At 37.6% G+C, this 122,558-nt stretch overlaps 7 protein-coding genes and 2 long non-coding RNA genes across 13 annotated transcripts in view; 4 read left to right on the plus strand and 5 right to left on the minus strand.

Annotated features, from left to right (window-relative positions):
- Positions 1-4,277, minus strand: part of LOC134820351 (deleted in malignant brain tumors 1 protein-like) — a 9,739-nt gene extending 5,462 nt beyond the window's left edge. Inside the window, exons 1-6 of the mRNA XM_063830659.1 lie at positions 2,516-4,277; positions 1,999-2,252; positions 1,557-1,737; positions 1,117-1,401; positions 768-903; positions 501-628 (exon numbers count right to left, since the gene is read on the minus strand). Coding sequence (XP_063686729.1) covers positions 501-628; positions 768-903; positions 1,117-1,401; positions 1,557-1,737; positions 1,999-2,252; positions 2,516-4,247 — 2,716 coding nt within the window. The 5' untranslated portion in view covers positions 4,248-4,277. The remainder of the gene's footprint in view (positions 1-500; positions 629-767; positions 904-1,116; positions 1,402-1,556; positions 1,738-1,998; positions 2,253-2,515) is intronic.
- Positions 4,278-5,013: 736 nt separating this feature from the next.
- On the minus strand, positions 5,014-9,879 carry LOC134820904 (epidermal retinol dehydrogenase 2-like). Its single transcript, XM_063831550.1, has 2 exons — positions 9,847-9,879; positions 5,014-6,518 (listed from the first exon to the last, which is right to left on the minus strand). The coding sequence occupies exons 1-2, from the start codon at positions 9,874-9,876 to the stop codon at positions 5,592-5,594; spliced, it is 957 nt and encodes a 318-aa protein (XP_063687620.1). The 5' UTR covers positions 9,877-9,879; the 3' UTR covers positions 5,014-5,591.
- An 11,487-nt stretch (positions 9,880-21,366) lies between these two features.
- On the plus strand, positions 21,367-109,662 carry LOC134820728 (uncharacterized). Of its 2 annotated transcripts, none has more exons than XM_063831304.1 (6): positions 21,367-21,393; positions 95,425-95,515; positions 95,676-95,775; positions 98,930-98,996; positions 108,107-108,241; positions 108,412-109,662. In XM_063831304.1, exons 2-6 carry the CDS (start codon positions 95,462-95,464, stop codon positions 108,587-108,589), a joined length of 534 nt encoding a protein of 177 aa, XP_063687374.1. In that variant the 5' UTR covers positions 21,367-21,393; positions 95,425-95,461; the 3' UTR covers positions 108,590-109,662. The 2 variants fall into 2 exon arrangements, with proteins under 2 accessions (XP_063687374.1, XP_063687373.1); XM_063831303.1 differs by lacking the exon at positions 21,367-21,393 and adding an exon at positions 84,661-84,796 and having other exon boundaries at positions 95,427-95,515.
- Positions 36,647-38,519, plus strand: LOC134821255 (uncharacterized). The gene is made up of 3 exons (XM_063831969.1): positions 36,647-36,933; positions 37,375-37,583; positions 38,334-38,519. The coding sequence occupies exons 1-3, from the start codon at positions 36,658-36,660 to the stop codon at positions 38,392-38,394; spliced, it is 546 nt and encodes a 181-aa protein (XP_063688039.1). The 5' UTR covers positions 36,647-36,657; the 3' UTR covers positions 38,395-38,519.
- Positions 40,235-43,311, plus strand: LOC134820634 (protein jagged-2-like). The gene is made up of 8 exons (XM_063831137.1): positions 40,235-40,315; positions 40,540-40,773; positions 41,093-41,238; positions 41,465-41,621; positions 41,799-41,884; positions 42,060-42,205; positions 42,348-42,472; positions 42,979-43,311. Exons 1-8 carry the CDS (start codon positions 40,276-40,278, stop codon positions 43,143-43,145), a joined length of 1,101 nt encoding a protein of 366 aa, XP_063687207.1. The 5' UTR covers positions 40,235-40,275; the 3' UTR covers positions 43,146-43,311.
- LOC134820633 (carbohydrate sulfotransferase 11-like) lies at positions 43,217-54,141 on the minus strand. Its single transcript, XM_063831136.1, has 7 exons — positions 54,002-54,141; positions 53,745-53,792; positions 53,479-53,552; positions 53,056-53,232; positions 46,986-47,108; positions 44,324-44,836; positions 43,217-44,089 (listed from the first exon to the last, which is right to left on the minus strand). The coding sequence occupies exons 1-7, from the start codon at positions 54,087-54,089 to the stop codon at positions 43,871-43,873; spliced, it is 1,242 nt and encodes a 413-aa protein (XP_063687206.1). The 5' UTR covers positions 54,090-54,141; the 3' UTR covers positions 43,217-43,870.
- LOC134820819 (uncharacterized) lies at positions 62,440-65,868 on the minus strand. Its single transcript, XR_010160932.1, has 2 exons — positions 65,778-65,868; positions 62,440-62,661 (listed from the first exon to the last, which is right to left on the minus strand). It is a non-coding gene; the product is annotated as an uncharacterized LOC134820819 (long non-coding RNA).
- Positions 62,451-66,270, plus strand: LOC134820818 (uncharacterized). 3 transcript variants are annotated; one of them, XR_010160931.1, is made up of 3 exons: positions 62,451-62,534; positions 64,776-64,880; positions 65,043-66,270. It is a non-coding gene; the product is annotated as an uncharacterized LOC134820818 (long non-coding RNA). The 3 variants fall into 3 exon arrangements; XR_010160930.1 differs by lacking the exon at positions 62,451-62,534 and adding an exon at positions 62,657-62,754; XR_010160929.1 differs by lacking the exon at positions 62,451-62,534 and adding an exon at positions 62,879-63,180.
- Positions 109,663-109,670: 8 nt separating the features above from the next.
- On the minus strand, positions 109,671-119,221 carry LOC134820726 (uncharacterized). 2 transcript variants are annotated; one of them, XM_063831302.1, is made up of 12 exons: positions 119,151-119,221; positions 118,803-118,976; positions 118,495-118,627; positions 118,192-118,292; positions 116,165-116,298; positions 115,708-115,782; positions 113,242-113,382; positions 112,870-113,032; positions 112,248-112,346; positions 110,995-111,103; positions 110,471-110,630; positions 109,671-110,181 (listed from the first exon to the last, which is right to left on the minus strand). In XM_063831302.1, the coding sequence occupies exons 1-12, from the start codon at positions 119,203-119,205 to the stop codon at positions 110,047-110,049; spliced, it is 1,479 nt and encodes a 492-aa protein (XP_063687372.1). In that variant the 5' UTR covers positions 119,206-119,221; the 3' UTR covers positions 109,671-110,046. The 2 variants fall into 2 exon arrangements, with proteins under 2 accessions (XP_063687372.1, XP_063687371.1); XM_063831301.1 differs by having other exon boundaries at positions 112,248-112,361.
- Positions 119,222-122,558: the final 3,337 nt, after the last annotated feature.

Raw genomic sequence — 122,558 nt, forward strand, 5'->3', positions numbered from 1 at the left:
GACCACTCTTCCAGCACTCTGGGGGAAGTTGGGATTAGTGACCACTCTTCCAGCACTCTAGAAGAAGTTGGGATTAGTGACCAGTCTTCCAGCACTCTGGAGGAAGTTGGGATTAGCGACCAGTCTTCCAGCACTCTGGAGGAAGTTGGGATTAGTGACCACTCTTCCAGCACTCTGGGGAAGTCAGGATTAGTGACCACTCTTCCAGCACTCTGGGGAAGTTGGGATTAGTGACCACTCTGGAGGGAAGTTGGGATTAGTGACCACTCTTCTAGCAGAAATTAGAGCTACATTTCTTCCCCTTTCTGTTTAATTCTATTTAATTATATTTAATTATGCAATACAAGCCAAATAATTCAACTTGCTACACTAAACAGCGTCATATCGACCTATAATTGCTAATGGACTAATTAGTTTTGCCCATTAGTCTAAACCCAGCTCTTCAGGAAGATAAACACTCACCGCTCACGCTCAAAGTAAGAAATCTGTATAAAACCAACCTGTTTCCCCTTGTATACAGGATCTGTTGGCTGTTTGCCAGCCATAACCCTCAGCTATTGTGTGTTCTCCAATAACGTAACACCCTGATCTGGCCCAGTTAAGCGGGCTGATCGCTATACCCTGACAACTGCAAGGTTTACAAGGTACAATACTAGTATACTGGTCATTTATACTTTTACAGCCTTGATAAACTATACTCTCTAAATTTGTAAATCTCTTTTTAAAGCTAGGCTTGTATCCTACTTCGCTACTTGTATCATACTAACCCCTCATGTGATAAACACAATTCCACACAGTGCTGTCTCCCCTGATAAGCTACCTCCACTATCACCGGACCACTAGTCCGGGTATTCTCCACGAAACAGGAGTCAATATCAACTTCTACAGGATCACTTTCAGGATCTGATGGTGATCATCTGGATTCAAGTTATATTTGATGTAATGGGTCCAATTAATTGTGGACATAGTTCACCAATTACTATGTTTTTACCGTGTTTAGGCGCCCATCATATTTTAAAGCTGGGGACAATATTTTCGAACGGTTTTGTTTTATCTTTTTATGATAGTTTATTGCTGTACTCTGTAAAATTTGAAAAGTATTTAATATTAGAAAACCTGAATTGCTGCAAGTAAGATACACGTCCTCACGGTGCCCACAGTTGTGGGTTTCTGTGTAAGTGCATGACGACCAGGCACTGTTTCTGCACCGGACATCGTCCAGATTAATCTCCAGAGTGTCTTGGAGACTCCTGTACGAGTTGGGGCTCTCCCACCGCTCCGAGCGAACGTATCCTATTTCCTTACATACAGCATCAGCTGCAGTTTCGTTAAAATAGTCATCGCAAACTGTACCCCCCTTGTACAGCAATAGACCTCTCTCTTCTCCTTCTATCTCTTCACCTGATAGAAAGCCTTTCGTAAGGGGGTGTCTCTAATGGACTAATTTATTTTATACATCACAATCAGTTTTTTAAATAAAAACCACGATGAACACTCCTGATAACATAACTTCAAGAAAATAAATATATCAAAATTAAATAAAAATGAGGTGAAACCTTCACTGTCCACCAGTCTAAACAACTGAGTGAGAGTCACACCAAACTCCAGGCTAAAAACCCTGCCCGCCACTGAGTGATCACTGTGAAAGTAGATTATAGAGTCTCCCAGAGTTGTGAACTCCACACTACCTTCCTCTCCGCAGTACCTCTGTGACTGGTTACTCTGAGCAGTATACACCTAGTGGTAGTAGTCGATGGGGTGGCATGTGCATCAATACTTCAATAGTCAATAGAATATTAAAATACATCAATTTATATTTAATTAATCATATTATATTCTTATTATAATTCAACAAAATCATTAAATTATGGCACATCCTTCACACTAAATAAATATAAAAAAGGAAATTACTTAAATTAATCTACACTAAAGAATCAATAATCTATGATATCATATATATCTATAATATAATCTTATTAAAGTATTAATAAATGAAACCTCCACAAAGTCATACGAACAGAACTTGTCGTACTCCACGTGCAGGTCACTGAACCGGACAGTCAGTTCTCTTCCCTCACTGTCACGTGGTATGTGAAGCACGCAGTCTGTGTTCAGATAATAGCTACTTCCGTCACTTCCGGCACTTCCGGCACTTCCGGCACTGTTCTGTGGTTTAGGGGACCACGTCCCTGACTCTACGAACTCTTCGTTGTAAAGACGCGATTCTGAACTTGAACATCTCATCCAACTGTCTGGTGAGTTAGTGTATTTAGTTTTAAAACTACACTGCAAATATCTCATATTTATTAAGGACGATATAGAAGGGATATGTAATGTAGTTCGAGGAGTCCTGGTCCTCCTCACGTCCTAATGTGGCGTTTCTCTTGTACCTAATAATTCGAAGCTGAAGAGCCATGACAGGGTCAGCATGCAAAGCCCAGACTGAAAATTGTGAACTGACTACAGTCATAAGACATCAATAGAGATAAAGTAAACTTCGAAAAGAAGGACAAACCTGAAAATATTGTATAGTACTTCACAGTGAAACTCCCTGACTCTCCTGGTTTATATTTGATGAAGAAAGAGCCTTTAGTCGAGACAAAGTACCTAGGTCCAGAGTTGTCTCCAGAGCAGGGCCCCAGCAGATTGTCCTCCTCACCATCACCTTCAAACAGCAGGTACTGAGAGCAGTGTTGTGCAATGTCCGGGATAATAACCAGTACCTGCTTCTCAGGATCAGTAGAGTGTATGTGGTAGGTGCACTCCTCATGATCCACTAGTTTAGGGTGGTCCTGAGTGATGAACCCTGCTGATTCCTCTACCACTACCCTACAAGGAGGTTGCGGAGGTTCCGCCTCGTATGTGAACAGGATCCGGAACCCAGCCTCCTGCTTTAGCAAGTCCGATACAAATCTTACAGTGAGACGTCTAGACTCGAAGGTTAGAGATCTGCTGAGGGATCCACATAGTGTCTGTGAGGTGCCATCCTCCAGAGTAACCAGTAGATAATCATACACACACTCTTCTCCACCATCCTCCACATTGAACTTTATAAAGTGCATGCTGACTGTCCTCTTTCCTCGGGGAGCCCTGACCACCCATGTGCAGTTTACCCCATTAGGGTACAACTCCGGGTAGTAGGGACTGCTCAGAATATTGTCCTCCATCTCGCCACATTCCAACTCCCAACTGTTTGGTTCGTCAGTAGCGTATGTTGCGTGGAGGGACCCAGAGGGGGTGTTGGTGGTGACCTGGACGGTGGAGGTTGTGATTATTTCTACTGGGGTGGTATCTGTTGAGGTTACATTCACTAACTTTCCAGCTGATGGTCGTGGTTTGGAGACAGTCGGAGCTTCTGTCTCAACATTCTCCGCTTTATCACACGTTCTGCCTCCGTACAATGCTCTGACCTCCTTGATATCATGACTAGCTAGAGGTCTAGTCCCTCCCTTGCACTGACTCTGCACAAACTCAGTGTCAAAGTAAGCGAACATGATGGAGCTCCTGTAGTACGAGTGACCCAGACCCAGGAGATGTCCTATCTCGTGTAGAGCTACAGAGTAAAGAACACAGTTATCTGACCAGTCCTCTTCCTCGTCGAAATGAGCTAAACCCACAGGAGGGTAGAAGGCATGAGCTTTCACTCCTTCAGGTCCGTCAAACTCACACTTTGCTGGGGGCTCATGGAGCCTACTTGCAAACTTAACCTTTATATCAGGGGTGTCGGATATGTCTACCAGCTCGAAGGAGAGTTTAGAACACTCGCTCCAAGCTGAGAATGCTGAGCTGATTACATCTTCAGTTTGAGAGTTCTGGGGAGTCGTGTTCTCAAAAGCGAAGGTGAGATCCAACTTTGCCCATTTCCTAACGGACTGACCTACGTCTCTTTTACTCCTCTTCGACTCCTTGCCGAGGAAAAACCTCGTCAGCCTACTGGACTCATCCAAAATGTCTGGGTTCTGACAGCGAGCAGTCATCATCATTCGAATTGTAGCGTTATCAAACTCGCCCGTCTGATCTACCCCCGCGTACTGCTGCAATTTCTTTATTGAATCAGGTGAGGCCAATATGACGTTGTCATATTTTCCTGTTTTTATCCGCTCCGGTAGTAAATTAATCCCAGTGGGGACTTTCTCAAAAGACCGTTGGTACCCGAACTGTTGCATAAAGAGACTCTGAAATCGCGGGTCAGAGAACTCAAGGGGTTCGACCTGAGTGAAGCACAAACTGAACAGAACAACAAACATGGTTACAGAAACAAATTAAACTGCAGATTTATCTGCCCGTTATCCGATCCAGCACTTCAAATGATTAGATTTCACCGGGTCTTGTTACTCGATCATTCTACACAACTGGTTTGAGCGGTTTTAATTGTTTAATCGATGTTCTGATGATATTACTTACTTGTACGTGATTAGGTATCCTCAATCATTTGAGTGGCCTGCACCAATGAACTCCAGTTTGTGCCATATCATCGCCTTCCAGTGCTAATGGTTATACTAGCCAACTCCCTCGAACCATTTAGATCTATATCAGTGTTTCCTTGCATCATACTGAGCACTCATAATCAGAATTTTATGTATTTTTGTGAAAACAACCACTCAGAACCAGAAAAGTGTATTTATTTATGAAACCATCATCAATGCGTACTCTGCTAACGGTTCTCAAAAGTTAAAACGCCATTATAACTAGTTACTGGTAATACGTTTTACTGGGCCTGTTGTTGTTGTTGTTGTTGTTGTTGTTGTCGGTACGACATATCTTCTATCGAAGCGTGTGGTCGTGTGGAATGTGTTTATAACTTTATAAACACTTAAGCCTGGGGTTTTTAGTTAAACCAAATTGAGAACTGAGCTTCGTTACATGATCATTATCAAATTTACAAGGTGGTGTTCGATAATATCAACTAATCATGGAGTTGATTATTCATTTACCGCATGGAAAATTTAGAAGTAAGAATGATTTTTTGGTTATAGGTTTAAAAAAGAAACGAATAATTTATACTCGTTATCATAAAATAAATTGAACCGAACATCCTTATTTCATAAATATTTAAACACCGCCTTTTTAAAATTTTGGTGGCACAACAAAATTCCATAAAAGTATTGAAAACTATAAGAAGTTTCGATCATATTTCTACAAAACCGTTGATTTGTTATATTATACAACACGATAAAACAATTAACGTTACAATCATGCGCAATTAAAAATCAAATATCCTTATTAGTTATTACTGATTATAGTCATGTCCAATCATAAGTTGTGGGAAACAACTGCGGTAAATCGAGGTTTGCGGTAAATTGGGGTTCACGGTAAATCGGGGTTCACGGTAAGTTTGGGTTCACGGTAAATTGGGGTTCGCACTTCACGGTAAATCGGGGTTTGCGGTAAATCGGGGTTTGCGGTAAATCGAGGTTTTACTGACTAATTCACTAAATTACAAAATTTCAATATTAATGCACTCATTATCTCTAATCGTGAACAGTTTCCACATTTAGAACTGTGAAATATCAGCTTCAATCCGTAACTGTGAGAATTCCTCAACAGAATGTCTACTCATATCATCCTCATTTAACATTCCACCCTCCAGCCTAGTATTCTCTGGTTTGTCGGAAAGTTTTCATCAGATCGTTACCTAACCACTTACAGAAACGTCTGAACACCTCGCAAGGCATCAGATACATGTAGAGAATCACGTAGTTGGTGGCACGTGGTAAGATCACCTCGTTTCTCTCCTCCCTGGTAGCGGTCACCATCTGATCCACTACCCATACAGGATCCAGTAACGGGAACAGTGCTGGCAGCTTGACTGTAGCCCCTCTTACAAGACCAGTGTCAGTGAAATGCGGGAAGATTGTGGTGATCTTGACGTGTTTGATCCCCATGTACTCTAGATCGTAGAGAAGGGTCCTACTAAAGCCGGTTACTGCGTGTTTTGATGCGCAGTAATCAGTCATGAAGGGGGCTCCGCACTGACCGGCTACTGAAGAGATGAAGATCAGGTGGCCCCCTTTATCGATCATGTCGTCTAGAAACACCTTGGTGATGTGCATTACTCCCATGATGTTCACGTTCATTGTTAGGTCCATTTCTTTGAAAGAGGTATGTGGGAATAGCTTCCCAATAACAATACCGGCGTTGTTGAAAAGATAATCCAATTTTGGACAGTTTTTCATCACGTTTTCGTGCATCTCCAAGATGGAGTCTAGCTTAGAAACATCACAGTAATAAGTGTGAACAGTGCAATCATTGTCCGCTAGATCCTTTATATTCTCTTCGTTGGTCTCAGCATTGATATCTACTAGGTGCAGAATATTACCACTATTAGCAAAGTTAGCAGCTAACAACTTGCCCATCCCACTTCCAGCCCCAGTGATAAGAATGTGGGAGTTAACAATGTCCTTCCTGGGTCTGTTCCGGAACACCAGGTAGATGCACTCCCAGAGTACTGTGACGAGGTAGAACCAGACGAACTGTAGGAACTCAACTGTGAAGTCCAAAATAAACATGGTTGGTATCTGAAATGTAGGGTTTGGCTTATTTTTATTTTATTTTTTAAGAAGAGAGGCTGGGCAGATGGCCCACGAGAGGATAGTATGGGGATGCTCTGCCTGCCTCTGGGGTATGGCAACCCTGGGGAGGTTACCGGAGAAATCACCCAATGGAAACATGAAAATATATCGACTCTGTTACATCGTTTCCTGTTAATATAAAACTCCGTTACAAATTGAACTGGGATCTGGCAATACTGTCTACACCTTTATAGTTCAATAAGATATGATATGAAATATCAAATATACTATCACATAGAAACACTAATTTAGGAATAGGGCTCGGAATTCCCATATTCGTAACTTAATTATGTCGCGTGAAATCGATACAGGAAGATCGCTCTAATTTGTTGGATTGCGGCTGTCAGACATCGCAATAGAAACATTGTTAAAATGCACATTTTTATTCATGTGCTGTGGCGCCAATTTAATTGATAAAATCTTCAAATTAACGACACTTGATAGATTTGACTTTTATCTTTTCGAAACCGAAGTTTCGAGTGTTTTCGAAGAAGTCGCAAATTTACACTTCATAATCTTTTTAAGTGCCTGCAAAAAAAAGAAAAAAAAATGTGCCAGCTGGTGTGGAAAAGAAAGATGAGACAAGGGTTTGGGTTCTGGAAATTTATCAATAAAAGAATAAACGACTAGGTCAAGTTCAAAATAAACATGGTATCTGAAATGTTGGGTTTGGGCAAGGGAAATTTATTATTGTATTCAACACGATAGTCCAAAATAAACATGATGTCTCAAATGTCGGGTTTGGATTAGGCAAACTTACAACACAAAGACAACAACAATAAAGCTATTTATAAACTGTATTAAGTTACAATTATTACTATTAGGTGTTACCACTATTTTAATATAAACGCATACTAAAGAGATATGACTAAAGAGATACTACTGAAGAGATACTACTGAAGAGATATTATTAAAGAGATATTACTGAAGAGATATAACTAAAGAGATATAACTAAAGAGATATAACTAAAGAAATATTACTAAAGAGATATGCCCACTATAATGCATGTCTATAATCTATATCCACATTCCTTGGTATATGAACTTTATGAAGCCAGAAAATGTCCCTATCCCACAAGGTATTTTCAATGTGATGTATAAAGGTAGTAGCCTAGTAAGCTAGTAGTATAGTAAGGTAGTAGTAGATTTAAACCCGCGATGGGGTGGTCCGCGGTAGAGGTCCAAGTATTTGGTGGCACGTACTGTACAGAGAATTGTGAGGTAGAGGTCCAAGTATTTGGTGGCACGTACAGAGAATTGTGAGGATAAGCCGAAGTGTGACAGTAATGGTAACTATGGTAACTATGCCTTCAACCTTGTAAGTAAACTGCAATAGTATGTGCATTTATAATATTGAAAAGAGTTCTAGTTGATACTTGATTGTTGTTTAATTGAATAAGCCCAAGATTAATGCAAAATAAATACAAAATAAATGAAATAATTTTAATTTCTGATCTCTCTTGGTTTTTTTTTCAAAATAGTTGCAGGCTTGTTCTTTACTTGGTGCAACAAAGGATGGACATGGAGTCCGATAACAAAACACGTTCTAGTAACTGACTCTCCAATGATATTGCAATGATATTGCAATGCATCTTCTCTAAGATTAAGATATAAGATCCTGAAGCACTATAATTATAAATACAGTACCTACAGGAATACGAGGAGTACAATCAATACGAGGGGTGCAAGCCGCGAGAAATACACTCTGCAACTATACAACTAATAAACTATACAACTAATAAACTATACAACTAATAAACTATACAACTCTACAACTCTACAACCTTTACATGAAGAAAGGTCCTTTAATTAAGTAAATTTCAAAGAGGGTGCCAACGGATTATATTTCGAGAAACCAACATTGTTATGTTTATCACTTAGAACAAGAGATAGACGACGTAACCATGGTAACAAGAAAAACATTACGTAACCATGGTAACACAAAATGCACTACGTAACCATGGTAACAAAAAATACACTACGTAACCTGCATGGTAACAAGAAAAACACTACGTAATTTAAGGCGTTAAGCGCAAATAGAAGTGACAAAGATCACCACCACTAATCCTGCCTCCGGCTGGATTCCAGCCGGAGGCAGGATTACTCTTAGAGCCTGACGGTGAATAGACTCCCAAAATGGGGTGGTACAAGACCTGAACAGCTCTTGTTCCCATTGAAGTGTGCGCCACTAATTCTGTAGGAGTAAACTAGGTCTCGTATATAAACAAGTCTGTAGTGTTGTTGTACTTATATATTGTAGTACTTATATAATATGCTTACATTTCGCAGTGAATGTGGTAGCGAACCATTCTTTTGACAAATCTAAGGAACGCCGCTTGAATGGGGCAGCACTAGTTTCACATTATTTCTTTAACGAGGCAGAACCTAAGCACGAGGTCGATCAATCACTTAATTTAATAATTACCTTTACATTTACCTTTGTAAATAATATTTACCTTTGTTTATAATATACATCATAAAATGACAAATGTAAAACTGCTCATCGACATCTGAACAATTCCAGCAGTTTGTTTCGCTGTGTGAGTCCTTATTCTACAATCATCATAACTTGATTATGATATCAACAGTAAACTAACAATATACCTTTACTCAACCTCTCAGGCGATGGTACGAGAACCTGAACAACGGTAGGACATTGCGTTGAAGGGCCCGTAAATAGGATTAAACACCCATCGTAATTCTAGGAATTTTGTTTCACGAAATTACTCAGCAATACTTTGGAGCCTAGAGAAACCATATAGGTAATCAGCCAGTATGCTTACTTCGAGAGAAATTATATGAATATCGTTGCCAAGGAACTGAAACCGGGGGGTTCCGTTCAGGCCCTTCACACTTTGTTTCTGTCTGGTTCTAATATGCCGTTACAATAATGATTTTAATATATAAGTATATAGTTGCTAAGGTGACACATGGTCCGTGATTTGAAGTTTAGAAGTCCAGACAATTAAATTTAATCAGAAAACTAAACTGTAGACATGTTTTCTTATAAGTAGGGACGCAGGACGCTAAGTATAAAGGACGGTAAGTAAAAGTAAAATAGACGCTAATATAGTTAGTCATGTTTTCTTTGCTAAGTTTGCATTAAAATCTCTAAAATTACTCAACAAAATGTTACAGCATAAAGTTCCCGCTTCATGGGAGTCCCAGGAAAGTTGCTGAAACTCAGAAAAACGAACTCGAAAAAATCGGAGTTAAAAAGATTAAAGAAGAAGACGGGATACAATACCGAACACGAATTATCCCTCTAACTAACCTGCTGGCTGAACAAAAGACTGAATACCATCTCTGTTGTAGGTGAAGCTCGTTAACACCCCCATATCACATTATAATCAGTGTCACGTTACACTGTGATCGTGTTAAACAATTACCAAGCCCGGGTCGTTACTCAGTATTAACGATTTCCCGACAACCTCCAGACTTTGATAAACCCATTTTACCCTCCACAAATCACCGGGAATCACTCGGAAAGTCGTCGAACCTCTTTTTAACGGTGTTTTGAGGCACGGATCTAATTTAACGCGGAATAATTCAGTTGACTAAATTATCAAATATTGGACAGATAAAATTATAGGTGCGAACAGAATTTAAGTATTATATGTTAAAGATGCATATACAAGCATATTGATATAGTCCCCCAGTAATAAGGGTTTCTACTAATATAAGATTTGTGCGACAAAATCTAGAGAACCACAGTGTGATTACAAATATATTATTTAAAGGGATTCTACAAGCTTAAAAGACCAACGAAATGAAGTGTTGCTATCTGTGCAACTGGGGGACTATATTGCCGATAAAAGTACCGTGACACTGCCAGACATTATGCATCGTAGAGAAACCAAATAAGTTTCATTATGACATTATACGTTATAGAACGTATTTTGTTAGATAAATCCTTATCTAAATCATACATTAAAATGTAACACTGTTTGTTAGACTAAGATCAGTGAGATAAAAATGGGCTCCACAGAACCTTATAATGCTATGCGGGGGAAGGGGCGCCATCAGAGAGGGGCGCTTTGTAGGTATTTTTTACGAAAAATTTGATTGAGCAGAAAAATGTTTTATATCCCGGCCAGCTTTACGTTTGTTCGACGCGAATAAAAAATATTTGGGGATACTTAAAGCTCTAGGATGCGCCAAAAAGACATGTCCTATTTTTTAGGTATAAGAAAATATTTGTTCATGGGTCACCAAAGATTTCAGGGGGGGGGGGGGGGTGTCGGCGGGCGCCACTGGTTTAGAACATTGATTTAGCCTACTATACATTCTTACGTTAACTTTAAATATATTTTTAAAGGAGTGTTTGTACTAGCCGATATGTTATTTTTAAAAGATAAAAATTAAGCTGCAACCCATGTTTAATGTTATTTGTATAACATTTGTTACGGACGCAAAGACGACTTTTTTACTAAGCCGTGGAAGAGGCGTGAAAAAGGCGTGGAAGAGGCGTGGAAGAGGTGTGGAAGGTGTGTGGAAGATGCGTGGAAGAGGCGCGGAAGATGCGTGGAAGGGTCTTTTCACATCTATTTAGATGTCAGGCAACCGCATCAGCAAGAAAAAAGGAAATTAATTAACTTAGTTAACAAAAAAATGGTAAAACTGAAAGTGAAACTGATGGGGAAAACTTTCTGAAGCAATTTTTTTCCAGGCGCCCATACGCCCGAACTTTAAAAGTCATAACTCGCTTTTGGTAGGTCTGTGAGATATCAGTCTAGGGAGTGAAACATTTTGATGCCCTCAAACATTTGTTTATTCAACTGGAAAGTTGATTTTTTTGCACCTCAAAGCCAAATAACATATTTAGGCACATTTTTCCGTTTTTCATGTTTACAGATTTTTCTCAAATTTCGATAGGAATGTGCTAGACACTTTTGGAAGGGTGAAAAATAACCGCAACTAGCACATTTATCTATGAGTTATCAACAACAAAACACCATAAAATGCTTCCTTTTAAAGTTATGGTAAAAAACGTAATTTTTGTATCTGCAAAGCCAAAAAAATCACTGGCCGACACAATCCCCTGTTTTGGTGTATTATACCCCATTAAGGCTTCCAGATAGGTGCAAAATTGTCGCAACTGGCACATCTATTTATGAGGTATGAAGCGGGGGGAGGGGGGTCTGACAAGTTACAAATCCGGCTAATTACATAATATGTGAACGGTCCCGTTAGAGGACAGGTAGGAAAGAAGATAAGCAATTTCAGTCGTTCAGCATTTTTGAGGTACCTGCAGTGCTTAAGTAAGACTCACCTTTAGGAGTTTATACGTTTATAAGATAAGATATACGTTTATAAGGTAAGATATAACATGTTTATAAACGTGTATATTAATATACATGCGTTACGATAAAACATGCGTTTACGGTTACATGATTATATATTTGAGAAATGGGAATTGAGGGCATACATGGTTCGTAAGACGGCATTTAATTATTCAGAAAAGATCCATGAGAGAAATGTTTTTATAAACTCAGAGATCATTTACCTACATACCTGGTGTCATTGTTCTCTAACAACGTATTACGATGGTCTAGCCTCCATGCTTGAACAATGAGTTTTGTTGTGGAATTATCAGCCGCGTAACGTACAAAATTCATGGCCATTTTCCACCGTGATCAGGCAACTTTCAGACACCTTTATCGAGGTGAAATGATCTGCCAATAGCAGTGCATACTTGCATAACAGGGAGAAAATGTTATTCCAACTTACTTACGAACATTGAATTGCTACTTATTGTATGAAGTTAAAGTTTTGTAAATTTGAACAAGGTCAAATGGCAAAATAGAAAAAATGTGTAAAATATTTTACTACTAACTACTAATTAACGAAATGAAACGAAATGAAACGAAATGAAACGAAATGAAACGAAATGAAACGAAATGAAACGAAATGAAACGAAATGAAACGAAATGAAACGAAATGAAACGAAATGAAACGAAATGAAACGAAATGAAACGAAATGAAACGAAATGAAACGAAATGAAACGAAATGAAACGAAATGAAACGAAATGAAACGAAATGAAACGAAATGAAACGAAATGAAACGAAATGAAACGAAATGAAACGAAATGAAACGAAATGAAACGAAATGAAACGAAATGAAACGAAATGAAACGAAATGAAACGAAATGAAACGAAATGAAACGAAATGAAACGAACGAAATGAAACGAAATGAAACGAAATGAAACGAAATGAAACGAAATGAAACAAAATGAAACAAAATGAAACAAAATGAAACGAAATGAAACGAAATGAAACGAAATGAAACGAAATGAAACGAAATATATTTACTATAACCCCGCTACTATGCGACAAAGTTATGGTATAAGATATCTTTGTGTGCAGTAAGTACACTTTTATATTGCGGGTCCCTTTGTCACGCCACTAACCAAAGGAGCAGATCATGACTCAGAAACGTGTTGTCAAACGTGTTCCAGTCGCAACGTCGTTGTATTTGTCAGAAAAGAGCGATTGTGAACTTATCACACAGTTGGCGCGAAGTTTTTCAAAACATTAGACAGAAACTGATCGTTGAAGTATGCAGAATTGGCATGAATTAGGAAGTCTTAGTACAAACAGTACCAACCGGCCAGTCAAAGTGAAAGTACCAAGGTCAATCGTTGTTATTGATCAGCTAGTTGCTAACGCCAAGAATCTGCGGAAAACAGAAAACTTTTAAAAATTAACATCGATATTATTTGATTTGATGTATTCCTCGAATAAGTGATTATTGTATGTCATACCATGACCAGAAAGAATTATAGAATTATTTCAATAGGGCAATCAACGACTGAGAAATAAGCCCCAAAGAATGTGCACTCACTTCCCCAATATCAATCAAATAATTTACAAAATATGGTGCCCAGCGGTTCTTCATACAGTTTTTAAGTTTTTAAAACTTAAGTTATCCTTAATGGGAATCACTCAGCACTCACTTTACTTAAATATAATAGCGGTAAGTAAATTTTTACTTTTATAATATTATGTTGGAGTTATAATTTGGTTACATTAAGTTTACATTTACAATGCGTTACAAAAATACCTAAACATATTTTTGGCACACTGTACCAAAATTTTTGAACTCTCAAAATTTCATGATTACTGAGCACATATCAAATTTTGATTTTTGAAACAGTCAGCCATGATAGAAGTATCGAAGTTAAAAAGCTCACAAACGGATACAAAGAGTAGCTTTACGGCAGTGTTAGGGATCATTAGAAGCAAACCCTCTAGCTTTACAGTCCGAACTAATTGGACAAGTTGAAAGTTCAGATTTTGCATTAGAATGTTTTTACAACTTTTTGATTTTATGGGACAAGGATAAGTGAAGTCTATAATCATAGAATATGCAATTGTCAGAAGAAATGGTGTATTATAATTATAAAGGCACCTTATCGAACTTTGTTTGAATAGACATTAATTAGACGCTGGAGGCCGTTATAGCGTTCATTTCAATGGCCATTCAAATAAAGTCCGACAAGGTAGTAGTTAAATTAAATAAATTGAACGAATGCCTTAGAGTGTTCATTTTAATGTCCGTTCAAAATTATGTCCGTTCACGTAATGTCCGTTCAAATAACGTCCGATAATGTACATATTAATATTTATATATATCACATTTATAAATGCGATTAAAATGATTTGATAACACAAAGACGGTGTTTAAAAATTCAACGAACGAATTAATCTCTTCCACAGCTTCCTCCTCCTTTCCAACAAGAATACTGAGTAGTATTTAACTATACCCAGTATTTTATAATTTGTTTAAGCTGTCTGCATCAAAGTCTGTCCAGAAATTTAACTCCTGATTCCGATTAAAGAATTAAAATTGGGGAAGCTAGCCCGTTTTATTCCTGGACACTCGCCCGCACACATAAACCTATCGCTGGAATGGGGACAATGTTATTTGTAACGTTTTAACTTTGTACTTGTAATGCTTTAAGCTCAATCTTTGTCATTAAAAGTCACGGAACTCGATTAAGATATCAGCTAAAACCTTTCTTAACATTCCTTTCGTAGTATACATTTAACTTCAGTTCAATATGCTAACGTGAACTCATGATCTTTGCATTTTTCTGCTGTTATGGACCGGTTCACATACTATACAGCCATATATGTAAGCCAAGTTTAGGCTATTTGAGACCGTCCTGACCCCCATTCCGTCAATTGGACTTTACACATAGCTATACTCGATTGTTAGAATTACGAAGCTTTTTTCTTAAAACATATGTGACCAGTCTTTGCCTTCCGTGGTGAACTAATGATCAAAATCGATCAAATAATTTTGCAAATATGCCCGTGAATTTTTAAGAAAAGACAATGAAATTTGTCTACCAATATCTCACAGACTCGAATAAAGTATGAATGGTGTCGGGGAATTGACCTACAAGTTTTCGATAACCTATAATAATAATATACACTATAGAGTCCAGAAGAAACCTCGTGTCAGAATCTTTGAGAAGAAAACGTAATATTTCGTATGAAGGAGACTTGAGGCTATTACAATTCGGTATAACCTGGATTGTTTGTCAACTCATCTGGCAAGTGGTCAAGCGGAGACTAAGGTGAATCACAGTGTTTCAGTTTAACATAATATATATATTATATATATATTAGCATATAGTATATATACTAATACAATTCTGAATAGAATTTGGTGTATAACTTATACACCAAATTCTATTCAGAATTGTATTAGTATACTATAAGACTATACTAAGACATTCATTGTGACAGCATGATACAATTTTAAACACGAAAGACTGTAAATCGTAAAGCAAAATCGCAAAATATTTACGCACAACTTTTTATAAATAAGTCCAAATCTTGTGGACGTAAGGAATATATAACACGATTAACATGTTTACGATACATGTTAAACAGACAAAATAGGTAGCTATGGTGGCGAAATTAATTGGAACATAACCTCAAAACAATAAACATGCTGATATTACTGATCTGGAGGGTAACATACTTTAAACAAATAAAACTTAACCAATATCAGCTTACTTGTACACGTACTAACGTACTATACTAGCGTAGAGTAGCGAGTACTAATATACAGTATACACACTAGTCACTACTACACTAGTCTTTCATCTAAATAAGTATAGTAGTACTACTATAATAGTACACACCTATAATTTCAGTATTAGTATATTTTATTGCTATTCTTTCTTTGTCGGCAATCGTTTACAGTTTAGACATCAAAAATAGTGGGAGCTAAAATATAATAAAAAGTCAAAAATGTTGAACCCTTCCATGCTGTCGGACACAACAAACAACATTTGGTTTATTTCAGAAAATATACGGTAAGTTAAGCAAGAACGATAGGTATAATACAGCTTAAATTATATGGCGTACTCTAACGATAATATATTCAAGGTGAATAGTCATTCCCGTCTACTCAGAATTTATATAGACGTCACAATGTTATCGGGATTATCATTTACTCGGAATTGTAATCTAATGATAATTAACATTTATTCTAATTCATGGTTATGATTAAATCATAATTATCAGTCAATGTTTGTCATTTTATACTATTAGTAATTGGAGTTTATACACACTATAGCCAGACCTTAATATTGTTATCGTAACTATCATTTTATTAAAGTTTAGAATGTTAAAGTTTAGAATGATCATTTTTGAAAATCTGGATTTCAAATCTTTTCAAGTATTGGAAGTTTATCGCTAGTTTTATTATTACGTAGACTGGATCTGCAAAAGATGATGAAATAAAGAAAGTAATTTGTACTTGTTTATACTTTTGTAACTCTTCACGGCAAGGTAAAACATCATTTGTGATTTGTGAACAAACCTTGATTTTGTTGGCGTTCCGATTTCATATCAAGATTTGCGAGATAACAATCAGCTGTCCTGCAGACTACACCAACAAGGGAGGTTACAAGGCAACGTGTCAGGACGGTAAGGTTGTAAAACACCTCTGCAGTGCCTTAATAAGTAAGTTACAAGTGTAAATTAGAGGTTGTAATTATATATAACTTTAACACCATTCGGTAGCTCCTAGAGATCTCACCTAAATTCGGGGTAGTTATTAAATTTGGGGTGATTTGAAGAGCTCTGTAATGGAGAATACTGTAACTTTATCGCCTGTCCTCAACTCAGATATCTACATTTCTGCTTAAGAAATATTTGTGAAGTGTTGTTTTATATTATATAATAACCAGCTGGTTAAAAAGTTAAAACCAAAGCAAACAAAAACAATAATAAGTGGATACTCGAAAAATAACATACATGTCATCTCTATTTTCTTTGTAAAACAAAAGTTCTTTAAAAATAAAAATCAAAGTTAACCATCTCTGGAGGCACATTGGCGCCAATCCATGAATAACCTTGAAACAGATAAGGCACACTTTGAAAAATGTCCTCTTTTTGACATGGAGAATATGAGCCTTCTTGAAGTATAAACTCAAAAAGTTATTATTTCTGTCATGGATGTCTTGAATGAACTTTGTCCCTGGATTAAGAGCAAATTGCGGCTTCTTCGATCTTGTCTTTGAAAGATGCATATAAAGGGCATTACAATAGTCTAGCTTTGACCAGCATCAGCTTAACTTTCTCATCTAGATACTTTCTGATAGTTCTTAGATTATTCATGGTCCAGCAGCATTTCTTTTTAATAATATAACGCTGTTTACCTGCCTTTCCATGTTGAGAGATTCATTTAGCAGCACTCTAATTCACATTGAGTCACATTGAAATAGTCCGAGACCTAGTTGGCAGCAGACCAAAACATAGGTGTGAAATTCCACGTTTTATTTAAACATTTAAACTAAGAGACCCTCGACTATTAAGAGACCCTTATTATAAATATATTTAACGAAGTGCTCTTTTCATCAATTATCAAATTATCTTTGTTACTCGTACCTCATGTAACTTGTATAATATGCACTCGAAGCAACTGTTTTTAGTTTCAGTGTGCAGCAGTTACTTAAACATTAAAAACAAGTTTTTGTAAGCTCTTATCTGGTGGACACAGTAAAATTATTAAAGAAGCTCACGCAACTTTCAGACCTCATTAACTCAAACCGTTCTTTCTCTTTAAGTTAAACAATAAAGGAACACTCTATTTCCAAATCGTGACGTCACTTTTCTTTGTTATCCGGATACTCATGGGATCACGTCCTGCAGGGAATTAACAACACCTTAGGTCCCTAGAATACGCAGTGGCACTACTAGGCGGTGCACGATAAAAATAAACTTGCTCGGATTTTCAAAATTTTTGTACCATCGTTTAATTTTCTAGAGACTGTGAGAATTTTCACAGTACCAAATTTATTATACCTTTTTGGGATGATCAGTGAGTTTCTCCTAGGTGCCATATTTGATGGTGCGCGGCTTTTGGAGCAAAATTAGGTGTAAAAGTCGCGTAATTTGGCGAAATTCGTTGATTTTTGTCGTATTATTCTGTCATATCTTCGGTTCCTGAACATGAATCATGCTGAAAATTTGTCAGAACCTTCCAATCATACTTAACTACCGAACCTAATTTAGTTGGGAGAGATTGGCCTTGATTAAAAGGTCTAAAAATGACAAAATAGATATAAATTCGTTGATAACTCAAATTCTGACCATCGAAATTGCTCAAACTAAATTAGGTTCAGTAGAACATAAGTGTTTACGTAAGCTGACCAAATTTCAACAAAATTGTTATATGGGAAGTATTATAACTTTTGGATTATTTCCAAAATAATGTGCTGGCCGAAATAAGAACTAAAAAACCATTCAATGGTCAGCGCGCGCGTCTTATTGTCGATGGCGCACTGCCTAGCACTACTAAACGGTTGAAGTTGTGAGCCCACTGTGCGAAATAGTTTACTAATTGCTCTGTTCTCTAAATGTTTTCATTCCGTATACTGTTCAACTTTAACAAATACTGGCATTTTGATTGGAGACGCTTATCAACACACTAGTCAGTGTAATAAGCGCCAAGCGCGAGCACAGAATTTTTTTGTCCGAATATCGTTTGTATGCTTTTTAAAGTGTGCGGGGGATACGGAAGCATCGAAAACCACCGGGTAGCAATTTTCACTCGCTTAATTTGACACTGATATTATTTTTTTTGTTTTTGACTGTCAATGTGTAAAAACGTTTTCTTACCATCATCCGATGAGTTTTTTGGTAAAATTTTGATACCAATATTTATCTCATCAATATGTTATGAGTCCTACACCTTCATATTATGAATTCCTGCATTGGTATGCGAGTTATTTCAAAATGAAAATTCCAGTGATCCGCGCTACGAAGAGTTCACGTTCAGATTTAAGTGTTAACGCATCAACTTTTTACATACAACTAATAAATTTGGCGCGCGCGCCAGCGCTAATTCGTCCAAAAAGCATATGGTTCTTATTCTCAGCAAACAACAAAATGGCGAACCTTTTCTTTTTGCAGTACGGCCACGATCCTTTCGGTCAGATTTTCTTGCAACATATTCGAAAAGCTCTCTCGTTATTTTCGCAACTCTTATGAGATCCAATACTATTTGCACCATGATTTGGTGAGTGACGAGTGACGACTGCCCTTCAGTAATTTCTTATTCTGACAGAGCGATATCTTTCGGAACGTTGTGGCATGAGCGCGTTTAATAACGGTTAAATGCCTAAATTATACATGAGCTGGTGCTCGGTGATTTTCTGAAATGGGCACTCGGTGCAATATAAGTTTATATCCAAATTTAATTCTAATTCTAATATCCAAGTCCGGTATTTCACCAGAATTTTATTATCAGACTCTAAGGACTTTAAGCTACAGGTTTCATGCTTATTTTTTCAGCTACTAGCTTAATTATCTACTTAAACCATGCTAAACTATAGTGAGGCCGGTGAGTAAAAGTTCAGAGCCATAAGTTTAGGTCTAACATTGTATCCAGTATGTATATTATACATACTGGATAAAATCTTAGATATACTACATCCGTAAAATAAGCAATTATTTATAGCTTGTATGTAAAATAAAAAGAATGCCTTCCTAGCAGTAACAGCAGCACAGAAGTCAAACTGAAGTTTAAGTTACATGTCTAATGGAAGAGGGAATTTCTCTGCTATTTTTGTGTTTTCAAAAATAAACGGCGCATTTGATTGCATTTGATTGAACTTAATTTCAATTAAAACATATGTACAGTCATTAACAGTCATATATGAAGCTCAAATCGAATATGAAGCTATATAATCAGACCCTAAATCGAATCGAATCGAGAGATGCTTTTACAGTTTAAAATTTAAAAGTTGAAATGTCTATTTTACTAGCAGTCAATATAATATTTGTTTCATACAACAAGACTTGCTGAATAGCAAGGTTGCGGCTGCTTTTTTTAATCATTCCATATATTTAAGTTTTATTCAACGGTGAAAAATGTACAGTCTTTAAGTCCTCTTCATTTTACGCCTCAAAACTGGTTTCTTTCTCATAAACAATTTTATCACATCATCAGATAAGAAATATTTTAAAAACCATTACTCATAATATTATATACTATGATTCGAATAAATTTATAACAAAAATACAGCAGATTTCCTTCTCAGTTAGATATCAGCAATAAAGTTTTTAAGTTAAAATACGTTCCCTAATCCTTTCACAAGACCTTGCGAGTTATGATATTAAGAATAATTCAGGTTAATGCCGGACTTATTAATATTCAAATAACTTATTAATATTCAAATAAAATGGGTAGGCATTTTTTGTCCTGTGAAATGTGACCTCGAAGGACGTATTTAAGATTTTTAATCCGTTCAGTACATAAAATTACGGTAGTTCGGGAGGTATCCACTTAAACTACATAAATTACCTTGGTATGTGCAAGCTTTTAAAATGTTAAGGAAAAGTGACCTTTATTCCCTTTATCCAGTGCAGTTATCCTGGATTATCATAACTGGCAACATGATGTACAATTACTATCCGTTTATTTGCTTATGTAATGGAACAAATCTAATAAATCAAAAACGATGTTCAAGATATATAATCATGTAAGATGTATGATCCGTTGAAATGGAGTTGGTCCTCCCCAAATTGGTGCCATGTCGTCTGCTGTTTTTTATACTGTCGTCTGCTCACTCTTAAATGAGTTAGGCAAATATAGAATAGAGCTGCGAGACCGATTAAAACTTTAAACTAATTACAACACTAAAAATCTATTACATTTATTGAGAATTATGTAATGTAACGTGATGGAAATATTTTAAACGGCCATATCCTGTTCAAACCCAGGATGCACGACATGAAGAATTCGTTGTAACTTTGTTTGAAAAGCATTAATAGAATATAACGGCCCGTTGCCGATAAGCGCAGATAACTGATATATATTAGCAAGTGATTGCAGTAAGATAAATTCGGATTTCCGACAGATTTATTGAATGTGGAAAAGGCCGTTACATCTCAAAATGCGAATAAATATAAAACCTAACCTTACACGTCCTAGATACTGATTTTGAAGATATTGATATGTATGGTTATCGTTTCGGTTGCAAAAACTGTCTGTGCTGGCTGTACTTTTTGTGGGAGAGCTGTCTAAGAGCTCTTGCAGTCTTGCAGTTCTTTCATCGTTTCTTCCTCGTCAATAAGATCAATGATATCTCGTTTTGAGTACGGTGTGGTACTTCTTTCACCAGTTCTAACAAGTATTGGAGTTGAACTTGTGCTTCTTAATCTTCTTATCCTGATTGAATTGAAATAATCATTGTTAGTTTATGAGATATAAGCCAATTCTTTCCAAGAACTAAATGCTTGTTAACATACAGTTTTAATACTTTCAACACTACTATATAACAAATAATTTGAGATCATGAATACGATGTTGTAACATTGAAACGTTGAGTAAATTCCTCTCCTGGTAAGAGCATTTTACCTTGTCGCATCAAACGGGATCAATACAATTTTACACAAGAATACATTAAAATACAGAGTTAAAGCGAGATTGGGAAGGTAATAAATTTAAATTTCTCTAAAGGATGGCGTCCACTTTAATTCAATGTTTTTAGAACTAATTTATTACACAGCATATTTCCAAAACAATTAACTTCTAGGTAAATGCAACAAAACATTATGATCTGAGTATTAAATTACCTTTTCATCTTGAGCTTTGTCAACTCAATCCGACCCTGGCATCTATTCACCTTCATAAATCTTCTTTTTCTCCAATAATAAATTGACATCAAGTCTTGAAAATTATTCGAGAAGAATCTCGAATAATTAAGTTGCAGCGTGCCACATGGCTATCTAAACTGCAAACCCTACCCATTGCTGAGCAAGGCCTTTATCTTCTCCGATGAGCGGGATCATCAATCTGTAGTAATCCCGATAACACTCGACCTCTGCCTGATCCAGAGGATGTCACCATTTTACCTTCACACAGACATCGAACACTGTAAGAAGATGACGATTAGACTTCGTTATAGAATCAGTACCTGAAAATATTTCATATGAGATTTAAACCGATTGCCTTCGTTTTACGTTTGGTCAGATTGATCCAAGAGAGGACAGTTGATATTAACATTGTCAAAAAAAAATAAGTGGTAGATTATTGTCCAGCACATCAAACCTCAAGTTTAACAATGCTACCTTAAATTTTGCTTAGTCACAAAAAATGTGACAGAATTACCATTTTGTGCCTCAACAATATAAATTTAATGCAGAAAACTGGTATGGGCTACTATATTTCTTGTATTAATCAATTCCAACAATAATAAGGATGTGGATGTGAACGAAAAATTAACAAACTTTCACAACAAATTATGTGACGAAATTAACAATGCATGCCCTATTTTGTAGTTCACCATACCTCTATTAGAATTCAATTTAACTTTATCATCATACAAATTTGGACAAACTAATTATCTTCCAGCAAGGAGTAAACAGAGTGATAATATTTTTGGTGACATAATTAATCTATTTTTTACCATGTATTCAGTATTGCGATGTTTCAATTGTGGCACTGTAAACGTATTACAACCACATAATAATTTATGTGACTGGTGCGTGGTTGTAATAGTGTTAATTAATTAAGCATTAACAGGGGACTGTAAACTAAATATTTATTTTCAAAATCTTTCTTTTTCTTTTCAGTAAATTATATTAATATTATAAATCAAAACCTTATAATATTGTTATCATCTTAACAGTTACTGTTGTAACTTAAGATTTTAAATTTATATTCCTCGTATTCCTTGTATTCCTTGTATTCCAGTACGTAATATAGGGTGTTTAAGCCATGGTATTTCAATATTTGCTCAATTTTGGTTTTAAAATCTTCAGACTTTATACTGTTGCATTTAAGAAAATATATGAGGAATGTTTAGGACACCCTGACAAGGAATGCTGAGTAGTGCAGTAGGATTACTTGATGATCTGGAAGTACTGGGAATTATGATAATATCATACAGTCGCACAAATAAGTTTACTTTGTCACAATACTCAATTGATGATATCTGTGAAACTTGAGCAAATATTGAAATACCAGCTTTAACACCCTATATTACGTACTGGAATACAAGGAATACAAGGAATACAAGGAATATGAATTTAAAATTGTAAGTTACAACAGTAACTGTTAAGATAATAACAATATCATAAGACTTTGATTTATAATATTAATATAATTATCTAAAACATTATTTGCCTTATGATGAGTTATAATACTTTTGTTCACTTTTACACATTTGCTCACATCACTCACAGTCAGCCGCTCTGACATGGTTAACCACCTTACTTGTGTTGTCGGGATATAAATACCACATTTCAATATATATATTTTCTTAAATGCAACAGCATAAAGTCTGAAGATTTTAATACCATGTTCTACGACACTCAATGTGATGATCCGTAAAATAGGATATGGACTAATAACTCAACAATCTAAAGCATGTTGACTTTAAAACCATGCTCTACCCCACTTAATGTGATAATTTTGAACAATTTCATGTCCAAGATGAACAGTTAGTATGAAGTGCGTCAATTGCTACTCGCAAGAGCGTAAGAATAGTTTTTGGGCTATTATAGCTCAATAACCTGATGTCTGAGATTTTTAAATAACATTCTACCTACTCAATGTGATAATTTAGAACACTTCAATGCCCAAGTTTAGCTCCTTACTCTAATCAGAAACTGAGTTATTTTGATTGTAAGTGCTGTTATTGTTACTCACGAGAGCTCAAAAGGGTGTGGTCATATAACAGTAGTAACTGATTAACCTGAAGTCTGAGGAGTTAATTACGCTCTACTTAATATGATGATTTTATGCCCAAATTTAGCTCTTTTATACTCCAAAGTCCAATCAGAAACAGAGTTAATTTGATTTTAGCTGTTGTAATTGCTACTCACGAGAGCGTAAAAATATGTCTTGGGCTAATAACTCAACAGCCTGATGCCCAAAATCAGCTCCTTACTCCAAACAGAAACCGAGTTATATCAGAAGTGGAGATGAGTGTGTGTGTTTAGATATTCAGAAAGTCTGCCAAAGCCAGATTTGTTTCTGGTGGATCCCTTGAACCGTTCCAGGTCTCCAACCCCGGCCAGAATTGGTTTCGAATTTTCTCATTCCATCGAAGCCAAATTATTTTCTGATGGTTCCCTTTATCTATTCTGAGACAAGGTGAGAATCTCAACTCAGTGTTTTCAAAACACTGAGTGGAGATTCTCACTTCGTCAACAATATCATCAAAACAAAGGATTGACCCACTCATAAGAGCGAAGAAAGATTATCAAAACAACAAATACATTGGAAATAATGTACTTACTTGACAGAGTCAGAGGAAGCATTTCTCCCGATTCATTTGCTCATTCTGATGTGCCAAAAACATTCATTATGAAAAGTAACGAAGTGAGAATTAATTAAAGTGAGAATTAGAAATGAATTAGAATTGAGGGACCACATGCAAAACTGGTATATCTGAACATATACCAATTTTGCGCAGGTAGCTCATAGTCTTCAGGGTGAAAAGGTGCATCTTTGGAACTTTTTTTGAACAATTTTGAAGAAATTTTTGAAAAAAAGTGAAATTTTATTTTTCCAAAACTGGTATACAGGGTGAGTTGAAAATAGTGTGTGGAAAGTAAAAATCGATCATTTTTTTTATGAAGGAGCAAATTTTTAAAGGTGAATTGCTATCAGTTCATTAACTTTACATATTTCATTATTGCCTCTCATTTGATTCTAATAACTCATAATTTGGTTGATTTATGGCAGTTTTCCAAAAAATCTTAAATTTGTCCTAATGGGGTTCTCAAATCGTGTGCCCTGAAAATCGAGTCTAAAAATCTATATTCTCCTACATTTTTTAAGCAATCACCCTGAAACTTTCAGGATATGTTCTAGGGATCATTTAAAAGAGATGAGCCAGACAAAATTTTGAGATAGGCTTTTTAAAAAATTTTATTCGATTTTGAAAATCGTGGACCTCAAAAAATCATCAAAAAACGTGGTCCAAGATTTTCAAAATCGAATAAAATTTTTTTAAAAGGCCTATGTCAAAATTCTGTCTGGCTCATCTCTTCTAAATGATCCTTAGAACATATACTGAAAGTTTCAGGGTGATTGCTCAAAAAACGTAGGAGAAAATAGATTTTTAGACTCGATTTTCAGGGCACGCGATCAAAAATCGCTCGCGCAATACAATTACCACACACGCGCTGACCTTTGACCGGCAATAATTTCGGCTAGGAACGATATTTTTCCACGGCATCAAAAGCATCTGATAGATATTACTCCCCTCTATCAGAAACAACTAACTAAAATGTCGATTTTGAGAAAATTTCCATGAAGACCCCCCTGCCCCCATAATACAGTCAAGTCGGCTATAGACAATTCTCTTACACGTTATCAATATGTCCTAGCTAATAAAGGACGATGGGTTGAGCAAATTATTAATTATTAAGTATTTTAATTGTATTATTATAAAAAGTATATATTTTCATTACCTAAATATGCAAAAATTAAGTGGAAATTTCATTTGTCAAAAAAATTAGAGCCATTTACTTTCCACACACTATTTTCAACTCACCCTGTATGTTACAATATACCATTTTAGCTTTAACAATCATGAAAACAAAATGGTATATCTGCAGATATACCACCTTCAAGAAACTTATCTTCTATAAAACCGGTATATCTATACACATTTTATAGACTTTAGCCAACCCAAATGGTATATCTTCAGATATACCATTCTCAGTTAAATTATTTTATTGTTTATAGTATAGAAAAAATGGTATATCTTGAGATATACCAGTTTTGGTACAATTCTAGTTTTAAAAATGGTATATAGACAGATATACCATTTTTAAGAAGTGTTTTTTACACATGATATAGAATCTTTAAATCAGTAAAATACATTTATCTCAAAACTATCAAAAACAGATATACCAGTTTTGCATGTGGTCCCTCAATTAGAATTAAATTTACACAGCAATACGATAAGAATAAAAATAATTTAAAGAAGCTTCAAACTGCTGTGCAGGACATTCAAGTCAGTCAAAAACTGTTAGAAGAATACCCTTCTAGTATAGGGACATAAAATCAAAACATATAATATGTTATAAGCTATAAGTTAATGAATATGGTACAGTGAGATTTAACATTAAACTTTGGGTATGAAGGTAACCATTAAATTCAAAATGATACGAAAATTACATAGATACCCACTTGGCACTTTTATATTTGCTGTCAGAATTATGTATAAAGAAGTATATAACCATAGAGTGAAAAATGGCAACCGGTCAGACGTGGTAAACGGATAAAGTAAGAGAGACATACGTCATACAGTTCTATACTTCTTTAATTAAGTTAAAATGAGGTAGGCAGTCATAGACTTGCGGCTTAATTTGGTCAGTAAAACACAGGGGACCCTGCTACTTAACAAAAACTCCGAAACACAGAATAAAATCAAAGATCAAGTGAATAACAATATACTTCTACTTAACAAAAACTCCGAAACACAGAATAAAATCAAAGATCAAGTGAATAACAATATACTTCTAAGTTCTAGGATAAGCTAAGTTCTAGGACAAAAGCCATGAAGATAGAATATACAAAAGGACTCTCACTTTAAGAGAGATTGACAATAAATATGAAAGTTTAAAAAGAAAAATGTCTGAAAGCAAATACAACTTTTATAAAGATATAAGTAGCCTTCAAAAAGGCGAGCTCAAGCAACTTAGCTCTCATTCCCTCTGCAAATCTGGAGCCATTTTCCTTGTTATACAATCTTTTGCTGGCCAAGACAGCACTTCTTCTCCTAATATCACCTCTGTTAATAGCGAGTTTATCACTTTTCACTATTGTTCTAAAATATTTGATAAAATCCGAATAGAATCAGTCATTCGTGACTCTAGGATCTTGACTCTTCTCCCTCCAAACCTTACGCCTTTCCTTCCCTTAAAAGTTTACTATAAGTACGATATTCCTGTCGGGCGTAAGCTTTTTAATTATAATAGATTCCTTAAATCACTTGATAATACTACTATTTCCTCCATCCTGGAAGGTGATTGCCCCTGTTCCAGTAACCCTTATTGCTATCAGCCTCGAGGCCACATCATCACCGGTGACCTTGCTTTCATTGAGCAAGAGGATTTAAGAGGCATCATGAGTTACGGTACCAAATTTAGGGAACCTGTGTCTGTTCCTCCTGAGCAAATCTTGGAGAGCCTCAACGAGTGTTCAGCCAACTTCGCCACCCGTATGGCTAGGAAACATGGACTTTCATGTTTGGAATTCCAGGATTGGAAAGATGAGGTCTCCCGGATCTTTACCAATCGCCTTAACTTCCTCTCCTCCTCCCCTAATAACTTCACTCCCTACAATTCCATTCTACAAAGGGATGATGTTAAATCTTATCTCGACAGTCTTTCTTCTTCTTTTATTATTTGCTCCGTAGATAAAGCTTCAAATAATTATGTTTTTGTCTGCAAGAAGTTTTATCTTTTAACCCTTCTCAACGAACTTGGCTACGATCTCACTTCTCTAGAGTGTCGTGGCAATTCTACTTATCATCCGGTTAACTCTGTAGAGGATGATATTATTCAGGAACATGTGAACTTCATTAAAGATAACTTTAATATTCGTGTTTCTGAGGACAACCTTTGTCTACCGAGAATCTTTTGGATTCCTAAACTTCACAAGAATCCTTATAAGTCTAGATTTATAGCTGGGGCCAGTAAATGTACCACTAAGCAGATATCAGTTGTAGTCAACAAAGCTTTAAAAGTTTTAAAAGAATAATTTTCCAAATACTGCAACTCTATCTACAACAATACTGGAATTAACTGCGACTGGAGCATTAACAGCTCTAAACAGTTCCTGGAAAGGCTGCCTAGACTAGAGATTTTTAATATGCAGGTATACGACTTTACCACTCTGTATACCAATCTAGACCTTCAGGATGTACAGTCACTGCTTTTCGAGCTAATAGATCTCCTCTTTAGTAATACGAATAAATTTATTTGTGTTTCTCTGTATAAGAACAACAATTTTTTCTCTAAAAAGGAATATAACGGATACTTATGTTTTTCTGCTGATAAACTCAAAACAGCTATTACATTTATTCTGTTTAACACTTTTGTTTGTTTTGGGGATCAGATTTTAAGACAAACGAAAGGCATTCCCATGGGAGGGAATTCTAGTAGCCAGTTCGCTGATCTTTCGCTAGGGAAGTGTGAATTCAACTACATGACACGCCTAATCAAAGAAAAGAAGTTCGGTCTCGCTAAGCTCCTCTCAAGAAACTGCAGATATGTCGACGACCTCAACACCATGAACTATTTGCATTTCTCTAACCTATAGTCGGATCCCAACCGTTCTAAAAGGCTATCTCGTTAGCTTTTTGTGTTAAAAGCGATTTCTCAACGGTTATCACCTCTCAAGATGATTCTCAAAACATTTGGCCACTATTGCATTTTTGAAATAAATGCAATAGTGGCGTTTTCGGCCACACCCTTTTTCAGAGTTTCGCGGTCACTCGAATTTGTGTATTTCAGTCCAGGAAGGTCTTAAAGACTATTCCGATACACCAAAATGTGCCTAATAGACACATTTATATACAACTTATGAAGCAACATATACCTTAAAATGCTTCGTTTCGAAAATATGGCCGAAAAACGGTTTTTAGCTTGACGCAGTCCATAATTTCCGTGATTTTTGGCATTTCCGCCTAGGAAGGTCGTAGAGACTATTCTGATACACTAAAATGTACATAATGGCCACATTTATATACAACTTATGAAGCAACATATACCCTAAAAGGCTTATTTTCCGAAATGTGGCTGAAAAACGGATTTTTGCCGAGCGAACAATGACAATATTCACAAATGGGCTATTGGACTGTTAACTAGAACGGTCTTAAAGACTCATGAGCAACATAGCATTTGTCACAAGATGTAAGATGAGTCACTTTGTGTCCAGAAACACCTACAAAAAATGGAGAATGATCTACTTTATTGGGCAACTCTCTTAATGGGCCAGGCCAGCAGCATATTTGAGTCTTACGAAAGGGCGATTTTTCAAAATTACGGTTTCTTAAGGTCAAAGGGTCGGCAGCTAACAGAGAATTGGTCGCAATTGGCGACTCATGCACCTCATGTACTCAAAAACGCTCACTTTAGGAGTCATTAGTAAATAACTACTACATGATTTGTGAAAACTCCAACAATTTTTCCTTGGCACCAATTTAATTTTTAAATATAATATGTGCCAGACCAAAATTCAACTTCAAACTTTTTATTTATTTATGCCATGATATATGTACCAAGAATACTATACCGGACCTAAAATAAATCGGCACTGGATCCGGTCCAGATTGTTGCTTGACCGCTGACCAGTACGCCACTTTGAAATTATGATTGATTTTGCTGTCTCGACCAATATTGGTCTGTAATCCTTGGTTTGAGATCTGTTGGCCGCAGTTCAATAATACCGCAGTGGTTTGGTTCGCATAGATTTTACCATCGTATGATAATGTGTGTCATTTCCTCGTTTTCAATCAAGTGGTTACTGGCTAGCTCTTTTGTTATTACAGCTGCCTCGAGATCTTATCTAGGGCACTAATACATTAGTACTAGAACATTAGAACTATAATTCAAGAACTTCAGATTAAAATTACTTGGCCGCATGGCCTGGCAGGGTTCGAGATTCGACTCTAAAACGCTCAGTTTAGGAGTGATTAGTAGATAACTACTGCATGATATGCGAAAATTCCAACTAGACAAGGATCATGCTTAATCAAAGTGTTCCTCGACTTGAACTTAAGTCTTGTAACCTATTGGAGTTTGGGCCACTGAATCGAATACGACCTGATATTAATTTTAGGATGTCGGGAAATTCATTAAGATTTTTATTCTTTGGTTTTCAATTGTGCTACGAATCCGACTTTGAGTTGATAACACCGTCCTGCTTGACTCTCAAAGAGAGGAACCAAGGCTTAGGTTCCTCTTTTTGGCTCTGAGATTCAACTTTAAGATCGGAGTTCGGAGATCCTCGCGTCGGAGATCAGACTTTTTGCTTGATATTGGACCTATAAATCAAATTATATATTCGGAACAGCACGGGATGTAACCAAGGTTAATTTAGATAAGATATACCAGCTTTCGGGGTTACAAGGCCTTATGAAAGGCAGGCAGAGCATCCTAAATCCTCATGCTATCCTCACGTTGACCATCTAGGTGCAAACTCCAGCTATTAGGCCCGAGATCCGTCCCTTGTCCTGTAGTGTCCCGTAAGTAAGAGATCGTTCAGATTTTGGTCATTAAGACCCCCTCCCCGCTCTAAAATCCACTTTACCCACAGCTGGAAAAATTTCACATGTAAAACCTAAATAGCCAAATCAGCATCTCGAGACCTTCTATTATATAAACCCCGTGATCCTACTATAATCTTATAACTTATAGTTATAAGGCATTGCATGCCGAAAATAAGATTCACCCCAACTGGTGATATGAACCTGGTATGTTACCTGAATGCCCTCAGTCAAATCTCGAACCCTGATAATGCTATTCTGCCAAGTAACCTTTATTTGAGGTTCTAGAATTACAGTTCTAATGTTCTAGTATTTGTGCCAATGCCCCAGATAAGATCTCGAGGCAGCTCACTGCTGTAATAACAGAAGAACTAGCCAGTTAATGACACGCATTATCATACGATGGGAAAATCTATGCGACTGAAAAAAAGGATATGGGGTCATTCTGAAGTACTGGTCAGTGGTCAAGCAACAATCTGGCCCGGAAACAGTGCCGAATTATTTTAGGTCCGGTATTCTTAGCACATATCATGGTTAAGTTTCATGGCATGAATAAATAGAAAGTTGAATTTTGGTCATTACATTTTGGCTAAATTGGTGCCAATAAAAAATTGTTGGAGTTTTCACAAATCATGCAGTAGTTAAACTTATTTACTAATCACTCCTAAAGTGAGCGTTTTTGAGTATATGATGTGCATGAGTCGGCAATTGCGAACAATTTACTGTTAGCAACTGACCCATTGACCTTTACTAAAGAAACCGTAATTGAAAAATCGCCCTTTCGTAAGACACAAATATGCTGCTGGCCTGGCCCATTTAATTAAGAGAGATGCCCAATAAAGTAGATCATTCTCCAATTTTTGTAGGTGTTTCTGGATACAAAGTGACTCATCTTACATCTTGTGACAAATGCTATGTTGCTCATGAGTCTTTAAGACCGTTCTAGTTAACAGTCCAATAGCCCATTTGTGAATATTGTCATTGTTCGCTCGGCAAAAATCCGTTTTTCAGCCACATTTCGGAAAATAAGCCTTTTAGGGTATATGTTGCTTCATAAGTTGTATATAAATGTGGCCATTATGTACATTTTAGTGTATCAGAATAGTCTCTACGACCTTCCTAGGCGGGAATGCCAAAAATCATGGAAATTATGGACTGCGTCAATCCAAAAACCGTTTTTTCGACCATATTTCCGAAACGAAGCATTTTAAGGTATATGTTGCTTCATAAGTTGTATATAAATGTGTCTATTAGGCACATTTTGGTGTATCAGAATAGTCTTTAAGACCTTCCTGGACTGAAATACACAAATTCGAGTGACCGCGAAACCCTGAAAAAGGGTGTGGCCGAAAACGCCACTATTGCATTTATTTCAAAAATGCAATAGTGGCCAAATGTTTTAAGAATCATCTTGAGAGGTGATAACCGTTGAGAAATCGCTTTTAACACGAAAAGCTAACGAGATTCCGTTTCGTCTCAGACTACTAATCAGGTCCATTTATCCACCTGACCTGCTTATGGAGAGGAGTGGTGACGACAATAAGTCCGTAAACTATCTCGACATCAACATCTCGATGAATAACTCCGGACACGTCGCCACCAAGCTTTACAACAAACTTGATGACTTCAACTTTCCTGTGGTCATGTACACCTTTCCTAACAGTAATATTTCCTCTTCTGTTGGTTATAATGTTTTTTACGGTCAGGTCCTTCGTTACTCTTCCATTATCTCTGACCTTGATTCTTTTCTGTGTTCTACCAACACCCTTTATAGGACACTTCTTTCAAGATGTTATAATGACAGACTCCTGAAGAGTAAATTCAGAAAGCTTCTGAAAGACCGACCTAGTATTCTGTACAAATACAGTATACTTGATGTCAGCGACATCCTTGACATCACATTTAACGTGAACAGGTGATCACTGACGAGTGATTGCTAGGGGGTCTTGGCACATTAAACCGGTACAGGTATTAAACCCCCGAAACCGGTGTGCCAAGTCATCTGCTGATGATGTTCACATAACATTATTTCCTCTCTCCTTTATTCCTTCCGTCTTTTCTTAAACTTACAGTTCAGTTACTTTATTTCACCAGGTCTACCTAAGGATCAATTATTCTTTGGTGGGGTTTCACTTCTGGTATTGGCTTCATTCCCGTTCCTTTTCCTTATTCTTTATACTTATTTTTTTATATAGTTTAATGAGATTCTAGGTGCTGTACTTACTTACTTTACTTGCTTTAAAATGTCTTTGAATGAATTCTTTGCAAAAATGATATTTGTGCCCAGCTTTAATTTAACCAAGCAGTTGAACTTTAAGATAGGTCATAACCTGAGCGATAAATTTGGAAACTTAAGTGATCTGTAATTGCCAATTTACATTAGCAAGGCCCTATCATGTAATTACAGTGTATAATCAAGCACAGAAAATATTCCACTTTAAACTGTTTGATAAAACAAAAGAAACTTCAAGTAGATAATTGCAGTAAAATAGTGGACAATCCTTGGTTTCGAGAGTTTCAAACAAAATTAAAACGTTTATGAAATCAACCAGAAAATAACAGTGAAAAAGCGAATAATATGCGCATAGCGCTCGATTTCTATCGTCAATTCGATTTTTTCATGCGTTTTACGAGTGCGCGGCGTAAAAATCGCGATCTTGATGAACGCTGAGCTAACATTGCTACCCGGTGGATAAAAATTATTTACATCTTGACTAAAACATTGGTATAAAATTTTGTACAATCGAAGAAAAAAAATTCTGTGCTCGCGCTTGGCGCTTATTACACTGACTACACATACTTTTTGAAATCTTAATTATCTCATGAAAACCTCCTAAAAGTAATTGGAATTGTTCAAATTTAGGAATAGCGCAGTCTAGTTAAGAACGTGAGCACTGGGCGACATATTAATAAGCACGTACGTACGTTCGGTCGTTTGTGCGACGGACACAAGCTACCATATTAAAAAATCTCGTTCGCTAACCCTTGTCCTTGACTCTTTTGTGCCTTCGGCACTTGAGTCATGGATCAGGAAAAATATACGCGTAGGAAGTTGTATCTGGGGTCCCTGGCAGAAAATTCCCGTAATACCTTTTGGTTCTATACTATCGTGTTATCAATTACGAAATAAAATCTTTGTTCTAGCAAGACGGCACTTTCTGAATACTTGAATACGTACGATACGCCATACGGTCGTACTCGTTGTTTTTAGCTATAATACCGAATACGGTACGCGTGCGCTTTGGAGTACAAACAACGGTTATACGTGATTTGGTCTTTGGTCCTAGGTAAACGACAATATGCGTAACGCTTAATCTTGAACATTTCTGAAATTGTCAGTACATATATAAACTAGACCTGCAAAAGCCAGTGGAACGGCCCATAGCAGGGTAACCACTAACCACTACCAGGATGGCCCGGTACCCAAAAACAGCTAATTAACTTACACGGATAAAAAGGTAACAGTTGGAAAAAATAGATAACAATACTATACCAGTATAAGATTCAGAGTTCAGAAAGATCAAACCGGGTTGTTCCTTTTGTTAGTCTTTGGGAGAATCCATAGATGACTGTAGTGTTCTTCTTTATATATCCTTTGTTCTTCGTATCGATGTAGCCTTGACCTTGCGGAGGGTTTTCTGTGACGTGAAGTTAAAGATAATATGTCGTGTATGGTGTTCTACGGTCCTGAGAGGCAACATGTTATCAGATTATCTTTAGAGATTATCTTTAAAGGACTGGAGGGGTCATTATAACATAAATTAGTGGAAAATTTAGGAGAACTTGGTATAACGTGGTTGTCCAATGTCCCTTAGTCCTTACACGTGATATCGAAGCAGGGGAATTTCTAAATTGAACTCCTAACAAGAACTTATGCTTTTAACAAAAGATACTCTATTTCCAAATCGTGACGTCACTTTCCTTTGTTATCCGGATACTCATGGGGTCACGTCCCGATGGAGGGAAAACACCTCAGGTCCACAGTATACACAGTAGCACTATTGTTATTGCTTTATTGCTGTTGTTTACTGTTTAGGGAGCAAACTTGCCTCATATAGTAGGTCTAACATCAAGATCAGAGTATCCACAGTGGCACTGTTGTTATTGCTGTTGTTTAGGGAGAAAACTTGCATAACTCAGAATATACTGACTCACTGAGTAAATTACCACTTTGTAGACCGGACGATTAGGCGTTAGGATATGGGCCACACTCAGTTACCGCCCCTATCCCTTAGAAAACTAGGGAGTCCAAAAACGATTTCAACAGTGTGAACCACTGCCTGACTGACCTATGGATATTATATAGTTCGCCAGACACTATTGCTTCTTTGAAAACTTTAACCTCGTTATTTACTTATTTATCAACCAACAGCCCTCTAACAGCCGGATAATAGCCTTAACAATTGTAAACACAAGCGTCGGCTGTTAGAGGGATGTTACCTAACAGTCGACTGTTAGAGGGATGTTACCTAACAGTCGGCTGTTAGAGGGATGTTACCTAACAGTCGGCTGTTAGAGGGATGTTACCTAACAGTCGGCTGTTAGAGGGATGTTACCTAACAGCCAGCTGTTAGAGGGATGTTACCTAACAGTCGGCTGTTAGAGGGATGTTACCTAACAGTCGGCTGTTAGAGGGATGTTACCTAACAGCCAGCTGTTAGAGGGATGTTACCTAACAGTCGGCTGTTAGAGGGATGTTACCTAACAGCCAGCTGTTAGAGGGATGTTACCTAACAGTCGGCTGTTAGAGGGATGTTACCTAACAGTCGGCTGTTTGAGGGATGTTACCTAACAGTCGGCTGTTAGAGGGATGTTAGTGTTACCTAACAGCCTGCTGTTAGAGGGATGTTACCTAACAGTCGACTGTTAGAGGGATGTTACCTAACAGTCGGCTGTTAGAGGGATGTTACCTAACAGTCGGCTGTTAGAGGGATGTTACCTAACAGTCGGCTGTTAGAGGGATGTTACCTAACAGCCAGCTGTTAGAGGGATGTTACCTAACAGTCGGCTGTTAGAGGGATGTTACCTAACAGTCGGCTGTTAGAGGGATGTTACCTAACAGCCAGCTGTTAGAGGGATGTTACCTAACAGTCGGCTGTTAGAGGGATGTTACCTAACAGCCAGCTGTTAGAGGGATGTTACCTAACAGTCGGCTGTTAGAGGGATGTTACCTAACAGTCGGCTGTTTGAGGGATGTTACCTAACAGTCGGCTGTTAGAGGGATGTTAGTGTTACCTAACAGCCTGCTGTTAGAGGGATGTTACCTAACAGCCAGCTATTAGAGGGATGTTACCTAACAGTCGGCTGTTAGAGGGATGTTACCTAACAGTCGGCTGTTAGAGGGATGTTACCTAACAGCCAGCTGTTAGAGGGATGTTACCTAACAGTCAGCTGTTAGAGGGATGTTACCTAACAGCCGGCTATTAGAGGGATGTTACCTAACAGCCGGCTGTAAGAGGGATGTTACCTAACAGTCGGCTGTTAGAGGGATGTTACCTAACAGCCAGCTGTTAGAGGGATGTTACCTAACAGTCGGCTGTTAGAGGGATGTTACCTAACAGTCGGCTGTTTGAGGGATGTTACCTAACAGTCGGCTGTTAGAGGGATGTTAGTGTTACCTAACAGCCTGCTGTTAGAGGGATGTTACCTAACAGCCGGCTATTAGAGGGATGTTACCTAACAGTCGGCTGTTAGAGGGATGTTACCTAACAGTCGGCTGTTAGAGGGATGTTACCTAACAGCCAGCTGTTAGAGGGATGTTACCTAACAGTCAGCTGTTAGAGGGATGTTACCTAACAGCCGGCTATTAGAGGGATGTTACCTAACAGCCGGCTGTAAGAGGGATGTTACCTAACAGCCGGCTGTTAGAGGGATGTTACCTAACAGCCGGCTGTTAGAGGGATGTTACTTAACAGCCTGCTGTTAGAGGGATGTTACCTAACAGTCGGTTGTTAGAGGGCTGTTAGGATTTTCCTTTAGCCAAAGAGCTGACCGTGATGGGTGAAAATGGCTGTTAGTCATGTTAGAAATACAATTAAATTGGCTATTAGCCGGCTATTAGATGGCTGTTAGAAATACAATTAAATTGGCTATTAAGGGGGGTACACCCTGATTTTTTGTTTTTATTTAAACACAAAATCCACAGTTAGGTAGATATTGAGCTGATAATCATAGAAAATGTGTAGACTGTAGTTTAGGCTTATCTTTTATATAAAGTTGGTTTCATTCAAAAATATTGATGTTTGAGCAATTTATGGGCTGAAATCAATCAAATTTGGTGCGTATTTTAATTTAACAAACCCTTAGAAGACTATCCTCACGATGATTATGTTCCTGGCACTTACACTGTTGGTAACCATGGTAACAGTAACTGCCGCGTCAGAGGATTTGGAAATGCTTGAGAAAACAGCAGAAGACATAAGGCATCTGAGTCCAGGCTCACGGAACCTGTTTTGGGTAATTCCCCACATTGACAACCTCATTCGGGAGTTCGAGTGTGAACGAGAAGCAACCAGTTGTAAGGCTTGGCAAGCTAACACCATGCTAATGAAGCTAGAGTTTGGTCTCGTGAACTGTGAGAGTGTCAGTTTACTGGAGGTAAGAGTTTTTGCGTCTGCCACGTCCTAGACCTAAACTTTTTCTATCTGTCTAAACACAAAGACTGAACAACATTCGCTGGAATCGTGAATCCCATATTTATTACTTTATCATATTATGTCTATTATATTGTTTTGACTATTACGATTGTAATATAAAACTTTTGATTTGTAATCCTTGCAATCCTTGCAATCCTTGCAATCCTTGTAATCCTTGTAATCCTTGCAATCCTTGTACTCCTTGCAATCCTTGCAATCCTTGCAATCCTTGTAATCCTTGCAATCCTTGTACTCCTTGCAATCCTTGTTGCTTGTAATCCTTGTAATCCTTGTAATCCTTGTAATCCTTGTAATCCTTGTAATCCTTGTAATCCTTGTAATCCTTGTAATCCTTGTAATCCTTGTAATCCTTGTAATCCTTGTAATCCTTGTAATCCTTAAGGTAGATTCGGAGCTCTGTCAGGATGCGAGGGAGTTTTTGGGAGATGACAAGGCGGAGCTGAGTGATGACGACATTAAACAGGGCCTGATAGCGAGCTTTGATCATGACGTCATATACACTGATGAGTACTTCGACTTGGTCAATGCTGTCTCCTTTGCCATGGGGAACTATATATGTAAAAAGGATCCTGAATCGTGTGACATTATAAGGTATTTTTACATATATAAATATATAATTAATAATAATAATAAAATATATAAATATATATACATTTCAAACAAAGAGAAACACTCAAATTGGCGGACAAATGATCCGTTTCACGATACCTTAGTTCGTTTATTTATGGTGGGTAATATTGTGGCGGGTAAAAATAATGGCGGGTAAAAATATGGCGGATTTTCGGAAACTTTAACCCGCCAATTATTTAACTGCAATATTATTTTCATAAAAAAACTTGAAAATCCACCGAATTTATCAGTCATAATCATATTGCAAAATGTTACCAAATTTTCCTTTCAGACTGCGTTTTTGTTTGCAGTTTCAAAGTAAAATAAATTAATCCGTTTAATGAATAGGTAGTAAGTTAAAATACCTTATCGGACATAATTGTCACGGACAAGTTTTTCAGGGAACAAACTTTTCACGGACATAATTATTCACGCTCATGACCACCCAAAGATTTCCAAAAAATTTTAAACATTTTTGGTGATTTTTTAAGAAGTTTTTTACCCTTTTTCTGAACTCTAGAATGTGACTGAGGAGTGATTATATTTGTCATAGTATACTAATAAGCTAATACTAATAGTAATATAGTAATCGGCTACACACATATCTACGCATATGTAGGGACACTCACATTAACATTAATGGAAATGATTTATTTAACTTTATTATTCACGGACCTTAATGCCACAGATATTATTTTTATATATCAGTTTAACAATGAAATTCATTTTCAGACAAGCCAAGAAAGACTCCAAAGAGTTTGAGGAAAAAACCAAAGCTCGCCGTCGTGTTTAACAATCTCTGAGAGACCACAAAGAAAATGGAAACGCTTTTATTCTCACAAAGATTTTATTTCTTTCGAAAAAATTTAGATCTGGTATTAGTAATATTCGATATTCAATTTGTTTGTTTTTTTGAAAAGGTAGGTGTTACTGTTATCTCAAATTTCTGCAAGCTGAAAATTCTTGTTTCACTTATTAATCGGGAGTATTAGATTTATTGATTGACGAGTACTACCGGAAGCAGTACTCGGCACTAAAATGTTTAATTACAATCAACTTAAAGTTATAATATTAATATATATTATATATATAATTATATATAATATGTCTTGCGATCTGATTTACTTAATAATAAAAGGTGCAGGACCATGTTATTGCCAAATTAAATAAATACTTGGCATTTAATACCACATTTTTAAATGATATAGGTTATGATGAGGTTAAAAAGAGATTAATTTAAAATTTCCGGGGCAAGATCCGACAGCCTGAAATTTTTTCTTTCTTTTCTTTCCGACAGAATCCGGGAAATAGATTGATATCAGGCCATTTCCGGTCCGGCAGCCAAAACCCCAGACCGGTTGGTTCCTAACCTGCTACTTCATAAAAATTATTTATTATTTTTCAAACATTTCTGGGGCTCACCCTGTACATTTTAGAAGCTGTACAGTTTTGGAATCACTTTGCTGCGTTCTTCTAATAAAGTTAACACATTGAACTGGTATTTAATATACTGTGGAGATATTATATGAAACCCAACATAGTCATATGTGATAAACACACATTTTTAGTCCAAGTGTACGGTTGCAATGTGGTCAGGATAAACGGACTTTTAACAGGTGGATCTTACTATGGTTACCACTTTGACTTACCATTGGTTACTATGGTTACAGTGGTCATCACTCATCATGGTTGCTAGTCTCTACTTGTTTTTACTCGATTACTAGTTTAACTGTCATTTGTTTAGAAACTTTATCTGATATTAAATAATGTCATCAGCAGCTGAGCAGCTGATCTTCTAGCGAAGTATTCTTAACTTAACGTCCATCTAATACTAAACATATGGTACAACTAATTATAATCAAACCGATTGGTAAACTGAGGTTAATACAGCAAATTGTGATGAATTTCTAAAAACACTGCCAAAGTTTCATCCACTTACGTATATACTAGTACAGTTCTATCCCTCTCCGTACGGACTCCTTCATAATAACGACAGTCTGCCGTCTGGTATTAAACATAGTAACAAGGAACATATTACCTCAGCCTTTAGCTCTTTTAGCTTTTTAGACCCCTCTCCTTCTTTTAGACCCTTCCTGTCTTCCTCCTCCCATTGCAACCTCCGTTAGCAATTTTACACATAGCTAGCTTCTGCTTACGTAATGTGTGATCCCTAAGAAACACTCTATTTTTAAACATGCTCCAGTGTGTTCTTAATTGCCATCATGAGATGTGCTTATTCAGCAGATCCTTGTTTATGTTATTGTGAACACATGGCGATTGGCGACGTTTTGAGTAGTTTTGTTTTTCAGGTTGCTCTATTTTCAGGTTGCTCTATTTTCAGGTTGCTCTACTTTCAGGTTGCTCTATTTTCCAGGTTGCTCTATTTTCCAGGTTGTTCTATTTTTCAGGTTGCTCTATTTTCCAGGTTGCTATATTTTCAGGTTGCTATATTTTCCAGTTTGCTCATTTTTTCAGGTTGCTCTATATTCCAGGTTGCTATATTTTCCAGGTTGCTCTATTTTCAAATTGCTCCATTTTTCCGGTTGCTAAGAACTCTTGTTATGTCAGTGAATTCAATAAGAGGATTCTTCATATTTGTATTTTACTAACTTGTTTTTACTTGTTATTTAATTTTTTAGTTCAACTTGTTGAGAAGGCGAATCACTGAACAACAATGCTGGGTTTTATCGCTACACTTCTCATCCTTCCGTCAGGTTAGTTTTAAGTTAACTATTTCCTGGATTTAACATATTATATAGATAATTAGTAATTAATCATCAATCATCAATTACTGATAAGAAAATATTTCATAAACAACCGTATATATCGGATCATTAAGACTATTATATTATAGACTAACAAATTACAAATACTCAGCCAATATCTAATACAAACTTTCCTAGAAACATCCACTGTTCTGAATCTAAAATAACCGCAGTGATCAAAGCTAATTGTGACTCGTTGGGGGATGCTGAGAATGTAGCTAGCATGGTCCCCTTCGAAATAGATCAATACGAAGAGGACACTGAAGTCTTAATGACATGCAGGAACAACTTTATCATTTCTTGGGCTGCTTCTGTCGAAGACATCAGTGCTAATGTTAGGTGTAATTCTGGTAATTTCTCTCCAGAGCCACAAGTAGATAGTTTTGGTGGTACAGTAGGTTGTGTTGGTGAGTTTTAACCTTTTTTGCTTTCTATTATTGTTCGAGAATCGAATATGTTGTTTATGTTATCAAACACAACAACAAAAATGGAAGAATGGGCTATGCAACATTAATTGAAATGTTGGGTTATATGCAGATTTCAAATATCCCAAGAGAAATTAATTATTGTTATCTATCTATTCATTCACGAATCAAGTTTTGACGGATCTATATTTTATTGTGATTGTATCACTACTACTATCTTACTATATAATTAGTACTATATAATTGTTATTTAATTACTATTATTTATTACTATTACTACTATTTAATTAATAACTCTCAGCGTGTGTGGAAGGAGTAGCTGATTGTACAGACGGAACCTGTACGGACGGGACATGTGAGTGTAAGCAAGGCTTTGAGAGGGCAGATCACAGTGACCCCCGACTCTGTACAGTTGTACAGTGTCACTCCCTCACTCTTACTAATCAGGTATAATTATATCACATAACCGATTTCAGTTTATAATTAAGATCTCATTGATAAGACTCAGATCACGATTCTGTAGCATACAGGACCTCCGGTTTTCGAAAGAATCTGATTTGCACTATAGTTAGATTGTAACTTTTATATTTTCTATGCCTCCACAAATGTAAGAATCAATTCAACATGACAGCGACTGAAAATTTCGCTGCTACTTCTGACCAATCTGAATCAGGCTGCTGATACGCCAGGACCCTACGATGTTAACAGTGACGTCATAGTCACGTGCTCCGACGGGTTCCACGTGACGGGTACTGGTGGTACTGAACACGTGCAGACTCTTACTTGTGATGACGGGGGGAATTTTAATCCTGTCTTAAAATCTTGTGTTAGTAAGTACACAGAATCATATATATATATATAACACTAATTTCTGACTGTCCGATAATAAAATAACATTCCCATAAATTGATTAACTACGTTGTTGGTCCTGGGGCAAATTAGCTCAATCCTGCTGACCTAAACATTTGTTTACCATTATTAACATTTAACCTTAAACTTCACTTCAGTGTGCTCTGACTCTGATGGGTGTACAGGCGGGATATGTAATGCTAACAAACAATGTGAGTGTGATGAAACAGACGGTTACAAACTTGTAAGTAAATATTGGGAATATTCCCATCTTTGCAATGTTCTATTAAGATATTTGGAATCTTCCCATCTTCACGATGTTCCGTATTGCTTTTTAAGTTTTTAAGCATGCGATTGTAAATTCAGGATAGTACATCATCTACAAAGAACAAACTAGTACATATAGTACACCATTTCAGAGTGCTGATGATTTAAGTGTTTGTGAGAAGGTATTATGTACTGATGATCACTGTTCTAATAACGGGATGTGCTCTGTTAAGGGTGCTGAGTTGGAGTGCGACTGTCCAACCGGTACAACCGGAGATACTTGTGCTAATTTTAACGGGTAATTATAATTATTGAGATTGATGACTTCATTGATGACACTAAAATATTTGATTTCGTCAAAAAAAATAGTTTCGATCACGTTTTAGTGTTAATATTTTGTACATCAACATTAAAGATTATTTCAATCCTAACCTTTGCAGTGAACCTTGCGGAGAGGATCCCTGTAAAAACGGGGGCGCATGTTCACGTGACATGAGCGACCCTTTAGATTACAGCAAGCACACGTGCAGCTGCACTACTGGTTTTACGGGTCATCAATGCGAAGGTATTTTATTATTTATTACACTTTTTAATTTGGAGTTAATCGAGGCCTACGTCAATGTCACATTTAACTTAAGTCATTGTTTTTTGTAGAGGCTGGACATGGTGGCCTACAGACTCACAGAGGATGATACTGTAATATAACTTACATGGTTCTGTCGGTCCGTTTTTAGCTGTTAAGTAATACACACAGAGAGTATGTATACATGCAGTGACTACTGACTGGGGCCTCATTGCATACGAGTCAACGACACATGACCATCCATCATCTCATCATATCATTATGCCAAATAAGTAAGAGCTTGTTGACATATTTCTCTTTTTTAACTGAAAGTGAAAGAAAACCGACGTGTATTAACATAGGTGATCGTTATTCAAAAACAACAGCCACATCTGCAGAGGAGGCTATGCTAATCTCGTGTCTTCATTAACAAATATCAATAACAGTTGTCAAAGTTTCGTCGATCATATAATTAATTATTATAAATGATTATTTATAAAATATTTCAGAAGTAGCGGACGGCCCTAGTTCTGAAAACGAAGACGAAAGCGAGGATGACGATGAAGATGACAATGAAGAGGACGATGAAGATGAGGGGAAAGACAATTCAACAGGATGCATTTGTCTTGGAAACGCCATTAGACTATTGGTGGCTACTGCAATGTTGTTATCTTAAATTAAGAACCAGTTTAATTGCTCCGTTTAGTTGGCCAAGTTCACATTCTGATACTTTTTAAAGACATGTTTAAGACAAGTGAGGTTCCTGGTTAAAACCCGTAATGGTAAATTTAATTTGATCTCTTTTAATAAGGGGTCGTTCACATATTACGTAATCATTTTTAATAATCATAGTAATAATGATAGTGAAATACAAAATTTACTAGAAATCAATTGTTAAAATACATTAAAAACTCACCCTGAATCTAAAATAAATTTACTAAATTATTTACAGTCAGCATATTCAAGTTGCTTACGTGCGACACAGATAACGTCGAAAGATATTATATAATGTAGTTTAGCCATCTTCATGCAAAATTACTGTCATATGATCATAATATAGTCAAATAAAATATTTCAAACAACCTTTTATCAACGAATGATACATTTTGACCGTAATCTGGTGCATTCGTGTAGTTTTATTGAATCTCATGATTTGGTGTTTCTTTCATTCAAATTTCTGATTGTTTCTGAATAGACTCAGTGAATATAGATTCTGATGGAAATCTGTCTTCACTGAGTCTATTCAGAAACAATCAGAAATTTGAATGGAAGAAAAATTTTGACCGTAGATAAGTTTTAATCACAATCTGAAACAATGAAAATATACATATTTATACCCCAACTCCCACAATCTATTATGAAAGGTCAATTCATTACATATCACGTGACTACTCCCTCAAATCACGTGACCTCGGGTATACTTGGGAATGGGAAGGAGGGACTATTCACATCTTTATCATAACCAAACAGAATAAAGTCTCTCTTATAAAACTGATACAGAGCGTCAATGTCAGACTGGGAGAGGGAATTAAACAGTTCCTTGGTTACTTCTGTTGTTGATTTGTATTGTCCGGAGGGGGAGACTTTGTCTGCTTTTACTACCTCGTCTCCAACACCAAGCTGAAGGAAAACAGATTTTACAAACACTTTTTAGGATATCAAAGATCTGGTATTCATTAGATTTTTTAAATCTACATTTTATCGCTGTTAAAATCACGCAGGCTGGGTAAACATTGTCAATTATTCATGAAAATCTGAGAAGTGTTGAACGTGCGGGGAATTTAAAAATTTTAAAAAATTCACAACACTCCCTAAATTAAAATCCTCACTAATACCCAGAGTTGGAGGTCTCACCTGATCTAGAATATAGTTGGTATCATCATTCAGATACTCAAAGAATCCCACGTGGTTATATCTGACCGCACAAGGTTGACATATCTCCGACTGTGGCATCCAGTGTCTGTCTACTATGCCGCTCTTTACACCACCCACAAACTCTTGGAATGTTACCAGGTTACCAGCTGGGTTCTTCAGGAACTTAGTTTCGGCTCCTTTACCCCGCAGTAGCTTTATGATGGGTATACCATAGTTCTTGTAGAAATATTTGTTTATTCTACCATCAACCATCAGCAGTTTGTTTCTCCAGGCCGATACCATGCGAGTGAAAGGGTGCCGGAACATTACGAACTTGTAGTAGTCTCTGTAAGGAGGGTATAGGATATTGCCGTCAACTTTAGTTAGCGCCTGTATCCGCGGGTCGTTGTGGACGTTCTTTAGAGCGTTAACTTGCGCTCTTGTCATTTTGTCACGTGATTTCTTATCCATACTCAGAACTATCATAGTTCTCTTCCAGTTTGTAGAGGCCACCTGCGGTTACAGTAGATTATATAACTGTTAACATGAACTGAACTTTGTATCAATACTTACTTCCTACTGGATAAAAGATACTGCTCACTATAATACGTTATTAACATAGTTATTCTGGGCTAAATGTTTCAGCACGGCAGTAGTGATTCCTGGGTCGAAGTAAAAATAATCAATTCACTGAGGTGTCATCGGACCAGTACTCTGAAAAACATGCATCATACACGGGGTATACCATCCTCTCATTCATATCTCGTAAAACAAGAACAGATCTTTCCCGACTTTATAAGAGTTTGATAAGTCAAACCCCAAAACAGTGAGTAACTGGTCGGGGGCAGGCCGCATGGAGCAAAGTATTAAAATTATTGGCTCATGACATGTAATGGAAGTCACTGGATCAAATAAAACAATTTGGCGCGTGGCCTGGCAGGGCATAAATTAAAAGTGCAGCCAGAAAAACGTGCGATTTGCGCGGCGTTGGTCCTTAAAAATGTCTATCGCGCGTTACATAAACGTACATATAATGGGTCTGTCAGTTCGGGTATTGGGCAAGTTTACGCATTACTTCATGGGTGAGTGACGTTAAGTTATAATCAAGAGGGGAGGATATAATGTGATATAATGTACAAGGTGGGGCGAAATAATGACAGAAAGAACAATACTGATTGTAAAGCTGCGACACTTTATTAATTATAAGGTGCATCAAACCGAGTGCAGGCTGCAGTCTGCATGTATGATTTACCGTGTAATGTATATGTAGATAGAATGTAGATAGAATGTGGATAGAATGTAGATAGAATGTAGAAAGAATGTAGATATAATGTAGAAAGAATGTAGATAGAATGTAGATAGAATGTAGATAGAATGTAGATAGAATGTAGATAGAATGTAGATAGAATGTAGATAGAATGTAGATAGAATGTAGATAAAATGTAGATAGAATGTAGATAGAATTTAGATATAATGTAGATATAATGTAGATAGAATGTAGATAGAATGTAGATAGAATGTAGATACAATGTAGAAAGAATGTAGATAGAATGTAGATAGAATGTAGATAGAATGTAGATAGAATGTAGATAGAATGTAGATAGAATGTAGATAGAATGTAGATAGAATGTAGATAGAATGTAGATAAAATGTAGATAGAATGTAGATAGAATTTAGATATAATGTAGATATAATGTAGATAGAATGTAGATAGAATGTAGATAGAATGTAGATAGAATGTAGATAGAATGTAGATAGAATGTAGATAGAATGTAGATAGAATGTAGATAGAATGTAGATAGAATGTAGATACCTTACTCGGGATTATTACGACGGGTTTATTAACGACCGGTTAAAATATGGTTCGGGAAAAATATGGCGAAATTGCTCAAAACCCACCACATTTTCCCGGTCGCCATTTTACCGGTGTCCAACCTTTCAATTTTAGATTCAAAAATTTTGTCTCAGATGTAAATTTCCTTATTAGAGATAAGCAAGTTTAGAAATTTTCGCATTGCTAAAACTTGTGAAACAAGTCGAATTATCAATAATTGTTGAAAGTAGACAGAAATAATGACTCGTGGTTAATCAAACTAGATGGAAAATAATTTTTAACATTTGAAGCGTAACAACCAGATCGATATTAAGATAAAGGGAGAGCTGTTTAGTCTTCCAATAAGTTGTAATCATCTTCGTTATCTTCATCTGGATCATCCCTTTCATCAGTTTTAATTAATTCAAGTTTTAATTTAACTGTTACTTTTACTTTGAGTCCTATTTCATTATGTAGAGATAGTCAATACCTAAGAAATTAAAAATTGGCCTATTTAAATCAAATTTGACAATAAGGATATATGACAAGAATTGGGCAAAAAGGTGAATTTATTGCAATTTTAGCCAAATGAAGTCGAAAAACCTACAACAAGTGTCCCAATAGTCTTCTTTAGTGAATATAAGACAAAGATTAAAATATGAGCACCCATACCCCTTGGGAACCCTAAAACCTGAGTAGGCGGGTTTATTAACGACCGGTGAAAATGTGGTTCGGGAAAAATATGGCGAAATTACCCTAAACCCACCACTTTATCCCGGTCATAATAATCCCGAGTAAGGTAGAATGTAGATAGAATGTAGATATGACAACAATAGTTCCAACACTTACCTTTGGAATAGAGCAGTAAAGGAACTTGTAGTTAGAATCGAACTTAGTGAAATAGTTCAGAGCAATACCTTGTATATTCTCCCCGTACTTTGACATTGGGATGGTTTCTATCTTCTCACACGCCTTGAAGAAACTAGTGGTTAGCCATTAACTGAATTTATTTAATACAGATAGAAATTAGTATAACACAAGTTATATTGCGACAATAGAACAAGGTATCTTGTTATTGAACATTACAATATTTAACCACTGAGAAATCAGCACCCCTCTAATAAATCTGTTACTGTCAGTTTCTATTAATATTCTGAAAGAAACACGTGTGTGTTCAGTGCTAACAGTGTAGTACTAGATTCAGAGCTGAACTATAACACATATGTGAGAACTTCTCTTGGAGTTACAGCGTATAGCAGTGTAGTACTGTGTAACCATATGTGTAACCATATGTGTAACCAGATGTGTAACCAGATGTGTAACCAGATGTGTAACCAGATGTGTAACCAGATGTATAACCAGATGTGTAACCAGATGTGATCATGGCCCCGGCAAGGGGTGCACAGTCGACTGGAGCGGAGGAACGGAGATAGAATTTAGTGATCCAGATATGTTTTTATAAATTTGTATTACTATCCGATATAAAGTTACAGTTTCAGTTATGACAGTTCACGTCTTCACGATAGTGGACTTATAATTTAATTTTAATATAATTATTATAATTTAATTTTAATCCATGTAAAAATCCTGTGTAAAAATCCTGTGTAAAAATCCCGTGTAGTCCGGCTTTGATGTCCTAGGTCACTGCACTAGCAGATGTTACAGTTTTTATAGAGTAATGTATTTAACTAACATATGGAAAACTAATCAGTACTTCATACTAAGAGAAACTACCTACAATATACTAAGAAGGTAATCTAATGTGCTACGATTCAGAGTACCTAGAGGTTTCGTAATGTTACAACAGCTGCTGTTACCCTATATTGCAGTGGTGGGGTGGGTGGGTGGTGTGGCGGAGTGCGGTGGGGTGGGGTGTGGTGGGGTGGGGTGGGGTGTGGTGGGGTGTGGTGGGGTGGGGTGTGGTGGGGTGGGTGGGTGGTGTGGTGGGGTGTGGTGGGGTGGGTGGTGGGGTGTGGTGGGGTGGGGTGTGGTGGGGTGGGGTGGGGTGGGGTGGGGTGGGGTGGGTGGACTTATTGCTGAGTATTATCAGTTATTGTTAACAGATTTATTAATTTTATTAAAGACTAAAGATATCACTTCTCATTTTAATAGTTATTAGATTACAGGTCTATATCATGATAATATAATAGTACTTAATAATCAGATTTATATATAGTACTTAATAATGAGATTTGATCGTAATCTTCTTACAGCGTTCGATGTCTGTATGAAGGTAAAATGCCGGTAGAGGCCCTCTGCCAGAGGGTCCGCAGTAGTCCCATTACCTTAGTACCTATTGCTGTACAACTACTACTATATAGTACTTTAATTTCTGAATATCAAACATTTCTAAGTTTCTATACTGTGCCTCACTATTATACCGGGTACCTCAATCTACCGGGCCTCTTCTTTACCCCAAAATTTTAGTTAATTAGCTCGTTTTGTGCAATAAATGTTATTATATTATAGCTTATATCGCATTTGGTGTTAATTTGAGTCCATATCGAGCTGTATTCCATCACAATACGACACAATATAATGGGCATATTGGGCCCTAATGTATATGACTACTACTACTACTAATGTATATGATACGCTTGACAAGTTATTTTAAAGGCTATAGATACTGAGGATTGGAATCACGTGTGGTGGGGTGTGAACCCCTCCTTTTCTAAACCGTGAACTTTCCCCGAGAGGCCGGGTCCTGGTATATATATATACTGTACTGTACTGAGACACTTTAATACTAAAACACACGCAGTTGATAAAAGGGTATCTTTAAAAGTTTTTACAGTTTAATGTTTAACAACTAGAGTTGTACTACTGTTATAGTACTAGAGTTCTAGGTACCTGTGTGTAGCTGCTTACTGGATAATTACAAATATATATGACATAGTATTGTACTACACTGACTTAGAACCTGCTCAAAAGGTAGTAATATACATTAAAACCCAGATTCACCGCGGAGTTTTGGAGAAAGGAAATGGCTGCGGTTAATCGGGGTTTACGGTAAATTGGGGCTTTACTGTTCTCTGAATACCAACACACTAACAATGTCACAATATGTAAAACAAACTAAAATTATAAGAATACCATACAATACCATACAATACCTATACAATATTAGGGGTCGCCCATCGATTTCAGATGCCTAAATCAATTTGCCCTCTGTCAGAACTTGTAGCCAATAAAAATGAAGTTTACCGCCCATTTCAAAACTAGTCTAAACGTTGGGATTAGTTTGATTGCACGTTTTGTCGGGTGCTCTCATACCTACCCGTGGTATTTAACTTCACAGTTTACGTTAAAACTTCACAGTTTAGATCCTTTTTTACTAGGTTATTTATTCATTTTGAGTGTGTGCCTGTAATCGGAGCTATATAAATGAGCGTCAGCACTAAGTTTGTAATTGAATCATTATTATATCGAAACTTATTGTTCGCGTTCTTATAATAGATGAATTTCTTCAGAGGACTGATGAATCACGAGATATCCTGAATCTGATTGGCTATGGCTTCTTATTTATCCTCACAACGCTCAAATGCTGGTTTTCTGATATAAACCTGATTCCGTTATAAGGTAGCTTGGAGTGAAAGTTATCGTTGTGAGTGGTGACATTAAACTCCTGATAATGATCCCGTGCAACACGACATCTGTCCGACAGCGACATCTGTCCGACAGCACTATTTTCTTGTGTTTGAAGTGATATCTCAAATTTGGCACATAGAAATTCACCCTAACTTCCACAAATTATTTGTACCACCATACTTTATTGAAAGTACAATATGATCCGACATACACTATTGTCCGGATAATCTATTTTCTGAGTCGGACAGATTTCGCTGTCAGACAGATCGAATTTTAATGAGATCAATCGAATTTTAATGAGATCACGTGACTAACCCGTGCCGAATGATTGGGTGACGTTCAACAAGGAAGCAAGAAGAACCAGAACAGTGATCTGCACTGATTAGGTGACGAGCGACTTGTATAAAATTTATGTTTTTGCTGATTGGGTCACAATTCACATTCAACAAGGAAGCAAGGAGAACCCGAACGGTGATCAGCACTGATTGGGTCACGTTCGACAAGCAGGACTGTCAGCCCTGATAGGGCCATGATATGGTGGTATAAAAGAGAAGACCATTACATTACAATTTATTAAGTACTTATCACTCCTCTCAACTACAACCTATTCTAAACTTACTCCTGATCGTATGGCTCTCGGACATTACCTGACCTTTATCGGAGGGAAGGCTCCTTTACCTGATCCTGCTGCACTTCTGACTGCCGGGGATGTCTTGAGATACCTGTCCTTCTGTGCCACTCCTACTCTAACTGGAACTCCTCTACTTCACCAGGTGGCTCAGACTCTCTTGGACACCTACTGCTGCTCCGACTCCCACAAGTCTCTTGTCGGGTTAGCATTTTGTTAATTTTTTACGTATTGTACTGTATTGTATTGTATCTGGTAGTGTACTGTATTGTATCTGGTTTTCAATACCGTATTTATATTAAGGGTATTTTACATTATACCGTTTTGTACTGTATTTTATCTTTTATTGTTCTTTGCTGTGCTGTATTGTATCTGGTATTGCAATTTTATTGTATTTTATCTGATAGGCGGTGACCTATCTAAGAACAATTTTAATTCCTGTCCTTTTGTACTTCATTCTGCCTCTAATTTTAACATCATAATTTCTGGTTAAACGTTAATAAAGGTAATAAATGTTATTATTTCAGGAGACTGAAGAAAACTCGAGAACAAGCTCGTAAATATTCTACTTTAAGCGTTCAAACTGTCAGAAAGCGGAAGGAAGAGCTCGAGAAGAAGATTTTCATTAACTATTCTTCCTCTTCTGAAGTTCAGTCCCAGACACCTACACCAGTAACTTCTGAAGTCGTGCTCGTTCCAGAGATCAACGTTGACAGTTCTGCGAGCCCTGAACCTGTTTTTGACCAGAATCTCTCTCCTGCAACTGCTGTTTCCCCTGTCCATGAACCTGTTGCTGACCAGAATCTCTCTCCCGTAACTGCTGTTTCCCCTGTCCATGAAGCTGAACCTTCTGCCCAGACTCAGGTAATATTAACACATATAATATTGGATACATGGGACATTCATGATGAGCAACCAATTGGTTTTTTTGGTAATTTATGGCTATTAACCAGATTCGTTAACGCGTCATTTCGGGCCAAGACAGCTAAGTTGGAGCTTATATTAAGTTTTGTTTAAGTTGTCTCATTTTTGCTATTTTCAGTCACGCAATTTACGAGAGGGAAAGAGAAGACGGAGTCTACAACTGGACTCTGACACCGAGGGATCAGACAGTGATACCGACAGCGACAGCGACTTTGAACCTGACCAGAGGTAAAAATCTCCTACTTTATTGGTGGAAAGTTTCCGGTTTTAAGTTTTTTTTTGGAAATTGGAAGTTTCAGTTTCAATAAAATATTCCATCCCCGTGACATCTCATCAACCGTGTCTAAAATTGTATCAATTTTGCATAAAATGGTTCCAAATTCAAAGGGACCTTTTCAATATATAGAGTTACAGGACTTACTGAGAATAACGTACATTTCAAAATTTAACGTTTAACTAATCCTTCAGGACACCACCAGCTAAGAAAGGGAGACACAACTTAAAGAAGCTGGGAGATCTTAGATCAGAACAGATATCCAACAGGAGCGCATCCCGTATTCTCAGCAAATACAACGAGGTAATCGGGATACAGGAGCAGGTGACAGAGAAGATGATCCGGGACATGCGGGCTAAGGGTTTGTTGTAAATGTATACTTTCCGATGCATATTATGATTCTATTGTGTATGGTTCCGTTAATTTATATTATATAAATCCGTTTAGTTTTTAGTGTAATACCCTGTAATGTATTATTATATAAAATTTGATAAGTTTGAAATATTTGAAATATTTGTTCGGAATAGTAAAATTCAAGTGACAGATAATTGTGAGAGTAACATTAGATCACTGTTATAAATAACATTTGGTAAATATGTAAGTTTTATAACCCTAGCAGAAACAACTTGGCAAGGCACTTAGGTAGTAACCACACCAAAATACGTGGACACATACCACTGTAACGGTATGTAGATTAACTAGATCCACACTATTCTAGTTCTACACAGTGCAGCTTCATGTAGTATTACTGAGGGGGGGGGGGGCCCTTTTATAATTAAAAAAGCCCCCCCCCCCCCCCTTTTGGTATGAAGCTAGTCGTTACTTTTTATACTCCGTATTACCAAGTGTACTCTGAATACTCCAGCAACACTACCTTTATGAATAACATCTAACTTAGATCGGGTTCTGGACAAAACCTAGAAATGACAACACCTGCTATATTGTACACATATTATACACGTGCATAACACGTGCAAGACAATCTTAACCAATCAGCAGTGATTGTTCGAGGACACACTTAGTAATAATATTACCGATAAAACTTAGCGGTCATTATAAGGAGAGGAAATTAAGCTGATCCCAATACAGTGGGGTGATGAGTAGTAGTATTTTTATCATTGTGAAAGACACGTGATATTTGTAGAAAACATAACACAGTCAGAGTTAATACAGTGGGTCTAGTTAGTAAGCCATGTAACTTAATACAATATTAAAACATTCACAACATTACACTTTAAAGCCCACCTGCCCACCTGCCCAGAATATCAACCAATGCTCTGGATAAATTATAGTAATTAAACTCAGTGAGTCGAGAAATTGAACAACATTTACACAGTAAGTAATAGCTAATGATAACATAATCTGTTTTGGAAACTGAATTCAAGATGACATTATTAGCTGGGCCGGGTCAGTGAGAATAGTTAAATCCTCAGGAGATTATCTCCACCACTCACACCTCTTGTAAACTATTAAGTATTTATCCAGGTTAATCAATTTAAACTAACCTCAGAACGTTTCTTCATCCACATGTCTTGATCAGTGTGACGCTCAACTTCCTCTTTAGAGTCGTCCTCTTTAGAGTCGTCCTCTTTAGAGTCGTCCTCTTTAGAGTCGTCCTCTTTTACATTTTTAGAGTCGTCCTCCTTCAACACTGCATCTACGATATTATTCAACACTGCTTCCTGGGGAACTTCTTTTACTTCTTTTACTTGAGCTTACTGACATAGTGAATATAATAATTACTTCTTTTACAGGTTTACTTGAAGTGTCAGAGGTATGTAACCGGAAATACAGGTAGATGAAAGTGAACAACAAGATGAACGTATTCTCTAAGAATGACATCTCGCCAGGCAACATATCACATATTAACATAATATGTGTATAATATGTGTATAATATGTGTATAATATGTGTATAATGAACATTACCTTCCCACTCTGTGAAGTAACGTGTTCTGATGTGGTAGCTGGTAGGGTTACTATAGGACCTTGATTTACACCAGCTGAAATAAAAATCAATATTCAAATATCCCACTACCATTTTGTAATGTTCATCCAACTTGAAAAAAACTGACATATCTGCTGTTTAAAGTTCAGTGCTTCGAGAAGTTAAACATTTAGCTAAATATAACACTGATATATTTACTTCTGTTAGAAAATCAAAAGATCATAATTTCTGCAGTGTTCATAATTACCTCGCTGCTTCAGAGAATTGGCCGATTGAACAACATACGAGACCACAGCTGAAATGAGTAAATGTGAAACAAGTCACGTGATGCCCATATAAGGTTATAACAATTGCTTAATTATTGAACAATATTGGAGCTAGCATACCAGATCACTAACATGAAATGTATACTAATGCTATGTCCTTGATATTTATTTGAGCGATTAGTAAACAGAAGAATTTAGAACTAGATGTACACAATGAAAAATAACAGATTCAACTCACATTGATATTTATCCTCGTGGAACTGATAAATATAAATACCAACTCCTGCCAGAGCAAGAATACATAGAATTACAGGTAAATTCTTCATCAGAGGCTTTGTCAGGTACCACAGTTCATAACAACTAGCATGAGCAGGCTAGAGAAATACAAAATGGAGTGATCAAAAGATAAAAGAGCATAGTAATATACCAAACAACAATAACCAAAATACATTGTTATGATGAAAATTTACAAGAACTTGAGAATTAAATTCAAGATCTCACAATAGCTTGATACACTAATTTAACTTCGAGTATCCTGCTTTCTTATTGGAGCAAAAGATTAGATTGCGAAGAGCAGGTATAAATTATTCCATTGTTAAATCTTTAAATGCTTTCACAAAACTGTTAGGCAGAATAAATTCTTCTAATCATTTGAGGAATAAATCAATTCAATTGAGAACGAAATTATCGTATTTCAAGTATTTTGAATTATTGGATCAAGCTAGAGCATTTCTTCTATACATTTCTGTCACACTGTGCTGAAATACACATTCAGAGACAGTGGCTTCGCTTAGACCCTGCTGAGCTGGTCCGCACCATCTTAAAAGGGTGGCACCTAAACGTTATTTGAATGTGGGACAATTTTGAAAAACATAACTTCAGTGCTACCAAAATAGCACATTTTACTCTACAATATTTTAGAAATTTTATCGACGAATTGTCTCAAATCATCAATCGATTTTACCTTTCTATTTTACTAAGGGGATGTGGCTCCGAAAGAGGGTGTTAAGGACACAGGGACCGGTGCCAACATAAAATTTTACACTACTGATGGGAGCTTAGATTCCAAGATGACTGGGATATCGAGCATTGTAAAATTGTTCATTGTGTGGGATTGTGCAGAGGTGGCTAATCACATTATCAGACACTTGGAGAGGATGAATGATCAAAATGGTGCATTCAGCAAAGAGCAAATTTGCACAATAGCGTGAGTAGCTTTTGTTGATGTGCCTTGAAAGTGATCTTAAACGATTCCCCATTCAATTCTGATCGGAACACGTCAACTTAGTGCAGAATGGGGGGGGGGGGCCAATGGCATAAAATGGCATAAAATGGCATAAAATGGCATAAAATGGCATAAAATGGAGACTTTTTCTATGGAGAAAATGGAAAAACCCATGAGTAATTCTCCATTTTCTCCATTTTATGCCATGAATTTTGTCTTCGAAATTTCATCTTTAACACCATTTAACACCTAAATTGGACATCCTAACATGTTTATTTACGCTTACTAGGGGCGTAACAAGCTTATGAAAGCTCATAGTAGGCTACTAGATGCTTATACTAGGTTAGTAGAGGCACACTTCAGGCAAACTCATAATTACTCAAGCCTGGTGTAAAGTTATTTCTACAGGCTACAGCAGGAGTGAGTAATAGGGGAGAGTAATAGGCACTGAGAAGTGAGACCTACATCCTCGACAGTCGAAACAAGCTCGCACTGCAAAGGGGAGACCTGCCTTCCGAGATCGCATACGTACCTCTCGTATCGAGAGCTCCCGATTCCGAGCTCGTGTTGCAAAGGGGAGGCCTGCCTTCCGAGATCACATTACCAGGGGGAAGCCTCGAGTCCAAAATTGTGTACCGAGGGGTAATTCTTTAAGTCAAAATTTTTCAAAGTTTTTCTGAAAAACACTTTTCTCCACGTTTCATGCTACCTTGTTCATTATAAGCCGAAAATATTTTTTCGGTCAAACTTTTTCAAATTTTTTCTGAAAACCGCTTTTCTCCAGGTTTCATGCTACTCTGTTCATTATTTGCCGAAAATATTTTTTCGGTTTTTCACCTTCCGCTCGATACACAATTTTGGACTCGAAGTAATGCGATCTCGGAAGGCAGGCCTCCCCTTTGCAACACGAGCTCGGAATCGGGAGCTCTCGATACGGGAGGTACGTATCGAAAATGACTCGGACCGAACATTTTCTAAGTCAACATTTTTCAAAGTTTTTTCTGAAAACCACTTTTCTCCATGTAATGTTTCATGATACTCTGTTCATTATTGGCCGAAAATATCTTTTTTTTAAATAATTTTTCTCGAAATTCTAAATTTTTCAGGTTTTCAATGGCATAAAATGGCATAAGATGGCATAAAATGGAGACTATTTCTATGGAGAAAATGGAAAAACCTATGAGTGATTCTCCATTTTCTCCATTTATGCCATTGGCCCCCCCCCCCCCCCCCCCCCCCCTGCAGAATCAAGCAAGTTATAGACATATTTCATACATATCAAATTGGATGTGCTTTCGGTGAAGATATAGCGCATACATATGGTTCCGTGCCATTTTACTGACACCACGCAGTGGCGTAACTTTGACTGTAACAGTCAAAGGCGCCCCCCGCTCAGTGACGAAAAGTGCCCCCCCCCTAAAATTTTTTGTGTCCCTAAAAAAAAAGGTCGGGTACTTTTTTTCTCGCCCCCCCCCCCCCCTACAGCTTTTTGCGCCCCCCCTGAAGCAAAAAAGGTACCCCAAATATTTTTTCGCGTCCACCGAACGTTAAATTGGACAGGAAAATACACAAATAAGGCGTTTTTTCAGTGAAAGGGCCTAAAATTTAGGAAAATTGCGCCCCCCTTATACGGCCCACCCCCCCCCCCCCCCCCCCGGCACAGCATGGTCTGCGGGGCCCTAAGTTACGCCACTGACACCACGGCATCAACTTTAACGGGACTTTCCTCAAAAACCGTAAAAGATATACAACTGAAACTTTTTTGACTGGGTCAAATGCTTTAATGGCCTTCAAATCAGTATGAAAAAATAAAAAATTGGCCAAGGAATAAGAATTTTAGTGCCCAAAATTTGGATCCCCAAGTGGTGTCAAAAACGCGAATTAAATAGGTACCCTTGGGGACACCACTGGAAAAATGACCTGTCACAAATACAATGGAAGCAGTGTGGTTGACTATTTTGTAATCACCTCATGGGCAAGAGATCATGTAAACTCTCTCCAAGTAAAAGAGTTTACATCATACTCTGATCATTGTCCATTAGTCTTGAAACTCACTACATTTGAACCATTTGTCGCAAACTTCCAGCTCCCAGACTTTTCTAACTTTCCTTGTGGCTATAAGTGGGATAGCAACACCTCCCATTCACTATTTAAAAAAGCCCTTACCTCGCCCGAAATTATCAACAATCTGGAAAGCATTGTGACAAATGAATTTAGCAGTACTCTCGAGGGCAATCACGAACTGAACGATGCAGTCATAAAATGTCTCCACAGTGCTGCTGATATAGCCTTAAAAGTGAAAAAGCCTCCCAAAAATTCTGCCCGTAAGAAATGGTTTGACCCACAAGTCAACTCCTCGCGGCGGAACCTAAATAGGCTAGCAAACCGGCTTGGTAGTTAGCACTGTAACAGTATCCTCAGACGAGAATACTTTAAGCAACGCAACAAGCATAGCAATTTTGTAAACAGTAAGAAAGTAGCTTTCCTTAAGAAGTTAAATGAAGCTATAGAAGAAGGTCACATACTCGACTGGAAAAAATTTAAACGGCTTAAACAAGAACATGACACTAGCCCCTTACTTGACAAATTTGATTTAGCTAGCTTCCATGACTTCTTTGCATCCCTTTATAAAAAACCAGACCAGGAGCCAGATCTCACTCACCACAATCACAAACATTACCCTGAACCACCAGATCTGGATATCCTAAATAAGCTCATGTCAGAATCTGAAGTGACCTCTGTTGGTAGCTGTATGGGTAAACTGTTTTCTAGCATCTTACTTGAGCGTCTCCGGCACTTCAAAAAGCTCTACTGCCCTGACCCAAAAGAACAACTAGGGTTCTCGAAGGGTGCTCAAACAAATGACCACGTTTTTACCCTTAAGACAGTCATTGACAAATATACCAAGGTTAAGAAAGCTCGTCTCTATGCATGCTTTGTTGATCTAAGAAAGGCCTTTGACACTGTATGTAGGGACCTCCTTCTGCACAAAATCACATGCCTTGGAATAACTGGAAACTTCTTCAATTGCCTAAGTGATATGTATAGAAACTCAATAGCTCATATTAAAATCTCCAAACTCTTGTCCCCTAATATTGACATTGGAAAAGGAACAGAGCAGGGACACCCTCTATCACCGGACCTTTTTAAAATCTATATCAACGACTTGTCATCTCTCCTGAAATCTGTTGGTGATTATCCTATTCTAGCTGACGTCCTAATATCACATCTGCTCTGGGCTGACGATCTTGTCCTACTTGCCCTAAGTCCCAAGGCCTTGCAAGACAATATAAACATGTCCTATTCGACTTCTGTAACTCTATGGGCCTTGAAGTAAACATTAAAAAAACCAAGATTCTCATATTCTGCCCTCCTAAAAGAAAAAAATCCTATGAAACATTCATTCTGGGAGGCCAGCCCATCCAACACACCGAAAAATACTGCTATCTTGGCATTATATTCCACAGAAATGGATCTTTTACAGCAGCAAATACTGAACTGAGGGCCAAGGCTCTCCGTGCTCTCTATGGCCTCAAAGGCAATATCGTCAAAGATGCCCTCTCTCACCGTTCCCTAAACATTCTATTTGACTCTCTAATAAAACCGATACTGCTCTATGGCTGCCAAATCTTATGTCCTCACTCAAAAACCATGAGATACCTCTCCAAAACAGATAGCAAAGCCAACCCCCAGCATACTCTCAGGTACATCTCACAAGACCACTATGAAAGATTCCACCTTAATTTTATCAAGTGGTCCTTGTCTGTCCATTCAAAAGCATCAAATATAGGCTGCTGGGGTGAAAGTGGGCGCCACCCCCTCTTCTTTGAAGCCTGCAAACTTGCAATAGATTTCTATAGTCGTCTTGAAAGCACTGAAAATGAACTTCTCCCCGCTGCATTTCACGAGCAGATTATGCTGGGCCTTCCTTGGTACACCAACATCTCTAATCTTCTCACCAAATATAACTTCCCCCACTCATCCTCTTCAAAATCCAAGCTCTCTACCCAAATCAGTCACAACATGAGGGAAGAATTTGTGGATACCTGGAAATCTGCCAAGGCATCCTCACCTAAATTAGAATTCTACAATCAAATTAAACATGATTTTGAACCAGAAACATACTTAGGAGTGGTTAAGATCCCCGATGCTCGGAAAAGCTTAACAAGGTTTCGTATTAGCTGCCACAATCTTTACATTGAGAGGGGCCGTTACGAAACCCCCCTAGTACCAAGAGAACATCGATGGTGCACTTTTTGCTTTTTCAGCAAGGGGCTTAAGCCTATTGAGGACGAAATTCATGTTCTAACTGACTGTTTACTCTACTCCTCAGTTAGAGAAAAATTTAACTTCCATCCCAAAAATATTACTGACCTAGCCGGTTTGCTATCCGATAAAACACTAGACCCTACAAAATTTACTGCCACAGCAAGAGCAATCCATTCAATTCTCTCTGTGAACGAAAATTTTACAGCCTACTATAAGAGCCCAGATATCCACTCAAATACTGGCCAATGCATAATGCTATAGGACCTCAAAAATAGTATTATAAAACATTTCTATTTTATCCCTACACATTTGTAAATAACTAGAATTGTGTAACCTTAAATTATTTCAGAATTATAACTATTGTGAATTCAATAAAATAATTATCACTTTTGTATCCTTGTATCCTTGTATCCTTGTAGGTAATAATTATTTTAGTCTCTTGAGTCTTGACACCACTTTATAGTAAGACGGGTTTCTGCTAGTAACGATAAAGCATGGTGAAGATAAAAATATTTCACACATAGACTCGACTTTTGAGGGTTAAAGCAGATGATAAAAAGGATGAGGACTCCACATTAATGAGGATGCATGAAAACATAACTATCTGTCAAATCATATATCGAAACGATAACATATAATCAAACAGATGCAAAAGGAATCCCGAAATGCAGCAACAACACTAAAGAATCTTAAGTTGTTTTGTGAAAATACATGATGACAATATTTTCTGCAGCGCTCGATTTTCATACTACAGTGTAAATTTTTTTATAAAAGATTATTCAAACAATATACACATAATATAACAATTCACGGGTCCGTATTGCCTGATTTAAGTTACAGAAAAGCCGCCAGCGGATGGCTAGCGGGCGCCTAACGGAGATGCACTAAAATGCAGCATTCATACATAGCGGATGGCTAGCGGAGTATAGCGGACGCCGCGCGCAAACTAGCGGAGAATAGTACTAGCTTCATTAACACACCCGCTAGTTTCCGCTAGCTATCCGATATTGCCGCTAGGTCCGCTAGCTTTTCTGTAACTTAAATCTGCAAAATCGGCTATATACGGACCCGTGAATTACCCTATATAAAAATTCAATATAAATTCAATAGAAAACTAAATAAACACCCTTTAGAGAAACAAATTTTTTAGTGAAACAAATTTGAATTTTGATCTTTATTACAGATTAAACATATCATATATAACCATAAAAGCCGCGCGTCGGCTGATTGCTTCAACTTGGATTGGTAGTAATTTCAGTTTACAGAAGCTGAAGGACGGCAGCTCAAAAGCCCCAGTGAACCATCGGAAAGATCAAGGACTCGAGTGCCAATAGTGGCTTTTTCGAACCCATTTTCGCCGATTTGCTGTGGCCCAGATGAGCCGCGCCCTGCTGCTTAACGGCACATGGTGGTTTTTGTTTAAATACTTATTTAAATTTAAGCGATAATTCATTTGGTGGTTTACAGTTTTTGAATCATGTTCATCATTTATTTTTCGTTCAATTATCACGTTTTTACAATTCAGTCATACCATGCATAGTCAACATTGTTGAGGCAACCAGCTTCCGCAGTTCAATAATTGGAGACCGAAAAATATAAATTGATCGAAATTTACAATTCATCGTTATCAAATATAGTCAATAATATTCTTGATTCCATTTAGTACATAATAAGTTGGTTTTATTCTCTTGCAACACTATAGTAGAGGCTCTTACGGGCAAAAAGACGTGTTTTCTGCTACGAGTTTAGAGACCTAACCGCTAATTGGACACAATAGTATGATGTCTAAGGATCGTTAATATGTTAAGAAGTATAAATTTGGCCTTATCAGTCACGTGCTATACCAATGCGCGTTTTAAACTTTGACAGTCTATTACTCTAAGGCAAATAGAGTAATTATATTCATATTTTGTCAGCAATAAGATCACATTATTTTCTATTTAGTGTGAAAATATGAGCTAGAACGGACATAATCTCGCTGAGTTATAGCTGTTTGAAATTTATGATGAACGCGCGGGTGCCAATTGATAACAACTAAATGCTTTTGCGCGTAGTGCGCGTCGAAAATTTGGCAAAAACGCTTGCGGAGTGAAAATATTCAAACTTCGATAAAGTATATGAAGTGGGTACTTCTCGGAAAGGAAAAATTTAGGCAAACACGATGTGACTATTTTTGGGTTGATTTAATACAACTGCAAAAAATTATTCAAACTTCAAGCAAAAAAGTCACAATTTTTACCACTTTTTTGGATTTTTACCTCAGAACAAATAGAGGGATTTGTTTTATTTTTATACAATCTTGTGCGGCTGTCTTTTAGCTATCTTTATGCAAGTTTTGCCGACATGCCAACAAAATTAACTTGCTCAAAATATCAAAAAACATGGTTTTTTGCCCTATTTTTGGCCCAAAAATCGGTTTTTTTGCGATTTTACCCCAGAACAACCAGTCCAATCATCTTGAAACCACTTTCAATCGATTCTACGGTCAAAAATACGTCTAGTAAGGTGTATCTGGGGTCCCTAACGTATCGAGCAGACAATGCCCGTAAGAGCCTCTACTACTACTGCACAACAAAAACTGCGCCTGTCCACCAGCAACAGCGCAGTCATAGGTGTGCAGCCAAAGCTAGGCCACACACCCATGGCCGCGCCGGTTAAACAACTCTATATTCAATCGTTATATTAGGAAATTTTAGTTAATTCTTTGATCACTCTTCAGTGCCGGTGGGCAGGCGCCCCGCATAGTTGGCTTTCCAAATTTACAGTCTCAAGAAAGCCGATACGGTAATCGAGTCCCGGAGCAGAACACACATTTATAAAATTGAAAAATTAAAATTAAAATTAAAATAACAAATTAGAAATTAAAAATTAAAAATTACATGACTACGAGAGTCCAGACAGGCGACAAACACACAAACCGGACGAAGAGAGGACCCACTGCTGAATTCGACATATAATGAATTGTTGAAAACATAATGATTCCTACACTAATATGATCTTGAGGCATGCCCTGCATGTACTGTGCGAGTACATTGTAAATAATATCTGATAAGATGGGCCAAAAATAGCGGCACAGCGCGCAAAATGCGCGGCGTGACCGCCGAAATTTTATACTTTAGACATTAACATTTCAATCGGCTTTAGCGCTCAGCATATCTTCATTGAGTAGACATTAGAATTTCAGTTCGTTGGAATCGAAGTTCAGTTCACACCAATCTATTTCGTCGTACCTGGACTGCATGCCGAGTAACTCCTTTTTTATTGTGGATTTCACAAGGTTCGTTGATGTAGAGAAGTTGATATTGCTAGCAGTGTTTCTACAATCGTTCCACATTTTTGTCGATTGATATATGAAGGAGGTGGATGGGGTTGGAGTGATGAATCGATCAGCACGTCTTGATGATCTGTTAAATAGATTTAGGAGTGGGACTGGGGATTCTAATTTATTGATTTTGAACATTTCCAATAAACATGTGTGTTTGAACAAACTGTGTATGGTTAGTAAACCATTTTTCTTAAATAGCGGTTTTGTGTGCTGTTTTTCATAGAAGTCGCTTCCTAATTTTTGCTTGTCTTTACTTCGTGTTCTAGCACAAGTTCTAAACTTTTCTAAGTACGCCTCTCGGTTACCAAATAGTATTCTAACACATTTCTTCTGAGTGATAAATATTGGTTCAAGCCTGTTGTTACTAAGGCCACCCCATACTGATATCCCAAATCGCAAGTGTGATTCAAATAGTGTGTAGTACAGTTCTTTGTAGAGTTTTTCTGGAATAATGTGCCGTATTCTACAAATTTTCCCACTTTCACATTTCAGCTTTGTGTTGAGCGACCGTATATGAGCATCCCATTTAAGCTGATCATCAATAATAACACCAAGAAACTTCACCTTTTTGACTTGCTTTATTACTACATTGTTTAGAGTAAGTACGTGTTCTTCTTCATTATGTTCTACCTTGCTTTTTCTATTCGTTGGTTTAAAGTGAATGTAACAGCATTTCTTAATGTTAATATGCAGGAGATTACATTTCATATACAGTTGTACCAGTTTGAGAATTTGGTTTGCTCGTTCATATAACTTTATCTTACATTCATCCGCGACAAATATATTTGTATCGTCAGCAAATAGAATGAACTTGCCTAGTTCAGTTGCCCTATATAGGTCGTTGATATAAATAATAAATAGTAACGGACCAAGACAAGATCCCTGGGGTACTCCAAAGAGAACTGGAAGCTTGTCAGACTCTTCTCCTAGGACCGAGACGTATTGATATCTATTAGAGAGATAACTAGCAATGAGTTTGTTGGCATTGCCTCGAATTCCGTAATTATCTAGCTTACTCAGTAATTTGTCAGCTGAGATGGTATCGAATGCTTTGCTTAGATCAATGAATATTCCGAGCACGTGCTGCTTTTTATTAAGGCATGATTCTATATAATTCACTGAGAAATTCAGGGCATGACTAGTAGAGTGATTTTTACGGAATCCATACTGATTTTCATAGATCATATTTTGTGACTGGAAAAAGCTGTATAGCCTACTATATATAATTTTCTCGAATAACTTACCAAATACGGCTAAGGTAGAGACTGGTCTATAGTTTTCAAGTAATTCTTCATTTTCTTTCTTGTATATGGGACTGATCCTGCCAATCTTTAAATCGTCCGGGAATATTCCCTCCTTCAAACATTCATTGTATAGTACAGATAATAGGGGGGCGATAATTCTGGATGACGCTTTTACAACATGTATTGGGATATCAGACGATTTGCCATTTTTCAATTCTGATATTATTTTACATACTTCATCGATTGTACAATCATGCATGTAAATACTGGTCGTGTTGGATTTTGGTAGGTAGTCATAGATACTGGGGATGCCATTAATTAATAGTTCGCCGATTTCATTGTATGCCTCGTTAAGATTAGAAGCTAGGGAGACAAAGTACTTATTAAACTCATTAGCTATTACCCTACGATTAGTAATTTTTTCATTATTGATAGTAAATAGAGGTTTGGTTTGTCGTTTTCGTTTACCCCGTATTTGGTTAATTAATTCCCACGTCTTTTTACTGTTTCCGTGCAACTCTGCAAATTTTCCACCATAGAACTTAGATTGAGCATTGCGGCGATCTTTTTTGACCTTCCGCCTGCAGTCACTGTATTTTTTATACTTGTCACGTTTTGAGCAACATATTGGGCATTGGCATGTCCCCCCTTTATTTTCAATTTCCCCAAATTTACATTTAACTTTTCTGACCTTTACCCATTTATCGTAAAGTTCGTGCTGATATGAAATTTTGCCCACAAGGTCTGGTGTAATCCATGGGTTGTTCAGTGCTGTTCTTTTAGAGCATTTAGGGGTTTCTAACTTACAAGTTCTATCTATACAGTCCTTAAATATGTCGTGAAATGTTGTAAAATTGTCGATAACATTATTATTGAGATCATGTTCCAGAGTCTGTAAAAAAGCTTTTACATTCGGTTTGTTGTAATCATAATACTGTTTGTATTTCAGGTCAATTCTGCTAGAGTCCAAGTTTCTATCAAAGATTTGGAAGATGGGTGAGTGGTGTGATATACGGTCAGTCAGTATTCCAGAAGCTACTATACTCTCTACGTCGTTAGTTATTATGTTATCAATACAGGATGCTTTGCAGCCTGGTTTCTCATGTGTTGCTAACGAAATTAGGGGGAAAAATCCTTTACTTAATAGTATTTCTTCATAGCGTTGTACGATTGTGCTATTCTTATCGTGTAAATCAATGTTAAAATCACCCGCTAGGTAACTACACTTGGGGAGACTGTCAAGGATGTCAGAGAGTTCAGATAGTGCAACATTGACATTACCACTTGGAGGACGGTACATTACACCAACTGTTACTGGGGAAGTTGTACTACTTACGGCCACAAAAAGAGTTTCTAAATGTTCAGTGATATGGGATACATTGCCGTTTACTCTGGCACTAAGAGTGTCACAAACATAGAGAGCCACTCCAGTGCCCTTTTTTTTATCTGGTATTGTGTTTTGGTAGAAACTGTTGTATCCAGTTAATTGATACAAACTGCTGGATTCAGGACCTTCATTTGTTTCCGCTAAGGCTATGATCGAGAATTTCTTGGTGAGCCTATGGGATTCAATAGCGAAAGTGTCGAAATTTGACTTATTGCCGTCGATGTTTTGGAAGAGAAGCGATGGAAATTCATTCATTTGATTATCTAGTGCTTTGTTGAATTCCTTGACATTGTACGATACGCAGTTATTTAGTATTTGATCTACTTTTATGATAGTGTCATCCACTTCACTACTTTCAATATCACTTAAATTAGTGCATGCAAGTCGAAATGGATTGTAACGAATAACTGCTAAATGTACGCACTTGGGACAGTAAAAATCGTCAGATAATGTGTCATTGTTAATGGATTTGGTATAGCACTTATGGTGCATTGGGCAGTCGCATTCACAGCATTCAACAATGAATTGTCCTACGTTAATGAACTTCGCACAGACTAGGCATACCTCTTTACTCAGGGGAGTCAGAATGGCTGGTAACCATCCTGGTGTCGAGACTCAGCAGCAGTAGTAGAACCCGTCCCACTCAACACGTTCCGATATGAGCGTCCATCAACCTCGTCTGTTCTCCTTTTCCTTCTATCAACTCCTCCATTCATTCTAAGAAGCACTGTGTTACGAATCAAAGTGCCTAGTTTAGCTGTACCCCTCCAGTTAAGGTGGAGATAATCTGGTCGCTGGTCTCGGCCGATGTTTCTGGAGAACTGTTGGCTAAGAAGCCCAGCATCATCACAGAACCCACCGAACCCATCAACGTAAGTCACACCAAAATTTGAAGGGATCAGCTCTGTCAGAATAAGGCGGTTAAAGCAAACAACTTTTCTATTCAGTTCAGCAAGCTTTGTAGGCAGGGCTGGACAAACATATACATGTGCCTTAGGGTTAATAGCATGAATTTTCTCAATCTTTTTAATAAAGGGAATAAATACATTTCGTTTAATATCAGCTGTATTCTTGATCTCAGGTTTTTTAAGATCATTAATCGCACACATCAAAACAACGTTACGATAACCACATGTGACATATGGGTCAATCTGGTCAACCACTGGTGCAAAATATTGCCTCCCAGGGAACCATTGTCCAAACGATTTCCTGGCATCTGACCCAAACTTAAGCCCCCCTGTATGACTGTCTCCTATGATGCACGTAGAGTTCTTGTTCCTGAAGCTAACTGAACGAAAAGTTAGGCTGTATCTGACCCCACCAGTTATTGCCCCATCCATGATACAGTGGCTGTAATACTCTTGGCTACTTCGTGTCATGCGATACATGGATCTTGGAACACATGGGTGGTCAAGGACTATATCATCCGTCTTCTTGTCAAAGAATTTGATGCTGCACTGGCCTCCGATGGACACAGTGAAAATTTCGGATTCGGGGTGGATGGTGGCTTCATCATCCGAATGTTTTGGTAGGGAGCCATCCTCTTTGAAGCGGTTGATCAGCAGACTATTGATCTTCGGTTTCTCACCACTACAGAATGCCCCATTGATTTTGTCCATCAGTTTGGAGAAGCTGGTTGACTCTAGCTGACCATTGGGTGACTTGGAGCCATTATACTTGTATGGTTCTCCCAGAGAATACACAGCACGAGCTCCTTCCACAACAAAATCCTCGTCAAGTGATTGACAGGCAAGGAGGAGAAGATCCTGCTCTTCTGTGGTGATAAACTCTTCTATAGCGCCTACAACTGGTTCTTCTCTTGATTTGAGATGCTCATTAGCTGTTAGGTCTGGGCCAGGGGCAAGTGAAGAATTGGTAAGTTGGGCATTTAAATGGTCAGAAGAAGCCAAAGAATTTTGCTCAAGAGTGTTCAAAGACTGTCTAATGGCTGTTAGCTCCTGATTCGTCTCCAGAGACTGCTTGGAATTTAGCTCCTGCAGATTCTTCTCTATTTTTTCCATGAGATCGTTGGTCTTGGAGGAAGATTGAGCACTTACTTGAGGAGTAGAAAAGTCCTGCAGTTGCTTGTTCAACACTTTAATCTGTTCTGTTAGGCCACTATCAGACTCAGAAACCTTTCCGAGTGTAGAGTCAACTGAAGTTTTCAGCTGCTTTAGATCTCCTTCCATCACTTCAACCCATGCTGGAGCAGTGCCCTTGTCACTTACCAGTAGGTGCTTGATATGGAGGTCAAGGTTCTGGATGGCAGCAATGCTGTCGTTTAGACTGTCAAAGTCAACCTTTGCAAGCTTTTCACCAAAAGCTGTGATGGTATTAAGCTTCTCTGTGGCAATAGCAGTCTCACACTGACTGTTAGATTTTTGAAGTGTCAGAGTGTTCCTACACACATAACACACATCTTCAGCAGTTTCGAATGTGGGGATTGGTGAAACCAAACAAAAAGGGCAGTGCCAATTGGTCATGCTGTTGACATTTTTCTGGTTGAGTCCATTCATAGTTAGACAGTCTATGTGCCAATATTGCTTGCACTTTACACAGTCAATCTTCCATGACGATATTGACTTACTACATGGACATTTCGTCTTGTCCCTGTGTGAACTGTCAAACTTTGGGGGTGTTACATCACTGTCTACAACAATAGTTTCACAAGATACATCCTTTCCCTTCGCCTCTGGTCCTGGAGTGTTGTTCTTGATTCGGGACTTTGCCTTTTTGTCCGCAGGGGAAGGAATCCGAGACATATTGGTGATAGATGAGGCTCTCTTGTTACTCTTGTTGTTGTCACCCATACTCAGCAAACGTTAAAACAAACAGCCAGCAAAAGTCAAAACAATCAGCTGTTAAGGCAACGTGTAAACTTACGGCACCCCTTTGAGGGAATTACGACATACTTTCCCTGAACTCAAATTATTTGTTATATAGCAGCGCTGAAAGTATTAAAAAAAAAGTAAGTAGTATAAGTAAGCCAGTTTAAAGAACTGGCTCCAAATTTATATCTAATTCTGCTATTTTTACTGCACTACTACTTTTTAACCCTCTCTCTCCTCTAAGAGCTATGACTGTTGTTCTCAAAAGGTCAAATCTTACTCCCTTCCTAATAAATACTATTACTTATATTTGATTTGAGAATGGCGACAAATAGGAAGAATTCAGGTACTCCTAAAACATCTAATAGCTTGTCTCGCAACATTTTAGCTGAATCTACAGTGGACAATGAAGATCAGGAAAACAGGAAACATAGGGACAAGAAGAAATGTCCATGTCAACGCTCTTTTAACGGTAAAGTTTACCTCATTGACTGTTCTAAGTGTCATCAAGAGTGGCATGTGGACTGCCTGTCTATGAAGGGTATAACGAGGTCAGCTATCAACTCCATGGTAGAATGGCTGTGCCCATACTGCTTCGTGGCACCAGTATCAACACTGAAGAAACAGAGAGGTGAATTTTGCTACAGCTGCAGGAACACAAGGGCTTTGCAACAGGCCAACTCAGATTTTGAAGCATCTACAGCTGTTAAGAATCTTGAAACTGTCAGTGCACTCGTGGCATCAGCAAGCTCAGCAGGCTCAGCTCTTGAAAAATTTGACTTCGAACAGTTCTCTAGGAACCTTGACACTCTCTCCCAGTTCGACGTTCACCTTCAACACCTGCTTCTTAAAGAGAACTCCCTTAATGGGCTAAATAATGAAATAAAGCTTCAGGACAAATCATTAGAATCAATCAATACTAATATTGCCGAACTTCAGAAGGACCTGAAACTTCTGTCATCCAGACCATCTACAGAACCATCCTCACCCTCAGCTTCATCTGAGCAGTTTCTGAAGGACATCTCTGAACAGCTCACTGTACTCTGTGCCAATGAGCACACTGCAGCTGCAGGCATAAGTGAATTGAAACAATCCTTAGACTCATTACAGCCATTGCATAATCCTGGCCCCTGCATTCCTCCCACCCCATTGCATCCAGGACCTCCTACTCAGCACCTTCGTTCTCCAGTCCCTACAGTCCCTGTGCAGCTACCCAATCATGAGCAGAAACCTGTGGAAATGTTCAAAGATGACTACATTGATCAGCAAACAGCAAATGATTTAGGAGAACTTTTTGTTAAGGACAGCAGTCACTTCAAAGTTGAGAACGACCGCTCCTGCCTAACATATGGGGAAAGGTATGATTACCCAGGTTCCAAGTCATCTGAAAAGCCACAGGCAATACCATCGGTTCTCAAGGAACTCATTGACAAAATCAATAATGAGTTCTGCCAGGGTGATCTACCTCAGATCAACAGCTGCTTAGTAAATCGGTTTGAAGGAACAGACAGCAAGCTACCTAGACACTCTGATGACGAGGCTACCATCCATCCAGAGTCTAAAATATTTACTGTCTCGCTTGGTTCTGCATGTCAGGTTTCTTTCTCTGACTCTCACACAGGCACTGATAAGCACAAGCAGCAATGTGACCCACGGTCCTTGTATGTTATGACACGTCATAGCCAAGCACTGTTCGACCATCGTATTGATGCAGGTGATATAGAAGGGCTACGTTACAGCATCACACTTAGATCCGTGAATTCGTTGAACAGAAATGCCACATGCATCATCGGGGATTCAAACACTGGAGGCTTGAAATTTGGTACTGATCCTGCTAAGTCATTCGGCAAGTGGTTACCTGGCAAACGCATCTTCGCTCCGGTCATTGATAATATAGATCCTTATGTCACGTTGGGGTATAGAAACTGTGTAATATTGTGCGGGGTCAACGACCTCAAAAACGAAGACGTCAAGAACCAACATGACATTGAAATTATTTATAACGCATTAGCTTCAAAGATTGCACAGATACAATCTGTCAATCCGTGTATACATGTTTTTGTTTGTCCAGCAATTCCCTCTAAACGTGCTGACTTAAATAGAAAACTTATATATTTTAACAGTTTGATTCGACGTAGGCTGCTCCCGTCCAATTTTGGTGTCAGTTATGTGGATGGATTTGATGAGTTCTGTGATAGAGATGGTCTACTTGACCGCTCTCTCTCTCGCGACCTCAACAAACACCAAAAACCAGACTTCCTTCACCTCAACTGGAGGGGACTAGCAAAGTTAGGTCAATTTATTCGTAACACTGTTCTTCTCAGGATTAACGGTGGTATCGACAAAAGAAAGAGGAGGTCCACAAAGGTAGACAGTAGATCCTTCAGGGATGTGACTGCTGGAAGAGAAACTGGTCCTGTTGTTCCTGCTGCTGCTAGTCAGGGTCACGTGGATGGCTACCAACCACATGACTCCCCTCATTAAGGAGGTATGTCTTGTCTGTTCTAAGAACATAGTCATCGGCCAAACAATAGTCGAATGTTTCCACTGTGACTGCATAATGCACCATAAATGCTATCGCAAATCCAATACAAATAGCCAATCTAATGAGTTTTACTGTACTCGTTGTATCCATTTAGACAAGGTTAAATACAACCCATTTAAACTACTCACTGACAATGACAACGACGACAACAACCTAGACGAATACACAACCAAAATCTCGAATACTTTAAATAATTGTAACTCATACACTGCATCTGACCTTACCAATATTCTCTGCAACCAAGTAAAGAAACAATCATCTATTCTCTTTCAAAATATTGATGGAAATAAATCAAATTTTGACAACCTTGCCATTGAAACCTGTAGGTACAAAACAAAATTCTCCGTAATAGGCCTAGCTGAAACCAACACTGGGAAAGAATTAAGCAACCTATTTCAGCTCGACGGTTATAATAGTTACTATCAGGACACAGCACCTAACAAACAAAAGGGCACTGGAGTAGCCCTTTATGTTGACGATAGATTAAATGCTACAGTAATTGAAAATATATCACAAGTCACAGAAAATCTAGAAATACTTGTCTTATCATTAAGTAACGAAGATCAACCTGTTAATGTAGGTGTTTTGTATCGTCCACCAAGTGGCTGTATTTCCCAAGCTCTAGTTGAACTTTCTAACCTTCTTGATCACATGCCGAAGTTTAGTTATCTAGCTGGAGACTTTAATATCGATCTTCATGATAAAGATAACAAAAATGTACAAAAATATGAAGAAATATTGTTCAGTAAAGGATTTTGTCCGTTAATATCTATTGCTACTCACGAAAAACCAGGCTGTAAAGCATCTTGCATAGACAACATAATTACCAACGACATTGAGAATGTTATTACTTCAGGCACCCTAAAAGAACGAATAACTCACCACTCGCCTATTTTTAACATATTTAACTGGAATGTTGAAGTCAACTCTGGAAAAACTTCTATTAAACAGTATTACGATTTCTGTCAATCAAATGTTAACGGCTTCCTAGTGGATCTTGAAGATGAGCTTAAAACTAAAATAATCCATAACTTTACTGAATTCCATGACACTTACAAAAACTGCATCGAAAAATCGTTTAAACTAGAAACCCCGAAAACCTCTAAGAGAACTGTTAAGGTTAACCCTTGGATAACTCCCGGTCTCATTTGCTCAATTAATAATCAGCATAAACTGTACGAAAATTGGGTTGAGATAAGAAATAGAAAATGTAAACTCGGGGAAACTGATAACAAGGGCGGGATTTGCCAGTGCCCTGAATGCTCACTAAAACGTAGTCGCTACCTTATCTACAAAGAATACAGAAAAGTCCTAAAGAAAACACGTCAAACAGTGAAAACAGATTACTTCTCTGGTAAATTTGCAGAAAATAGCGGGAATAGTAAAAAGACCTGGGAACTAATTAATAGTATAAGAGGAAAACGGCGGCGTGAAATAAAGCCGCTGTTCACCATAGACAACGTTAAGATAACGAACAGGAGGATCATAGCAAACGAATTCAATAAGTATTTCGTATCATTGGCCTCTGACCTAAATACTGCTTACAATGAACTTGGTCAAATGAACATAAACAATCTACCTAGTTTCTATGACTATTTACCGCTCTCAAACACCTCCAGCATTTACATGCATGACTGCACAACAGACGAGGTTAGCAAAATCATATCTGAACTTAAGAACGGTAAGGCAAGTGATATTCCTATTCATGTTGTAAAACAGTCCTCAAAAATAGTCACTCCTCTACTTACTGTACTGTACAATGAATGTATGAAAGATGGCATATTCCCTGATGACCTTAAGATTGGAAGGATTAGTCCAATTTACAAGAAAGATAACCAGGAACTCCTTCAAAATTATAGACCTGTGTCGACACTTGCAGTATTTGGTAAAATATTTGAAAAAATTATATTCAACAGATTATATAGCTTCTTTCATTCACAGAATTCCTTGTATGAAAACCAGTACGGATTCCGTAAAAATCATTCGACTAGTTATGCTTTAAATTACTCAGTTAACCACATAGAATCACGTCTCAAGAAAAAACAACACGTACTTGGAATATTTATTGATCTTAGCAAAGCTTTTGATACAATCTCACATGAAAAGTTACTGCATAAGTTAGAAAATTATGGGATCCGTGGAAATGCAAACAACCTTATAGCAAGTTACCTGTCGAATAGATACCAGTATGTCTCAGTATTAGGTGAAGACTCTGAGAAACTGCCCGTTGTCTACGGAGTGCCCCAAGGGTCCTGTTTAGGTCCCCTGCTGTTTATCATCTACATAAATGACATCCGAAACTCATCAATTATAGGAACGTTTATACTATTTGCCGATGACACTAACATATTTATTGAAGAAACATGTGTCAGAAGACTGTACGAAAAGGGAAATGAAGTTTTAGCATCTGTTTATAAGTATATGAAACTAAACTTATTACATATTAACATTAAGAAATGCTGTTTTATCCACTTTAGACCGTCACGTGCCAAAGAGGAAGTAGAAAATGACGAGAACATATTAACTTTGAACAATGTTGTCATTAAAAAAGTCCAAGAAGCTAAATTTCTAGGTGTCATTATCGATGATCAACTTAATTGGAAAACTCACACACGGTCACTTAACTCAAAACTTAAATGTGAAGTAGGTAAGTTATGCAGAATACGACACATTGTCCCTAAACAGTATTATAAGGATTTATACCATACTTTATTCGAATCACATTTGGGATTTGGAATATCTGTATGGGGTGGTATTAGCAACAACCGACTCGAACCTCTCTTTAAAACACAGAAAAAGTGTATAAGAATTCTATTTACGGATAAAGAAGCTTACTTAGAAAAATTTAGAACTTGTGCCCGGACACGACCATTTGGTGAGCAAAGACTAGGTGTGGACTTTTACAAAAAAGAACACTCTAAGCCCTTGTTTAAGAATCAGAAATTGTTAACTGTTCACAACCTGTATAAGTACACTTGTCTCTTAGAACTATTCAAAATTAATAAGTTAGAGGAACCATTATCACTGTACTCATCATTTAACAGGTCACCACGACGAGAGGATTATTTCATCACATCACAACCATCCTCACAATTCATCTACCAATCATCCTACATGTGGAACAGCTGTCGACAAACATCAAGTAAGATAAGTTTTAATACTCCGACAAACGGGTTTAAGAATACATTGAAAATTGCTTTACAAGAATTGCAATTCAAGCATGATACACTTGATTGGTGTGAGCTTAATTTTGCCACGAATAAGCTCAAGTTTTGATTAATGTGAGTTACTAAAATAACCACTTATCTTTCCTCATACATGCAACCACTGCACTCCAACTAAACACATTATTTACCACAGTCCACACACCATACTCCACAGATGATATATTTATATATACACACAAACACACTAGTACCGAACAATTGCACTGTAAAACATGCTCACGATACACTCAAAATTAGAAATATTCGGCTCGTATATGAAACTTAGCGACTTACACTCAGTGTACACCCAGTGTTAACCAGTATTACACACTAGTAAATTCTACGTAACGCGCGAAAACAATAATTCTGTAGCGTTCTCATTGTCACATTTCACGTCGACGGGATTAAACGCGCGCGCGCGTAACAACTTATCTTACTGCTAACTCAGCGACTAAACACACAACGACTTTGACATTTGACAGATGACTAAACAATTGTGATTTATGACGGACTTAACTGTATGGGTCAACTACTCAAACTATATTGTTTACTATCTTATTCATTATACTGGACATGAGATGACGAAGTATCTTAAGCAGCACTTTATACCCCCACTTAGAACTTGATTAGTCACGAACAATAGAATCATCAAAAACCAATACAATAAAACATCTTGATCAATAAATGCCTAGCAGCACCAGACAGCAGCCGTGTACCTTTTTCGACTCCGTGGAGTCCCTGATGGACTTTTGTTTACTTTTGTTAATAATCGGACTAACCTTTCTTTCTCGAAACATGTATCCTATTGTATTTCATTATAGTATTAAGATGTGAAGATATACTAGATATTACAACGAAATAGAGGTATACCAAATTGGCCCTTGATATGAACTATAGCCGTGTTGATGGTTTTAAATTTTGTATGTTGTAAGCACTTTAGTTTGTGAAGCGTTTACTCCTCCCCCTCAGCAAGACAGCTAGATTATAGATTAATGATAATAATTGTCAAATGTCGTTATATATTATATAACAGTTATAAATGTTCAATAGTTGTAGAGCGACTTCAAGAGTAGTGGTCCACAGGGGTCCGAAAAAGCCGTACAGGCACTTGGGTCCTTATCCTTGTCACTAATCTCAATTGGATTCGGTTTACACAAAGCATGAACATTTAGACGTACACATTGACACGATATTTATTAGAAAGCAAAAAGTATAAAATAATACGTGCGTGCGCGGCTTGAGCCGCGCCGCATAAGAACGGATGCGTGCAGGGGCTGGAGTACGCTTGTATGTAAATTAATGAAATGTTGCATTGTAAATATTTAGAATTGACGATATATTTTGATCTAAAAGTAAATTTTACAAAGCTGGCTTTGGATTTAGGTAAGATTATAATTTATTTAAAAAAAAAAATCACGGATAATTTTAAATGTATTTCTATTTGTCGTATAATCATAAACAATTTAATCATGTTTTTAAGAATGCGCGGCTTTGGCGGCCAGTTATTGACTTATACATTAAATTGAATTTTAAATAGAAATGTGAATATATTAAAATTTAAAACTTTCAAAACGGAGGCTTATAAATATTATTATATTATGATTGTAAAATAAAGGATAAAATTTTAAATTTGTTTCACTAAATGTCATTGCCTCACTAACTATATCGTTGGCCTGATTTCCTAGAAAGTTTATCCGCTAATTTCTTGAAGAACTACAGTGTAAATTGGCAAAAATATGCGCGGCGCATCTGAAATTTGTATCAATTATGATTTTAAAATAATTTGTTGACCATGATTGTATTAAACTCATTTAAATGGGTCCTTTTTACAAAATACAAATAAATATTCGCTAACAAGATTACATGTTATGTTTTTGGTGAACCAAAAATAAATTATGCGCAAATTGTAAATTTCAAATATATTTTAAAAAGTTTACTAAAGTTTTTAGCCCAATTTTCGGTTTTAAAATTAATTTACGTCATATCACGCGTGACGTAAATTAATTTTAAAACCGAAAAAAAAACAATAAACGCGTTTATTGTTTATACCAGGAAGAAAATAATTATAATTTCAACGGCAATACTGAACTTGATTGACAAATAAAATAATAACAAGTTTTTTAATTGAGTTTATTCTCTCACAAAGAGCGCCGCGCATAAACATTTACCCGGCGTTGGGCCGAGTAAATTAATAATACGGTCAAAATACGTTTAAAGAATTATATCTGTGTTGTGTTAGGCCTTTAGTGTATTTTACAAAAATTCCGATGAGGCGTTTTATTATTACAAGCGTGCAAGCCAAATACACGGTTTTATTGCATTATTTGACTATCTGTACAATACTCCCAATTCTACAATTAATATAATATTATTCAAGAATCAAGGTGAATCATCAATCATGCATTTTCCAGGAAAACTTACTGGTTGGAGCCTTTCTCCGAAAATAAAATAGATAAAGACCGGTTTATTTTTGCAAAATGTTCGCCATGTAAAAAACGTCCCCCCGCCCTTCGCGAATTTTTCCCTCGTGCATATTATAACTGATTTGGGTGGAGAGGTTAGATTTTGAGGAAGATGAGTGGTATGGGGGAAGTCTAGTTGTATTTAAGTAAAACAAAATTTTAAGTAAAACAAAATTTAAATTTTATTGCCATTACAATGAATAATGATATCATAATAAATATAAGTAGACATCCGATAATAAACTTGTTACATCCAGTACAACCCAAGATGTCAGCCGACGCGACTTACAAAAATAAAGAAAGCTAGCATGTTATGTTCATTGTTCATAGTTTTTCTAACGAGCATGCTTAGCACTTAGGCTGTACTACTATACGGAAATAGCTTTAATTCTACGTCATATTAAAAACTTTACATCATTTTTGAGATACAAAAATAAATTTTAAAATAAATAACTCTTTTGCTGCTTAGGCGCGGCACCGCGCTTGATCCACATGCTATACAGTGTGTAGCAACACATCGCTGAAAACAGAAGCTGGATGAGCTATATAATAACATATAAGCGGTGCGCCGCGCCTAAACCTAAATCCATAAACTTTAAATATTGTCAAGATATTAAACGAGTTTTGCAAAATAATATAGCATGCTGACTTCGTAGGATATTACAATTATACCAGTGCCAGTTCCAAATGTGAGTCAGCGCTTAAACCAAAAGCAGTTGGCAAAAGGAGCCAGTTGCCTGCAAGAGCTTTACTAGCACCCGATTTACCACTTTTGGAGCACAAACTCAAACCTAAAACCGGCCAAGCACAAAATATGTTATCGCCACGATTGGGTGGATTGATTCCCAGAATATTTATCAGCACGCGGCACTAATAATATATGAAGTTCATTATCGAATTTTAGATATGCCCTGGATCGTTTAACACATATATAAAAGGTTATTAAAAAATAATTAATGTTTGGTTCGTATAAATCGATATTAATCAATTATTTGAAATAGTATTTGTGTTTGTTATTATTAACTATTGAGTTGCGTTCGATTTAAATATTAAAACACTACTACAATACATTTCACAAAACAAAACGACGGGGACACAGAAAGGAGGAGGACAACACATCACACGGACGGAAACTGCTGCTGTTGACGAGTATCTGATTATATTAATTATGGGTCTTTTGTTCATTAAAATAAGTGTGATCATACTTCTAGAGTATATTGGGCTGACACAGTTGCTGCAAGGTTAACATTGGGGTCCAAAACCGGGAGTGTGATACAACTTAATTTCGCGTTACGTAGTAAGAGATACAAATTATAAAATATAAGATATAAGTGACGGTAGGTTCACGGATATAGCGCGGCGTCTCTTTGGTGAGAAGCTTTGAGATGATGGTATACCAATACAAGGAAGGCCCACTGCCCAGCATGATCTGCTCGTAAAATGCAACAGAGAGTACTTTCAACTTCGTTTTCAGTGCTTTCAAGGCGACTATAGTAATCTATTGCAAGTTTGCAGGCTTCAAAGAATAGTGGTGGCGCCCCTACATGATGTAAGAAAGAATACCATTGATACAAAGGCGACATACGTTTTGCTGTAGTAGACCGAACATTAGGGTATAAGACCGAAGGTATGGGTACTGACTTTTGGCCCACCCTGTATATTTCTCTATTTTAAATACAGGGTGGGCCAAATGTCAGTGGACATACGTTGGCCTTAATAGCTCCACCTTGTTTTATATTTGAGAGCTGTTGCTTTGCAGATGGCATACTGTACTTACTGGTTCGAGGATTCTGTCATCAAAATTTGAAAATTCGAATATTTTAGACCACGCCCATTCAATATTAAAACACATATATTGTTTTCTCTGAACATGCTGAACGCCTAATTTTTTCAGAGACGATAGATTATTTAATGTTGCACATGATCTAAAAATATGAGGCAAAACGGATTACTAATAACGAAGTTATCAAGCATTTTCTGAATCTCGTTAACAAAATTGACTGGGTGATTATTTGACACTGTGACATGACACCTTGATTGGGCACCCTTAACAATTCCAATAATGTTTAATAGGGTGGCTAACGGGGTCACCTAATCGCGTGATTAGGTAAACCAATCATATGATCACACGTAATGAATAAACTTGTTATGCTTCATATCTCGGTAATCTGAAAAGCTACAGTTCTAATTCTTCTAGGACAAACGTAATTCGAATGGCCAAACACAATTCAATAAAATTTAGCTCGATCCAAACTATCAAATAAATGCAAAAATGAACCTTCATTTGAAAAAAATGAACTCGAATATTTTTCGATTTCACAAATTCCTCGAACCAGTGGTGGTAGTTTACAGGATGACCAGAAGGAGTCAGGCTCACTACAAGCACTCTATCCAGAAGGGGTCAGTCACTGGTGCAGTACGATATAGTTTCACCTTCAGATCAATAGATGGAAAGAATCGTGCCAGTACTTGTATCTTCTCTGATTCAAATGGAGCAGGTATGAAATTTGGAGAGGATCACAAAAGGAGCTTTGGTAAGTGGCTGCCTGGTCGGAATGTTTGGACTCCTACAATAGATGACATTAACCCATATCTTGCATGTGGATACAAGAACATTGTTATTATGTGTGGTATAAATGATGTTAGAAGACCATCTGTTAAATCTCAGCGTGAAATTTTTGCTATATTTAGTCATCTAGAATTCAAGATTGAGCAAATTCAAGAGGCCAATCCAACTGCCCAAGTATTTCTTTGTCCTCTTTTACCAACTCGAAATGCTGATTTAAATAGGAAAGTTCTTTACTTTATAGAACTTATTCGTCGTGAGCTACTCCCCAAAAACTTTGGTGTCCAGTTCGTTGATGGCTTTGATGACTTCCTTGACAATAACACTGGCTTACTTTGCCTAACCTTGTCCAGGGAGTTTGACAGATATGGCCGAACGGATTACCTGCACCTTAATTGGAAGGGAGTGGCCAAACTTGCTACTTTAATCCGTAATACTGTCCTTGTTAGGATGCATGGAGGGACTGATAGGAGGAAGAGGGGGAGGAGGGACGGTAAGGTTGGTTCAACACTTTATTCTCATGCCGCCGGAGGACAGCCTCATGTTGAAGGCTATCAGCCTCCAGCATGAATGTTCTTAAAAAAGAGGTCTGTGCCCACTGTTTAAAAAGTATTTACTTAGGTCAATCTATAATTGAATGCTACCACTGTAATTGTCCCATTCACTCTAGATGTTTTAACACCAGTGACAAACAAAATAAAAAAGTTGACTTGTACTGCAATAATTGTATCCACCTAGCAGTAAACCGTTATAACCCATTTAAGCTTCTGAATGATGACAATGATGACAACACTGATGCAGATGATGTAATACGTAAAATCTCTGAGGTACTTGAAAGCTGTGACTCATATTCTGTAAAAGACATAAACCGCACCTTTGCTAACGAATTACAAGTGCAAAACTCACTAATATTTCAAAATCTTGATGGCAACAAATCAAACTTTGACTCGCTGGCAATTGAAATAGCTAGGTTTACTAACAAATTCTCTGTAATTGGTCTTGCTGAAACGAATGTAGGCCCTGAAATGAAAAACTTGTACGAACTCACAGGCTATGAGAGCTTCTATCAAGATACCTTCGACTCGAAAGTAAAAGGCTCAGGAGTAGCTCTATATGTCCTGAACTCCTTCAATGCTGTCAAAAATAACAACCTTTCACAAGTAACAGAAAATCTAGAAACCCTCTTTGTAACTATAGGTAGTCTAGGAAATTCTACTTCTATAGGAGTAATATACCGCCCTCCAAGTGGCAATGCTGAGCAAGCTCTCCAAGAACTGTCGTCAATACTTGATAAAGCACCAAAACATACACACATTGCAGGTGATTTTAACATTAATCTCCATAGTAACCACAGTAGCATTATTGCACAGTATGAAGATGTCCTATTTAGTAGAGGCTTCTTTCCATTGATATCATTAGCAACTCATGAAAAGCCTGGATGTAATGCCTCGTGCATCGACAACATCATTACAAATGACCTAGACTCTGTTACTGCCTCTGGAGTCATAACTGATCACATATCTCATCACCTCCCTATATTTACAATATTTGACTGGGAAATTAGCAAGACCAAAAATATTCACAAGCACACTCAATATTATGACTATTGTAAATCAAACACTGATAAATTTGCTGAAGTCTTGGGTAACAAACTAGACAATGAACCAATTATAGATTTTACTAACTTTCATGATATCTTTAAAAACAGCATTGACGAAACCTGCAAACTAGCTGTACCCAAAACCACTAAGCGCACTATCCAGAACAACCCATGGATTACTGGCGGGATTATAGCCTCAGTAAACCACTGCCATGGGCTGTATGATGACTGGGCGAAAGTCAGGAAAGTTAAGTGTAAACAAGGCGAAACTGACACAAAAGGGGGCACATGCCTGTGTTCTATCTGCTGTAATAAAAGAAACCGTTATGATGACTACAAAGAATATAGAAAGGCTCTAAAAAAGGTTCGTAAAAAAGCTGTATCTGAATATTATTCTGACAAGTTTCTTGAAACTCAGGGAAATTCCAAGAAAACCTGGGAACTGATAAATAAAATTCGTGGCAAACAGAAACGTGATATCAGACCTATATTTACCATAGACAATGAAAAGATAACTGATCGCAGAGTTATAGCTAATGAATTCAATAAGTATTTTGTATCCCTAGCATCTAACCTTAATGCAGCCTACACAGAACTAGGAGAGATACAAATAAATCAGCTTCCAAGTTTCTGTGACTTCTTACCTAAATCGAATACAGCTAATATATATCTACATGACTGCTCACCTGAGGAGGTGGCTAAGATCATATCGGAACTTAAGAATGGCAAGGCTAGCGACATACCAGTACATATAGTAAAGGCAGTATCAGGCAAAATTAGCCCACTACTATCGGTATTGTACAACGAATGTATGCAACAGGGATTTTTTCCAGACGACCTAAAAGTAGGTAAAATAAGTCCAATATATAAGAAAGAAAATGCTGAGCTTCTTGAAAATTACAGGCCTATCTCAACCTTAGCGATATTCGGTAAAATACTTGAAAAAATCATATTCTCCAGGCTTTACAGTTTCTTTCAGTCGCAAGGATTATTATATGAAAATCAATATGGCTTTAGAAAAAATCACTCGACAAGCCATGCACTCAACTTCTCTGTCGACTACATTGAAAAATCTTTAAGAGATAAAAATCACGTACTAGGCATCTTCATTGATTTAAGTAAAGCTTTTGACACAATCTGTCATGATAAACTGCTTAAAAAACTGAATGATTATGGAATTCGAGGGACTGCAAATAAATTGATAGCCAGTTACCTTTCTAATAGACAGCAATATGTTTCAGTACTTGGAGAAGAATCCGAAAAACTGTCTGTAATATTTGGTGTTCCTCAGGGGTCAGTATTAGGTCCCTTGCTTTTCATTATCTACATCAATGAAATATACAGAGTATCAGACCTAGGTAAGTTTATACTTTTTGCCGATGACACCAACATATTTGTTGTAGATAAATGTATAAAAACACTTTACTGCAAAGCTAATAAAATTCTTAAACTTGTTCATCAGTATATGAAGAGTAACTTGCTGCATATCAACATAAAGAAATGTTGTTATATCCACTTTAAGCCGAACTGTAGAAATGAACCAGATTCAAACACCAATGAATTAGAACTGACACTAAATAATATAGTAATTAAAAAGGTGGAGGAAACTAAGTTTCTTGGAGTCATTATTGACCAAAAACTGAACTGGGATGCTCACTTAAGAGCGTTAAACCGTAAATTGAAATGTGAGATAGGTAGACTATGTGGAATTAGACGCTGTGTACCTAAAAAACTATATAAGGACCTGTACCACACCCTTTTTGAATCACACCTATGTTATGGAATATCTGTTTGGGGAGGTGTATCAAATAATAAACTAGAAGCCATATTTAAAACACAAAAGAAATGCATAAGAATTCTCTTTGGTGATAATGATGCATACTTCAATAAGTTCAAAACATGTGCCAGAGTAAGGCCTATCACTAGGGATAAGACCGGTAAAGTTATCAAGCAGATGTTAGGCAAAGATTTCTTTGAACTAGAACACAGTAAACCAATCTGTAACGAGTATAACTTCCTGACTGTCCACAATCTTCATAAGTTGCACTGTTTACTGGAAATGTTTAAAATTAATAAGTTCCAATCACCAGTCTCAATGTTCTCTTTATTCAACAGGTCACCAAGACGAGACAACTACTTCATCCCACCCACTCCATCCTCACTATTCATCTATCAATCAACTAGTATTTGGAATCACTGCCGTAAGTCAACAAGTGAAATAGACTTCTCCACTCCCATCAGTATATTCAAGAATAATCTTAAGAAATCTTTGTTAGAACTACAATCTAAATATGACCGACAACTTTGGTGCAGTTACAACTTTGATGCAAATGAATTATCATTGAAATAGGTTGATTTAGTAAACATAATCATATGAGTAAACCACGGTGTTATTGCAAAAAACCATGACAAGGGTATCAGACCTATATTAATCTAAGAGACGACACAAAACGAATCATCATACAACAAATTTTAAAATCCTGCGGCACAGGATCCTGTTGTTTTCCTACTCTACCTCTCCCAAACCCCTCTCTCCTTCTCCTCTCTTCAGGTTTATTGTTCAATTTTAAAAAAAAAAATTAGATAGCAGATATATTTTCTTTTAAATGAAGTAATGGCATTATACATTGTTTGTTATCGTATGTATGTTGTGTATAGTGTTTGCTGACTGGGTATATGCTATATATTTTGAGGCTCACGACGTCTCGTCCCATGGGTGGAGTTGTAGGCTGAGTATGTGTTCAAATCTCCTTACTTCGTATGGTGAAACATTGAAAGGTTTGCCTTAGCCTTTGGGACGAGTGTTTGCCCACCGGGGATCCAAATATATGATTATCATGGACATTACTTTGACACATAAACTAATCAAACGACTTTAATGATTCCAGAAAATTTTACTAACTGCATTTAGCTAGTTTATAGTAAATACACACGATCGCAGAATAGAGGAGCACAATTGGGTTCCTTGTTCTGCGACTGTGTTTCCTCGGTGGGCCGACAGGTTTTTGTTGTGTAGTAGTGCTGGGGAAAAAAACGCTTTAACTATCAATGAGAGTACAAATTTTTAATTCTTGACCTTAGTGCCACAGTTTCTGTGGTAAAAACAAATTTATAGTTAAACGTTATATATTGTAGAAGGGCATGATTTACTCACATCACTAAGCATCTGGATGGATAATTAGCACACAAAGATAAACTGACCTTTAAACATGACCACCAGCTATACCACGTAACCATAGCTCAGAAATAAATAAATTGCTCTACATAGAAACATCTGGCCTGATCCTATCACATTGTGGTCCCCAGGGGTTCGGTAAAGCCCTTACAGGCAACTGGGTCCTTTTACCAGCCACAATAAAATTGATCATGCCAGTACTGTCATAAACTGTAACCAACTATCTAAAAATTAGATATCTTTTGCTAAATTTTAAATTTTAAGTCATAGAGCAATCTTCTCAATTTAAAAATTTTTAAGAATTATATTTTACCCTAACTATGATGTGGTGGCATTTCATACTTAACTAAATTTCAACTTTGAAAGTAAATAGATTATTAGTGACAACAAAATTATAGTTTAAGACATCCATTCTGCATTGTGTTTCCAATATTAGAATTTATGATATGTATTGATTGAATAATTGGTAATAAATTTAACTTTTGTTTTATTAACTTTTGTTTTATTAAGTAAGTCATACCAGAAAGAATTATTTCAATTGGGCACTCAGTGACTGAGCTATTAAGGCCAACGTATGTCCACTGATTTTTGGCCCACCCTGTATATTTCCACAATTTCAATTACCACTTTTTTTAAATTTTTATCAAGACACTTATTTTACTTCGGTGTATTCCAACAGCCACATTGTTACACAAGTGCAACCAGCCAATTACAGGAAGCCGAAGGATTTTTGTTGGCCAGTGATGGTTAAGGTAGTGTGTACCATAATTTCTTTGCCCGAGACTTTGCTGCAATGTGCAGCTCCTCATTTAACCCTCACACCCGATATCTCGAGTATTCGGCTGAGTAGACCAGGGGGCTGCATAAACCACTCAGAATCCTTAGCTGAACGTCAGCAACGCTCACCCCACGACCAGGCAGACAGTGGGATTCGAACTCGCAACCTCACGATTTGCAAAGATGGCGTTCTAACCAACTGCGCTACCTGGCTGTAAAAACCACTAATCATTAACATTTGACAATTATCACAAATTATCGATATCAAATTAATAAAATCATCTTAATAGCAAGGAGATAATTAAAGAAACAGACTGGTTGGACCACTGCAGGAGTGAAAGAAAAGGTGTGTTAGCTGCAGGGCAGGAGTGAGGTGATGAGGCTTGGAGTTTAATGCTTCTTGAGCTCTTCTTCATTACTTATGGTGAGCATATTCAGTTATTACTGTCTCTGTATATTCTAAATAATAGCTTCAAAATCTAAAGTATCATCAAACTCACAATATTAAGAGTGCACACAAGCACATATAAATGTTTTCTTTTTAAATTAGGTATTAGCGGAAAGTATAAGAAATAAGTAGGTTATAGGTAATGTGTAGTTAACAAAGTCAATCAATTTATTTAAGAATGGAAAATTTAAATCTTGGTTACAAAACCATGGTATCATGATTATATTAAACATATATCATAAGATATAATCCATAAGTTTATTGAATAAGTTTAATGTACCTGGGAACAACAATAACCTTTATGTTTTAAACAATTGAATGTACCTACAGTTTCTTAAACAATTACTCTGTGTCTTCCTCAGTAAAACTTAGTGAACTCACCAAGAGTTTTATGTTAGATTAAAGGATTATAATTCAATTATAATTGTGTCACACACAATGTTGAACACAGGTGTGTGTGGCATTGTGTGACGCCGTCTCCTTCTATGAGGAAACCACCTCCCTTGTGTGTAAATCTATACTAGCACATAGGGACCTTACATATCTAACTCTATTGTGTGTTATATTGTGCATTTCTTAAGAAAAATACACATTATAACCAAATACATGACATGCTTGTAGTCAATAACTACACTTATTGTAAGGGAAGATGTATTGGAAGATATGTATTATTTAGGTACATAAGTTTTCTCTTCGCTCAAAGTGACGATGTTGAATTATTGGACCTGTACTGTCATTATTCATTATGTTGTAAATCATGTTCAACAATTTCTAACAACTGGAGGTGTCTCTCAACTTCGCACAAAATCACGTTTGTATACTAGCACAGAGATCGCTATAGACAGAGGGAGTGTGGTAAAAGGGACTATGAATGTGTTGGTCGTTAGCTTTGTAGTTGGGTGTCAGCAACTAAGGACCCGGGATGTTTAACCTTAGTAATGCCCATTTACATTGTGTCAAGAACCTGCCGTTAAAAATAACGGTATTTGAGATACCAGTTACTCTCTGTTATGTATAATGATGGTTATTTGTTATATATACTGATGAATAGTTTTTCTAACTGTGCATAGTATGATGTAGTGAAACATGACTCCCTTTTTGCCACACTATCCTGGTGTTTTGTATAACACATGTATTGTACAGTGTGAAACTAGTCTCTGGTGTAACTTCATTGTTTGTCATAACTTTGCAGAACCCTGCAGAACTCACCCTTTCTGTAGAATGCAAATTTAATTGGCTAATCTGTATCTGGCTGCTTGGCGTTACTGTGTGCTATTGAGCTTCTAATGTCGTGGTCTTCTTGTTCTCTTACCTTACAATAGTCACCGTGTTCTCATGATCAAATATTCTTGTACTATTTTCCGGTTTGCTTCTGTTAAATTTGCTTCCAGTTATATTTGTTACTGCTATCTTATCATCAGTCTCTTTTTATCTGTATTTCAGTACGATGTTGGTCATATTACCACCTCTATCATATTCTATTAGTATCCTAATGTTATTCAGAGGGCATAGTTCAAGTTCCCAAGTCTTTTTACAGTAACCCTGTCAAGTGTGTATCTACATTAACTACTGACTTGTCTCTCTTAACATATATAACTATTTCTTGGTATTTGAGCATCTTGTCTTAAAGTCTTTCCATTACAGTATAAACTCAGATTGAAGTAAAAGAGAACTAACACCGAAAGTTCAAGTTAGTTAATAAAGAAAGTTCCCTGTATTCCTCGTTCACCTTCAATATAATGCCTGCTAAAGTTTCTTTTATGATACTCTTTAAATTCGAGCAGTTTGATAAGTTGTACATAATTTTCTAAAGGCCATGACAGTATCGCGTTACCATGACAACTGTTGAACTGTACCCAGACCGGCTGGTTCCAGCACGTGCAAACAATCCGACCAATGAGAGAGCTTTATTCTGGTCACGTGACTAGAACTAACCAATGAGAGAGCTTGAGGAGAACACCTGGGTGAGACTGTACAAAGTGGGCTACATTAATAGGACGGGTTATTAGCAGCCTGGATCAGCCTTACACTCTCTTTATTTAGAAATCAACATGTTAAAACTGTTATCAGTTATAGTAATACAGCTTACTCTGTATTTAACAGTAAAACATAGCATTATTACAGGAGACTCACCATATATACAAAGGGTGGTTATATTGTTGTGGAGGATCCATGGATTTCAGTTGATTGACCCGGAAACTATAGAGTCCCTCACTAGATTGGTTCAGCAGTACAGGGCCTCTTCAGCACTTGCTGGCAAAGCTTCAAAATATATTAGCTTTGTTTTATAAGCTCAATAGAAACTCTGTGACAATGAGTGAACATTAATAATTGCTTCTACTTGTCCTTGTTAATGAATTGTAGATCAGAGGAGACATTTAAAACTGAGGGACAGCAGTACTGCCTGAGAGGCAAATTCCCGAGATTCCTTGACAGTTTTAAAATTAAAGACCAATAGTCTTCCACTGACCGTACCCTCGTGAGGATCAGCTCCCTCCCTGAATTAGCAACCTCTTCTGACAGCATTGATCCTGTAGTCTTGATCCTGTAGTCTTGATCCTGTAGTCTTGATCCTGTAGTCTTGATCCTGTAGTCTCGATCCTGTAGTCTCGATTCTTTAGTCTTGATCCTGTAGTCTTGATCCTTTAGTCTTGATCCTGTAGTCTTGATTCTGTAGTCTTGATCTGGCAGCCTGATCTGGCAGCCTGGTCTGGCAGTCTTGGTCTGGCAGCCTGGTCTAGTAGTCTTGGTATGGCAGTCTTGGTCTGGCAGCCTTGAGAAGTAGTATGAGAAGTAGTTAAGTTTGACCATTATTGAAACCAGTGGAGTGAACTGTTATCTTACAAGGGGAGTTTATATACAATATATATTATATATTAGACTGTAAGTGTAAGGAACATTACTTATAAAGGAAGTGAAGTCTAGAGCTGGTATAATTTTATTGTTACTACACTACCTTTACATTTACTTTGATGCATCATACTGGTATCTTATGTGTACTTCCCTAGTACATATTAATACATCATTATGTAACTCCCCTATCTCTCCAATATAACCTTCCTTATTTTTCAAAATATATCACTTATAATTTATTAATAGATATGTATTTACTGGTATCTCCATAGTAACAGCATCGTGACGTTAGAACTATAAGTTACCTGCACAATAGTACAATACAAAACAAAACAGAACAAAACATGACATCACACTGACACATGAATTCACTGTCGACACCACTTTACAGTACTATACAGTGCTACTCGGTACTACACAGTACTACATAGCAGTGTTTATTGTAACAAAGAGTAAGGATCAGAGAAGACTATTTATAGTCACAGTCTCTGGTATCCAAGCAATGTTCGGCATGTCAGCAACTGCGTCACACAGACAAAACGGTATGTCCAATCACAGAGCTGTATTCTTGTCACGTGTCACAAACTGACCAACCAGAGAGCTGTATTCTTGTCAAAACGTGACATAAACCGAGTCATGTGATTGAACATAACAGAGTGATTTACAATTAGGGAGGTGACCTATCAAGTAACGGGTTATTAACTCCTATCTTTCAGATAAGCTCCTTTATTTTTGTGTTTTTTCTTTTCTTTTTTTCACCAGCTAGTTTTAAGTGCGGTTATCGTGATATTTGTTTCAATATCAAGCCGGCAAGCCGGTCAATATGTTATTATCATAAAATTGAATTAAATTAAAGTTTCTGGGATGCCTCATAGCCTTGCTCTTACGATAGCGGAGTCTACTCCTAGACTGGTTTTCCTTAAATATTAACATAAAGGGGGGGGGGGGGGGGGGTAGAATGCAAGATAATGTAGGATATTGGCTTCAAAATTGCAATATGGCATTGTCACATACCACCATTCACGTAATATATCGTCACATTATTCGAATTCTCTTAAACCCTAGCCCATAAGATTAGGGTCAATCACCATCGGTAAAATGTTATGCATTATTTAGTTGTGATCCTGCTAAACGTTTACAAGTACTCTCGTTGACTGTCTTTTTAGTTTAGGACTAAATTAACTGTATACTATACAAATCCTATACAAATACTCAACCAGTGACGATTAATTTAACAATTTATGAGGTCATCATTCATTTTATCGACTTAGAAACTATTGAGTCGCTTGCTGGCAAAGCTTCAAACCATAATAACTTTCCTGTCTCCCTAATCTCGAGAAGCTCACTATTGTTTCTACTTGCTCTTGTCGAATAGTTGCAGACCGGAGGAGACTTGAGGAATTGAGGGACAGCAGTCTTACACAAACATATGTGATTGACACTCGACAGTTGAAACATACTTCTCGTCAGCTGGTGGACAAACAAAGATTTGACACATTCCAGACGTGCCAACATTTTCCATCTGTAAGAACAATAATCTCCCTTAGACTGTATTCTCTTGACAATCTGCAATCCCTTTATGTGCTCATGAGCGCCAGTCAACATTGTTTCTTGATAATTTTATTGATGTTGTTAATTTTTTAGATAAAATTGTTGTAAATTCAGTTCTTGGCAAAACCGCGTTACAAAGGAAAAAATATTATCGTTTTTCAGATACATTTTCTCAAAGCTCAAATAATGTTTCCTTCAGTAAAACTACCCTCGGATATCATCTGTCAATGGCTTAAAGTTGTACCTTGCGGTAGCGGGTAGATAGATGGAATATAGATAACACTTTCCAATAACCTTTCCGACTGTGCTTTTGATGGTTGAAACTTCTCAGTCTCATAACTCGTATTAATTTGTTCTTGTAAATGTTCTTGTAAATGTTCTTGTAAATGTTCTTGTAAATTTCCTTGCAAATTTTACTCTAACTTCTGCTTCAAATTAGCGTGTAAATTACTTGAAGACGTGTATTATACCCAATAGATTGGCAGGTTCTCATCACACATTGAGTGTTAACGATGCACCTTGCTCGAAAACACTTCGTTATATTTCTTAATATAATGGTGGACCTCTAGAAGCAATTAAACTATGATAATTACATTCAATGTTTTGTTCTTTCGATGTAAAACTGAGTATCATCTCCGTTTTGTTTCTCCCTTCCTCCATGAGGTTGTGTGAGGGTTAAATGAGGAGCTGCATTGCAGCAAAGTCTCGGGCGAAGAAAGTATGGTACACACTACCTTAACCGTCACTGGCCAAATAAATCCTTCGGCTTCCTGTAATTGGCTGGTTGAACTTGTGTAACAATATGGCTGTTGGAATACACCGAAGTAAAATAAGTGTCTTGATTTAAAAATTTTTTTTTGATAAACAGTAGTTAACTATTTTAATTATAGCAACTATAAACAGATAACTTGATCGACTACAGAAGAAAACTTTTTCCTAACCTAAAACTAGACTAAGTAAGAACTTTTCCATAAAACTAGACTAAGTAATACATTTTCCTTAAAACTAAACTAAGTAATAACTGATCAAAACAGTATAAATTTTCATAAACTCATTAAACTATCTAGATCGTCTAAAACTAATTAAAACTGATTAAAACTATAAATTACATACAGCATGTTCTTATTTCGTCTAACTGTAACATATATTATATTATGTTACTAAAAGAGTAAAGACTCTACATATAAGTATATAGAGTCTTCCTGTACAGTGTACATGTATTGGCTCTGTAATATTCTTATTTTACCTTGTGACGCTAGTAATATGTCTCCTAGTACTATGTATAATGTTATATATTATATATAATGTTATATATTATATATCTCATATATAATGTTTAACTTCATCTTCTAAAATTTGTAAATGGTTTAAACGATTAACAATAGGCTTTAGGTAAGCATGTATACACGACTTATTGTCATTATATTGGGAGTTTTAAGTCACTGTGATATTGACATGCTACATATTTGGGGACCAATCTTTGAGAGGGATAGTAACCATGGAAACAGATACATAATTGGAGGTTTTAGTTAAGATTGCATTATTAGTAGATTTGTTTGTTACCATCTGTTATTTCCATACTTTTACTTTGAGATTCCTCCTGGTGATGTTATATTTTTTAGAAAAAAAAACAATTCATGCAGTGAAGGACAGTCAAAATTTCTATGCTGGAATGAAGAATAATAATATTTATGAAATGTAAACCGTTACTTACTTGGGTTACTTGGGTTGAGTTCCGAGCTAGAGTGCTACCAGGCCAAGAATGTCTTGCATCTCCCCCGCCAAGTAGTAGCACGTCAGAGACATGTGCCACCGGCCCACTCCAGCATTGAGTTCCTGTTCTGTCCAGTGTACCCAGGTGTTGGTGGAGTGTCAGGGAATTCATTGAGGAAAGCATCAAGAGCAGGTTTGAAAGTGGTCAAGGTTAGGAGGGACTTGATGCTAGGAGGGACCACGTTGTACAGTGCAGAGGCTCTAGAGGCAAAGGAGTTGAACCTCAGGTTATTGACACTATTGTACTTGGAGGACCCTAGTGGTCGTATACACGTAGTTCCGTATCGTGAGGTCTCGCGGAAGTTGATGTACTCATATTTTCAAAAATTTCTAAATTTAAATTTGAAAATTTTATCTGCTAGTATTCTTACGTTTCAAAAAGATATAGTTATGTATTTCACTTCTGTCTAAATCATGTATAATAATGTACTCGTGGCAATTTCTCCATCATCCATTAAATTAGTGGGTTACAACTATTTAGAGGTTACCAAGGTTACCAAAACACCAACTTTACTAAGGTTACCAACGTTACTAAGGTTACCAAGGTTACCAACTTTACAGGCCAGTTCTACCTCTTGACACTGCATAATGTTCAATGAATATTGAAGTTGTTTCTTAGCATATTCATATAAGTCGTGGCACTCATCGAGTATCGTAACATCTTATAATTCAAATAATAAAACCAATTGTTCTCTTCTCATGTTGTTCGCGAGAAACTAATCCAATCCCGCCCAATATATAATGTTATAGAGCAGTGATGTCTCTATAGTTACCACTATCTCTATCTTTAATTCTCTTAATATCCCGCATGTAAAAATGTCAGCACAAATAACTTTCTCCGCCAGCTACAACTTATTAACTAGAGTTTGTCTGTTTGTCTCTTTGTTTGTCTGTAAGTTTGTCTATTTTTGTGTCTGATTGTACGTGTTTTTATGCACGAGGTAATATAAAGAGAATGCAGCAGTAGCAAGATGTTACTACATACTTGTAAATAATGTCACAACATCAAGTGGGTACAGCTGGTATTAAGGCGGGTCTCTCACCTGTTACTATGGTAACGTCATACTGCCCTCTGATTGGGTAAAACTCAGGGTACTGCCCTCTGACTGGTGGGAATGTTTGAAGAGGTATATTTAGATCTGTAGAAGGTTGATGTGTCTGAGTTTACTCGAACTTACCTTCTAGAACCAATCTTAACTAGTCATCTCTCTTCTTCCCCTCGTTCCAATCCAGTTAAGACTACTCTCTGTAGCATGTCCACTGGAGGCAATACAGCTAGAAGAAGAGGGAATTACTTGTTTACTGGAGCCTTTTGAGTGAGGATTCATTTTCAATAATTTTCTTCATCTGTTTGTCTCAGGGATCCATCTTTGTTATTTTCTGACAGATGCATCCAAAGTCATCTGAAATACATCGATTCGCTATCGTACAGAAAAACCCAGACCCTCGAACAATAATTAATCTTAATATCGAAAACAAAGATTCATCACCTAATCGAACAATTGAAGAAATTTATGGATCATCTGCCAAAATTGCATCTTCCATCTATCATGATAGTACCGAATTTTAGTAATGTTTCAGCCCCTAGACCCCTAGACCCCTAGACCCCTAGACCCCTAGACCCCTAGACCCCTAGAGTCTAGACCCCTAAAGTCTAGACCCCTAGACCCCTAGACCTCTAGACCCCTAGACCCCTAGACTTCTAGACCCCTAGACCCCTAGACTTCTAGACCCCTAGACCCCTAGACCCCTAGACCCCTAGACCTCTAGACCCCTAGACCCCTAGACCCCTAGACCCCTAAACCCCTAGACCCCTAGACCCCTAGACCCCTAGACCCCTAGACCCCTAGACCTCTAGACCCCTAGACCCCTAGACCCCTAGACCCCGCCCCTCCCTATCACCCATCACAAGGGCCTCGCCCCACAGGAGGCATCCTGTCAAAGTTAAAAACTTAAAAAGTCTCTGTAGTCAGGGCGACAATTACCAACTCCTTTAAAACTGAGTATAAATTACGAGTGACCTGTGCGTCAGTGTTCATTGTGAGCCCCTTGCAGCTGTCTACTGTAATGTTTATCTAGTGAGACTGTTCCCATGGTTACAAGTGACACTGTTGTTGGGGCGGCTGTTCGTTTGTTCGAATAAACGTTTGTATGTGTGTCTGTTTTTTGTGTTCGTTTGTTTGCATTACTCTGTCTTTTGGATAGTCTAAATAAAACACCTTATTTTTAATTTAAAGGTTTATTACGTCTATTCAATGGTATCTAGAAGTAACCATCTCATTATAAACCTCTACAGCTGTTTAAAAGTTTAAAAGTTCTGAGCAGGTGTTACTATAATTACTTGGTAGGACACATCGAAGAACTGTTTAATTATGAGCCTTAATTAATTTGGTGTCTGAGAAAAGATGATATTTATAATTATACTTTATTTGTCAGGGGTCACTCAGACATTGTTCTAATTCTGCAGTCATGTAAATTGTAAATATTCCGCCCTGTTATTTTCATACTGTGTCACGTGAACAGCTTACTGATTGGGTGTTTTTGGTCACGTGACAAGAATCAAGCGCACTGATTGGACCGTCCCAAGCACCCTCAATATGTAATTTCCTGGTCCGATAGCATTCCAAATAGGTCCGATGCAATTATTGTTCCTCGGAAACCATTCCTTGGAAACGTGCTCTCGATCCTTTCCTTCAGTCACTCATCACGGGCAAAGCAGAACAAGCCGATCATATATCACGTGACAGTGAGTTTACCAATCAGGACGCGCGGTATTATCACGTGACATGACGTATTATCACTTGACATGACGTATTGTCACGTGATGTCACGCGGCAGGTCTGATTTTAGCTTTACATTGTGCGGCGTATTTGACCATGTGCTGTAAAATTCCCTTTGTTTGCTTCTAGCCTACTCTTTATAACCTCATCAGCTGTACTTTGTTGTGTAATTTGTTGTGTAACATGCTGTATCCTTACTTACTGTATCCTTACTTACTGTATCCTTACTTACTGTATCCTTACTTACTGTATCCTTACTTACTGTATCCTTACTTACTGTATCCTTACTTACTGTATCCTTACTTACTGTATCCTTACTTACTGTATCCTTACTTACTGTATCCTTACTTACTGTATCCTTACTTACTGTATCCTTACTTACTGTATCCTTACTTACTGTATCCTTACTTACTGTATCCTTACTTACTGTATCCTAACTTACTGTATCCTTACTTACTGTATCCTTACTTACTGTATCCTTACTTACTGTATCCTTACTTACTGTATCCTTACTTACTGTATCCTTACTTACTGTATCCTTACTTACCGTATCCTTACTTACTGTATCCTTACTTACTGTATCCTTACTTACTGTATCCTTACTTACTGTATCCTTACTTACTGTATCCTTACTTACTTACTCCTAATTATACTCATGTTGGGATAGTTTTAACTTCTAACTACCTAGTATTTTGGCAATTTTGTTTTTTAGAGGTCACGTCGGTAAGCATTTAAGTGGAGCGCTGTTTTTAAGTTGTATAGCGTGTAATATATAATATAACTAACAAGGTGGACATGTTGTTTCTGCTCTGTAGTTGCGATCTTGACAATTGAAATAAAGACTTTAATAAAAACGATTTTAAACTATTTTCACAGCTACAAATAATTACATTTATTGAGACTGATGTCGAACATCCGAAATATTTCGTTACATTCAAGTCGTCGTTTCAATTGTCAAGATCGTGTCTTTACCGTTACGTCTTGTATACCAAACGAATTTTTTACCTGACTTTGTTTCTGTTTAGCAGAACGCTTACCGAACTTTTAGCCGTTACCATGACTACCATTATAACATACTAATCAAAGCCAAGTCAAGTTTACAAAACAAGAAATGTTATGGTTACACTCTCTTTATATTATATTGAATGCTGTATTTATGTTTATGATCTCTGCCCACTGTTTTAACCGACGACAGAAATACATTCTGATAGTAATATTGTATATTTTTATATTGATTGCAAATAAATGTTTTTAAAAGTTAGCGCCGAATCCTGCCTCTGGGTACTGGGTAGTGTATCAATGAAATACAAGTACACAGATACACAACACTTCCCACAAGTCACATTCGTCGAAATCCGACCTTTCAACTGCTTTATCAGCTGCTGATAAACTGATAAAGCCAGAAAACGGTTTCAATCAATGTAGTTAAGTTCAAATTTTCATTGAGTTATTCTTTATTGGTTGATTTTATTGACTAAAAACTTTGTCTCCGATAAAATTATTACTCAATTACTTAAATAACAGCTCAAATATCTAGGAATTAATTAACTGACAGTCACTAATTACCTAGAGAATTAATTAACTGACAGTTACTAATTACATAATGAATTAATAAACTAATAGTTACTAATTACTTAATTACCCTCAAGGTATAGATGGTGACGCGGGATACTCCCCCTCTCTGATGTTTTCAGATGTCATCAGACGGTCTCTCAACAATTCAGTAGGGAACACCGCGGTCAGTAAATCAGTTAATTAGTTAATTAGTCAATTAGTTTATTTGTTATTTTGTTAATTATTTCATCCCTAACGAATAACCACATCAATATTGAATACTCATCGAACTTATTAAGTTACTAATTTATCAATTAATAACTAAATAAACAACACTCCAACAGACGTCTGATAACAACACGCTAAATGCACTGCAGCCAGTAGCAGCTCCAGTCTCAGCAAACGCTACTGGAGACGACACTGACAAGAGCATATTTATTCTCGGTTAGTTTATTAAATATTTAGTTAATTGGGTAATTAATTAACTGATTAATTAAACTATTAGATTAATTACTGCAAATAATTTCATTACATTTTATCATCTACGGAGATGCTACTATTTTCCTGAATTTGAATCGAGTGGAGGATAGTAGGGGCCCTAATAGTAAGGACCCTAATAGTAAGGACCCTAATAGTAAGGACCCTCATAGTATAGGGGCCCTAATAGTAAGGACCCTAATAGTAAGGACCCTAATAGTAAGGACCCTAATAGTAAGGACCCTAATAGTAAGGACCCTAATAGTAAGGACCCTCATAGTAAGGACCCTAATAGTAAGGACCCTCATAGTAGGGGCCCTAATAGTTAGGTCCCTAATAGTAAGGACCCTAATAGTAAGGACCCTGATAGTAAGGACCCTAATAGTAAGGACCCTGATAGTAAGGACCCTACTAGTAAGGACCCTAATAGTAAGGACCCTAATAGTAAGGACCCTAATAGTAGGGGCCCTAATAGTAGGGGCCCTAATAGTAAGGACCCTAATAGTAAGGACCCTAATAGTAAGGACCCTAATAGTAAGGACCCTAATAATAAGGACCCTAATAGTAAGGACCTATAGTAAGGACCCTAATAGTAAGGACCCTGATAGTAGGGACCCTAATAGTAAGGACCCTGATAGTAAGGACCCTACTAGTAAGGACCCTAATAGTAAGGACCCTAATAGTAAGGACCCTCATAGTAGGGGCCCTAATAGTAAGGGCCCTAATAGTAAGGACCCTAATAGTAAGGACCCTAATAGTAAGGACCCTAATAGTAAGGACCCTAATAATAAGGACCCTAATAGTAAGGACCCTAATAGTAAGGACCCTAATAGTAAGGACCCTAATAGTAGGGGCCCTAATAGTAGGGGGCCTAATAGTAGGGGGCCTAATAGTAAGGACCCTAATAGTAGGGGCCCTAATAGTAAGGACCCTGATAGTAGGGGCCCTAATAGTAAGGCCCTAATAGTAAGGACCCTGATAGTTGGGTCCCAGGAACTGCAGCAATTGGTTTGTTTCCTGTTACTCTCCCAACACTGTATAGTCCTGTTGAGCATTTGGTGTATTGTTTTACGCACAGTGTCGTGTTTTGTAATGAGTATTATAGTGGTTTATTATACACAGCACGTATTCATTGCTTGTTAATATTCAGTGTTAATTTCAGTTTGAAATTCTCTCGAATAAACCACTTTTAATGGACGAAGTTTGAATTGTTAGAAAATTTGTTTATTTAAGGAGTTATGTTTTTACTTAGTTGTATAGTGATGGTAGCAGAAAGTCACGATATCTGGAATTATGGTGATTACTACAGTAATGATAATATTACTCCAGACTATTTACCTGGTAATTATACTATATTTTATTTATCTGTCTGAACAAAAATGCTTAATATTTATAAATAAATTAGTTGATAAAATAGTCAGCTACAATAACACAACAGCTATACCACTATTAAATACCAGGTGTAATTAAGTTGTTAGTTTGAAGTGCCAACAATGCACACTACACACTGAACTAGAACATTACACTATTACACTGTAACATTAGCATAACACAGTGAGCTTTCTACCACGCCCCCCACTGGCTCATGAGGGAGCATCTTAACATCTGCTGTACAAATACAGTGTCATAATATAGAGTGTATATATTACATAGCTCTCGGCCTGCCGATTGAGCACTGTCAGCAGACGACGCCACCCACAATAATATTATATAGACTGTGTTTACAATACATATATAGAGATATAGGGACCTAGCGAACATTGGTCGTATGAACACTGAACACACAAAGGATATTTTTTGTGACTATTTTCCAGCATTTTTACAATGCTATGTCAAGAGATAAGAGCTATTTAAAAATGTTTAATAGTACTATATAAATTTGCTAATAGCGTTAGCATATTTAGACATGTGTGCATATATTTATATTTGATCGTAATTAAAGATTTTGAGGCGTTAGTGTAATGCCTCCGGGTAGTGCTCCTCAATAAAAAACATTAGTGAACATTTGTACATGTAATAAGACAAGTGGGATGTTTAGTAAGCTACCTGGATCAGAGTACCATTCTTACATACCTCCCTACACTCACCATTGCTACACTCCTCTTTTTGGTATTCTTCAGTTAGTCCAGATTGTACAGATCAGAGTTTTCAGACATTAACTACTCTCCAGATAACACACCCTACCAAAGAGCTAAGTCTGAATGTCTGGCCAAATATCCCCAAATGCTTTGGTATCCATGGTAACCAACAAATTCCTTCATTCTTGTCATTCCAGTATCTTTACTGACTTTAGTCTCAGACCAAATTGCCTAAATAATCACTGAGGAAGCCGTGACCCGGCCAGGGAATAAGGAGAATGGTTTGTGCATTCCTAACATTGTCTGGTCGCTGCACGTGCAATATTTATTCGAATACAATTTATTTATCAATACTTTACCTTCGATAACAATACTGAGCAGTTTGTCGTGTTATTTTGTGTTTTTTCTGCTGCAATTAGTTCAAACTATTCAAACTGTTCGCCTCAATTCTTGCCCAATCAGGTGGGGGAACTAACTGTGAACATCACAGTGAATATCACAGTGAATATCACAGTAAACATCACAGTGAACATCACAGTGAATATCATAGGAGCTTCATTGTAGAGCACAGTTTTCTAATTCAGTTTTCTAATTTAACTCTAGGGTACTTGTAACAGAAAAGCTTGACTATTTGGAGAACAGGAGTACTACCCTTTCAAATATCCTCTGAACAGAATTCCATATTCGTCCCAAACTAGATATTATCCTCCATTTTAAGTTTAAACACCAACCCAATTACAGCTACTGCTCTACTGATTAACTCTCAGTTTTACAATTATTAGTTTTATTAGTAAAATAGTAAATGGATTAGGTGGCATTCTAATAATATCACCTGACAAAGTTGTTGAGCGCATATAGTTGTTGTGAAGTGAAAATTTAATACTTTAGCAACATGATATTGTATAATATATGTTACCATCTTTATACTTTTAGCAACATGCTGTTGTATCTATTACCATTTTAATAATTAACCATTTTATTTATTTACTATATCTATTTATTTACCATTTTATTTATTTGTATCTAACCTATACCTTGTTCAGGTATTCTGATAGGATTCTGCGTGTTTGCAGTGGTTGGAGTTACAATGACAGTTGTGTGCTGGATAAGGTACGTGAGAAATGAGCTTTATTATCTTAGTTACTAATAGTTACTAATAGTTACCATTAGTTACTTTAATGTAGTTATTATAATGGTGACTTATAGTTTATGCAATAGTTTGTAGTACATAAGATTAATTGTTCCATTATTAGTTATTTGATGGAAGAATGTAAGGAGGAATTGTCCTAACTCTCAAGTTCCGTTTTGAAAATTCCGTTACCACTCTGACCCTCCATTGGCAATGAAACTACACAGCAACTCAAACTTAGATTTGAAAAATTATTCTTTATATATTGTTGATAATGTATATTATTACTATAGTTACCATGGTTACAATACACTGTGATTCACATTTACATGAATAGGAAAAATAATTTCAAATCGGAATTTCCAGCCTCCAACTTATGATAGCCCCCTTACCTAGCTTATTGTTTGTTTGTTTATAAACAAATAGAACGGTTCCAAAATCTGAGTTTAAATACGGTTGGTGCCTGCATTCCTGCAATGGTATTTATTAAGCCTTTATATCTTAATAGTTACAGTCGAATTATACATGTAAGTTACCAGTGAATTTGATGAAATCGTACCTTCGTGATGGTTTGAATTGGTAGTGATTGTGCAATATTATACGTATTACGTAATAATATACGTATTACGTAAGATGTGACCCTGTGACTATCTGGCGCGCCTTGATTCTCAGACCAATTATCTACTTAAATTCTTACCAACAACATTGTGAGTTCATTACAGCTTAACAATAGATTTCTTTAGCTGTGAACTGTATGACGTGTAGTGTTCAGTATCCAGGACAGAACTAAACATAAGATTAGTATGTATATTCAGTTCTTATCAATCAGCTCAATTACCCTTATATATTAAGTTATAAACCTGGATTTAAATATACAGCCTCTGTAAACAGAGCTCTGTTTACAGTTCTGTACATACAACTATAAACACTTGTTTATAACCACTTTGTTTATAAATAATGATAATGTATTGACCTGTAGTGGTCCTCATTCCTCACCGCATGGGAGGTGTGCAATGTTTTAAACGAGTGTAACAGTGTGTAACAGTGTGTAACAGTGTGTCTTATTGTGTATATTTGTAGTGAGGGCACTGGATCAGCTTACTGGATCAAACAGTGGGTACAAAAGAGACTATAAATATAGTATAAACACTACACAAACAGTATAGTGTGTAGTGTGTACAGACCTAATAGTGAGGTATTATTGGAGAGTTGGGGGAAGTTTTGAGAAAGGACCATATTTTAATTCCTTTCTCGTGAAGTAATTAATTGTACGACAATGGAGGTTATTTTAATTGATGGATAAGGAGCTCTAAAAGTATTTAGGAAGGGATTGCATGAGTTTTGAAAGAATACAGCTGAAATCATCACTCACACATTAATACTTTAATATACAGAGATACTAGATACATTAATAATTAGTTACTAGAGATAGAGTGTATCTAGTTAATTCAGACCTAACATTAATTAGTTTAGTTCAGACCTAACTCAGTTAACCGTGCTACTTGTAGTCAGTGAATGTGACCAACACTGAGTATTGAGTAGTTGGTAGTTATAGTGAAGTTATGTGTAGTATCACGTCGCAATCTTTTTAAGCAGTAATATGTACATGCTTACAGTAAGTATAGTTCTGAAGTATAAAAGTGTTATCAGCATACCTACATATCTAGGTTTATTAAACCTAACCGGACCAAGTATCCATATTTAATTTTTTATCATCTTACGCTGCAAGAGTGTGAACTCAAAAGACAAAACAGCTCTGGATTCCGAAACTTCCTGAGATTCCAGTAATTTCGGAGATTAGCAACGTCATAAAGTGCACTGTAGTCTGTAACCATGGTAATTTCCAGCAACGTCATTCACAGCTCATCTTACAACCCTTCAGCCTGATACTCCCAGATATTTTACATTTTGTGTTAGTTTCCTAGACAAAGTTTACAGAACCTGTTCTTATATTTTATACTTTTATAGCTGCTTAGAAAAATTGCTGTCATAATCCTAATATACCTTAATGTGATCATAATTATTCTTTGCTTTCTTTGAAGATAATGATCATATTATAATGTATAGAATTAGTATTTAGTAGTATTGGTATTGTAAAGTATTATTGATACTCGTAGCTTGATAATGGGATATACGTAGCTTTAATAGCTTTTTAGATAATAGGTATAGATAATGATGGTAGCACGTGATACGTCTCGGCGTCTTCCTCATTATAGAGCTTTTATAAAAGTAAACATCTTATTAAATACTGAATAACATACTTTGGATGAGCATGTCACAAAGCTTACTTCGTCAGTTTATTGTTATATTCTAGTTACTTTTATTGTTTAATGTTATTGTTTACTTATTTGCCTGTTATAAAATCTGATTCTTATATATTGATGTACTTATTTTGAGGGTATTTTCTAGAAATAAAGTTTACCACTGCATTAGTCGTAGTTAGGTAAGAATAAGTTACCTGTGTCCTGTGCAAGATACTTGTAAGCTTACAATGCTTCTGAATACTTACTAAATACGAAAGCTTGCTTTAATGAACATTTCTAATTAATATCTGCTTAGTGTTGTGTTCCTTCCTTGGAAATAGACAGGAAAGATGTCTTTTCACTCGGCGTTTATGATAAATGTCACAAATGGTGGCGACGTTGTTTTGGCTCGAGCCTCAACGTTAACGAAATATGGAATTATCAGATTTAACGGTTAAGAGTTGAGTCAACCAAAATTTTAAACAAATTTATGAGATTGTCGTAAATGATGGCTGAACTCAGTGGCGTAACTTTGCCTGTTGGCGCCCCCCCGCTCAGTGACGAAAAGCGCCCCCTAAAATTTCTTGTGTCCCTAAAAAAAAAAAAAAAAAAAGGTCGGGTACTTTTTTTCTCGCCCCCCTACAGCTTTTTGCGCCCCTGAAGCAAAAAAGGGTACCCCAAATATTTTTTTCGCGTCGACTGAACGCTAAATTGGACAGGGAAATACACAAACAAGGCGTTTTTTCAGTGAAAGGGCCTAAAATTCAGTAAAAATTGCGCCCCCCTTATACGGCGCCCCCCCCCCCCCCCCCCCCCCCCCGCACAGCGGGGTCTGCGGGGCCCTAAGTTATGCCACTGGGCTGAAGATAACATTTTACTGACCATTTGCTTTAGAGTGACACTTTGGGTCACGTAAGGGTCTGCCCACACTACGCCTCTATTCCCCGAATTTCTGCCCACACTACACCATGTGGCGACGGGCCACATGGCGTGGGTCATGGCGTGGGTCAAAAGGCACAGTGTGTTTAGAGCTCCCGCCAGTTGGCGTGGAAACTCTCATGGAATAGAGGCACGGATTTTTAAAACATTTTGAAAACATGGCGTAGTGTGGGCAGAAATTCGGGGAATAGAGGGCAGAGGCGTAGTGTGGGCAGACCCTAACACTACTTCTTAAATCACAGCTACATTTTTAGTATCAGAAATATTTGTAGTTTCTCTTAATGAGAATTCAATTTTTTGAGAAAATTTAGCTCATTCGTTTTTGCGTACTTTAATCTTTACTTTTAAAACTTCTACTTTCCATAGAACGTCTTAACAGCACGCGCTAAAATATATTTATCATAACTTTTTCATTAAAAGCATTTTCTGTAACAGTTTGCGCGCGCGTTACGCGCTCTTCTTAATCTAAGACCCGGTTTATTATTTTATATTATTTAATATACTTACTCTTTGTCTCTAATAACCAATTAATTTCACCAATGGGAACTTGTATCTATTATACTCACAGTTCACTTTCTACCGACGAAATGCCTGACCCTCATTACATTTTAAGTAACTATATGAACTCTATTAAAGCCACCAGCCGACTGGTGTACAACATCATGTTCATTATCCAGTCTTTGAAAGGAACTCTTCTATTATAAGTAGCCCTGTGTAATACTCTGTGCTTATGAGCTATTTACAAACTATTACAAACATGCAACTTAACATTCTCATAGGAAGGTAGGTACTTATTATCTCCTGAGACCTACAGGTCCTAGTGTTCTGAAGATTGGGTCTAATCTGCGGAGTTTCACCACACTACCCCCGCTTTAACCACTGTTTGGATGATTACAGCCGCCACCGCGCTACTATATAAATAGGCTCTTACTAAATCGCTCGCCCAAATATTTCACGTGACTTTGGTTTTTTTGGTTTTGCAGCCGTACAAAACGGTTTTACATAAACCCTAATCCCAACCCTAACCCTAACCATAACCCCGAAGCTATCCATAATCTTAACCACAACCCTAACCCTAACCCGAGCCCTAAATAATCGAATTCACGTTTTACTAGCCTGTCACGTGACCAAAACGGTTTTTTGCCCATAACTGTCCAGGGAAGCATTTTAACCCTACGTCATGGGGGGTGATTCGGAATCAGCGTCCAAAAATACACCGATCAAGATCAATTCCATGCCTAAAGAGCCTCTTCACAAGAATTTTCTTAAAATTTGGGCGAGCGATTTAGTAGGAGCGATATAAATACCCCCACTATACCAATTTTAGGCTTTTTTCTATGAAAAATCGTCTGATTTGTCAGCAGATGGTACAATAACCCATCCATCTGAAAAAAGCATGGCGCTTGTAAGATTACCAGAAAACGTTTTAGGGGGACAGCGGGGTATAGTAAGCATGGCAACATTACGACATGATTTTGTCTGTAACATCAGCTCAAATAAATGTAGTGTTTCACTTTCATCGTTATGGGAATCTGGAGATCTCTTCTTGAGAGGTCTCTACCGCTATTCGCTAACAGTAATACCCTAATGAGCTTCTTGTTCTACTGTCCCTTACTTTGGTCTCCTAAATGTATCATTAGTTATGAAGATTCAGGGATATGATGATACGCAATAGAATACAGGAGCACTGAAACAGGTGGTACATGTAACCGTGTGGTAATGAGAAGGGTGGTGCCCACATACCCGTGCTACAACCACGTGTGTCGTGTGGTACGTGCTCTGAAGTGTAAAGTAACTAGTTAGGTCATAGTAAATACACCTGTATTCTGATTAACTGGGAGATACTCAGTGTATTAAAGAGCTACTCCAGTTGTTGGGGTTAACACACCTGACTGCACTTATATTATATATTATAAAGGAGCAGTGTTGTTTATAAAGGAGCAGTGTAGTAGGAGGGTCAGTGGTCACGTGACTTCATACCTCATATAGCCTCTAAATGATGGCTAGTCTTTAACAGCTCCCAAGAGCTGAGTCTATAACTACCAGCTAAATGGTATATAAGGTTCATATAATACGGGCCTCTAGTGTACCTCTTTATCTAGGGTACTATATACTAGTGTACACTACTTTTTCTGTTGTATCGTTATTCTGGACTGACGGACTCGTTTGGTACTGGTTCAATATTACCAATGAATACTTAATATTACAATCTGTTAAATTCATATAGAATCGTTATTATCGGGGCTGTAAAACATGTCCTTCTGGCTTCTTTGAAAATAACCCCCTAAAACGTACCTTTGCCATTTTTGAAACCCTTTCTCAAAAATTGGGACAGAAATCCCTTTTAAAGCCTGATAAGCTGATCCGCCTGATAAGAAACCTTGGTTCGCAATCAGCATGTTACGCTAGCTGTGTAATGAGCTCTTACGTAATTACACTAAACCTCCAATGAATAATTAATAACCAGGTTATTACCTGGAGTAGCAGCAGCAACCCTCTCTGTACCCTCTCTATATTCTGTAACCCTCCAATATAACATTATAACCACACTTTATGACAGCGTTACTCTGTCTGGGTTCTTAGGATCAGGTCACGTGACCAGATACTCTAGTCATGTGACCAGATACTCTAGTCTCCAACATATTCAATATTAATACCTCGCCATCCCTCCCTCTCTCTCCTTCCCTCTCTCTCTCCCTCTCTCCCCCAAATGACTCTGAATCACTTATACCCTACAAGGGGTTATTGCTACAGAGGGATGGAGAGAGAGATCACCCAACCTACCCGTTCTCTCTCTCTCTCTCTCTCTCTCTCTCTCTGCGTTATACTGCAGCTTGTTGCTTTCTTGTAGCTCTGTCTTTTGCTGTGATACGAGTCGCGCGACTACTTTCTTACACGAGGTAGCTGTTGTCGCGCGACTATTTTCTTACATCAAAGCGTTTAAATAACATTGGCCTCTAAAATAATTCCTTATTTTTTAATAGGCGTTTTTAACAGCAGTAACGTCTCTTTGTAATATACACTACTGAAACTTCTCTCTTTTGAGGTACAAACAACGGTTTAACTTTTTAGATCGCGGAAGTTTATATTTATTATATTTTCTTACTTGAAGTCAAAGTTCCTTCAAGTAGATTGTTGGACGTGTACTGGTATCTGCTATTACAGTGGTAACTAGGGTTACTGTTGTCATGGTTACCGTTGATTTAGATTTAGAACCTTATTCCCAGAAACAATTTAGATAGTCAAATTAAGCATTTCTGACTGCAGAATGATTGTTTTCTAGTCCTGGCGCGCCCTTTTGTACAACTCATTGTAGAAATCCTTATGTTAACTTGTATTTGGGGATTGAAAGCTCCTCGTTCTCTAGATGTGTCAGGCGAGGTATAAAAAGGAAAGTTTTAATTTATTTAAGAAATTATAACCAATAGAAACCTGTCACTTAAAGGCCTATCAGTAAAGTACTTGTTTGTTTGTTTGTTTATAGAACCCGTCCCCAATCTCGTATTGGAAAATGACTAAACTCAGGTCTGAGTGTGAATACGGGTGGTACCTGCAAGAGTGTTCATTAAGCATTTAGAGTTCTGTAAAACTGCAGTTACAATTGTGCTAGAGTATTTTTAGTATATGCGATTGGTATCAGAAATATATCCCTACATGCTTCCAAAATTTGTAAAGCCGTAGTACATACATATCACATTACACCAGAGCCTACACAGTGCAATCTCCTCCAGTCTATCTGCGCCGCGTATATTTGTATAATATACACGGCGCAGACTGGAAAAAACCACACTCTGCAAGTTCAATCCAGTGCAATGCTACATGTACGTACTACGGCTTCATCTCCAACTTTCTGCACAATGTACTGGAATGTTTTGAAGGAAAAGAAAGAACAAAAAAAGTGATATATATAAATAAAATCAGCGATTTAATGTTAGCCTTGGGACAGTAACTTTAATTCCCTGGTTTCTAAAATCAGCTTTTAAAAAAAAAATAATAAAGTATGTAACGTCGATACCAAACCGATTATTGAGCGATAATAACTGAGTAGTTGATTCCTGGGTTGCAGAGTCATTCAGATGTTCCAGTCTTCGAATGTGGTTCTTGTTCAGTTCTTGACCAGAAGTGTCTAATGAAGTAAGTCAGACAAGCAAACTTTTCCTTAAATGCTCATATAAGTCGTCTCAATCCCAGAAATTATGAATGATGACCCAGTGTAAAAGTGCAGAAATCGGCCGAAAATAACAAAGACTAAAAACAGTTAAAAGTGAAAGGATTCAAACACAAGGAAAATTAATAACTTAGAGCGTAATAAGGAATATCTCCAAACGGAGTTTTCTGAGAGGGTGAGAGGTTCTTTAATTAGAGCTAATGATTAAATGAGACCCACTAAAGGTACTAAATTAACCGGACTGCTAGCAAGGAATCGAGAGTCCAGTAAAGTACTTAAAGTGTCAGTGATTATAGCAGCTGTACCTCACATATCTCCTTGTTTGGTGCTAATAAATTTCATATTTCTTTATATGGTATTATTATACCACATTTCCTTATTTGGTATTATCATATCTTATTCTAAGACAGCTACTCAGGAGACGATTCCTACATTTTGTTTTATGATCATTACTGTGTTGGGTTCTTCTCAGACGTTCGCTTTCTCGCGTGATTTGTTTTCTAATATTATTTTCATTTAAAATTCCAACTTTTTCTCATTTATTCTCCCAATTTGAACACTCACTTTTACTTACTATCCTCCACTGACTCTGATATGATTTAATAGATAGTTGAGAAGGTTAGGAACTGGTGAAAGCAGCCTCAGTATTCCGTCTCTCTCACGACCCAGCCCTCCTTGGAAGAACATCGTCCTCAACCCAGCCTCCTTTCCCTCGCCCGGTGAAGTTGTCAGATCACCTGGTAAACCCTGCCCTGTAAGTTTTACAGTACCGAGTGAAGGAAAAGAGGACGAATTGAGGGAGGAAAAGGAGGGAAGCTGCCCTCTCGCTAGACCGGCTTCTGTGGATTTAGAAGATCCTGTACTAATAGGACATTCAATTGAACACTCAGTTGAACATCCTTCTCAAGACTCACTCGGAAATCTGTCAGGAAATACTACTGAACCAGCAGAACAAACCCCCTCTCAGTCTGAGAAGAAGATAGACAACAATCACGTATCTGAGAGTTCTCCACTTAAAAGCAGCACTCACTTCAGCTACTCGTCAGAGAAACCCTCTTCCCTCCCCCTCCACTCCACCTCCTCCCTCCCCCTCCACTCCACCTCTCCCCTCCCCCTCCACTCCACCTCCTCCCTCCCCCTCCACTCCACCTCTCCCCTCCCCCTCCACTGCACCTCCTCCCTCCCCCTCCACTCTCCTAACACCGCCTCCCCGCGAGAAGAGAGATCCTCTAGCAGATCCTCTTACCCTGACTCACCTGTAGAGTGCACTCCTTCTTGTATATTTATGTTCAAGAAACTTGCGTGTAATGTTATCCCTGTGTGGTGCTCTTTTATCAGCTGCAGGTGAGATAGTAGTAACTATGGTAACTGTTGTCATGGTAACTTTAGTGGTAGCTAGTGTAACTGTTGTCATGGTAACTAGTGTAACTGTTGTCATGGTAACTGGGGTAATTGTTGTCATGGTAACTATAGTGGTAACTATGCCACTATGGTAACTGTTGTCATGGTAACTAGAGTGGTAACTAGTGTAGCTGTTGTCATGGTAACTGGGGTAAATGTTGTCATGATAAGTGGTAACTATAGTGGTAACTATAGTGGTAACTATAGGGGTAACTTTTGTAATGGTAACTAGCAGCGTAACGTCTGATGTTGACATCCATATGTGAGTTAGTCGACACTCGACACACCCTGAGATAACCTCAATTTAATGACTTTCAAGCTAACGAAAGGTTGTTTTCAGAATATCCAACGCGAAAAAGCCGAAAGATACGGAGTTCAAGGCGAAAGACGCTGAAAATTTAGACAAGCAGAACATGAGAGACGTTCAATTGTCGGAATACGAAAAGAGGAAGAGACAGATGAAGGAACTTGACAAGTTAGTTTCACTTTCACTTTCACTTAGCTTGTTAAACACCATAGTGATACAGTTATCACCAAAGTAACACCATGGTATCACCATGGCAACACTAATATCACCATAGTAACACTGATATCACCATAGTAACACTGATATCATCATAGCAACACTAACACCTCGTCTCCCAGTCAACAAGAAGAGCCACCAGATGACCAGTTGGACGAGTCTGATGACGGAGGAGAACTAGACGAGATAACAGCGGTACAATCCCAGCCCCTTGAAGAGGAGACTATTGTTAACCCTAACTTTATTCACCACTACATACCCCGCCAATCTTCTCGTTCTGGCTCAATCAGGAGCAGCTGAACTAATTAGTCAATTAGTCGACTAATTAGTTAATTGACTAACGAGGTGGTGGGCCTGATATGTGAGGGTTAATCTGTGTGAAAGGTCGCTGTTTTAGGTTACAATTAACCAACTAGAACGGGGCTGCAGCTTCAAAACTTTATTTTTATCAGTGAATTTAAAATGAATTACCTTAAATTTATACGTGCTGACTTGGTTTTTAAAACGATAATATTCAAATCTTGAAAATTCATCAGTCAACTGCGACTGCACAGCTATCAAAATTTTAAGTTTGAGTTTTTACTTTTCTATTTTCTCTCTGTGTGAGAATGTTTTATTTGATAATAATGCAAAAAGAAATGAAGCTATTTTTAGTTAGGGTCTAGTTACCATGACAGCAGTATACACTACTACTCTACATACGCAGCCACGCTTTCAGTTTCAATTGTAAATATTGCAATACATTATAATACTCCACCGGATTTTAGTTAATTAAAACTATCATCCTCGCTTTTAGTTTTAAATCATTTAAAGTTTACTAAACAGTATTATTGTCTCAAATAACCCCTCTTTGAAATGCCCGCTAAATTTCCGCCAGGGACGGATGTAAAGGATGAGTTAAATTGGTAGAATATAGTGGACCTGTTTGAAGTTGGTTTCTGGGTAGCCAACAGGAGCACGTAGTTTGAACACGTGATATTGATACTCAGTCAGCGTGTAGCCTACTTGATGTACGAGCCGTAGAGCCGTTGTGAACCATGGTGTTAAAAGCGCTTCTTCTCTGAAGAATTGAGGCTGGCTGGAAGCTAACTTCAGATTGTGTAATCTATCTTATTCTATCTTTCTCTCTCGATTGTATGATTTATTTGTAAATTATAACGACTCACTGAAGATCGAATTTGATTATTCATGATGATTAATAATGGTAACCATGGTAACATTTGATTCAAGTATTTAAAAAGTGTAGATCAGTAAAAAATATCAAATTTCCATGAACCTGTTCTAGTTTTGCTTAGGGATTCTCTGTAAAAACTACCGCTTTGATTTTCAAACGATCATGATTGTAATTTTAGCTATTTAAAAAACTTTAAAAACGCGTATATAGATCTTGTCCAATAATAAAATAACACTAGCTTGAGATAATCGCACTATTTAGTGTAGTTGTTGTGTTCGATCGACTGTCTGGCTCTGTAAGTCGCGCAGTACTTAACATGGTGGTGACGCTTTCTCAATCGCTTTTAACACCATCAGCTAATTTTAACATCATCAGCAAATTTTAACACCATCAGCATAATTAAACACTCTTCAGTCAATACTATTACTCTAGTTCAGCTGATGTCTACATACAGTGCAATCTTTCAGCAATCTCTATATCTGATAATTTCCATCTGACATGACAGGAATACTATCTATTTGTGACATGACCTTATATGGTAGTGTTACCATAGTTACACTACCATATAATGTTACATGTGGAGCTATCTATTTGACATCTTCTTCAGCACGTCCGATACTATCTTCTTCTTGTACATCTCCCAGTGTCTCCGCCTCAAGAACCTCTCAAAAGCCTCCTCCACCGTCAGGGTACTTCCCAGCTCTATTGCTGCCATGTCCTGAAAGTGAAAGTGAAAGTGAAACTAGACAAATTGTTAAAGTGAACAAGGTAAATTCATAAAGTGAGACTAGTCATTTTGTTGGTGATTGTGTTTGTTTTCAGAGTCAAGCTAAATAAACTGTATCAGAAAGATACCAGGCATCATGTTCTGGATTTGAGGAAGTTACACTTAAATCAGACATATTCTCAAATTAGAAAAAAAGTAAACCTAACTCAAACTAACTTTAACAGTAACTCTAACAGTAACTCTAACTCTAACTCTAACTCTAACTCTAACTCTAACTAACCTCCAGAACGGAGAGCATGTTGAACCTCTGGAAGAGAATTTTAGGTAACAATAAACATTCCACTTTCTTCTCCGCTCCAACGTTACACTTGTTTTGAGCGATAAAGTCTGACACACTGAAGTACTCCTTAGGTCCGATCCTACGCAGAATTAGGTGATATCTGAAACACATTGTTTCAGAAGGTAAAATTCTGAGTAACAGTAACGTAAGCTTAACAGAAACCTAAATAATAGTAACCAAGGTAACAGTAAGCAAGGTAACAGTAACCAAGGTAACAGTAACCAAGGTAACAGTAACCAAGGTAACAGCAACCGAAGTAACAGTAACCTAGGTAACAGTAACCTAAGTAACAGTAACCTAAGTAACAGTAACCTATGTGACAGTAACCGAAGTAACAGTAACCTAGGTAACAGTAACCTAGGTAACAGTAACCTAAGTAACAGTAACCTAAGTAACAGTAACCTAAGTAACAGTAACAGTAACATAAGTAACAGTACTCCAAGTCCTAACAATAAAGCACTAACTGTCTGGATGTGACTGATTTGACGTCATTACGGAAGTAGTCTCTGTATCTTGACACGGCCTCCTCCTCTAACTGTGCTGTAGCGTAGGGCCTGTCTCCATCTGAGTTTCCTGAGTGGTTACTGTGGTAACTAGTTGGTTACTGTGGTAACCAGATGGGTAGTTCGAGCGGATACCGCTGCCGGTAGAGTACTGGTCGGGCGCCACAGGGAAGTTGATTGATCTCCAAAGAAAGATAATATGATCTCCATTACATTTAACGGGTGATACTCGTAAAATATTTGTTTCAAGTATAAAAATAACAGGACCGTCGACGAGTCCAACTCGGCGCGCGTCCTGGTAGGTTATAAACCTACAACAACACATGACCACTTCATAGTCAGGATAGTGCAGCTATAACCTTGTAACACGTTCGTTTCAAGTGATAGTGATACTGATATGACCACTTAATCTTATTCAATACCGAAATAAAAATGATGCTTGGGAGTGGATCTCATTCATGTTTCCTATGTAAATCATTTCAAGACGGCATAAAATCATAGTATGCCTGATCCTCTGAATACACCTACAACGAGAAGATCCCTAAACCCTACACGACCATGCCTTAGAACAACGTAAAGATTACCCACTCAAGGACTGCTGCAAAGGGGTCGTTCACAATTCACATATTATATAATCAGGCGAGGGGGGTTTCCAAATGATTACGCTAGTCATGTTATTTTGACACAATAGCTATGTGTAAAAACGTTTACGGAGGGGGGGGGTACAAATTGTCCAAAAAATGATTACGTAATATCACTCAATATGTGAACGACCCCGAACAAAACACGATTCAAGTCCACCTTCGGCTGCATGCCGGCGCCTTTGCCCTTTCCGGCAGCGGTATCCAGCACCCTACCGGCGCTCTACCGGCAGCGGTATCCAGCACCATACCGGCACTCTACCGGCGATCTACCAGCAGCGGTATCCGCTCGAACTACCCTACTCCTAGTGGTAGGTCTAATACTCATAATATCATTTTTCAGCTGTGGTTTCGTTTTTTTTTGTATTATTTCAGAATGCAGAGAATCTCTGTTGAAGTAATGTTGAAGTAATGTTGAAATAATGTTGAAGTAATGTTGAAGTAATGTTGAAGTAATGTTGAAGTAATGTTGAAGTAATGTTGAAGTAATGTTGAAGTAATGTTGAAGTAATGTTGAAGTAATGTTGTCAGGATAATATATGCTTTTCTCCACCCTCTAAAGGAAGTACCCACTTGAACAGCTGGAGGAGGAGGATTTAGTTGGGGTACTCATTATTCTGGAGCTGCAGGAGTGCCCTTGTGTCTGGGCGAAGATCCTTTTATCAGAGGAGACTGGGGGTAGTTTGTCTGGGATTAAGTCTGATGGTTAGTTTTACTAGTTTTACTAACAAGTCTAATGGTTAGAGCACTCTTACTAGTTTTACTTAAACAGTTAAACATGGCTGTTCATTTAGAGGTATCAAAATTCATATATATATCATAGTCACACTTGATATTATGAAGTTATTGAAGCTATTTCAGCTGTTCGGAATTTTAAAATCATTATTCAAACCCAACAAGACTTATAATCATTTTTTGTTAATTTAGATTCCAATACCCATAAACTGTTAAAATGTAATTCAGATTCGGTGGTACGGCTCCAGAATCCAAATTTGTTAACAAACTGGAGCCACGCAACCGGGCCTATACCTTCACCGAACTTGCATCAGATAAGCTGCTACAAATATAACACGTGACCAGCTAAATATAACGCGTGACCAGCTTAACATAACCCGTGACCAGGTTAATATAACACGTGACTAGCTTAACATAACACGTGACCAGCTAAATATTACACGTGACTAGCTTAACTCACTGTATCGCTGAATATCTGGTCTGGTAGAGGAGGGCAGGTCTAAAAAGAATCTTTTATCTTTCAACTTGTAGTAGTCAAGAGATACAGGGGTCTCGACCACACATTCGCCGGAGATTACTATCACTATATGGTCAACTGTCTCCTCTCCCACTTTTATTATCATCTAGGGTAGGTTAATGGTTATAGTTAGTTGTTAGCATCTGGCCGGGTGGCTGTGGGTTTTTATTTATAACAGGGATTAAGTTTTGAACTCAGTCCATTCTGACCCAAATGAGAACCACTCGACGAAAGAATTAAAGTTACAAAACTGATTAATACGAGGTTAGATAAGGTTAAAACGAGGTTAGATAAGGTTAAAACCGGTCCCCTTACCTCGGCAGGTTTGTAGTCCTTGATAACAGCATTGTCTACGAACTTCTTCAGTATATCCTCCGGCAGAGCATGAAAAGAGGGGTGGGTTCTCAAGAAACTCTGCTTTCTCGCTATTTCTTGTAGTTTAGATGCTCTCAGAACCTGGGCAGACTCAGGTGAGTTTTTTGTCTTCTCGCTGGGCTCAGACGGCTCCCGTTTTTCTGCCCACTTTTGCACGTGCACTTTCCCTGTTAAAGACTGGTTTTCCACGTGCAAAATACCAGCAGAGGGCTGATGAGCCTTGTGACCAAGTCGTATCATGGTTTAATCCCAGGAGACGAAGTGAGACGAAAAGAAAAAGAAGTGGTGGAGTTGTGGCATAGCATCGTACATTAACACTACTTACAATAAAACAATACAGCTCATAACAATGAGATGGTGAACATGACTATTACAGACGAGCGAGGAAATCAACCGAGCACAAATCATACATTTAACTTTATGAAGGAGCACAAAATTAAACTTTTGTTCGTTATATACTTGGAGCTTCCTAAGCGTGGGCCAGATTTTCTGTTTCTTCTTTTCTCCGTCGTTCAGCTTGGTCTTGAACTCGTTGTACTGAACTGACATCTTAGCTGACATCTGATAGCTGTTGTCTGTACCATCAGGGGACTCTGTTGTCAAGGCGTGTGCCACTACATTGAACATAGCGTACAACTAAACTTCTTCAGTTTGTAAGGCTGCAATGCATGTTAAAACGCTTTATATCTCACGGGTTTTAAAATAGTCATCTTATAAGTGAGTACTGTTTAAACGGATCGGTTTCAGAAAGGGAAGGAGTGGTGAAGATGTTGATGAAGGAGCGGTGAAGCCCGCGGAGAATTACAAAGTCGCGTTCCTCCGTGCAGAACTCTTCAACTGGCACGAGTTCTTAAACAAGCAGTGATTTGTTAATGTGAGATTGGAAAGAGCAGTCAAGCATGACCTTGCTGTCAGCGATTAGGGAATAATAGCTGCTGCATGTCCAGCACGGACCCATCATAACGGAGTCTTTAGCACGCCATTATCCTTACTATATCCGCATAATATGAGCATAATGTGATCTTCATGAGCTGGTTCGGAGAGGAGGGAGGGGAGGAGGGAGAGGGCTGTGGTTCTCCTCTCTCAATGGAGATTCAGTTAGTCTGGTCAGCGTGAGACTAGATATGGTCTCATCTCAAATTAGCTGTGACAATGACACGGTGAATATAGCGTTAACAGCAAGTATACTGATAGACCAGCTATCAATTATCATATCACTCCGTGGTCTGGTTGCACTTAACCTGCGTGTTAATACGTGAAGTATGGTTTATACGGTGCTCTTTTAACATTTTAAAAGTAATCTCAGGATGGTTGTGATTGATTGGCAACATCTAGTGGACTCTAACGTGTACCCAAACTTGATGATATCGGTTTTGTGCCGGTGAAGTCATAGATTTATTGAGATATCACCGTGGTGATAGGATTCAATTATACCTCTAGAATGCTGTTTTGCGTGGGTAGAATTTCTAAGCTCCAAACGATGGTGATTTTCAGGAGACTGAATGCTTGATAATAAGTACTGATTATTATAGTCGTTCATTAACCACATTAGAATTAAAATATCTTCGGTTTAAGCACAGGTGTTATGCACGATGGGAATTCATTTTTAAATATAATAATAATACATTTTTTGTGATCAAGCTAACAAATTTTCTAATTGAAAACCAAGTAGATTCGAGTAACAATTCACAAATGTAACAAATGGGTGATTGGGTGTACTGCTGAGGTTGTCACGTGCCGAGACTAATCGTTGATAATATTATCAGGAAGTAAGCGCCCCACTCACTTACTTATTTAACCTCTGCGATATTTCGTGTGACTTAAATGCTAAGCTAAAACGTTGACTCAGTGCCTTCCAAAACCTGTATTATACTGAACTGTTCCTCTAAAACATGACCCAACAAATACTCACTCTGATTTGTTATTAGTCATTTTAATGTTTAGAGCCGTGCTGTTAACCTGATCTTTGGGAAGTATCAATTTCAAGTATATTTTAAGAAGCTGTGAAGTAGCTGTGAACATGTAGGTACCATTTGTAGATCACGTGATTTTAGGATTATCATTTGCAATTCAGAACACTACAATTACAAGATTTACAACACATGGAGTTTAAAGAATAACCCCTCATCTGGCAATTCTTTTGATCAATAATAATTAATTAATCCGCAAAATGTTTCAATTTTATAAGTCAGCTGAACTAGCACGTGTCGTTTGACGGCTCTCTATTGAATTACATGCCAGTAAAATCTGAGTTAATTTCATCAACCCCGTCATTAATCAATAACAGATTCAATACAGTTATTTACTAATAAACCGGACCAAGCTGCACATAAACAGTTAATTAATTAAGTTTAACTCATTGTTATGCTAAACACATTAACTAATTAATTCTAATTAAGATCTCACCTCGTGAAACTGGTCCCTGTCTATCCTCAATAGCTCGGTAGGCTCCTTTGTAATAATACTAGCAGTTCGGGGCCCCTGCAAAGAAGCCAAACAATCAAAACAATCTGCTACTTGATCAGCCATCAGAACAAATCATACGATAAGAGGGGACAAACTTAGCGGGGTCAAATTTAGAAAGCAACGAGGATAAAATATTCCCGACAATTTCTTCTGTATATCGCTTTAGATTAGCCTGTTAAATCTTCAAATTTGTTTCCCCGGCAACCAGAATATAAAACATATATACTCTAGACTTTTCCTGTATAATATCTAAATATGAGCTGGTGACGGCGGGTGTATGATATCAATACTCTGTCGCATTCCTTGTTTACTGCAAGTAACCCTCTCCGGTATACTAGCTTCCTAGTACTAGTGGGGGACATGTCACCTGCCCCCGGGATACACGTCATGTAAGTACCTTGTTGACGAGAGCAACTTCTCCAAATCCCTGCCCACTTTTAAGAATGTTGAGGTATTTAGGAGCGCCTCCCTCCTCTATCATCACATCCACTGTACCACTCACGATCAGATAGTAGGACTCTCCCGCGTCACCTGAAATATTACAACTCGTATTTAACAGGGCTGCTGTGAGGGGAGCTGTAAGGGGGAGCTGTGAGGGGGAGCTGCGAGGGGGAGCTGTGAGGGGGAGCTGTGAGGGGGAGCTGTGAGGGGGAGCTGTGAGGGGGAGCTGTGAGGGGGAGCTGTGAGGGGGAGCTGTGAGGGGGAGCTGTAAGGGGGAGCTGTGAGAGGGAGCTGTGAGGGGGAGCTGTGAGGGGGAGCTGTGAGGGGGAGCTGTGAGGGGGTGCTGTGAGGGGGTGCTGTGAGGGGGAGCTGTGAGGGGGAGCTGTGAGGGGAAGCTGTGAGGGGGAGCTGTGAGGGGGAGCTGTGAGGGGGAGCTGAGAGGGGGAGCTGTGAGGGGGAGCTGTGAGGGGGAGCTGTGAGGGGGAGCTGTGAGGGGGAGCTAGGAGGGGGAGCTGTGAGGGGGAGCTGTGAGGGGGAGCTGTGAGGGGGAGCTGTGAGGGGGAGCTGTGAGGGGGAGCTGTGAGGGGGAGCTGTGAGGGGGAGCTAGGAGGGGGAGCTGTGAGGGGGAGCTGTGAGGGGGAGCTGTGAGGGGGAGCTGTGAGGGGGAGCTGTGAGGGGGAGCTGTGAGGTGGAGCTGTGAGGGGGAGCTGTGAGGGGGAGCTGCGAGGGAGCTAGGTGAGGGGGTGTTGCGGTGCACTTTGTGATGACGAAATACTCTAATTGAACCATATCATGATTTGTCCAGACTACATTAGATCCATTATACGTTAATTATCGGTGGTCTGACTTTGTTCAGTCGGCCAGAGCAAGATAAGGTTTTTCTCATTAATACTTTATGTTGCGTCACAAGACGTTATCTTTATTCGATTATATTTAAAACATTTGTAACTGTATGAATACATAATTATTAATTTATCACATAATATTGTGGTAGACATATTGAACTCATTCCAAATTTCATTTCCACGGATTGAGAAACGGCTTCTTTGAAATTGAAACATGTAAATTTTCCAGAAAGTTAAGCATTTCAATTTTATAGTTTTATAGATTCACCGAAATTTATAATTCTCTGATGACATTCTTTTCTCTCTGACAGACAAATCTAAGTATAATAGCGATCGAAACGTCTCAAATAGTTTACAGAATTAGAAGGGGGAGGGGCAGAATAGTGAAACCTCACGCAGCACAGCCAGTATACTGTTGTACGGCTTCGCATGCCCCCCCCCCCCCACCCCTTCCAGCGTCCCCCCTAAGAGGGACATCGATGAAATGAGGATTCGAGCAGGGTTCGAGCAGGGTTTGACAAGAAAACTGCCCGTTTAACTACATACAATACTGATCGTCACGTGCCAGTTTTGTACCATCAGACGGAATCACCTGGTTTCATTTGTATATAACAATATGTGAAAAACAGGGTACTTTTTAAAGCGATTTCTTCGTTGAACATTATACAGGATGAAATCGTTCTCAGGTTTAGGAGAAACGAAAAGAATTTGCTGCTTATATGTCTATCAAACCAGATTGTAACATGAAAAGATTTAATTTTACAGCAAAGAGTCGAAACCAACTGACTCACTTATCAAAGTGAACTAATATCTACCAAAGATAAATCACGAATAGATAGAATTGGAAATCTTATGTTGATAATTTTTATGACTACATATTTTTCTTGAATCGCAGAATTTTACTGAAGACATTAAACGGTCATTGAATGTTCAAAATGGGTTTAAATATCATTAATAGTTTTTTGTATCCTCGTTGACAGTGGTTAGGTGTGAAATTAATGAATCATAATTTTTGTTTCCGATTACTGTTTACAGATTTCCCTAATTTAAACTTATTATATTATCCATTTTGAATCCTACGTAGTCCTTGTAATAACTTATTGTAAAGAAACTTGTTATAAATAAGCTTGTAAAGTACCTTGTTTGACAATGAACCGTCCCTTGTCCAGACATTCGTACTCTACAATGTTCGGTAACTGACTCCTAACTTTACCATTCAGGGTTTCACAACACTTCAACCTGGAGATGTGTAAATAGTGAAAGTTCTAAAACATTTGTAAAAAGGTCCGGTATTTAATAATTCCGAAGCATAAAATCTGGGACTTAGTTCGAGTTATTTAAACCAGTAATACCAAAAGATAAGCTCCGGACGAGGAAAAAAACTTGTTAGTGTGTGTGTGTGAAAGGATGACTACAGAACTGTATTTCCGGGCAGACAAACCTATTAATATATGGTCGGATGAGGTCGAGCATCTCGGTAGTCCTCTTGCCTGGTTGCACAGTGAGGGCTAGTCTTATCATCCTAGTTGGTCTTCTGTCAGATAGTCCTCTCTCTGTCAGGGCACGTTCTCTGTCTGGTCGAGGTGACCATTATTAGGTTAGTGCAATTATAATTTAGAACGTGTTAGAGATCTCTGTTATAAGATTAAGCTATTTAGACTGAGTTATACAAATGAGAAACCAACCCATACTTCAATTACTCACTACATAGACCCGAATCTTTAAAATACTATTAATCAATTTGCTTACCAGGATCGTCTAGAATACTAATTCTCCTCCCCCCTCGTTTCTTAGTCAGATTTCTCCGGAACTCCTCCGACTTTAGCTCCCACCTAACCAACAATAACACTTTCCTCATGATGCTTCTGAAGCGGAACCGGCCTGTCTGTTTTGTAAGACTGCCTCGCCTTCCCTCGTTCCCTTCTGCAATATTTAGCGATTTAGCAGTTGAAAAAGATTGTTTCAGTATTTTATCCCTTTATGTTTGAATCTCTCTAAATATGTTCCAGCTGTTTGAATCTCTTCGTGTTTGAATCTCCCTGTGTTTGATCCTTCTAGGTATTAATATTATCCCCCCCCCCCGGCCCCTCTGCTTACCATCAGTGTCACTCTCGTGTTGATCTCCTCGCACACTGAGAGCTTGGGCAGCCATGAAGAAGTCTCCAAACGTGTTCAAACCCATATTGTCAGCTTTAAACTTGACAACAATCAAATTATCGATAATCGGAAAATGACAGGAGAACTTTGGGCACAAACCTTTCAAGCCGCCTTATATTTCGGCTTTTCTGCTATGAATTTAGTATTAAATTCCAAAGGAATTTGAATTTATTCTAAAGATGGTTGGTACGAATTTCAAAATAAGCGAAAAGTTTGAAGCTTTTAAAAAGAGAAAGACTAGAACACGTTTGGTGAAGTGGATACCAAGCACAAAATGAGTATAAGTAGAGATTACTGGGCGGCGCTCAGCCTGTCAGTGTCATTCCGCCGAATCTATATTCGTTTAACTTTATGAACATAATAGCCTGGGGTCCCAAGGTTAAAGTAGAGAATATGCTTTTAAAATCTAAATAAATGAAAAGATCCAGAGCTGCTAAATAATACAAACAAAAACTGTTATCTGTATCAAGTGGGAGATTCATAAAATAAATAATCTGACAAATTTATCCTGGCAAACTTAAATTTACAATGTACAAAATTACCAAAGTATAATATTAAATCAGGGGTACCGAAACAATTCAGGGAATACTAGAGGTGGCGAGCTAAAATATTTCCGGACACTTGCTGACTTGCCCTGAACAACGTTGCTGAACAACATTGCTGAATAACATTACATCACCATATACAGAACAACATGACAGAACAATATTAGTGAAAAACATTACAGCTCCTACTTTTCGTCTCGAAATTGGATAAAAAGGCCGTGAAGCATAATAAAAAGTTGAAGTGAAAACACGTGTATAACGATCAGAACAGTTAACAATGTAAAGTTGATAACCATTAGGAAACAGTTAAACAATTAAAAGCCACTTGTTAGCTACTTAAAGGTATCCGCGGCAAACAGCAAATCTATTATAAAATTAGATGACTAGCGAGTATAGATATCCATGTATATCTAGCTAGTATATAACGAGTATATCTACCTTATCGGACGTTATTTGACCGGATATTGCATGAAAGGACATAATATTGAAGTTTTAACGGGCGTTGAAATGAACTCTAGGGCCTCTAGCGTCCAATTAATGTCCGTTCATAATTTGAATAAAATAAAGTCCGATAAGGTATATCTACCGGGTATAGACGCCGTTTATCGTCTTCTAAGAAATGAACTGCTTCGCATGTTTTATAACGATTTCTGATCATGAGTCCAATGTAGACTAGACGACCCAGTTTCCAGGGAGATTTAAACAGATATACAACCCAGTTCCTTAGGATATACACGAATACACTTTCCAGAGAAATATGTACTGATACGGTTTCCTAAGAGATACAAACAAAAAGTTGTCAAGATTGGGGACTGGGTGAGGAGTTTGTTTCAGATTTTAGGCACAATTTTCCGTGCGATTCAATCTGTTACGGAAATCAGATCATGATATTTTACCGAGTCAACTAGTAGCCTACTCTTACTCTTAGTAACCTAGTAACCTACCCCAAGTAACCTAGTAACCTTACTGCTTCTAATTGCTTTAACTCTGAGCCAAACTTGTCAGAAAATGTCAAAAAATCATGGAGCTTATTTGGAAAGGTTATGTTATGAAAGACACACATTTTAAAACTAGACGAATGGTGATAAGGATATCGATAACGGAGGTATTGAATATTTAATTAACATAAGAATGTCAATCGGTCACGCAATACGGCCCATTGATCACAGTAATTAATTAAAAACTTATTTAAGCGATTCCAACGTTTAAAGTCTGATCAGAAATATCAACAAAATAATTTCGTGGAACAAGCCTATTTTAGATTAAAACTGAGCATGATTCAATATTGGCTTATTTCTATTAATTTCCGCGTTGCTAAGATTATAATCGAAGCAAAAGTGAAAAACGAGAAACAATGAAATGAAATGAATGTAGCAAAGCTAGAACAGACTCTGTGACGGTGGGTTCAGTCTGATGAGGGTTACTAATACGATTGTTTAATGCCTCTCTCTCGTCCCTCTGCAGTGAGGTACTAGATAAGTTTACAAAGGAGTAACTCACTGGAAAAGTAACACGAGCTCTTCCCGGAACCATATCTGAACTTCCTGCGGTACGGAGACAAGTTTCCCTGGTAATCATGACAGGGAGGCAAACTCACTGCCTCACTTTTCTGAAAATAAGAGCAGGTTTTGTTTGACGAATCCTTGTAAGTATGAATAAAGATTAAAATCGATGCTAACCAACAGTTCAATGGAAAATTATATTAAAGCTACAATTAGAGATGGAGGTTCATTAGCGGCTACATTGTTCAGACCAGATTAACCTAAGATAACCCATCCCCAACTCACATCAATCCTCCCACCTTTAGTTCTGAAGTTGTTTCGTACGGACAGCAGCTCACTGAACACTAATAGGTTAGTAGTATTATCTGCACCTTCATTTTCATTGTTTCAGAGTTACTAATGTTTGGACTCAAAGACCGTCCAATGATTGAGGGAATAATTACCGAGGTCGGGTCTGTCCCAAACGTTAATCAAACGCTAAAGTTTGGCTTAGGTTCAAGGTTGCATATTGAGGTCACGACGGTAAAAAGTCAACCGACTTTATTATACAAATGCAGGAATATGTTTAGAAGAAAGCTTACCTAAAGGAAGAGCTCTTTTCCGAACGCTGAGTTTTCACCGCCAAGTATTTGACCTGTAAAGAGAAACGAGACATTAAAATCAGAAGCAGCTCATTAAGGATTTATTTTGTATCATTCTCCCCTAGGGACACTCTCCCTCAGGACACTTTCCCTTTACATTTAAGATGTCCACCCCTAGAAAACGAATCCCGAATAACGGTCCACTGCACAGTTGAAACAATCCCTGAACTCCGAATTAGCTCTGCTCCTTTTCGCAATTCACACCACTACGGGGGATTGTCTCCGTGTTATCTCTTAAAGCCACCCTAACTTGAGTTATCGATTGTTTGGAGGTTGCAGTTTTAGTCCTCCTCCAAGGTGTGAATTTGTAACCTGGTTACCGTCGGGATTGTTGATGGTACTCCCACGGAAGTTTTGATTTTGGAAGATTGAATATATTTCTTATACCGACAGTGACGCAAATGGGATATTCAGATTTTATATTAAAGTTATCTAAGCATAAGAGATTACGTAAGCATGATTTTCGCCATTTCAGAACCCCCTCCCCTGGCCCTTCCGTAAGCCACTTTACACAATACACATAGCTTAATGGAGATAATGAGATGCCCACATCCCCATCTAGAATTTCTAGATGCCCCATCTCCCCATCTAGAATCTAGATGCCCCATCTCCCTATCTAGAATATAAATGCCACATCTCCCCATCTCCCTATCTACATGC

Source organism: Bolinopsis microptera, chromosome 9, assembly GCF_026151205.1.
Source record: "Bolinopsis microptera isolate Bmic1 chromosome 9, MBARI_Bmic_1.0, whole genome shotgun sequence".
NCBI lineage: Eukaryota > Metazoa > Ctenophora > Tentaculata > Lobata > Bolinopsidae > Bolinopsis > Bolinopsis microptera.

Excerpts from the sequence above, each read along its gene's own strand:
- LOC134820726 (XM_063831301.1), bottom strand. The coding sequence starts at position 119,205 with ATGGCTGCCCAAGCTCTCAGTGTGCGAGGAGATCAACACGAGAGTGAC. Across the intron at positions 116,299-118,191 it reads ACGGTTCATTGTCAAACAAG|GTGACGCGGGAGAGTCCTAC; the intron begins GTACTTTACAAG and ends GTAATATTTCAG. Across the intron at positions 110,182-110,470 it reads ACATGCTCTCCGTTCTGGAG|GACATGGCAGCAATAGAGCT; the intron begins GTTAGTTAGAGT and ends TTTCACTTTCAG.
- LOC134821255 (XM_063831969.1), top strand. The coding sequence starts at position 36,658 with ATGATTATGTTCCTGGCACTTACACTGTTGGTAACCATGGTAACAGTA. Across the intron at positions 36,934-37,374 it reads AGAGTGTCAGTTTACTGGAG|GTAGATTCGGAGCTCTGTCA; the intron begins GTAAGAGTTTTT and ends GTAATCCTTAAG. Across the intron at positions 37,584-38,333 it reads GAATCGTGTGACATTATAAG|ACAAGCCAAGAAAGACTCCA; the intron begins GTATTTTTACAT and ends ATTCATTTTCAG.
- LOC134820904 (XM_063831550.1), bottom strand. The coding sequence starts at position 9,876 with ATGGTATTCAGTCTTTTGTTCAGCCAGCAG. Across the intron at positions 6,519-9,846 it reads GTCTTTTGTTCAGCCAGCAG|ATACCAACCATGTTTATTTT; the intron begins GTTAGTTAGAGG and ends CCTACATTTCAG.
- LOC134820634 (XM_063831137.1), top strand. The coding sequence starts at position 40,276 with ATGCTGGGTTTTATCGCTACACTTCTCATCCTTCCGTCAG. Across the intron at positions 40,774-41,092 it reads TGGTACAGTAGGTTGTGTTG|CGTGTGTGGAAGGAGTAGCT; the intron begins GTGAGTTTTAAC and ends AATAACTCTCAG. Across the intron at positions 41,239-41,464 it reads CCCTCACTCTTACTAATCAG|GCTGCTGATACGCCAGGACC; the intron begins GTATAATTATAT and ends AATCTGAATCAG.
- LOC134820728 (XM_063831303.1), top strand. The coding sequence starts at position 84,766 with ATGCTTCTTGAGCTCTTCTTCATTACTTATG. Across the intron at positions 95,516-95,675 it reads ATTCAGTAGGGAACACCGCG|ACGTCTGATAACAACACGCT; the intron begins GTCAGTAAATCA and ends ACACTCCAACAG. Across the intron at positions 98,997-108,106 it reads ACAGTTGTGTGCTGGATAAG|AATATCCAACGCGAAAAAGC; the intron begins GTACGTGAGAAA and ends GGTTGTTTTCAG.
- LOC134820633 (XM_063831136.1), bottom strand. The coding sequence starts at position 54,089 with ATGAAGAATTTACCTGTAATTCTATGTATTCTTGCTCTGGCAGGAGTT. Across the intron at positions 53,553-53,744 it reads CAATTCTCTGAAGCAGCGAG|CTGGTGTAAATCAAGGTCCT; the intron begins GTAATTATGAAC and ends TTTTTATTTCAG. Across the intron at positions 44,837-46,985 it reads TTTACTGCTCTATTCCAAAG|GTGGCCTCTACAAACTGGAA; the intron begins GTAAGTGTTGGA and ends CTGTAACCGCAG.